At 38.4% G+C, this 137,123-nt stretch overlaps 6 protein-coding genes and 83 non-coding genes across 89 annotated transcripts; 3 read left to right on the forward strand and 86 right to left on the reverse strand.

Moving 5' to 3' along the window:
* Positions 1-5,891: 5,891 nt before the first annotated feature.
* On the reverse strand, positions 5,892-7,162 carry LOC149632310 (uncharacterized). The gene is made up of 4 exons (XM_089851086.1): positions 6,902-7,162; positions 6,744-6,830; positions 6,618-6,666; positions 5,892-6,553 (listed from the first exon to the last, which is right to left on the reverse strand). Exons 1-4 carry the CDS (start codon positions 7,160-7,162, stop codon positions 5,892-5,894), a joined length of 1,059 nt encoding a protein of 352 aa, XP_089707212.1.
* A 1,592-nt stretch (positions 7,163-8,754) lies between these two features.
* TRNAV-AAC (transfer RNA valine (anticodon AAC)) lies at positions 8,755-8,827 on the reverse strand. The gene has a single exon. It is a non-coding gene; the product is annotated as a tRNA-Val (tRNA).
* A 755-nt stretch (positions 8,828-9,582) lies between these two features.
* Positions 9,583-9,655, reverse strand: TRNAV-AAC (transfer RNA valine (anticodon AAC)). Its single transcript has one exon. It is a non-coding gene; the product is annotated as a tRNA-Val (tRNA).
* Positions 9,656-10,410: 755 nt separating this feature from the next.
* On the reverse strand, positions 10,411-10,483 carry TRNAV-AAC (transfer RNA valine (anticodon AAC)). Its single transcript has one exon. It is a non-coding gene; the product is annotated as a tRNA-Val (tRNA).
* Positions 10,484-12,579: 2,096 nt separating this feature from the next.
* On the reverse strand, positions 12,580-17,029 carry LOC149632314 (sterile alpha motif domain-containing protein 3-like). The gene is made up of 8 exons (XM_089851087.1): positions 16,083-17,029; positions 15,759-16,008; positions 15,021-15,215; positions 14,874-14,955; positions 14,057-14,230; positions 13,746-13,946; positions 13,420-13,594; positions 12,580-12,950 (listed from the first exon to the last, which is right to left on the reverse strand). Exons 2-8 carry the CDS (start codon positions 15,863-15,865, stop codon positions 12,580-12,582), a joined length of 1,305 nt encoding a protein of 434 aa, XP_089707213.1. The 5' UTR covers positions 15,866-16,008; positions 16,083-17,029.
* A 3,332-nt stretch (positions 17,030-20,361) lies between these two features.
* Positions 20,362-22,848, forward strand: LOC149632315 (uncharacterized). The gene has a single exon (XM_089851088.1). It carries the CDS (start codon positions 20,362-20,364, stop codon positions 22,846-22,848), a length of 2,487 nt encoding a protein of 828 aa, XP_089707214.1.
* Positions 22,849-26,433: 3,585 nt separating this feature from the next.
* Positions 26,434-26,506, reverse strand: TRNAV-AAC (transfer RNA valine (anticodon AAC)). The gene has a single exon. It is a non-coding gene; the product is annotated as a tRNA-Val (tRNA).
* A 753-nt stretch (positions 26,507-27,259) lies between these two features.
* Positions 27,260-27,332, reverse strand: TRNAV-AAC (transfer RNA valine (anticodon AAC)). Its single transcript has one exon. It is a non-coding gene; the product is annotated as a tRNA-Val (tRNA).
* Positions 27,333-29,038: 1,706 nt separating this feature from the next.
* Positions 29,039-29,111, reverse strand: TRNAA-UGC (transfer RNA alanine (anticodon UGC)). Its single transcript has one exon. It is a non-coding gene; the product is annotated as a tRNA-Ala (tRNA).
* Positions 29,112-29,789: 678 nt separating this feature from the next.
* Positions 29,790-29,862, reverse strand: TRNAY-AUA (transfer RNA tyrosine (anticodon AUA)). Its single transcript has one exon. It is a non-coding gene; the product is annotated as a tRNA-Tyr (tRNA).
* Positions 29,863-29,926: 64 nt separating this feature from the next.
* Positions 29,927-29,999, reverse strand: TRNAV-UAC (transfer RNA valine (anticodon UAC)). Its single transcript has one exon. It is a non-coding gene; the product is annotated as a tRNA-Val (tRNA).
* A 65-nt stretch (positions 30,000-30,064) lies between these two features.
* TRNAV-UAC (transfer RNA valine (anticodon UAC)) lies at positions 30,065-30,137 on the reverse strand. Its single transcript has one exon. It is a non-coding gene; the product is annotated as a tRNA-Val (tRNA).
* Positions 30,138-30,380: 243 nt separating this feature from the next.
* On the reverse strand, positions 30,381-30,453 carry TRNAV-UAC (transfer RNA valine (anticodon UAC)). The gene has a single exon. It is a non-coding gene; the product is annotated as a tRNA-Val (tRNA).
* Positions 30,454-30,930: 477 nt separating this feature from the next.
* Positions 30,931-31,003, reverse strand: TRNAV-UAC (transfer RNA valine (anticodon UAC)). Its single transcript has one exon. It is a non-coding gene; the product is annotated as a tRNA-Val (tRNA).
* A 203-nt stretch (positions 31,004-31,206) lies between these two features.
* TRNAV-AAC (transfer RNA valine (anticodon AAC)) lies at positions 31,207-31,279 on the reverse strand. The gene has a single exon. It is a non-coding gene; the product is annotated as a tRNA-Val (tRNA).
* A 65-nt stretch (positions 31,280-31,344) lies between these two features.
* On the reverse strand, positions 31,345-31,417 carry TRNAV-UAC (transfer RNA valine (anticodon UAC)). The gene has a single exon. It is a non-coding gene; the product is annotated as a tRNA-Val (tRNA).
* Positions 31,418-31,620: 203 nt separating this feature from the next.
* On the reverse strand, positions 31,621-31,693 carry TRNAV-AAC (transfer RNA valine (anticodon AAC)). The gene has a single exon. It is a non-coding gene; the product is annotated as a tRNA-Val (tRNA).
* A 615-nt stretch (positions 31,694-32,308) lies between these two features.
* Positions 32,309-32,381, reverse strand: TRNAA-UGC (transfer RNA alanine (anticodon UGC)). Its single transcript has one exon. It is a non-coding gene; the product is annotated as a tRNA-Ala (tRNA).
* A 64-nt stretch (positions 32,382-32,445) lies between these two features.
* TRNAV-UAC (transfer RNA valine (anticodon UAC)) lies at positions 32,446-32,518 on the reverse strand. Its single transcript has one exon. It is a non-coding gene; the product is annotated as a tRNA-Val (tRNA).
* A 339-nt stretch (positions 32,519-32,857) lies between these two features.
* On the reverse strand, positions 32,858-32,930 carry TRNAV-UAC (transfer RNA valine (anticodon UAC)). Its single transcript has one exon. It is a non-coding gene; the product is annotated as a tRNA-Val (tRNA).
* Positions 32,931-33,133: 203 nt separating this feature from the next.
* On the reverse strand, positions 33,134-33,206 carry TRNAV-AAC (transfer RNA valine (anticodon AAC)). The gene has a single exon. It is a non-coding gene; the product is annotated as a tRNA-Val (tRNA).
* A 615-nt stretch (positions 33,207-33,821) lies between these two features.
* TRNAV-AAC (transfer RNA valine (anticodon AAC)) lies at positions 33,822-33,894 on the reverse strand. The gene has a single exon. It is a non-coding gene; the product is annotated as a tRNA-Val (tRNA).
* A 65-nt stretch (positions 33,895-33,959) lies between these two features.
* TRNAV-UAC (transfer RNA valine (anticodon UAC)) lies at positions 33,960-34,032 on the reverse strand. Its single transcript has one exon. It is a non-coding gene; the product is annotated as a tRNA-Val (tRNA).
* Positions 34,033-34,510: 478 nt separating this feature from the next.
* On the reverse strand, positions 34,511-34,583 carry TRNAV-AAC (transfer RNA valine (anticodon AAC)). Its single transcript has one exon. It is a non-coding gene; the product is annotated as a tRNA-Val (tRNA).
* Positions 34,584-35,062: 479 nt separating this feature from the next.
* Positions 35,063-35,135, reverse strand: TRNAV-AAC (transfer RNA valine (anticodon AAC)). Its single transcript has one exon. It is a non-coding gene; the product is annotated as a tRNA-Val (tRNA).
* A 478-nt stretch (positions 35,136-35,613) lies between these two features.
* Positions 35,614-35,686, reverse strand: TRNAV-AAC (transfer RNA valine (anticodon AAC)). Its single transcript has one exon. It is a non-coding gene; the product is annotated as a tRNA-Val (tRNA).
* Positions 35,687-35,888: 202 nt separating this feature from the next.
* Positions 35,889-35,961, reverse strand: TRNAV-AAC (transfer RNA valine (anticodon AAC)). Its single transcript has one exon. It is a non-coding gene; the product is annotated as a tRNA-Val (tRNA).
* Positions 35,962-36,164: 203 nt separating this feature from the next.
* Positions 36,165-36,237, reverse strand: TRNAV-AAC (transfer RNA valine (anticodon AAC)). Its single transcript has one exon. It is a non-coding gene; the product is annotated as a tRNA-Val (tRNA).
* A 478-nt stretch (positions 36,238-36,715) lies between these two features.
* On the reverse strand, positions 36,716-36,788 carry TRNAV-AAC (transfer RNA valine (anticodon AAC)). Its single transcript has one exon. It is a non-coding gene; the product is annotated as a tRNA-Val (tRNA).
* Positions 36,789-37,541: 753 nt separating this feature from the next.
* Positions 37,542-37,614, reverse strand: TRNAV-AAC (transfer RNA valine (anticodon AAC)). The gene has a single exon. It is a non-coding gene; the product is annotated as a tRNA-Val (tRNA).
* Positions 37,615-37,816: 202 nt separating this feature from the next.
* Positions 37,817-37,889, reverse strand: TRNAV-AAC (transfer RNA valine (anticodon AAC)). Its single transcript has one exon. It is a non-coding gene; the product is annotated as a tRNA-Val (tRNA).
* A 340-nt stretch (positions 37,890-38,229) lies between these two features.
* Positions 38,230-38,302, reverse strand: TRNAV-AAC (transfer RNA valine (anticodon AAC)). The gene has a single exon. It is a non-coding gene; the product is annotated as a tRNA-Val (tRNA).
* Positions 38,303-38,779: 477 nt separating this feature from the next.
* On the reverse strand, positions 38,780-38,852 carry TRNAV-UAC (transfer RNA valine (anticodon UAC)). Its single transcript has one exon. It is a non-coding gene; the product is annotated as a tRNA-Val (tRNA).
* A 203-nt stretch (positions 38,853-39,055) lies between these two features.
* On the reverse strand, positions 39,056-39,128 carry TRNAV-AAC (transfer RNA valine (anticodon AAC)). Its single transcript has one exon. It is a non-coding gene; the product is annotated as a tRNA-Val (tRNA).
* Positions 39,129-39,193: 65 nt separating this feature from the next.
* On the reverse strand, positions 39,194-39,266 carry TRNAV-UAC (transfer RNA valine (anticodon UAC)). Its single transcript has one exon. It is a non-coding gene; the product is annotated as a tRNA-Val (tRNA).
* Positions 39,267-39,606: 340 nt separating this feature from the next.
* Positions 39,607-39,679, reverse strand: TRNAV-UAC (transfer RNA valine (anticodon UAC)). Its single transcript has one exon. It is a non-coding gene; the product is annotated as a tRNA-Val (tRNA).
* A 203-nt stretch (positions 39,680-39,882) lies between these two features.
* Positions 39,883-39,955, reverse strand: TRNAV-AAC (transfer RNA valine (anticodon AAC)). Its single transcript has one exon. It is a non-coding gene; the product is annotated as a tRNA-Val (tRNA).
* Positions 39,956-40,295: 340 nt separating this feature from the next.
* TRNAV-UAC (transfer RNA valine (anticodon UAC)) lies at positions 40,296-40,368 on the reverse strand. Its single transcript has one exon. It is a non-coding gene; the product is annotated as a tRNA-Val (tRNA).
* Positions 40,369-40,571: 203 nt separating this feature from the next.
* TRNAV-UAC (transfer RNA valine (anticodon UAC)) lies at positions 40,572-40,644 on the reverse strand. Its single transcript has one exon. It is a non-coding gene; the product is annotated as a tRNA-Val (tRNA).
* A 203-nt stretch (positions 40,645-40,847) lies between these two features.
* On the reverse strand, positions 40,848-40,920 carry TRNAV-AAC (transfer RNA valine (anticodon AAC)). The gene has a single exon. It is a non-coding gene; the product is annotated as a tRNA-Val (tRNA).
* Positions 40,921-41,123: 203 nt separating this feature from the next.
* Positions 41,124-41,196, reverse strand: TRNAV-AAC (transfer RNA valine (anticodon AAC)). Its single transcript has one exon. It is a non-coding gene; the product is annotated as a tRNA-Val (tRNA).
* A 478-nt stretch (positions 41,197-41,674) lies between these two features.
* On the reverse strand, positions 41,675-41,747 carry TRNAV-AAC (transfer RNA valine (anticodon AAC)). Its single transcript has one exon. It is a non-coding gene; the product is annotated as a tRNA-Val (tRNA).
* Positions 41,748-41,949: 202 nt separating this feature from the next.
* TRNAV-AAC (transfer RNA valine (anticodon AAC)) lies at positions 41,950-42,022 on the reverse strand. Its single transcript has one exon. It is a non-coding gene; the product is annotated as a tRNA-Val (tRNA).
* A 340-nt stretch (positions 42,023-42,362) lies between these two features.
* Positions 42,363-42,435, reverse strand: TRNAV-AAC (transfer RNA valine (anticodon AAC)). Its single transcript has one exon. It is a non-coding gene; the product is annotated as a tRNA-Val (tRNA).
* Positions 42,436-42,912: 477 nt separating this feature from the next.
* Positions 42,913-42,985, reverse strand: TRNAV-UAC (transfer RNA valine (anticodon UAC)). The gene has a single exon. It is a non-coding gene; the product is annotated as a tRNA-Val (tRNA).
* Positions 42,986-43,187: 202 nt separating this feature from the next.
* TRNAV-UAC (transfer RNA valine (anticodon UAC)) lies at positions 43,188-43,260 on the reverse strand. Its single transcript has one exon. It is a non-coding gene; the product is annotated as a tRNA-Val (tRNA).
* A 203-nt stretch (positions 43,261-43,463) lies between these two features.
* Positions 43,464-43,536, reverse strand: TRNAV-AAC (transfer RNA valine (anticodon AAC)). Its single transcript has one exon. It is a non-coding gene; the product is annotated as a tRNA-Val (tRNA).
* A 478-nt stretch (positions 43,537-44,014) lies between these two features.
* Positions 44,015-44,087, reverse strand: TRNAV-AAC (transfer RNA valine (anticodon AAC)). The gene has a single exon. It is a non-coding gene; the product is annotated as a tRNA-Val (tRNA).
* Positions 44,088-44,289: 202 nt separating this feature from the next.
* On the reverse strand, positions 44,290-44,362 carry TRNAV-AAC (transfer RNA valine (anticodon AAC)). The gene has a single exon. It is a non-coding gene; the product is annotated as a tRNA-Val (tRNA).
* Positions 44,363-44,702: 340 nt separating this feature from the next.
* Positions 44,703-44,775, reverse strand: TRNAV-AAC (transfer RNA valine (anticodon AAC)). The gene has a single exon. It is a non-coding gene; the product is annotated as a tRNA-Val (tRNA).
* Positions 44,776-45,252: 477 nt separating this feature from the next.
* On the reverse strand, positions 45,253-45,325 carry TRNAV-UAC (transfer RNA valine (anticodon UAC)). The gene has a single exon. It is a non-coding gene; the product is annotated as a tRNA-Val (tRNA).
* Positions 45,326-45,390: 65 nt separating this feature from the next.
* Positions 45,391-45,463, reverse strand: TRNAV-UAC (transfer RNA valine (anticodon UAC)). The gene has a single exon. It is a non-coding gene; the product is annotated as a tRNA-Val (tRNA).
* A 340-nt stretch (positions 45,464-45,803) lies between these two features.
* Positions 45,804-45,876, reverse strand: TRNAV-AAC (transfer RNA valine (anticodon AAC)). The gene has a single exon. It is a non-coding gene; the product is annotated as a tRNA-Val (tRNA).
* Positions 45,877-46,078: 202 nt separating this feature from the next.
* TRNAV-AAC (transfer RNA valine (anticodon AAC)) lies at positions 46,079-46,151 on the reverse strand. Its single transcript has one exon. It is a non-coding gene; the product is annotated as a tRNA-Val (tRNA).
* Positions 46,152-46,491: 340 nt separating this feature from the next.
* TRNAV-AAC (transfer RNA valine (anticodon AAC)) lies at positions 46,492-46,564 on the reverse strand. The gene has a single exon. It is a non-coding gene; the product is annotated as a tRNA-Val (tRNA).
* A 477-nt stretch (positions 46,565-47,041) lies between these two features.
* On the reverse strand, positions 47,042-47,114 carry TRNAV-UAC (transfer RNA valine (anticodon UAC)). Its single transcript has one exon. It is a non-coding gene; the product is annotated as a tRNA-Val (tRNA).
* Positions 47,115-47,179: 65 nt separating this feature from the next.
* TRNAV-UAC (transfer RNA valine (anticodon UAC)) lies at positions 47,180-47,252 on the reverse strand. Its single transcript has one exon. It is a non-coding gene; the product is annotated as a tRNA-Val (tRNA).
* Positions 47,253-47,730: 478 nt separating this feature from the next.
* Positions 47,731-47,803, reverse strand: TRNAV-AAC (transfer RNA valine (anticodon AAC)). Its single transcript has one exon. It is a non-coding gene; the product is annotated as a tRNA-Val (tRNA).
* Positions 47,804-48,006: 203 nt separating this feature from the next.
* TRNAV-AAC (transfer RNA valine (anticodon AAC)) lies at positions 48,007-48,079 on the reverse strand. Its single transcript has one exon. It is a non-coding gene; the product is annotated as a tRNA-Val (tRNA).
* A 64-nt stretch (positions 48,080-48,143) lies between these two features.
* TRNAV-UAC (transfer RNA valine (anticodon UAC)) lies at positions 48,144-48,216 on the reverse strand. The gene has a single exon. It is a non-coding gene; the product is annotated as a tRNA-Val (tRNA).
* Positions 48,217-48,830: 614 nt separating this feature from the next.
* On the reverse strand, positions 48,831-48,903 carry TRNAV-AAC (transfer RNA valine (anticodon AAC)). Its single transcript has one exon. It is a non-coding gene; the product is annotated as a tRNA-Val (tRNA).
* Positions 48,904-49,106: 203 nt separating this feature from the next.
* TRNAV-AAC (transfer RNA valine (anticodon AAC)) lies at positions 49,107-49,179 on the reverse strand. The gene has a single exon. It is a non-coding gene; the product is annotated as a tRNA-Val (tRNA).
* A 340-nt stretch (positions 49,180-49,519) lies between these two features.
* Positions 49,520-49,592, reverse strand: TRNAV-AAC (transfer RNA valine (anticodon AAC)). The gene has a single exon. It is a non-coding gene; the product is annotated as a tRNA-Val (tRNA).
* A 65-nt stretch (positions 49,593-49,657) lies between these two features.
* Positions 49,658-49,730, reverse strand: TRNAV-AAC (transfer RNA valine (anticodon AAC)). Its single transcript has one exon. It is a non-coding gene; the product is annotated as a tRNA-Val (tRNA).
* Positions 49,731-50,070: 340 nt separating this feature from the next.
* Positions 50,071-50,143, reverse strand: TRNAV-AAC (transfer RNA valine (anticodon AAC)). The gene has a single exon. It is a non-coding gene; the product is annotated as a tRNA-Val (tRNA).
* Positions 50,144-50,621: 478 nt separating this feature from the next.
* TRNAV-AAC (transfer RNA valine (anticodon AAC)) lies at positions 50,622-50,694 on the reverse strand. Its single transcript has one exon. It is a non-coding gene; the product is annotated as a tRNA-Val (tRNA).
* A 339-nt stretch (positions 50,695-51,033) lies between these two features.
* TRNAV-UAC (transfer RNA valine (anticodon UAC)) lies at positions 51,034-51,106 on the reverse strand. The gene has a single exon. It is a non-coding gene; the product is annotated as a tRNA-Val (tRNA).
* A 203-nt stretch (positions 51,107-51,309) lies between these two features.
* On the reverse strand, positions 51,310-51,382 carry TRNAV-AAC (transfer RNA valine (anticodon AAC)). Its single transcript has one exon. It is a non-coding gene; the product is annotated as a tRNA-Val (tRNA).
* A 65-nt stretch (positions 51,383-51,447) lies between these two features.
* On the reverse strand, positions 51,448-51,520 carry TRNAV-UAC (transfer RNA valine (anticodon UAC)). Its single transcript has one exon. It is a non-coding gene; the product is annotated as a tRNA-Val (tRNA).
* A 203-nt stretch (positions 51,521-51,723) lies between these two features.
* On the reverse strand, positions 51,724-51,796 carry TRNAV-AAC (transfer RNA valine (anticodon AAC)). Its single transcript has one exon. It is a non-coding gene; the product is annotated as a tRNA-Val (tRNA).
* Positions 51,797-52,137: 341 nt separating this feature from the next.
* On the reverse strand, positions 52,138-52,210 carry TRNAV-AAC (transfer RNA valine (anticodon AAC)). The gene has a single exon. It is a non-coding gene; the product is annotated as a tRNA-Val (tRNA).
* A 65-nt stretch (positions 52,211-52,275) lies between these two features.
* TRNAV-UAC (transfer RNA valine (anticodon UAC)) lies at positions 52,276-52,348 on the reverse strand. Its single transcript has one exon. It is a non-coding gene; the product is annotated as a tRNA-Val (tRNA).
* A 614-nt stretch (positions 52,349-52,962) lies between these two features.
* Positions 52,963-53,035, reverse strand: TRNAV-UAC (transfer RNA valine (anticodon UAC)). Its single transcript has one exon. It is a non-coding gene; the product is annotated as a tRNA-Val (tRNA).
* Positions 53,036-53,100: 65 nt separating this feature from the next.
* TRNAV-AAC (transfer RNA valine (anticodon AAC)) lies at positions 53,101-53,173 on the reverse strand. The gene has a single exon. It is a non-coding gene; the product is annotated as a tRNA-Val (tRNA).
* A 340-nt stretch (positions 53,174-53,513) lies between these two features.
* On the reverse strand, positions 53,514-53,586 carry TRNAV-AAC (transfer RNA valine (anticodon AAC)). The gene has a single exon. It is a non-coding gene; the product is annotated as a tRNA-Val (tRNA).
* Positions 53,587-53,651: 65 nt separating this feature from the next.
* Positions 53,652-53,724, reverse strand: TRNAV-AAC (transfer RNA valine (anticodon AAC)). Its single transcript has one exon. It is a non-coding gene; the product is annotated as a tRNA-Val (tRNA).
* Positions 53,725-54,064: 340 nt separating this feature from the next.
* TRNAV-AAC (transfer RNA valine (anticodon AAC)) lies at positions 54,065-54,137 on the reverse strand. Its single transcript has one exon. It is a non-coding gene; the product is annotated as a tRNA-Val (tRNA).
* A 478-nt stretch (positions 54,138-54,615) lies between these two features.
* On the reverse strand, positions 54,616-54,688 carry TRNAV-AAC (transfer RNA valine (anticodon AAC)). Its single transcript has one exon. It is a non-coding gene; the product is annotated as a tRNA-Val (tRNA).
* A 339-nt stretch (positions 54,689-55,027) lies between these two features.
* On the reverse strand, positions 55,028-55,100 carry TRNAV-UAC (transfer RNA valine (anticodon UAC)). The gene has a single exon. It is a non-coding gene; the product is annotated as a tRNA-Val (tRNA).
* Positions 55,101-55,303: 203 nt separating this feature from the next.
* TRNAV-AAC (transfer RNA valine (anticodon AAC)) lies at positions 55,304-55,376 on the reverse strand. Its single transcript has one exon. It is a non-coding gene; the product is annotated as a tRNA-Val (tRNA).
* A 65-nt stretch (positions 55,377-55,441) lies between these two features.
* Positions 55,442-55,514, reverse strand: TRNAV-UAC (transfer RNA valine (anticodon UAC)). The gene has a single exon. It is a non-coding gene; the product is annotated as a tRNA-Val (tRNA).
* A 203-nt stretch (positions 55,515-55,717) lies between these two features.
* On the reverse strand, positions 55,718-55,790 carry TRNAV-AAC (transfer RNA valine (anticodon AAC)). The gene has a single exon. It is a non-coding gene; the product is annotated as a tRNA-Val (tRNA).
* A 341-nt stretch (positions 55,791-56,131) lies between these two features.
* Positions 56,132-56,204, reverse strand: TRNAV-AAC (transfer RNA valine (anticodon AAC)). The gene has a single exon. It is a non-coding gene; the product is annotated as a tRNA-Val (tRNA).
* Positions 56,205-56,269: 65 nt separating this feature from the next.
* Positions 56,270-56,342, reverse strand: TRNAV-UAC (transfer RNA valine (anticodon UAC)). Its single transcript has one exon. It is a non-coding gene; the product is annotated as a tRNA-Val (tRNA).
* A 615-nt stretch (positions 56,343-56,957) lies between these two features.
* On the reverse strand, positions 56,958-57,030 carry TRNAV-AAC (transfer RNA valine (anticodon AAC)). The gene has a single exon. It is a non-coding gene; the product is annotated as a tRNA-Val (tRNA).
* A 65-nt stretch (positions 57,031-57,095) lies between these two features.
* TRNAV-AAC (transfer RNA valine (anticodon AAC)) lies at positions 57,096-57,168 on the reverse strand. The gene has a single exon. It is a non-coding gene; the product is annotated as a tRNA-Val (tRNA).
* A 26,773-nt stretch (positions 57,169-83,941) lies between these two features.
* LOC149632396 (uncharacterized) lies at positions 83,942-85,355 on the reverse strand. The gene is made up of 2 exons (XM_089851066.1): positions 84,669-85,355; positions 83,942-84,607 (listed from the first exon to the last, which is right to left on the reverse strand). The coding sequence occupies exons 1-2, from the start codon at positions 85,060-85,062 to the stop codon at positions 84,582-84,584; spliced, it is 420 nt and encodes a 139-aa protein (XP_089707192.1). The 5' UTR covers positions 85,063-85,355; the 3' UTR covers positions 83,942-84,581.
* Positions 85,356-89,864: 4,509 nt separating this feature from the next.
* Positions 89,865-91,759, forward strand: LOC149632397 (uncharacterized). Its single transcript, XM_089851089.1, has 4 exons — positions 89,865-89,870; positions 90,705-91,476; positions 91,564-91,602; positions 91,671-91,759. The coding sequence occupies exons 1-4, from the start codon at positions 89,865-89,867 to the stop codon at positions 91,700-91,702; spliced, it is 849 nt and encodes a 282-aa protein (XP_089707215.1). The 3' UTR covers positions 91,703-91,759.
* A 5,591-nt stretch (positions 91,760-97,350) lies between these two features.
* LOC149632398 (uncharacterized) lies at positions 97,351-98,103 on the forward strand. Its single transcript, XM_089851090.1, has one exon. The coding sequence runs from the start codon at positions 97,351-97,353 to the stop codon at positions 98,101-98,103; it is 753 nt and encodes a 250-aa protein (XP_089707216.1).
* The last annotated feature ends 39,020 nt before the right edge of the window (positions 98,104-137,123 follow it).

Raw genomic sequence — 137,123 nt, forward strand, 5'->3', positions numbered from 1 at the left:
CGGACGTGATAACCACTACCCAATAGATACGTGATAACCCAAAGTCTTGCAAAAGATCTAGATTATTATTATGTCCAATCACGATGGTGAAAACTTGTATCTATTTGGGCTCGAACCTGGGACCTTCCGCGTTTAAAGTGGAAGTCATAACCACTACACCATAGATACTTGGTTGTCCTGAGTTTTCGAAGAGATCTAGCTTATTATTATGACCAATCACGATGGTCAAATCATGTATCTACCAGGGCTCGAACTTGGGACCTTCCGCGTGTTAGGCGGACGTGATAAACACTCACAATAGATACGCGATAACCCAAATTTTTGCATGAGATCTAGATTATTATTATGTCCAATCATGATGGTCAAAACATGTATCTACCAGGGCTCGAACCTGGGACCTTCCGCGTTTAAAGTGGAAGTCAGAACCACTAAACCACAGATACTCGGTTGTTCTGAGTTTTTGAAGAGATCTAGCTTATTATTATGTCCAATCACGATGGTCAAAACATGTATCTACCAGGGCTCGAACCTGGGACCTTCAGCGTTTTAGGCGGATGTGATAACCACTACACAAAAGACACGTGATAACCCAAAGTTTTGCAAGAGATCTAGATTATTATTATGTCCAATCACGATGGTCAAAACTTGTATCTATCTGGGCTCGAACCTGGGACCTTCCGCGTTTAAAGTGGAAGTCATTACCACTAAACCATAGATACGTGGTTGTTCTGAGTTTTCAAAGAGATCTAGCTTATTATTTTGACCAATCACGATGGTCAAATCATGTATCCACCAGGGCTCGAACCTGGGACCTTCTGCGTGTTAGGCGGACGTGATAACCACTACACAATAGATAAGTGATAACCCAAAGTTTTGCAAGAGATCTAGATTATTACTATGTCCAATCACGATGGTCAAAACTTGTATCTATTGGGGCTCGAACCTGGGACCTTCCACGTTTAAAGTGGAAGTCATAACCACTAAACCACAGATACTCGGTTGTTCTGAGTTTTTGAAGAGATCTAGCTTATTATTATGTCCAATCGCGATGGTCAAAACATGTATCTACCAGGGCTCTAACCAGGGCCCTTCCGCCTGTTAGGCGGACTTGATAACCATACACTATAGATACGTGACAATACAAAGTTTTGCAAGAGATGTAGATTATTATTATGTCCAATCACGATGGTCAAAACTTGTATCCACCAGGGCTCAAACCTCGGACCTTCCGCGTGTTGGGCGGACGTGATAAACACTACACAACAGATACGCGATAACCCAAATTTTTGCAAGATATCTAGATTATTATTATGTCCAATCATGATGGTCAAAACATGTATCTACCAGGGCTCGAACCTGGGACCTTCCGCGTTTAAAGTGGAAGTCATAACCACTAAACCATAGATACGTGGTTGTTCTGAGTTTTCGAAGAGATCTAGCTTATTATTATGTCCAGTCACGATGGTCAAAACATGTATCTACCAGGGTTCGAACCTGGGACCTTCCGCGTGTTAGGCGGACGTGATAACCACTAACCAATAGATACGTGATAACCCAAAGTCTTGCAAAAGATCTAGATTATTATTATGTCCAATCACGATGGTGAAAACTTGTATCTATTTGGGCTCGAACCTGGGACCTTCCGCGTTTAAAGTGGAAGTCAGAACCACTAAACCACAGATACCCGGTTGTTCTGAGTTTTCGAAGAGATCTAGCTTATTATTATGACCAATCACGATGGTCAAATCATGTATCTAGCAGGGCTCGAACCTGGGACCTTTCGCGTGTTAGGCGGACGTGATAACCACTACACAATAGATACATGATAACCCAAATTTTTGCAAGAGATCTAGATTATTATTATGTCCAATCATGATGGTCAAAACATGTATCTACCAGGGCTCGAACCTGGGACCTTCCGCGTGTTAGGCCATGGAGAAAGGGGGGAGGAGTCGAATTGAGTAGCGTTTCTCGGTCACTATGCGTAGTAAGTTTCACCCCCAAGTGGGAGAAAACTGTGGGGGATGGAATGGGGAAAGATTCTTGCACACCGTGGTAAAACCGCCATGATGCTTTTTTGGTTACATTTATCACGCCCTCTCTCGACCATGTCTCGACTTAGCAAATTCAAAATATAGTGGCAGCATGGTTCCAGTCTTCCATCGTTTTAGATAATGACTTTGGCCGGTTTAACTACATTATAGTAGGATCATGGAGAATTATGTGATTCAAAAGGACCATAATTATTGTAAGATCACTAATTTAAAAAAACCCACAAAGGCGCAACAAAGAAAGATTGATTCAGGTAAGAATTCTCTTAAGCTTTGGTTAATATGATGTTGGAGAAAGAGGGCTGATGTGTCACTTGTGTTAATACTTTTGCAGGTATTAAGTTTGATAAAAAAATTCTTGAAAGAAAACTTAGCAAATATTCTTTCTAATGCTTCGAACTTAAATAAGGTTACATATATTGGGAGATCAAAATCTGTTATTGTAAGTATTAATGGTAAAGGAAATGGCTGAGGCACCGAGCTACATTAGTTGAGCTACGCGGCTACGCTAAGTGATACCAACTATCAACATAAACATGAGTTGATTCATTTCAATACTTTATAGTATTTAATGTCTAATAGTCATTCAATTGCAGGATGCATTAGAAGAAATACGAAAAACTAAAATTAGAGAGTTATCAGAAGAAGCATTTGATAAGTTGTCCATTTTCGCCGATTGTAAAACTGGGTTGCTCGATAAAAACCGGTTTACAGCCAAAAGGCACGAGCTTTTGACCTCTGATGAGTTTAAAGATGATTTAAGACAGTCGTTTTATCCAATGGAATCATTCAGGAATCTTAGTCACAAAGATAAAGACCTAGTGACAACAATTTTTTCCCAACGCCTGTTTAACGAAATACATTCCAGTTCTTTGGAAAAAGAGAAATCTATGTCTAGTGTGGATCAGCACTGTGCAGTAAAGCAACCACAAAGGAAGATTTTAAAGCTTGATGAAGCAAGAAGTAGAGAAATGAAAACAATTCATCAGATAGCTGGATACGCAGTAAATCAATTAATTGGTTTATACGAGTGCCCGAAGTTCTGGGCAAATTGTTTGGTTAAGAAAAGCGAGGCTAAAGAAATATACCACGGCTGGACTACCAAGCAGGATAGAGGGGGCCTATTATACCTTTCAGCACCAGCGTTTCAGTTTTTTAAGCACGTATGCGGTCTGATTGCCCATACCGTTAAAACTGAGGCGCCTTTAAAGGACAATGAAACAAAAAAATCTAAGATTACTGACTATTTGGAAAATGATAATTACGTAATGCAGACTTGGGAACAGTTATGGGGCGATGGAAAAGAAAATTCGAAAGCTGCCAGGAAAAAGTGTTTCTCAATTGTCATTAATTGTTATTTGAAAGGCTTGACAAGAATGGTTAAGAACGCAGTCCAGATGTCGAAAAAGGATTGCTTAACCAGCAGTGGCATTCGGAAAGAACTGAAAGTTTTATGTTCCCAGAAAAAAAACCAATAGTTAAAAATATGTTTATTTCATATTATTTTAATTCTCGAAAAGCATTTCGAGCCAATATCCTTCTATTAATTCTTTTTTTTTTGGTCGCTGTGCAATTTCCATTTTTAGCTCTTGGAATTAAAGATTTCATTAGTTTAAGCCTTTTCGATCCTTGTCCATATTGACTAATTGTTGGGTTTTCACCAGATCCGCATGACCCTCGCTGCCGGCTAAAGTAATTTTCCACCAAATCTTGGTTTAGTTTCGCCGTTAAAACGTAAGGTGCTCCTTTTTGGAGCAAAAACTTTACAACATCAATAGTTGCGTATACTGAAATGGTCGATTTAAAATTGAAATATATTAATAGTAAAGTTTGTGGTAGTATTAAATATTTTAAACACAAACCAGTTATTCGAATACCCTCCAGAGTTTCCCTGCTAAGGAGCATTTTTGATCGGTCAAAATCTTCATCGACATCTATTTGATTTACCTCGGCTTCCCACTCATCTAAATAAGCAAGAAATTCCTCTTGTAGCCACTAAAAATTAATGAACGTCAGAATGAATGGATGTTTAATTTTTCACTGATAATTGCAGCAAAGAGAATGGATAAATAATTCTTAAGTAATGGCGTGTTCAAGGGATTGGGTAACTTAAAACCTTTTCTCTAGGAATCACCCTTATTCAGGCACACAGGTACCTTTCTCTCATTCTCTTTGATAGTAGCATTTAGTACTTTTTACCTTAAAACGCCAATCATCTAATCTCTTGAATGGTTCCAAAGCTGGCTTTTTCTTTGTAAAGTATGTATGAGTGTTCGATACATTTAGGATGTCAAAGAAAGTATCGAACAGTCGTAGAAATTTGACAGTTTCTATTGCCTCTTCACCAATCAGTTCTTCCACGGCGTTGGCAGTGGTGGTGCTCAGAACTTGGGTTGCAAGTTTTACCCTCATGCAGCTGTGCGGATTTGGATGAACATGATTATAAGTTAATTTAGGTGCTAATCGTAGTAGAGAATTTGAATCTATTTCGTATGTATCGGCTATGTGCTTCCATAGGAGAAGCCTGCCATTCTTTTTTAAAAGTCTAATTGGCTGAAAAGTACCATCCTTGTGTTTTTTCATTTTTCCGCTGTTGTTAAGGGCAGTTTTTGCGGTTTTTATATTGTGACATACGTCAGAAACGAAGTAAAGTGGTTCTCCGTTGTTGAATGGATTTTTGGCTTGATACCCTACTCTATGATTCTTCAGTTTTTGAACACCTTCTGTGCAAAGTTTTATTAATTTCATATTGGTTGAAGCTTTATCGCATACCACTGTGAGAATTCTAAATCCAGCTGCCTGTAGGTTTTCAATAGCTTCCCAAAGTATCGAGTACAGATCATCTGCATGTAAATTTCCACAAGGAAAAAAGGCGTACGGGTATTTAAAATTTGTCGTCAAACCTCGCACCATCAACTGAAGCACGTGATTTGCCAAGGGTATATTTCCATCATCTGTGGTATCTTTTAAGCGATTTTCTAACTCCAATACTTCATTTCTAAATTGGTTGAGCTTGATACCTCCAATTAATTCACCCGTGCTACTGTTGAACACTAAATCCTGTTTGATTTGAATTTCATCCAGCACTAGCGAAAAATACTTTTGGTGTTCCTCTAAATTGACTATATCTATTTTTTCCATCATTTCCAAAAGAACAGCGTCATTAAAGCCACTTTCAGTTGTTAGGTCTACAGTGTAATTGTATAGCGTTCTTTGCGAAGGCAGGGAAAATGCTTGACGAATAGCTTCATAGGCACTAGGTGATTTTGCTTTTATGGAAATGCACCATTGGATGATTGCTGGATGCCATTTTCTTGGTCTGGATTTTTTGTTTCGAATTAATTTTAATTGCTCACGCATCAATAGCTTTTGAAAAACTGATTTGCTTTGAAATGGATTTTTTGAAATAATTTCTTCGAAATCCCGACTCTCTTCTTCAGACATAAAAAATCCATCCTTTTTGAAGCTTTTCTTCACTTTTAAATCCAGCGCTTTAACTTTCTTCTTTAAAGCTTTGTTTCTTGTATTTACTATCAGGAAACGATTTTTGATATTATCTGTGGTCATATAACGTATATTAGTATTTTTCAAACTATGTACTTTTTCTCTGTGCTTTCGATTATGCAAAACAGTCTTTGTAATTCGACATGATGGGCAAATTCTTGTACGTTGGCTAAGAAATAATTTTTGACATTTTTCCGATCTAATCGATTGACTAGTGGAGCAAACATATGCGGGTTTTAAAGATTTCTCCTTGAAACGTGCAAACAATTCACCTTGTATACCTTGACAAGTTTGCCAATTTTCTATTTCATACAATAAGATGTTTAACTCCTTGATTCATGAAACAGAGCCACCAAAGTCAACTGAGCTTGACGAAAATAATATATGAGCAGGTGATACTAATGTGTTGCAAAAATACACCCTAGGGATTTGAGAATGCGGTATTTCGACCGTAACAAAGCCATTATTCTCACTTCTTCTAAACTTCAAGCATTTTATACTAAGTAAATGGCTCTCTGATTCTTTTAGAATATCCATAGACCAGTCACAAGTATCTAAATTTTCAAGCCGATGACATAAAAACTCCTGTGCAAGTTTCTTCAGAGGATGTAATTCCACCGATGTGTAACACAGCGATGTTGAATTGATAGCTAGGTGTGGTGCCATACCTTTTGGTGTGGTAACCAATGGCATTGTTGATGTATCCAGTGTAGCTAGGGGAGGTTTTAGGGTTTCCAATGTCGTAGCTGGGTAAGGTAATAAAGTTTCCTGGGTAGAAGCAGGAGATGTTATCATTTCTGACGTGGTAGTCGTTGGCAATATTACAATATCCAAAGTTGATGCAGGAGATGTTTCCATTTCTGGAGTAGCAACCAATGGCGGAATCACAATATCCAAGGTAACTGAGGGAGATGTTATTATATCTGGAGTGGTAACCGGTGGATGTATCACACTATCTAACATAGCTGCGGAAGGATTTACAGTTGCCAAACTGATAGCTAGGGGTGAAATATAAAGGTTTAAAACTTAAAACTGTTGATCAAATATGTGTAAATAACTCACCTTTGCCCAGTGGTCTTTTACAATAAGTGTGATCCAACGCAACAGGGTTCTGTTTATAATGTGTATAAAGAGTAAAATTAGGATAAAATGATTTTGGGTTGCATTAATATTTAAATTGATCGTGACCTTCTGGGCGGATTTAATCGGGCCATGATATTCCTCAGTGGGTTCATCTTCACCTTCGACGTATTGTAAATCCAAACCAACTGAGATCTGTTTATTTTGTAATGTTATGCATGTGATTCAGTCCAAAAATTTTGGATTTACGTAGTTAAAAATATTACCTGTTGGGTGTCTTTAGTTGGATCAGGAAATTCTTCCGTTGGTCCGTTCCCACCGATAAAATGTTTGGAACACACATAATGATGTGTTTTAACATCATCATGGGTCTTTATATCCGCACGATTAATTGCCTTAACCCATCTTATACACTTATCGAAGTTTCTCCTCGGTTTCGGTACAGGATAATATTTTATTCCCTGACTACGCGAATGCTCAGTTGTGTTGTAGTTTTTACAGCTTTTATACGCGCAGTATATGCCCATATTCAAATAATACTCCGTTCCTCCGTTGAAATGTACGCGCCTCGAAGTAGCAGAAGTCAATTAAATTAAACCCGTCACCATGGTGTCACAGACGGCGCCAGCTACCTAGGTCACGTGTGTTTACCACGATATGGATGATGCGACCCCCACTATTTCAACCCACCCCATCCTCCCGTTTTTGTGGGAAATTATATCGCGGTACGGGGCAGAGTTCGGCTCAAGATTTCGACTCCTCCCCCCTTCCTCCATGGTTAGGCAGACGTGATAACCACTACACCATAGATAAGTGGTAATACAAAGTTTTGCAAGAGACCTAGATTATTATTATGTCCAATCATGATGGTCAAAACATGTATCTATCAGGGCTCGAACCTGGGAACTTCCGCGTTTAAAGTGGAAGTCATAACCACTACACCATAGATACTTGGTTGTCCTGAGTTTTCGAAGAGATCTAGCTTATTATTATGTCCAATCACGATGGTCAAAACATGTATCTACCAGGGCTCAAACCTGGGACCTTCAGCGTGTTAGGCGGATGTGATAACCACTACACAAAAGACACGTGATAACCCAAAGTTTTGCAAGAGATCTAGATTATTATTATGTTCAATCACGATGGTCAAAACTTGTATCTATCTGGGCTCGAACCTGGGACCTTCCGCGTTTAAAGTGGAAGTCATTACCACTAAACCATAGATACGTGGTTGTTCTGAGTTTTCAAAGAGATCTAGCTTATTATTATGTCCAGTCACGATGGTCAAAACATGTATCTACCAGGGCTCGAACTTGGGACCTTCCGCGTGTTGGGCGGACGTGGTAACCACTACGCAATTGATAAGTGGCAATAAAAAGTTTTGCAAGAGACCTAGATTATTATTATGTCCAATCATGATGGTCAGAACATGTATCTACCAGGGCTCGAACCTGGGAACTTCCGCGTTTAAAGTGGAAGTCATAACCACTACACCATAGATACTAGGTTGTCTTGAGTTTTTGAAGATATCTAGCTTATTATTATGTCCAAACACGATGGTCAAAACATGTATCTATCTGGGCTCGAACCTGGGACCTTCCGCGTTTAAAGTGGCAGTCATAACCACTACACCATAGATACTTGGTTGTCCTGAGTTTTCGAAGAGATCTAGCTTATTATTTTGACCAATCACGATGGTCAAATCATGTATCCACCAGGGCTCGAACCTGGGACCTTCTGCGTGTTAGGCGGACGTGATAACCACTACACAATAGATACGTGATAACCCAAAGTTTTGCAAGAGATCTAGATTATTACTATGTCCAATCACGATGGTCAAAACTTGTATCTATTTGGGCTCGAACCTGGGACCTTCCACGTTTAAAGTGGAAGTCATAACCACTAAACCACAGATACTCGGTTGTTCTGAGTTTTTGAAGAGATCTAGCTTATTATTATGTCCAATCACGATGGTCAAAACATGTATCTACCAGGGCTCTAACCAGGGCCCTTCCGCCTGTTAGGCGGACTTGATAACCATACACTATAGATACGTGACAATACAAAGTTTTGCAAGAGATGTAGATTATTATTTTGTCCAATCACGATGGTCAAAACGTGTATCCACCAGGGCTCGAACCTGGGACCTTCCGCGTGTTAGGCGGACGTGATAACCACTACACAATAGATACGTGATAACCCAAAGTTTTGCAAGAGATCTAGATTATTACTATGTCCAATCACGATGGTGAAAACTTGTATCTATTTGGGCTCGAACCTGGGACCTTCCGCGTTTAAAGTGGAAGTCAGAACCACTAAACCACAGACACTCGGTTATTCTGAGTTTTCGAAGAGATCTAGCTTATTATTATGACCAATCACGATGGTCAAATCATGTATCTAGCAGGGCTCGAACCTGGGACCATTCGCGAGTTAGGCGGACGTGATAACCACTACACAATAGATACGTGATAACCCAAAGTTTTGCAAGAGACCTAGATTATTATTATGTCCAATCATGATGGTCAAAACATGTATCTACCAAGGCTCAAACCTGGGAAATTCCGCGTTTAAAGTGGAAGTCAAAACCAATACACCATAGATACTTGGTTGTCCTGAGTTTTCGAAGAGATCTAGCTTATTATTATGACCAATCACGATGGTCAAATCATGTATCTACCAGGGCTAGAACCTGGGACCTTCCGCATGTTAGGCGGACGTGATAACCACTACACGAAAGTTACGTGATAACCCAAAGTTTTGCAAGAGATCTAGATTATTATTATGTCCAAACACGATGGTCAAAACTTGTATCTATCTGGGCTCGAACCTGGGACCTTCCGCGTTTAAAGTGGAAGTCATAACCACTAAACCATAGATACGTGGTTGTTCTGAGTTTTCGAAGAGATCTTGCTTATTATTATGTCCAATCACGATGGTCAAATCATGTATCCACCAGGGCTCGAACCTGGGACCTTCCGCGTGTTAGGCGGACGTGATAACCACTACACGATAGATACGTGATAACCCAAAGTTTTGCAAGAGATGTAGATTATTGTTATATCCAATCACGATGGTCAAGACATGTATCTATCTGGACTCGAACCTGGGAACTTCCGCGTTTAAAGTGGAAGTCATAACCACTAAACCATAGATACTTGGTTGTCCTGAGTTTTCGAAGAAATCTAGCTTATTATTATGACCAATCACGATGGTCAAATCATGTATATACCAGGGCTCGAACCAGGGACCTTCCGCGTGTTAGGCGGACGTGGTAACCACTACACAATAGATAAGTGGTAATACAAAGTATTGCAAGAGATCTAGATTATTATTATGTCCAATCACGATGGTCGAAACTTGTATCTATCTAGGCTCGAACCTGGGACTTTCCGCGTTTAAAGTGGAAGTCATAACCACTACACCATAGATACTTGGTTGTCCTGAGTTTTCGAAGAGATCTAGCTTATTATTATGACCAATCACGATGGTCAAATCATGTATCTACCAGGGCTCGAACCTGGGACGTTTCGCGTGTTAGGCGGACGTGATAACCACTACACAATAGATACGTGATAACCCAAATCTTTGCAAGAGATCTGGATTATTATTATGTCCAATCATGATGGTCAAAACTTGTATCTATCTGGGCTCGAACCTGGGACCTTCCGCGTTTAAAGTGGAAGTCATAACCACTAAACCATAGATACGTGGTTATTCTGAGTTTTCGAAGAGATCTTGCTTATTATTATGTCCAATCACGATGGTCAAATCATGTATCCACCAGGGCTCGAACCTGGGACCTTCCGCGTGTTAGGCGGACGTGATAACCACTACACGATAGATACGTGATAACCCAAAGTTTTGCAAGAGATGTAGATTATTATTATATCCAATCACGATGGTCAAGACATGTATCTATCTGGACTCGAACCTGGGAACTTCCGCGTTTAAAGTGGAAGTCATAACCACTAAACCATAGATACTTGGTTGTCCTGAGTTTCCGAAGAGATCTAGCTTATTATTATGTGCAATCACGATGGTCAAATCATGTATCTACCAGGGCTCGAACCTGGGACCTTTCGCGTGTTAGGCGGACGTGATAACCACTACACAATAGATACGTTATAACCCAAAGTTTCGCAAGAGATCTAGATTATTATTATGTCTAATCACGATGGTGAAAACTTGTATCTATTTGGGCTCGAACCTGTGACCTTCCGCGTTTAAAGTGGAAGTCATAACCACTAAACCACAGATAATCGGTTGTTCTGAGTTTTTGAAGAGATCTAGCTTATTATTATGTCCAATCACGATGGTCAAAACATGTGTCTACCAGGGCTCGAACCTCGGACCTTCCGCGTGTTGGGCGGACGTGGTAACCACTACGCAATAGATAAGTGGCAATACAAAGTTTTGCAAGAGACCTAGATTATTATTATGTCCAATCATGATGGTCAAAACATGTATCTACCAGGGCTCGAACCTGGGAGCTTCCGCGTTTAAAGTGGAAGTCATAACCACTAAACCATAGATACGTGGTTGTTCTGAGTTTTCGAAGAGATCTAGCTTATTATTATGTCCAGTCACGATGGTCAAAACATGTATCTACCAGGGCTCGAACCTGGGACCTTCTGCGTGTTAGGCGGACGTGATAACCACTACACAATAGATACGTGATAACCCAAAGTTTTGCAAGAGATCTAGATTATTACTACACTGTTGAAAAAAAGGGTTTTTTTAAAAACCCTTCGGAGGCACTTTTAGAAATCCTTGTTTGAAAACCCTGTTAAACCCTTTTTAAACCCTACGAATTCTTATTTAAACCCTACGAATTCTTATTTAAACCCTACGAATTCTTTTTTAAACCCTACGAATTCTTATTTAAACCCTACGAATTCTTATTTAAACCCTACGAATTCTTATTTAAACCCTACGAATTCTTATTTAAACCCTACGAATTCTTATTTAAACCCTACGAATTCTTATTTAAACCCTACGAATTCTTATTTAAACCCTACGAATTCTTATTTAAACCCTACGAATTCTTATTTAAACCCTACGAATTCTTATTTAAACCCTACGAATTCTTATTTAAACCCTACGAATTCTTATTTAAACCCTACGAATTCTTATTTAAACCCTACGAATTCTTATTTAAACCCTACGAATTCTTATTTAAACCCTACGAATTCTTATTTAAACCCTACGAATTCTTATTTAAACCCAACGAACTCTTTATTTAAACCCAACGAATTGTTATTTAAACCCAACGAACTCTTCATTTAAACCCTACGAATTCTTATTTAAACCCTGGGAATTCTTATTTAAACCCTGAGAATTCTTATTTAAACCCTGAGAATTCTTATTTAAACCCTGGGAATTCTTATTTAAACCCTGGGAATTCTTATTTAAACCCTGGGAATTCTTATTTAAACCCTGGGAATTCTTATTTAAACCCTGGGAATTCTTATTTAAACCCTGGGAATTCTTATTTAAACCCTAGCAATTCGTATATAAACCCTTAAAATTCTTATTTAAAACCTACGAACTCTTCATTTAAACCCTACGAATTCTTATTTAAACCCAACCAATTCTTATTTAAACTATACGAATTATTATTTAGACCCTGCTTGTCTTAATTAAACCCTACTAGTAAATTAAACCATAAAGAGTTATCGTTTAACCCTACGATGACATATTTAAAATCTAAGTATTCTTAGGAAATCCTTAGTTATTTAGCTTCTATACTTGAACCCCTTTTGAATTTCTAAATTAAATCCGTTAATACACATAATTTAAGTTGTTTTAACCTTCATGATACACAAATAAGGTAGAATAACGTATATAGGCCTATAACTCATGAAAATTAAACAATTGTCTTCTTTAGAGTTAGTTAATGATCAGTATTTACATTGATGATAAAAGCACTTTTTTATCATTTTCACTGCATCGAATTTTCGCATTCTTTTATAACATTATTTACCTTTGTGCATAGTTTCGTATAATTAATACCCAAAAGGTAATGCTCCACAAATGTAATGGTTTTAAAAAGGCATTTCGTGTAAACCACGTTAAATATCCAAAATGATCCAAAAAATACTGAAAAAGCTGACAAAATATCTTGCGCCTCACAAATTTTTGCTTTATCCAAATAAATTGAGAATTCAGTACTAGAGTAAATTGTTTTTCCATTGAAAACCACCAAGGGTCCAGTTTCCATATTATTACAGTCATTTTTAGCACAAAACATTCTTTGGTAGCGCTCCCGAAAAAGACTCGGTATTAGGAGGAGAGTGCCAGTTGCACGTATCCCTATTGAAAGATTTAGTACAAAAATTTAAATTTTGGTGTGGGGCATTAAGGTATTGCAAAGTTGCAATCCAGTTTGGTGATTGAAATTGAGTTTGAATAAGTTTTGAAGTTTAATTATAGAACATATAAACTTATGTAATGTGAAACATAGTGTTCCAAAAAAGATGGTAGGACCGAATTGCAGTGGGATGGTTCAATGGGTGATTTTGAATCGAAAATATTCTATGACATTTTGCTCTGAGGGCCACCCTAAACAAGACATAATTGGAGTGTTTTACGGATGACCAGCTCAATTAAATAAGCAGTCTTTCAGCTTCTAATTTAAAGGTAATGGGTCATCTTTTAAACGCTCCGATGATGTCATAGAACATTTTCAACTAAAACAGCCCATAGAATCCACTGTACTTCGGTCCTACCAACAACCTGTATATTTTATTAGAAATGAAAAATATGTAAATAATATATTTACTATTTTGTTCTTGAATATCATTTTCCTTTCTTATTGCTTCGAGGATTTCAGTTTTTAAATCCAGCGTTGTTTTAGCTTTTACAATTTTCCAAATTATGTCCGAATTTACCAACAGTGATGTAAGAAGTTTTTCGTTCAAATTTATTTTTTTTATGTTGAAAAACTCCAAGTTAATCTAAATTAAAAGAAAACATTTTTAATATTTAAATCAAAAATAGTAATTTAAAGAAATTTTAAAGCATGACAAGTTGATAAAAAATATATTTCTTAGGAAGTTGTATTTTCTTAAATATATCTATTTCTAAAATATTAAATATAATAAATACCTGCTCTGAATAGTTTAAAGCAGGATACTCTTGAAGTACGACATTTAAGCTTTCCGTACGTATTAATTTAGTTCGATCAGTTATAGTAGAAATCATTTTTGATCGAATAATTGTCCAGTCAGGATCATTTTTCTTAAGTTCTTCGACCATGTGTTTCTTGTGAAATGATATTGAAATATCATCCTCAAAAACTTCAGGTTCCTGCAACGAAATGAAGTTAATATATTTATATAACAGACCTTTTAGTAGAATAATGCAATTATTCTCACTTATTCCCACTTAACCACCCCAAATCTTTTTATCTTACTTACTGGCATTTCAAATCTAACTGCTTCTTCTCCTTCTACAGTGTCACAGCTGGTATTATTTGCGCTTTTTTTCGACGCCAAGCCAAATTTAGCCTTAGCTTTGTTCACAGTTTCGTCATCTTTAATTTTAAACCGAAAGTTCTTGAATTTTGATCTCAGTTTGTTTTGCCAAAACTCCTATGAAATTAAATAAAAAAGCAATATATCTGTTAACTATCCTTCAAAGGACTCTTTCACGATATACAGTCCCTTGCTTTAATGGGATGATGAATAGGAAAAGAACGCTATTTTTTATCGATTCTTCTACTAATTCTAAAACCTATCTGCATAGTTAATCAGGAAATATCCCAGAATCATTTTAAAAATAAATTAATAATTAATTAATAATAAATTAATAATTAATTAATAATAAATTAATAATTAATTAATAATAAATTAATAATTAATTAATAATAAATTAATAATTAATTAATAATAAATTAATAATTAATTAATAATAAATTAATAATTAATTAATAATAAATTAATAATTAATTAATAATAAATTAATAATTAATTAATAATAAATTAATAATTAATTAATAATTAATTAATAATTAATTAATAATAAATTAATTAATAATTAATTAATAATTAATTAATAATTAATTAATAATAAATTAATTAATAATTAATTATTAATTAATATTCAATTAATTAATAATTCAGAAAAACTTTGAAAATTCATATAGAACTATGGACACTTTTTTGGTATGGTTAGTTTAAACATGGTTGTCAGGTTATTTCACTCTTTCTTAAAAAGATGTTAATGAAACCTTACATATCCAGCTCCGGGAGTTTGACTTAGATGAGGATATTCTCTGATCAATTTCTTTGCTACCGCAACCCAAGATAAAGGATATCTAAACAATAGATACATTAATAAAGTAAAAATAAAAAAATTACCACCTTGTCTTGCACAACTTACAGAGAGTATTTGTGAATTAAGTCATTTGAAATAAGGGTCAAGACTTCCTTGTTGATAAATTCTTTTTGAATTTCACTTAGAGCTTTATATTTCTGGGGGTTTGTTGCTTCTTCAGGTAGGGTGGGAACTTTGTAATCCAAACAAAATGTAGTTTTGCAATTTTTTGGAATAGTTGTTGTTTCATTTTGAAGAACCCTGGAAATCAAGACATATTAAAACAGGTATAATCATCCTTTAAAGGAAAATGAAAGCTAAAATTATTTAAATATATGTTATAGGCCATAAAAAACTATAAATATTTTTAGTGTTAGTTAAATGCTCATCACTTCTAAAGATTGTAGATAGAAGTATAGTTTTAATTGGAAATATTTATAGTTTTTAATGGCCAATAACATATATTTAAATAATTTTCTCGTTAACTTTTCCCTTTAAAATTATAAATAATTTTATTTTGAATATATATAATTTTATTTTGAATATATATAATTTTATTTTGAATATATATATAATTTTATTTTGAATATATATATAATTTTATTTTGAATATATATATAATTTTATTTTGAATATATATATAATTTTATTTTGAATATATATATAATTTTATTTTGAATATATAATATAAATAATTTATTGTTTTTAGATGAAAGCTATTAATTCGAATATGACAGGAAAAGTTAAATTTTCGCCGTCAGCCTGTCTTTTAATATTGTATATAGGTAAGTATAACATAATTACCAGGAGTTTGTTGATAAATTCGGACTGGATGATTCTGGGGAGCCTGGATCTACCACCTGTGATTCTGGAGAGTCTGGATCTACCACCTCTGATTCTGTTCCTTCCATGGAAGATGAAACTTCCTTGGTACTGGTGCTGGCCAGTTTTCTACTCAAATCTTTGTTTTTTTTTGTGTTTGCTCTTCATTAACTAAGATTTCACTGTCATCATGGCTAGAAATCTTTTTTTTTTTAAGATTAGGCTCTTCTTCCTGTATAACAATTTAAATTGTAGATGTTAAATTAAATAATTTCAAACATTTTAGTGTTCCAATTTCTAACGTACGCTGTCAAACGAATTTCTCACTTGAATCACCATTAAGTCATGGAATTCAGTTGATTGATCAACCTCAAGTTCTTGCATAAACAATTTATCATAAACCTTAAAATAATGAATTATTAAGCCTTTGTTAATGATAAGTTTATTGTATAGACGATATTTATAGGAAAAACCACGCCATCCTATTTAAAATGAATGAATTAACCTTACAGCAAGTTGACAGAGGGCAGTGCCGTGTATCCCCCCTCTGACCATAGAGGATAGACAGTAGAGGAGTAGACAGTATGGTATTTACCAATGCATAATGGAAAATTTCGCCCCAAGTTTACCCTTCGTTTCCTGTTTTTTCCCATTGGCTGATTACCTTCTATACAAGTCACGTGTCTACCAGAAAACCGAATGCCAGAAATAGCCCCAAAATCTTAAACGAGAACTGATTATAACTGCTACTCCTCTTCTGTCTATCCTCTATGATGAAACTAAGAGATAAACTAGCGGTATACCATGTTATTTTTCCAAAGAGCTTAATACAGACAAAGATGTGGGCTGCCATTATTATTGGTTTTATAAAAAGAGGTAGCTTAGTTGTGAAATTAAACCATCTTTTGCTCCTATAGAATTTTTAAATTTGATACTAACTCTTTATAATAGGTAACTCGATATAGAATTTCGTCCATGAATGAAAAAAAAAAATATTCTCTTAATACTCCTTGTAAAATAGTTATCAGTATGGCAAAGAAACTAAAAATTATTAATGTTGGTATGCAAAATTTCTCTCCTCGAGTTCCGCTATTTCTCTATCTACTTTTCTAGTAATGTTCTCAATGTTTCTCAAATATCTCTCGTTCCTGGTTTTTGTTTTTACATCTAATTGTTCCGATTTTTTATATGGATGAAGCGTTTCTTGCAGTTGTTTTAAATTTTGATTCCAACTTTTCAAATAGTCGATTTTCTTTGATATATCATTATAGTTGTTACTGAATTTAAAGTATTTTAAATTACAATTTATTAACAATTGCAATAAACAAAAGCGCTCACGTGATTAATATTGTACAACCATCGCTGTTGGGGGATGTTAGTATTTTTCCATCAAGTGTAACATAGTACTTTTTCCGTGAGGACATCGTATTGATAAATCAAATTGATAAAAGTATGCACCTTGGTAGTGCGAAATCACACTCATCCCTTGTTTATTGCGTGGTTTAATTTATCTCCAACCTTAAACGAATGTAGGCTAGTAATAGATGTTTTGATAAATGGGCCGAATAACGTGTACGTCAAGCTCTAGCTTAAGATTTTCAAAGTATTGCGCCAGAAAAATGACAAGTTCACACAAGTTTCTGTAAGATGCCTGAAGTACGCACTATGACATGGGAGGCGAAATCCTCAGTCTCACACGGGGGTGGAGTGGGTGAAGTAGGGGCGTTGAAATAAGGGGGACGATTTAACAAAGGCAATAATCGAGTATACGCGCGTGCCGGGACCCTCCATATTTATATAAATAGGGGGGCTTTTCCAAATTTTCTTTTTGCTCTAACTTTTTTCCTATTAAATTCCGGCCAAAAATTTTTACGGCATAATTTTTCTTACCTCATATACTTTCCAAAAAACCAAACCAAATTAAAATCCGAGAGGTGGGTGGTATTCTTGGAAATTGCCGAATTATAAATAAATATATATTTGAAAAATGGATAGTTTTAATTTTTAAGGGGGGTTAACGATATCTGTGTGACGTACACTGAAAGGGAGGGGTTCACATTATTAAGACGGTAGTGTGACGATGGGGGAGGGAGGGATTAAAAATCTGACTTTTTTGCGTGACGTAGTTTATGGACAGTCCCCTAGTACTTCTGTCATAGAGAAAAAAGTGGAATCGTAAAAATAATTAACGGCTATCCGCGTGATTGGGGTGGCTGACAAAAAACGGGAAACCAGATTTTGGCCCGTTGTAAAAATGTTCGGTTGTAAAACAAGCCAATTAAAAATTAAGTTAAGTCTAGCTTCTTACACAAGCAACTTGTAGCTTTGCCAGGTGCGTTGACGGCCGTTCGCGCCTGCGCAGACGTAAATACTAAAGTATTTAGACTATTTATGAAAATAGTGTACATATAAAAAGCGAGTAATTTTTGGGGAGAAATTATACATCTTGTTTGTTTTGGGTATGTTAAAAAGTAAATCAGTCGTGAACTGAAATTCTGTATTTTTGTATTACTTTTATTTTGTATTCATTTTAATTTTGTATTCTAATTTGAAACTATTTTTTTCTGTATTTACTTATACTTATTGAAATTGTGGACTTTTGGAAGCACGTCTTTGGTGGTACAAAATTTTCCATGATTGAAGAGAATCTCGAGCGACGAGAAGAGAGGACCACCAAAGACGGGGACTTTCCATTCCTAGCGAGATAGTATCTCTTTCTCTCTCTCGACCAAAAACATGACTAAGCGGGTTTTTACAAATAAAAGGTGAAAGGCTTAAGAAAACTAAGAGAGAGAGAGAGAGCATAGAGTGCTGTCAGTTGTGACGTCAGATACAAGGTTAAACGTCATGATTCTGCCTTTAGCAATGGGCGGCCATGACAGTTACCGTTTTTTCTTTATGGGAAAACAGCATGGGTGACGTCACACCCGCGCTTCTGACAGCACTCTATTGGCGACATTTTATACTTCACTTCGAACATGGATCTTCCTTGGATCTCATACGCGTTAACACGAGTTTTTTTCTGCTACTTTAGCAGTGCGCGTATGGTGGATTAATTTACTTAAATGAATGTCATTAAAGAACTGTTTTTGTTACTAATTGGTGCAGTTTTTTTGACATAATTCAACTGGGCCCTTAAACCGAAAAACCTTAGTAAATGTTGTTTTTCAGTCGGCAACATTTACAGCGAAAATATAGCTTTCCCCTATAACTTATGGTAAACCTTCCCCACAGGGTATTTTATCGAAGGGTAATAGAGCTATCTCAGTAGGCTTAGTGTGACGTCACCCCTGCTATTTGCCCATAGAACCAAAGCGGTACCAAACATGGCCGCCCACTGCCAAACCTAAACCCGTGACGTTTTACCTAGACACTGACGTCACAACTGAGATAGCTCTATTCACCTGGCTTCAGGGTGCGTCGTTAAACAAGAAACAAGATTTAATGAAGCTAAACATTTAAACATCATTAAATTAATGCACTTTGGAAGGCAGGGTTAAACATTCTAATTTGATTTAATCAGACCATAGTGCGACCTTAAACAAAGAAGTGAACTGCCCCTAGTATTTTATTTGAGGGGGGTAAGATTTTTGTCACGAAGGAGGGAGGGTCAAATATTAAGTCAAAATAACTCTTGGTTTCTCGTAACGAAATACACTACAGTTGTGCTTTCTATTTTTGATTTAATGTTTTCATCAATACAGAGCAAATATTAACTTTAGGCAAAATATAGTTACTAGTGGGGGTACTTTTTATTTAGTTATGGCAGATTCAAGGAAACTTATAGGAATAGAGGTGTTTCGTAAAATTTCGTAAGAAAAAACAAGAACGAGTGGAGCTTAGCATCGTCGTTTAAGTGTGGTTTAATTATAAATATCGTCTATTAAAGAAAATGAGAATTTTTACTTACCATATAAATCAAGTTTGGTCCTCTAAAGGCATCATAACTTTTGTCTTTTAACGTCGAGTTAAATTCAGCAAAAGTTGGTGATGATAAATATAGCTTTCGTTTTCTTTTCCCAAAGCATAGTAAACATGTTACACCTCTTGAACTACGGTCTTTTTGGTTCATGGTGTTCTCCACTTAATCCACACGATCGCGTTGAATTTTAAAACGTTCTAACTGAACTGGTGTTGGCCCGAGTTTGAATTCTTCTTCGTAGCCTACTAACAGTACTAGGCACTTGAAGGTCATTTCATTTTCACTGCTTCAATTTCCAAAGAAGGCTATTGTCCTAGTATTTACAGGGAGGAGGACCGGTTCCCTTCTCCCGGGTCTCTACCCCAAACCCCTCACACGTGTTTTGTCATTCTTTCTTTCACTCGTTTTTGCCCAAAAGAAATTCCAAGAAGCTAAACCTAATTTCCTAAAGGTTTTACTTCAGTCTATTTTTAGGGATGCGCGATACAGGAACGTGGATTTTATATAAAGGCCTCGTTTCAAACGTTTTCTGCATATAGTAGACATAAGATAATAATTTTCATTGGATGAATCAGAGTGAATTTTATCAATCGATATATATATATATATATATATATATATATATATATCTTATCTAATTTTGGTCAGTTCTGCAGCGGGAATATGAATCAACAGGGTGCAAAACTATACAAATGCGTTAAATGTATATCTTATTCAAGAACATTTTCAAATGTTCTTACGCACATGAAAAAAGATCACGAACATGACCCCGGCTTTAATGTTATTTGTGGATTTGAAGGATGCCAACGTTCGTTTAAAAAGATAGATTCGTATAGAAAACACGTGAGAGATAAACATAAAAACGAATTTGAGAATGAGGCTTTCCAAGAAAATCATAATAATAATGAAGCAATTCCTAACGAAGAAGTTCCGCAAAATGAAGTGAATCACTTAGAAAACGATGAAAGTTGTGAGGAAATGATAGAAGGTGAAGGAAATCTAGACGATAGGGCTAAAAACAAAAATCCCCTGAAACCAGTTGAGATTAAAAACATGATATTAAAATTACTACTGAAATACCGTGAAAAACATCACCTTCCGGTGAGCATAATCGAAAGCTTATGTAAAGACTTTCATGACTATTCTATGTATTTACTCAATATACATGTTGAAAATGTGACTCAAATTTTAAAAGACAAAAACTATGAAATACCAAAAAATGAGCTCTCATTAGTTTTGCATGATGTTCAGGATGCTTTTGAAAGTGTGTCTTCTAAATATAAGATTAAAATGATGTGCAAAAAAGAGCTTGGCATGGTGGAACCTATGCAGTATACTTTCACTGAGTCATTGTTTCAAAATAAAAAGAAGCATTTTCATTATGTGCCAATAACAAAGGTTTTAGAAAAGTTATATACCAATTTCAATGAGCACGAAAAACACGAACCACCAAATCATGACTCACCCATAATTTCTCATTATGTAAATTCAGAAATTTCGAAAAAAAATTTTAATCGACAAGCACATCAAAGTCCTTGGAATTTGCAGCTGCAAGTGTACTTAGATGAGTTCGATGTTTGCAATCCCCTTGGAAGCAAAAGGGGGAAGAATAAAATGTTGGGATGCTATTTTTCTATATTAAACCGGCAAGCGAAACATAAGTCAAAACTAAGTAACATACACTTGGTTTTTCTGGCCAATTCTGCTGATGTGGAAAGGTTCGGAATGAGAGAGCTATTTGAGCCTTTAATATACGACTTAAATTTGCTTCAAGAAGAAGGTGTTTTTCTCAAATGCTTAAATAGAAATGTGAAAGCAACCGCCTCTGTGTTTTCGGGGGATAATCTTGGATTGCATAAGCTTGGTGGTTTTAATCAATGCTTTAGCTCTGGACGGGTTTGTCGATTTTGTATGATTGACTACCAAGATTTATCTGAAATTTCTAACGAGCGACAATGTGTACTACGCTCTCTGCCTCGCCACAACTATCATCTTCAACAAATCGCTATTAGTGATAAAAACAGCTCTATTTATGGTGTTCGAAGCGAAAGTCCTTTAATGCGAATTAAGGATTTCGACTTAACTGAGCAATTGACCCCTGACCCAATGCACGATATAAAGGAAGGAGTAATTCCGTCTATTTTGAAAGGCGTTTTGAAGAAACTTATATCTAGCAAAAGGCTTACATTGGAAGAATTCAACAAATGCATTGAAAACTTTCAATTCGGTAAAACGGAACAAAATAAGCCACAGGTTCAACTACGACAAGCAATTATGGGCGACAGTAATTTTAAAGGTTCCGCGAGTGAAACATATTGTGTTTTTCGACTCTTGCCTCTTATAATTTTTGATTTTTTACCCGAGGTAGGCGACGCGCATTGGGGCGTTTATCTTAGATTAAGAGAGATATGTGACATAATTTATGCGCCTTATGTTCATAAAGATTATATTCCAGAACTTGAGTTGCTTATAGAACGTTTTCTTCAAGATGTTAAAAACATAATGGGTTCACACAAAATTACACCCAAGTTTCATTTTTTGGTGCATTATGCAAGGTGCATAAAGTTATATGGTCCCTTAAGCCATATATCATGTATGCGTTTCGAAAGTAAGCACCGTTACTTTAAAGATATAGCTAAGATTTCCAACAACTTTCGAAACCTTACCAAAACCCTAAGTGAACGGCACCAATTTTATCAGTGTTATAACACTCTGGCGGAAGAAACGGAAGGAATTCAAGACACCTCGAACAGTGTCTTAATACACAAAGAAAATTTACCAATAAATTTAGCAACGCTGATGGCAGAATTTCCCGAGAAAATTTGCTCCTTTAAAAGGGTTGTTTACGAAAATGTAACATATCGAATCGGATGTTTTCTAATTGTGAACTACCATGATAGTTTAGTAACAGAGTTTTTGAAATTGGAATATATATTTGCTGTGAACGGGGACGTGTTTCTTGCGGGTTCAGTATTTAAACCTATTCGATTTGAGCCACATTTACACGCTTATGAAATACCACCTCAACCGACTGGTCAATGGTACCTTTTAAGAGCGGGAGAAGAGAAGTATTACGAATTGCTAGATGGTTATAGTATTCATCAAAAGAGCTTAGTCGTTGTGAAATGTAAATTTTTAGAAACAATTTAAGCCTAGTATGTTTTATAAATAAATTTTTTGAAATCGATTTCTTAAAATTGAAACTATGTTTTACAATACTCGTGTTCAGTTGGATTTGATTGTGACTACTTTCTTTCCTATGAGATTCAACGTTGAGTACTCATCCGCCTTAGGTTTCCCTATTATATCAAAAACGACTGAACACCCCTTTTTCTTGCCCAGTGGCTGCTCCTATATATTGGTGCGCAAACACTATAGGTTGAAGTATATGGGACTCTTTCGTTTGGATATTTTGAAGCTTGCCTATTTGAACTTTATTCTTTTTTACGCCCCCTTAGGGCCAGGGAATTCCACACTATACTCGTGTAAAGTCGGACTTGTGTGTGACTACTTTCTTTTCTATGAGATTTAACATTGTGTATACATCCTCCTTAGCTTTCCATATTAAATCAAGTCCGACTGAACACAAATATAAAGGATTACCCTGAATTGTTTAGCCAAGCTGGTTTTTACTGTAGATGCTACAAAACACATTGAGTTCGAACTAGTTATAAGCATGCTATACAAAACCTCTAGCCTCAAGGTCAAGCCTCTTCTAAAAAAAAAAAACAAAACAGGTACGGAAAGGGTTTCTTGGTGGTTAAATTTCTTAGCTTGGGGCCCCACCTAACGGAAGGTTTCAGAAACAAAATAATCCTATTTATCTTTGCGTATTAAACTTGAATTTGGAATGACTAAAAATCAGACCGAAGCTGCCATATTTTTGATCGCTAAAGAATATTTAAAGATCCAAATTACATTTAAATATCCTATAATATACCCACCCCATCTACAAAAGACATCAATAATTAGTTTGCAACGTATTACGTGTATATTTAAATCACGAGGGTGGAAAATATGGTAAAACACCTAAATGCTCACTGAGGCAAGTGTGATAATAACTTTTATTATACTGTACGTTATAAATTGCATTCCCTATATTTTGTCTAAATTGATTGAATTAAACCTTAAAAGGTTTAATTTGAAACCTTAAAAGGTTTAATTTGAAACCTTTCTGGAGCAGATTCCCTGTAGTACTATATATAAACCCATAAGAGTTTGGAAAAAAAAATTCGAAACCATTAGGGGTTTGGATTCTTAGTGTAAACTCTTACTAAACCGGTTTGAGTCGTTTTTAAGACCATCTAGGGTTTTCGGAGATTTTATAAACCCTAAATAAACCCTTTTCAAACCCTTATTTTTTACAGTGTATGTCCAATCACGATGGTCAAAACATGTATCTAACTGGGCTCGTACCTGGGAACTTCCGCGTTTAAAGTGGAAGTCATAACCACTAAACCATAGATACTTGGTTGTTCTGAGTTTTCGAAGGGATCTAGCTTTTATTATGTCCAATTACGATGGTCAAAACGTATCTACCAGGGCTCGAACCTGGGACCTTCCGCGTGTTAGGCGGACGTAATAACCACTACACAAAAGATACGTGATAACCCAAAGTTTTGCAAGAGATCTAGATTATTTTTATGTCCAATCACGATGGTCAAAACTTGTATCTATCTGGTCTCGAACCTGGGAACTTCCGCGTTTAAAGTGGAAGTCATAACCACTAAACCATATATCCGTGTTTGTTCTGAGTTTTCGAAGAGATCTAGCTTATTATTATGTCCAGTCACGATGGTCAAAACATGTATCTACCAGGGCTCGAACCTGGGAGCTTCCGCGTTTAAAGTGGAAGTCATAACCACTACACCATTGATACTTGGTTGTACTAAGTTTTCGAAGAGATCTAGCTTATTATTATGACCAATCACGATGGTCAAATCATGTATCCAATAGGGCTCGAACCTGGGACCTTCCTCGTTTTAGGCGGACGTGATAACCACTACAGAATAATTACGTAATAGCCCAAAGTTTTGCAAGAGATGTAGATTATTATTATATCCAATCACGATGGTCAAGACATGTATCTATCTGGACTCGAACCTGGGAACTTCCGCGTTTAAAGTGGAAGTCATAACCACTAAACCATAGATACTTGGTTGTCCTGAGTTTCCGAAGAGATCTAGCTTATTATTATGTGCAATCACGATGGTCAAATCATGTATCTACCAGGGCTCGAACCTGGGACCTTTCGCGTGTTAGGCGGACGTGATAACCACTACACAATAGATACGTTATAACCCAAAGTTTCGCAAGAGATCTAGATTATTATTATGTCTAATCACGATGGTGAAAACTTGTATCTATTTGGGCTCGAACCTGTGACCTTCCGCGTTTAAAGTGGAAGTCATAACCACTAAACCACAGATAATCGGTTGTTCTGAGTTTTTGAAGAGATCTAGCTTATTATTATGTCCAATCACGATGGTCAAAACATGTGTCTACCAGGGCTCGAACCTCGGACCTTCCGCGTGTTGGGCGGACGTGGTAACCACTACGCAATAGATAAGTGGCAATACAAAGTTTTGCAAGAGACCTAGATTATTATTATGTCCAATCATGATGGTCAAAACATGTATCTACCAGGGCTCGAACCTGGGAGCTTCCGCGTTTAAAGTGGAAGTCATAACCACTAAACCATAGATACGTGGTTGTTCTGAGTTTTCGAAGAGATCTAGCTTATTATTATGTCCAGTCACGATGGTCAAAACATGTATCTACCAGGGCTCGAACCTGGGACCTTCTGCGTGTTAGGCGGACGTGATAACCACTACACAATAGATACGTGATAACCCAAAGTTTTGCAAGAGATCTAGATTATTACTATGTCCAATCACGATGGTCAAAACATGTATCTAACTGGGCTCGTACCTGGGAACTTCCGCGTTTAAAGTGGAAGTCATAACCACTAAACCATAGATACTTGGTTGTTCTGAGTTTTCGAAGGGATCTAGCTTTTATTATGTCCAATTACGATGGTCAAAACGTATCTACCAGGGCTCGAACCTGGGACCTTCCGCGTGTTAGGCGGACGTAATAACCACTACACAAAAGATACGTGATAACCCAAAGTTTTGCAAGAGATCTAGATTATTTTTATGTCCAATCACGATGGTCAAAACTTGTATCTATCTGGTCTCGAACCTGGGAACTTCCGCGTTTAAAGTGGAAGTCATAACCAATAAACCATATATCCGTGTTTGTTCTGAGTTTTCGAAGAGATCTAGCTTATTATTATGTCCAGTCACGATGGTCAAAACATGTATCTACCAGGGCTCGAACCTGGGAGCTTCCGCGTTTAAAGTGGAAGTCATAACCACTACACCATTGATACTTGGTTGTACTAAGTTTTCGAAGAGATCTAGCTTATTATTATGACCAATCACGATGGTCAAATCATGTATCCAATAGGGCTCGAACCTGGGACCTTCCTCGTTTTAGGCGGACGTGATAACCACTACAGAATAATTACGTAATAGCCCAAAGTTTTGCAAGAGATCTAGATTATTACTATGTTCAATCACGATGGTCAAAACATGTGTCTATCTGGGCTCGTACCTGGGAACTTCCGCGTTTAAAGTGGAAGTCATAACCACTAAACCATAGATACTTGGTTGTCCTGAGTTTTCGAAGAAATCTAGGTTATTATTATGTGCAATCACGATGGTCAAATCATGTATCTACCAGGGCTCGAACCTGGGACCTTCCGCGTGTTAGGCGGACGTGATAACCACAACACCATAGATACGTGATAATACAAAGATTTGCAAGAGATGTAGCATTTATTATGTCCAATTACGATGGTCAAAACATGTATCTACCAGGGCTCGAACCTGGGACCTTCCGCGTGTTACGAGGACGTAATAACCACTAAACCACAGATAATCGCTTGTTCTGAGTTTTTGAAGAGATCTAGCTTAAAATTATATCCAATCACGGTTGTCAAAACATGTATCTACCAGGGCTCGAACCTGCGACCTTCCGCGTGTTAGGCGGACGTGATAACCACAACACCATAGATACGTGATAATACAAAGATTTGCAAGAGATGTAGCTTTTTTTATGTCCAATTACGATGGTCAAAACATGTATTTACCAGGGCACGAACCTGGGATCTTCCGCATGTTAGGCGGACGTAATAACCACTACACCATAGGTACTTGGTTGTTCTGAGTTTTCGAAGGGATCTAGCTTATAATTATGTCCAGTCACGATGGTCAAAACATGTATCTACCAGGGCTCGAACCTGGGAGCTTCCGCGTTTAAAGTGGAAGTCATAACCACTACACCATTGATACTTGGTTGTACTAAGTTTTCGAAGAGATCTAGCTTATTATTATGACCAATCACGATGGTCAAATCATGTATCCAATAGGGCTCGAACCTGGGACCTTCCTCGTTTTAGGCGGACGTGATAACCACTACAGAATAATTACGTAATAGCCCAAAGTTTTGCAAGAGATCTAGATTATTACTATGTTCAATCACGATGGTCAAAACATGTATCTACCAGGGCTCGAACCTGGGACCTTCCGCGTGTTAGGCGGACGTGATAACCACAACACCATAGATACGTGATAATACAAAGATTTGCAAGAGATGTAGCATTTATTATGTCCAATTACGATGGTCAAAACATGTATCTACCAGGGCTCGAACCTGGGACCTTCCGCGTGTAAAGCGGACGTGATAACCACAACACCATAGATTATATAAAAACGTCTTGGTTTGGACCAAGGCCGAAAAAACAAACGATATGTTTGAGGTTTATCAATTGACTGAAGTATCAGATATTGAAATTTTTTCTAGTTATTTTTATACACTCAATCCTTAATCAATATTTAATTCAATCAACTGATTTTACTGTTAATCGACCTAGTCCCTCTAAATTAATTGAAAAAATTACATATCTACGCTTTTTCAAGAACAATTACATTTTCCGAAAACATTTTATCGTGAAATTAATTTATCATGTTGAGGATACAGTATTGAATATTTGAAATGTTCTAGTGGATGTGTAAAAAAAGCAAGCGAACTTTGGCATAACTCGAATGGAAAATGTAAATATTTGATCGTGGATGCCAAACAAGGGTGTTGCGCGAATTTATACATTTAATTTCGTATATCGAAATGCTACATTTCTATTGTCGCCTCTTTGATGGTAAAGTTGCACTGGAACTTCCTTTTCCGTACTTAAGAAATTCTTGGTCATAACTCAGTCTATGGTAATATTGGCTGAGTGTGTTGCGACGGCTCAGATGACCCAAACACTGAAAACACTGGTGATTATAAAATGCCATATATTTTGAAAATAGAGGAAGGGAGGGGATGTCGGAGTTAAATGTGACCTTCTTGGCATAACTTGTAATGAATGATGTGTTTAACCATATTATTTCCGCGGGAAATGAATATAACAAGTCTGAGAAGTATTTCTGTTTATGTGATCTTTACCCTTTACCACACAGGATAAACTTTGTTGCTTTGTCTTAAGTAGACGACATTCACTCTAAACGACAGTCTTATCAACAACTTAAAACAGATTTAAACTTCTTTTGGTGCAAACTTGAAAATTTGTCAAGCCAGCAACAATTAAAACTATGTCGGTCAAGATGCTCACAAGTTAGTGAGCATCGACACGAAATCCCTTCAAAATAATTAATTTCATGATAAAATGTTTTCGGAAAATGTAATTGTTCTTGAAAAAGCGTAGATATGTAATTTTTTCAATTAATTTAGAGGGACTAGGTCGATTAACAGTAAAATCAGTTGATTGAATTACATATTGATTAAGGATTGAGTGTATAAAAATAACTAGAAAAAATTTCAATATCTGATACTTCAGTCAATTGATAAACCTCACACATATCGTTGGTTTTTTCGGCCTTGGTCCAAACCAAGACGTTTTTATATAATATCTGTCGCTTCAGTCTTAATGTAATTAAATTTTGAGTAATTATGTTTTCTTTACCGCTTATTATTATGTCCAATTACGATGGTCAAAACATGCATCTAGCAGGGCCCGAACGTTGCACCTTCCGCGTGTTAGGCGGACGAGATAACCACTACACTACACATACCTGGTAATACTGAGATTCCTAAGAGATCTAGCTTTTTATTATGTCCAATCACGATGGTCAAAACATGTATCTACCAGGGCTCGAACCCGGGACCTTCCGCATGTAAAGCGGACGTGACAACCACTACACAATGAATACTTGGTTATTCTGAGTTTTCGAAGAGATCTAGCTTATTATTGTGTCCAATAACGATAGTCAAGTCACGTACCTACCAGGGCTCGAACCTGGGATCTTCCGAGTGCAAAGCGGACGTGGTAACCACTACACCATAGATACTTGGTTATTTTGAGTTTTCGAAGAGCTCTAGCATTATTATTATGTCCAATCACGATGGTCGAAACAAGTACTTCTGTATTTAACTAAAATTAACATACTTAGACTTAATTGTTTCTGATTAGACTAGCCGATCACACACCCTGAATACTTAATTGTTAAATTAAGAGTATTCCAAAAATAACTTCGCTCTAGTTTTTCAGTTAGAGGTGGTTAAATATCACGAAAAACCCCATGTTAATCTCCATAGGAAAATTGGTAAAAGCATGTAAATTTTGCTTTAACTTTACAATAGAGTATCAAGTCATATCTACAAGGGCCTACCGGCCCTGTAGAATACGTGATTCTGCTGAGTTTTAGAAGAGATCTAACTTTTTATTATGTCCAATGACGATGGTAAAAACATGTATCTACTAGGGCTCGAACCTGGGACCTTCCGCGTGTTAGGCCGACGTAATAACCACTACGTAATAGATAAGTGGCAATACAAAGTTTTGCAAGAGACCTAGATTGTTACTATGTCCAATCACGATGGTCAAAACATGTATCTATTTGGGCTCGTACCTTGGAACTTCCGCGTTTAAAGTGGAAGTCATAACCACTAAACCATAGATACTTGGTTGTTCTGAGTTTTCGAAGGGATCTAGCTTATAATTTTGTCCAATCACGCTTGTCAAAACATGCATCTACCAGGGCTCGAACCTGGGACCTTCCGCGTTATAGGCGGACGTGATAACCACAACACCATAGATACGTGATAATACAAAGATTTGCAAGAGATGTAGCTTTTATTATGTCCAATTTCGATGGTCAAAACATGTATCTACCAGGGCTCGAACCTGGGAACTTCCGCGTGTAAAGCGGACGTGATAACCACTACACCATAGATACGTGATTCTTCTGAGTTTTAGAAGAGATCTAACTTATTATTATGTCCAATTACGATGGTCAAAACATGTATCTACCAGGGCTCGAACCTGGGACCATCCGCGTGTAAAGCGGACGTGATAACCACAACACCATAGATACGTGATAATACAAAGATTGGCAAGAGATGTAGCTTTTATTATGTCCAATTACGATGGTCAAAACATGTATCTACCAGGGCTCGAACCTGGTACCTTCCGCGTGTTAGGCGGACGTAATAACCACTACACCATAGATACTTGGTTGTTCTGAGTTTTCGAAGGGATCTAGCTTATAATTACGTGATAATACAAAGATTTGCAAGAGATGTAGCTTTTATTATGTCCAATTACGATGGTCAAAACATGTATCTACCAGGGCTCGAACCTGGGACCTTCCGCGTGTAAAGCGGACGTGATAACCACAACACCATAGATACGTGATAATACAAAGATTTGCAAGAGATATAGCTTTTATTGTGTCCAATTACGATGGTCAAAACATGTATCAACCAGGGCTCGAACCTGAGACTTTCCGCGTGTAAAGCGGACGTTATAACCACTACACCATAGATACGTGATTCTTCTGAGTTTTAGAAGAGATCTAACTTATTATTATGTCCAATTACGATGGTCAAAACATGTATCTACCAGTTCTCGAACCTGGGACCTTCCGCGTGTTAGGTGGATGTAATAACCACTACACCATAGATACTAGTTTGTTCTGAGTTTTCGAAGGGATCTAGCTTATAATTATGTCCAATCACGGTTGTCAAAACATGTATCTACCAGGGCTCGAACCTGGGACCTGCCGCGTGTTAGGAGGACGTGATAACCACAACACCATAGATACGTGATAATACGAAGATTTGCAAGAGATGTAGCTTTTATTATGTCCAATTACGATGGCCAAAACATGTATCAACCAGGGCTCGAACCTGGGACCTTCCGCGTGTAACGCGGACGTGATAACCACTACACCATAGATACGTGATTGTTCTGAGTTTTAGAAGAGATCTAGATTATTACTATGTCCAATCACGATGGTCAAAACATGTATCTATCTGGGCTCGTACCTGGGAACTTCCGCGTTTAAAGTGGAAGTCATAACCACTAAACCATAGATACTTGGTTGTTCTGAGTTTTCGAAGGGATCTAGCTTATAATTATGTCCAATCACGGTTGTCAAAACATGTATCTACCAGGGCTCGAACCTGGGACCTTCCGCGTGTTAGGCGGACGTGATAACCACTACACCATAGATACGTGATTCTTCTGAGTTTTAGAAGAGATCTAACTTATTATTATGTCCAATTACGATGGTCAAAACATGTATCTACCAGGGCTCGAACCTGGGACCTTCCGCGTGTAAAGCGGACGTGATAACCACTACACCATAGATACGTGATTCTTCTGAGTTTTAGAAGAGATCTAACTTATTATTATGTCCAATTACGATGATCAGAACATGTATCTACCAGGGCTCGAAACTGGTACCTTCCGCGTGTTAGGCGGACGTAATAACCACTACACCATAGATACTTGGTTGTTCTGAGTTTTCGAAGGGATCTAGCTTATAATTATGTCCAATCACGGTTGTCAAAACATGTATCTACCAGGGCTCGAACCTGGGACCTTCCGCGTGTTAGGCGGACGTGATAACCACTACACCATAGATACGTGATTCTTCTGAGTTTTAGAAGAGATCTAACTTATTATTATGTCCAATTACGATGGTCAAAACATGTATCTACCAGGGCTCGAACCTGGGAACTTCCGCGTGTAAAGCGGTCGTGATAACCACAACACCATAGATACGTGATAATACAAAGATTTGCAAGAGATATAGCTTTTATTATGTCCAATTACGATGGTCAAAACATGTATCAACCAGGGCTCGAACCTGAGACTTTCCGCGTGTAAAGCGGACGTGATAACCACTACACCATAGATACGTGATTCTTCTGAGTTTTAGAAGAGATCTAACTTATTATTATGTCCAATGACGATGGTCAAAACATGTATCTACCAGGGCTCGAACCTGGTACCTTCCGCGTGTTAGGCGGACGTAATAACCACTACACCATAGATACTTGGTTGTTCTGAGTTTTCGAAGGGATCTAGCTTATAATTATGTCCAATCACGGTTGTCAAAACATGTATCTACCAGGGCTCGAACCTGGTACCTTCCGCGAGTTAGGCGGACGTAATAACCACTACACCATAGATACTTGGTTGATCTGAGTTTTCGAAGGGTCTAGCTTATAATGATGTCCAATCACGGTTGTCAAAACATGTATCTACCAGGGCTCGAACCTGGGACCTTCCGAGTGCAAAGCGGACGTGGTAACCACTACACCATAGATACGTGATAGTACAAAGATTTGCAAGAGATGTAGCTTTTATTATGTCCAATTACGATGGTCAAAACATGTATCTACCAGGGCTCGAACCTGGGACCTTCCGCGTGTAAAGCGGACGTGATAACCACAACACCATAGATACGTGATAATACAAAGATTTGCAAGAGATATAGCTTTTATTGTGTCCAATTACGATGGTCAAAACATGTATCTACCAGTTCTCGAACCTGGGACCTTCCGCGTGTTAGGTGGATGTAATAACCACTACACCATAGATACTAGTTTGTTCTGAGTTTTCGAAGGGATCTAGCTTATAATTATGTCCAATCACGGTTGTCAAAACATGTATCTACCAGGGCTCGAACCTGGGACCTGCCGCGTGTTAGGAGGACGTGATAACCACAACACCATAGATACGTGATAATACGAAGATTTGCAAGAGATGTAGCTTTTATTATGTCCAATTACGATGGTCAAAACATGTATCAACCAGGGCTCGAACCTGGGGCCTTCCGCGTGTAAAGCGGACGTGATAACCACTACACCATAGATACGTGATTGTTCTGAGTTTTAGAAGAGATCTAGATTATTACTATGTCCAATCACGATGGTCAAAACATGTATCTATCTGGGCTCGTACCTGGGACCTTCCGCGTTTAAAGTGGAAGTCATAACCACTAAACCATAGATACTTGGTTGTTCTGAGTTTTCGAAGGGATCTAACTTATAATTATGTCCAATCACGGTTGTCAAAACATGTATCTATCAGGGCTCGAACCTGGGACCTTCCGCGTGTTAGGCGGACGTGATAACCACTACACCATAGATACGTGATTCTTCTGAGTTTTAGAAGAGATCTTACTTATTATTATGTCCAATTACGATGGTCAAAACATGTATCTACCAGGGCTCGAACCTGGTACCTTCCGCGAGTTAGGCGGACGTAATAACCACTACACCATAGATACTTGGTTGATCTGAGTTTTCGAAGGGTCTAGCTTATAATGATGTCCAATCACGGTTGTCAAAACATGTATCTACCAGGGCTCGAGCCTGGGACCTTCCGCGTGTTAGGCGGACGTGATAACCACAACACCATAGATACGTGATAATACAAAGATTTGCAAGAGATGTAGCTTTTATTATGTCCAATTACGATGGTCAAAACATGTATAAACCAGGGCTCGAACCTGAGACTTTCCGCGTGTAAAGCGGACGTGATAACCACTGCACCATAGATACGTGATTCTTCTGAGTTTTAGAAGAGATCTAACTTATTATTATGTCCAATTACGATGGTCAAAACATGTATCTACCAGGGCTCGAACCTGGGACCTTCCGCGTGTTAGGTGGACGTAATAACTACTACACCATAGATACTAGTTTGTTCTGAGTTTTCGAAGGGATCTAGCTTATAATTATGTCCAATCACGGTTGTCAAAACATGTATCTACCAGGGCTCGAACCTGGGACCTTCCGCGTGTTAGGCGGACGTGATAACCACTACACCATAGATACGTGATTCTTCTGAGTTTTAGAAGAGATCTAACTTATTATTATGTCCAATTACGATGGTCAAAACATGTATCTACCAGGGCTCGAACCTGGGACCTTCCGCGTGTAAAGCGGACGTGATAACCACCACACCATAGATACGTGATTCTTCTGAGTTTTAGAAGAGATCTAACTTATTATTATGTCCAATTACGATGGTCAAAACATGTATCTACCAGGGCTCGAACCTGGGACCTTCCGCGTGTAAAGCGGTCGTGATAACCACAACACCATAGATACGTGATAATACAAAGATTTGCAAGAGATATAGCTTTTATTATGTCCAATTACGATGGTCAAAACATGTATCAACCAGGGCTCGAACCTGAGACTTTCCGCGTGTAAAGCGGACGTGATAACCACTACACCATAGATACGTGATTCTTCTGAGTTTTAGAAGAGATCTAACTTATTATTATGTCCAATTACGATGGTCAAAACATGTATCTACCAGGGCTCGAACCTGGGACCTTCCGCGTGTTAGGTGGACGTAATAACTACTACACCATAGATACTAGTTTGTTCTGAGTTTTCGAAGGGATCTAGCTTATAATTATGTCCAATCACGGTTGTCAAAACATGTATCTACCAGGGCTCGAACCTGGGACCTTCCGCGTGTTAGGCGGACGTGATAACCACTACACCATAGATACGTGATCCTTCTGAGTTTTAGAAGAGATCTAACTTATTATTATGTCCAATTACGATGGTCAAAACATGTATCTACCAGGGCTCGAAACTGGTACCTTCCGCGTGTTAGGCGGACGTAATAACCACTACACCATAGATACGTGATTCTTCTGAGTTTTAGAAGAGATCTAACTTATTATTATGTCCAATTACGATGGTCAAAACATGTATCTACCAGGGCTCGAACCTGAGACTTTCCGCGTGTAAAGCGGACGTGATAACCACTACACCATAGATACGTGATTCTTCTGAGTTTTAGAAGAGATCTAACTTATTATTATGTCCAATTACGATGGTCAGAACATGTATCTACCAGGGCTCGAAACTGGTACCTTCCGCGTGTTAGGCGGACGTAATAACCACTACACCATAGATACTTGGTTGTTCTGAGTTTTCGAAGGGATCTAGCTTATAATTATGTCCAATCACGGTTGTCAAAACATGTATCTACCAGGGCTCGAACCTGGGACCTTCCGCGTGTTAGGCGGACGTGATAACCACTACACCATAGATACGTGATTCTTCTGAGTTTTAGAAGAGATCTAACTTATTATTATGTCCAATTACGATGGTCAAAACATGTATCTAGCAGGGTTCGAACCTGGGACCTTCCGCGTGTAAAGCGGTCGTGATAACCACAACACCATAGATACGTGATAATACAAAGATTTGCAAGAGATATAGCTTTTATTATGTCCAATTACGATGGTCAAAACATGTATCAACCAGGGCTCGAACCTGAGACTTTCCGCGTGTAAAGCGGACGTGATAACCACTACACCATAGATACGTGATTCTTCTGAGTTTTAGAAGAGATCTAACTTATTATTATGTCCAATTACGATGGTCAAAACATGTATCTACCAGGGCTCGAACCTGGTACCTTCCGCGTGTTAGGCGGACGTAATAACCACTACACCATAGATACTTGGTTGTTCTGAGTTTTCGAAGGGATCTAGCTTATAATTATGTCCAATCACGGTTGTCAAAACATGTATCTACCAGGGCTCGAACCTGGGACCTTCCGCGTGTTAGGCGGACGTGATAACCACTACACCATAGATACGTGATTCTTCTGAGTTTTAGAAGAGATCTTACTTATTATTATGTCCAATTACGATGGTCAAAACATGTATCTACCAGGGCTCGAACCTGGTACCTTCCGCGAGTTAGGCGGACGTAATAACCACTACACCATAGATACTTGGTTGATCTGAGTTTTCGAAGGGTCTAGCTTATAATGATGTCCAATCACGGTTGTCAAAACATGTATCTACCAGGGCTCGAACCTGGGACCTTCCGCGTGTTAGGCGGACGTGATAACCACAACACCATAGATACGTGATTCTTCTGAGTTTTAGAAGAGATCTAACTTATTATTATGTCCAATTACGATGGTCAGAACATGTATCTACCAGGGCTCGAAACTGGTACCTTCCGCGTGTTAGGCGGACGTAATAACCACTACACCATAGATACTTGGTTGTTCTGAGTTTTCGAAGGGATCTAGCTTATAATTATGTCCAATCACGGTTGTCAAAACATGTATCTACCAGGGCTCGAACCTGGGACCTTCCGCGTGTTAGGCGGACGTGATAACCACTACACCATAGATACGTGATTCTTCTGAGTTTTAGAAGAGATCTAACTTATTATTATGTCCAATTACGATGGTCAAAACATGTATCTAGCAGGGCTCGAACCTGGGACCTTCCGCGTGTAAAGCGGTCGTGATAACCACAACACCATAGATACGTGATAATACAAAGATTTGCAAGAGATATAGCTTTTATTATGTCCAATTACGATGGTCAAAACATGTATCAACCAGGGCTCGAACCTGAGACTTTCCGCGTGTAAAGCGGACGTGATAACCACTACACCATAGATACGTGATTCTTCTGAGTTTTAGAAGAGATCTAACTTATTATTATGTCCAATTACGATGGTCAAAACATGTATCTACCAGGGCTCGAACCTGGTACCTTCCGCGTGTTAGGCGGACGTAATAACCACTACACCATAGATACTTGGTTGTTCTGAGTTTTCGAAGGGATCTAGCTTATAATTATGTCCAATCACGGTTGTCAAAACATGTATCTACCAGGGCTCGAACCTGGGACCTTCCGCGTGTTAGGCGGACGTGATAACCACTACACCATAGATACGTGATTCTTCTGAGTTTTAGAAGAGATCTTACTTATTATTATGTCCAATTACGATGGTCAAAACATGTATCTACCAGGGCTCGAACCTGGTACCTTCCGCGAGTTAGGCGGACGTAATAACCACTACACCATAGATACTTGGTTGATCTGAGTTTTCGAAGGGTCTAGCTTATAATGATGTCCAATTACGATGGTCAAAACATGTATCTAGCAGGGCTCGAACCTGGGACCTTCCGCGTGTAAAGCGGTCGTGATAACCACAACACCATAGATACGTGATTCTTCTGAGTTTTAGAAGAGATCTAACTTATTATTATGTCCAATTACGATGGTCAAAACATGTATCTAGCAGGGCTCGAACCTGGGACCTTCCGCGTGTAAAGCGGTCGTGATAACCACAACACCATAGATACGTGATAATACAAAGATTTGCAAGAGATATAGCTTTTATTATGTCCAATTACGATGGTCAAAACATGTATCAACCAGGGCTCGAACCTGAGACTTTCCGCGTGTAAAGCGGACGTGATAACCACTACACCATAGATACGTGATTCTTCTGAGTTTTAGAAGAGATCTAACTTATTATTATGTCCAATTACGATGGTCAAAACATGTATCTACCAGGGCTCGAACCTGGTACCTTCCGCGTGTTAGGCGGACGTAATAACCACTACACCATAGATACTTGGTTGTTCTGAGTTTTCGAAGGGATCTAGCTTATAATTATGTCCAATCACGGTTGTCAAAACATGTATCTACCAGGGCTCGAACCTGGGACCTTCCGCGTGTTAGGCGGACGTGATAACCACTACACCATAGATACGTGATTCTTCTGAGTTTTAGAAGAGATCCTACTTATTATTATGTCCAATTACGATGGTCAAAACATGTATCTACCAGGGCTCGAACCTGGTACCTTCCGCGAGTTAGGCGGACGTAATAACCACTACACCATAGATACTTGGTTGATCTGAGTTTTCGAAGGGTCTAGCTTATAATGATGTCCAATCACGGTTGTCAAAACATGTATCTACCAGGGCTCGAACCTGGGACCTTCCGCGTGTTAGGCGGACGTGATAACCACAACACCATAGATACGTGATAATACAAAGATTTGCAAGAGATGTAGCTTTTATTATGTCCAATTACGATGGTCAAAACATGTATCAACCAGGGCTCGAACCTGAGACTTTCCACGTGTAAAGCGGACATGATAACCACTACACCATAGATACGTGGTTCTTCTGAGTTTTAGAAGAGATCTAACTTATTATTATGTCCAATTACGATGGTCAAAACATGTATCTACCAGGGCTCGAACCTGGGACCTTCCGCGTGTTAGGTGGACGTAATAACTACTACACAATAGATACTAGTTTGTTCTGAGTTTTCGAAGGGATCTAGCTTATAATTATGTCCAATCACGGTTGTCAAAACATGTATCTACCAGGGCTCGAACCTGGGACCTTCCGCGTGTTAGGCGGACGTGATAACCACTACACCATAGATACGTGATTCTTCTGAGTTTTAGAAGAGATCTAACTTATTATTATGTCCAATTACGATGGTCAAAACATGTATCTACCAGGGCTCGAACCTGGGACCTTCCGCGTGTTAGGTGGATGTAATAACCACTACACCATAGATACTAGTTTGTTCTGAGTTTTCGAAGGGATCTAGCTTATAATTATGTCCAATCACGGTTGTCAAAACATGTATCTACCAGGGCTCGAACCTGGGACCTGCCGCGTGTTAGGCGGATGCGATAACCACAACACCATAGATACGTGATAATACGAAGATTTGCAAGAGATGTAGCTTTTATTATGTCCAATTACGATGGTCAAAACATGTATCTACCAGGGCTCGAACCTGGGAACTTCCGCGTGTAAAGCGGACGTGATAACCACAACACCATAGATACGTGATAATACAAAGATTGGCAAGAGATGTAGCTTTTATTATGTCCAATTACGATGGTCAAAACATGTATCAACCAGGGCTGGAACCTGGGGCCTTCCGCGTGTAAAGCGGACGTGATAACCACTACACCATAGATACGTGATTCTTCTGAGTTTTAGAAGAGATCTAGATTATTACTATGTCCAATCACGATGGTCAAAACATGTATCTATCTGGGCTCGTACCTGGGAACTTCCGCGTTTAAAGTGGAAGTCATAACCACTAAACCATAGATACTTGGTTGTTCTGAGTTTTCGAAGGGATCTAGCTTATAATTATGTCCAATCACGGTTGTCAAAACATGTATCTACCAGGGCTCGAACCTGGGACCTTCCGCGTGTTAGGCGGACGTGATAACCACTACACCATAGATACGTGATTCTTCTGAGTTTTAGAAGAGATCTAACTTATTATTATGTCCAATTACGATGGTCAAAACATGTATCTACCAGGGCTCGAACCTGGGACCTTCCGCGTGTAAAGCGGACGTGATAACCACTACACCATAGATACGTGATTCTTCTGAGTTTTAGAAGAGATCTAACTTATTATTATGTCCAATTACGATGGTCAAAACATGTATCTACCAGGGCTCGAACCTGGTACCTTCCGCGTGTTAGGCGGACGTAATAACCACTACACCATAGATACTTGGTTGTTCTGAGTTTTCGAAGGGATCTAGCTTATAATTATGTCCAATCACGGTTGTCAAAACATGTATCTACCAGGGCTCGAACCTGGTACCTTCCGCGTGTTAGGCGGACGTGATAACCACAACACCATAGATACGTGATAATACAAAGATTTGCAAGAGATGTAGCTTTTATTATGTCCAATTACGATGGTCAAAACATGTATCTACCAGGGCTCGAACCTGGGACCTTCCGCGTGTAAAGCGGACGTGATAACCACTACACCATAGATACGTGATTCTTCTGAGTTTTAGAAGAGATCTAACTTATTATTATGTCCAATTACGATGGTCAGAACATGTATCTACCAGGGCTCGAAACTGGTACCTTCCGCGTGTTAGGCGGACGTAATAACCACTACACCATAGATACTTGGTTGTTCTGAGTTTTCGAAGGGATCTAGCTTATAATTATGTCCAATCACGGTTGTCAAAACATGTATCTACCAGGGCTCGAACCTGGGACCTTCCGCGTGTTAGGCGGACGTGATAACCACTACACCATAGATACGTGATTCTTCTGAGTTTTAGAAGAGATCTAACTTATTATTATGTCCAATTACGATGGTCAAAACATGTATCTAGCAGGGCTCGAACCTGGGACCTTCCGCGTGTAAAGCGGTCGTGATAACCACAACACCATAGATACGTGATAATACAAAGATTTGCAAGAGATATAGCTTTTATTATGTCAAATTACGATGGTCAAAACATGTATCAACCAGGGCTCGAACCTGAGACTTTCCGCGTGTAAAGCGGACGTGATAACCACTACACCATAGATACGTGATTCTTCTGAGTTTTAGAAGAGATCTAACTTATTATTATGTCCAATTACGATGGTCAAAACATGTATCAACCAGGGCTGGAACCTGGGGCCTTCCGCGTGTAAAGCGGACGTGATAACCACTACACCATAGATACGTGATTCTTCTGAGTTTTAGAAGAGATCTAGATTATTACTATGTCCAATCACGATGGTCAAAACATGTATCTATCTGGGCTCGTACCTGGGAACTTCCGCGTTTAAAGTGGAAGTCATAACCACTAAACCATAGATACTTGGTTGTTCTGAGTTTTCGAAGGGATCTAGCTTATAATTATGTCCAATCACGGTTGTCAAAACATGTATCTACCAGGGCTCGAACCTGGGACCTTCCGCGTGTAAAGCGGACGTGATAACCACTACACCATAGATACGTGATTCTTCTGAGTTTTAGAAGAGATCTAACTTATTATTATGTCCAATTACGATGGTCAAAACATGTATCTACCAGGGCTCGAACCTGGTACCTTCCGCGTGTTAGGCGGACGTAATAACCACTACACCATAGATACTTGGTTGTTCTGAGTTTTCGAAGGGATCTAGCTTATAATTATGTCCAATCACGGTTGTCAAAACATGTATCTACCAGGGCTCGAACCTGGGACCTTCCGCGTGTTAGGCGGACGTGATAACCACAACACCATAGATACGTGATTCTTCTGAGTTTTAGAAGAGATCTAACTTATTATTATGTCCAATTACGATGGTCAGAACATGTATCTACCAGGGCTCGAAACTGGTACCTTCCGCGTGTTAGGCGGACGTAATAACCACTACACCATAGATACTTGGTTGTTCTGAGTTTTCGAAGGGATCTAGCTTATAATTATGTCCAATCACGGTTGTCAAAACATGTATCTACCAGGGCTCGAACCTGGGACCTTCCGCGTGTTAGGCGGACGTGATAACCACTACACCATAGATACGTGATTCTTCTGAGTTTTAGAAGAGATCTAACTTATTATTATGTCCAATTACGATGGTCAAAACATGTATCTAGCAGGGCTCGAACCTGGGACCTTCCGCGTGTAAAGCGGTCGTGATAACCACAACACCATAGATACGTGATAATACAAAGATTTGCAAGAGATATAGCTTTTATTATGTCAAATTACGATGGTCAAAACATGTATCAACCAGGGCTCGAACCTGAGACTTTCCGCGTGTAAAGCGTACGTGATAACCACTACACCATAGATACGTGATTCTTCTGAGTTTTAGAAGAGATCTAACTTATTATTATGTCCAATTACGATGGTCAAAACATGTATCTACCAGGGCTCGAACCTGGTACCTTCCGCGTGTTAGGCGGACGTAATAACCACTACACCATAGATACTTGGTTGTTCTGAGTTTTCGAAGGGATCTAGCTTATAATTATGTCCAATCACGGTTGTCAAAACATGTATCTACCAGGGCTCGAACCTGGGACCTTCCGCGTGTTAGGCGGACGTGATAACCACTACACCATAGATACGTGATTCTTCTGAGTTTTAGAAGAGATCTTACTTATTATTATGTCCAATTACGATGGTCAAAACATGTATCTACCAGGGCTCGAACCTGGTACCTTCCGCGAGTTTGGCGGACGGAATAACCACTACACCATAGATACTTGGTTGATCTGAGTTTTCGAAGGGTCTAGCTTATAATGATGTCCAATCACGGTTGTCAAAACATGTATCTACCAGGGCTCGAACCTGGGACCTTCCGCGTGTTAGGCGGACGTGATAACCACAACACCATAGATACGTGATAATACAAAGATTTGCAAGAGATGTAGCTTTTATTATGTCCAATTACGATGGTCAAAACATGTATCAACCAGGGCTCGAACCTGAGACTTTCCACGTGTAAAGCGGACATGATAACCACTACACCATAGATACGTGATTCTTCTGAGTTTTAGAAGAGATCTAACTTATTATTATGTCCAATTACGATGGTCAAAACATGTATCTACCAGGGCTCGAACCTGGGACCTTCCGCGTGTTAGGTGGACGTAATAACTACTACACCATAGATACTAGTTTGTTCTGAGTTTTCGAAGGGATCTAGCTTATAATTATGTCCAATCACGGTTGTCAAAACATGTATCTACCAGGGCTCGAACCTGGGACCTTCCGCGTGTTAGGCGGACGTGATAACCACTACACCATAGATACGTGATTCTTCTGAGTTTTAGAAGAGATCTAACTTATTATTATGTCCAATTACGATGGTCAAAACATGTATCTACCAGGGCTCGAACCTGGGAACTTCCGCGTGTTAGGTGGATGTAATAACCACTACACCATAGATACTAGTTTGTTCTGAGTTTTCGAAGGGATCTAGCTTATAATTATGTCCAATCACGGTTGTCAAAACATGTATCTACCAGGGCTCGAACCTGGGACCTGCCGCGTGTTAGGCGGATGTGATAACCACAACACCATAGATACGTGATAATACGAAGATTTGCAAGAGATGTAGCTTTTATTATGTCCAATTACGATGGTCAAAACATGTATCTACCAGGGCTCGAACCTGGGAACTTCCGCGTGTAAAGCGGACGTGATAACCACAACACCATAGATACGTGATAATACAAAGATTGGCAAGAGATGTAGCTTTTATTATGTCCAATTACGATGGTCAAAACATGTATCAACCAGGGCTGGAACCTGGGGCCTTCCGCGTGTAAAGCGGACGTGATAACCACTACACCATAGATACGTGATTCTTCTGAGTTTTAGAAGAGATCTAACTTATTATTATGTCCAATTACGATGGTCAAAACATGTATCTAGCAGGGCTCGAACCTGGGACCTTCCGCGTGTAAAGCGGTCGTGATAACCACAACACCATAGATACGTGATAATACAAAGATTTGCAAGAGATATAGCTTTTATTATGTCCAATTACGATGGTCAAAACATGTATCAACCAGGGCTCGAACCTGAGACCTTCCGCGTGTAAAGCGGACGTGATAACCACTACACCATAGATACGTGATTCTTCTGAGTTTTAGAAGAGATCTAACTTATTATTATGTCCAATTACGATGGTCAAAACATGTATCTACCAGGGCTCGAACCTGGTACCTTCCGCGTGTTAGGCGGACGTAATAACCACTACACCATAGATACTTGGTTGTTCTGAGTTTTCGAAGGGATCTAGCTTATAATTATGTCCAATCACGGTTGTCAAAACATGTATCTACCAGGGCTCGAACCTGGGACCTTCCGCGTGTTAGGCGGACGTGATAACCACTACACCATAGATACGTGATTCTTCTGAGTTTTAGAAGAGATCTAACTTATTATTATGTCCAATTACGATGGTCAAAACATGTATCTAGCAGGGCTCGAACCTGGGACCTTCCGCGTGTAAAGCGGTCGTGATAACCACAACACCATAGATACGTGATAATACAAAGATTTGCAAGAGATATAGCTTTTATTATGTCAAATTACGATGGTCAAAACATGTATCAACCAGGGCTCGAACCTGAGACTTTCCGCGTGTAAAGCGGACGTGATAACCACTACACCATAGATACGTGACTCTTCTGAGTTTTAGAAGAGATCTAACTTATTATTATGTCCAATTACGATGGTCAAAACATGTATCTACCAGGGCTCGAACCTGGTACCTTCCGCGTGTTAGGCGGACGTAATAACCACTACACCATAGATACTTGGTTGTTCTGAGTTTTCGAAGGGATCTAGCTTATAATTATGTCCAATCACGGTTGTCAAAACATGTATCTACCAGGGCTCGAACCTGGGACCTTCCGCGTGTTAGGCGGACGTGATAACCACTACACCATAGATACGTGATTCTTCTGAGTTTTAGAAGAGATCTTACTTATTATTATGTCCAATTACGATGGTCAAAACATGTATCTACCAGGGCTCGAACCTGGTACCTTCCGCGAGTTAGGCGGACGTAATAACCACTACACCATAGATACTTGGTTGATCTGAGTTTTCGAAGGGTCTAGCTTATAATGATGTCCAATCACGGTTGTCAAAACATGTATCTACCAGGGCTCGAACCTGGGACCTTCCGCGTGTTAGGCGGACGTGATAACCACAACACCATAGATACGTGATAATACAAAGATTTGCAAGAGATGTAGCTTTTATTATGTCCAATTACGATGGTCAAAACATGCATCAACCAGGGCTCGAACCTGAGACTTTCCACGTGTAAAGCGGACATGATAACCACTACACCATAGATACGTGATTCTTCTGAGTTTTAGAAGAGATCTAACTTATTATTATGTCCAATTACGATGGTCAAAACATGTATCTACCAGGGCTCGAACCTGGGACCTTCCGCGTGTTAGGTGGACGTAATAACTACTACACCATAGATACTAGTTTGTTCTGAGTTTTCGAAGGGATCTAGCTTATAATTATGTCCAATCACGGTTGTCAAAACATGTATCTACCAGGGCTCGAACCTGGGACCTTCCGCGTGTTAGGCGGACGTGATAACCACTACACCATAGATACGTGATTCTTCTGAGTTTTAGAAGAGATCTAACTTATTATTATGTCCAATTACGATGGTCAAAACATGTATCTACCAGGGCTCGAACCTGGGACCTTCCGCGTGTTAGGTGGATGTAATAACCACTACACCATAGATACTAGTTTGTTCTGAGTTTTCGAAGGGATCTAGCTTATAATTATGTCCAATCACGGTTGTCAAAACATGTATCTACCAGGGCTCGAACCTGGGACCTGCCGCGTGTTAGGCGGATGTGATAACCACAACACCATAGATACGTGATAATACGAAGATTTGCAAGAGATGTAGCTTTTATTATGTCCAATTACGATGGTCAAAACATGTATCTACCAGGGCTCGAACCTGGGAACTTCCGCGTGTAAAGCGGACGTGATAACCACAACACCATAGATACGTGATAATACAAAGATTGGCAAGAGATGTAGCTTTTATTATGTCCAATTACGATGGTCAAAACATGTATCAACCAGGGCTGGAACCTGGGGCCTTCCGCGTGTAAAGCGGACGTGATAACCACTACACCATAGATACGTGATTCTTCTGAGTTTTAGAAGAGATCTAACTTATTATTATGTCCAATTACGATGGTCAAAACATGTATCTACCAGGGCTCGAACCTGGGACCTTCCGCGTGTAAAGCGGACGTGATAACCACAACACCATAGATACGTGATAATACAAAGATTTGCAAGAGATATAGCTTTTATTGTGTCCAATTACGATGGTCAAAACATGTATCAACCAGGGCTCGAACCTGAGACTTTCCGCGTGTAAAGCGGACGTTATAACCACTACACCATAGATACGTGATTCTTCTGAGTTTTAGAAGAGATCTAACTTATTATTATGTCCAATTACGATGGTCAAAACATGTATCTACCAGGGCTCGAACCTGGGACCTTCCGCGTGTTAGGTGGATGTAATAACCACTACACCATAGATACTAGTTTGTTCTGAGTTTTCGAAGGGATCTAGCTTATAATTATGTCCAATCACGGTTGTCAAAACATGTATCTACCAGGGCTCGAACCTGGGACCTTCCGCGTGTTAGGCGGACGTGATAACCACTACACCATAGATACGTGATTCTTCTGAGTTTTAGAAGAGATCTTACTTATTATTATGTCCAATTACGATGGTCAAAACATGTATCTACCAGGGCTCGAACCTGGTACCTTCCGCGAGTTAGGCGGACGTAATAACCACTACACCATAGATACTTGGTTGATCTGAGTTTTCGAAGGGTCTAGCTTATAATGATGTCCAATCACGGTTGTCAAAACATGTATCTACCAGGGCTCGAACCTGGGACCTTCCGCGTGTTAGGCGGACGTGATAACCACAACACCATAGATACGTGATAATACAAAGATTTGCAAGAGATGTAGCTTTTATTATGTCCAATTACGATGGTCAAAACATGCATCAACCAGGGCTCGAACCTGAGACTTTCCACGTGTAAAGCGGACATGATAACCACTACACCATAGATACGTGATTCTTCTGAGTTTTAGAAGAGATCTAACTTATTATTATGTCCAATTACGATGGTCAAAACATGTATCTACCAGGGCTCGAACCTGGGACCTTCCGCGTGTTAGGTGGACGTAATAACTACTACACCATAGATACTAGTTTGTTCTGAGTTTTCGAAGGGATCTAGCTTATAATTATGTCCAATCACGGTTGTCAAAACATGTATCTACCAGGGCTCGAACCTGGGACCTTCCGCGTGTTAGGCGGACGTGATAACCACTACACCATAGATACGTGATTCTTCTGAGTTTTAGAAGAGATCTAACTTATTATTATGTCCAATTACGATGGTCAAAACATGTATCTACCAGGGCTCGAACCTGGGACCTTCCGCGTGTTAGGTGGATGTAATAACCACTACACCATAGATACTAGTTTGTTCTGGGTTTTCGAAGGGATCTAGCTTATAATTATGTCCAATCACGGTTGTCAAAACATGTATCTACCAGGGCTCGAACCTGGGACCTGCCGCGTGTTAGGCGGATGTGATAACCACAACACCATAGATACGTGATAATACGAAGATTTGCAAGAGATGTAGCTTTTATTATGTCCAATTACGATGGTCAAAACATGTATCTACCAGGGCTCGAACCTGGGAACTTCCGCGTGTAAAGCGGACGTGATAACCACAACACCATAGATACGTGATAATACAAAGATTGGCAAGAGATGTAGCTTTTATTATGTCCAATTACGATGGTCAAAACATGTATCAACCAGGGCTGGAACCTGGGGCCTTCCGCGTGTAAAGCGGACGTGATAACCACTACACCATAGATACGTGATTCTTCTGAGTTTTAGAAGAGATCTAACTTATTATTATGTCCAATTACGATGGTCAAAACATGTATCTACCAGGGCTCGAACCTGGGACCTTCCGCGTGTAAAGCGGACGTGATAACCACAACACCATAGATACGTGATAATACAAAGATTTGCAAGAGATATAGCTTTTATTGTGTCCAATTACGATGGTCAAAACATGTATCAACCAGGGCTCGAACCTGAGACTTTCCGCGTGTAAAGCGGACGTTATAACCACTACACCATAGATACGTGATTCTTCTGAGTTTTAGAAGAGATCTAACTTATTATTATGTCCAATTACGATGGTCAAAACATGTATCTACCAGGGCTCGAACCTGGGACCTTCCGCGTGTTAGGTGGATGTAATAACCACTACACCATAGATACTAGTTTGTTCTGAGTTTTCGAAGGGATCTAGCTTATAATTATGTCCAATCACGGTTGTCAAAACATGTATCTACCAGGGCTCGAACCTGGGACCTTTCGCGTGTTAGGCGGACGTAATAACCACTACACCATAGATACTTGGTTGTTCTGAGTTTTCGAAGGGATCTAGCTTATAATTATGTCCAATCACGGTTGTCAAAACATGTATCTACCAGGGCTCGAACCTGGGACCTTCCGCGTGTTAGGCGGACGTGATAACCACTACACCATAGATACGTGATTCTTCTGAGTTTTAGAAGAGATCTAACTTATTATTATGTCCAATTACGATGGTCAAAACATGTATCTACCAGGGCTCGAACCTGGTACCTTCCGCGTGTTAGGCGGACGTAATAACCACTACACCATAGATACTTGGTTGTTCTGAGTTATCGAAGGGATCTAGCTTATAATTATGTCCAATCACGGTTGTCAAAACATGTATCTACCAGGGCTCGAACCTGGGACCTTCCGCGTGTTAGGCGGACGTGATAACCACAACACCATAGATACGTGATAATACAAAGATTTGCAAGAGATGTAGCTTTTATTATGTCCAATTACGATGGTCAAAACATGTATCTACCAGGGCTCGAACCTGGGACCTTCCGCGTGTAAAGCGGACGTGATAACCACAACACCATAGATACGTGATAATACAAAGATTTGCAAGAGATATAGCTTTTATATTGTCCAATTACGATGGTCAAAACATGTATCAACCAGGGCTCGAACCTGAGACTTTCCGCGTGTAAAGCGGACGTTATAACCACTACACCATAGATACGTGATTCTTCTGAGTTTTAGAAGAGATCTAACTTATTATTATGTCCAATCACGGTTGTCAAAACATGTATCTACCAGGGCTCGAACCTGGGACCTGCCGCGTGTTAGGCGGACGTGATAACCACAACACCATAGATACGTGATAATACGAAGATTTGCAAGAGATGTAGCTTTTATTATGTCCAATTACGATGGTCAAAACATGTATCTACCAGGGCTCGAACCTGGGAACTTCGGCGTGTAAAGCGGACGTGATAACCACAACACCATAGATACGTGATAATACAAAGATTGGCAAAAGATATAGCTTTTATTATGTCCAATTACGATGGTCAAAACATGTATCTACCAGGGCTCGAACCTGGGACCTTCCGCGTGTTAGGTGGATGCAATAACCACTACACCATAGATACTAATTTGTTCTGAGTTTTCGAAGGGATCTAGCTTATAATTATGTCCAATCACGGTTGTCAAAACATGTATCTACCAGGGCTCGAACTTGGGACCTTCCGCGTGTTAGGCGGACGTGATAACCACTACACCATAGATACGTGATTCTTCTGAGTTTTAGAAGAGATCTAACTTATTATTATGTCCAATTACAATGGTCAAAACATGTATCTACCAGGGCTCGCACCTGGGACCTTCCGCGTGTAGAGCGGACGTGATAACCACTACACCATAGATACGTGATTCTTCTGAGTTTTAGAAGAGATCTAACTTATAGTGATGTCCAATCACGGTTGTCAAAACATGTATCTACCAGGGCTCGAACCTGGGACCTTCCGCGTGTTAGGCGGACGTGATAACCACAACACCATAGATACGTGATAATACAAAGATTTGCAAGAGATGTAGCTTTTATTATGTCCAATTACGATGGTCAAAACATGTATCAACCAGGGCTCGAACCTGAGACTTTCCGCGTGTAAAGCGGACGTGATAACCACTACACCATAGATACGTGATTCTTCTGAGTTTTAGAAGAGATCTAACTTATTATTATGTCCAATTACGATGGTCAAAACATGTATCTACCAGGGCTCGAACCTGGGACCTTCCGCGTGTTAGGTGGACGTAATAACTACTACACCATAGATACTAGTTTGTTCTGAGTTTTCGAAGGGATCTAGCTTATAATTATGTCCAATCACGGTTGTCAAAACATGTATCTACCAGGGCTCGAACCTGGGACCTTCCGCGTGTTAGGCGGACGTGATAACCACTACACCATAGATACGTGATTCTTCTGAGTTTTAGAAGAGATCTAACTTATTATTATGTCCAATTACGATGGTCAAAACATGTATCTACCAGGGCTCGAACCTGGGACCTTCCGCGTGTTAGGCGGACGTAATAACCACTACACCATAGATACTTGGTTGTTCTGAGTTTTCGAAGGGATCTAGCTTATAATTATGTCCAATCACGGTTGTCAAAACATGTATCTACCAGGGCTCGAACCTGGGACCTGCCGCGTGTTAGGCGGACGTGATAACCACAACACCATAGATACGTGATAATACGAAGATTTGCAAGAGATGTAGCTTTTATTATGTCCAATTACGATGGTCAAAACATGTATCTACCAGGGCTCGAACCTGGGAACTTCGGCGTGTAAAGCGGACGTGATAACCACAACACCATAGATACGTGATTCTTCTGAGTTTTAGAAGAGATCTAACTTATAATGATGTCCAATCACGGTTGTCAAAACATGTATCTACCAGGGCTCGAACCTGGGACCTTCCGCGTGTTAGGCGGACGTGATAACCACAACACCATAGATACGTGATAATACAAAGATTTGCAAGAGATATAGCTTTTATTATGTCCAATTACGATGGTCAAAACATGTATCAACCAGGGCTCGAACCTGAGACTTTCCGCGTGTAAAGCGGACGTGATAACCACTACACCACAGATACGTGATTCTTCTGAGTTTTAGAAGAGATCTAACTTATTATTATGTCCAATTACGATGGTCAAAACATGTATCTACCAGGGCTCGAACCTGGTACCTTCCGCGTGTTAGGCGGACGTAATAACCACTACACCATAGATACTTGGTTGTTCTGAGTTTTCGAAGGGATCTAGCTTATAATTATGTCCAATCACGGTTGTCAAAACATGTATCTACCAGGGCTCGAACCTGGGACCTTTCGCGTGTTAGGCGGACGTGATATCCACTACACCATAGATACGTGATTCTTCTGAGTTTTAGAAGAGATCTAACTTATTATTATGTCCAATTACGATGGTCAAAACATGTATCTACCAGGGCTCGAACCTGGGACCTTCCGCGTGTTAGGCGGACGTAATAACCACTACACCATAGATACTTGGTTGTTCTGAGTTTTCGAAGGGATCTAGCTTATAATTATGTCCAATCACGGTTGTCAAAACATGTATCTACCAGGGCTCGAACCTGGGACCTGCCGCGTGTTAGGCGGACGTGATAACCACAACACCATAGATACGTGATAATACGAAGATTTGCAAGAGATGTAGCTTTTATTATGTCCAATTACGATGGTCAAAACATGTATCTACCAGGGCTCGAACCTGGGAACTTCGGCGTGTAAAGCGGACGTGATAACCACAACACCATAGATACGTGATAATACAAAGATTGGCAAAAGATGTAGCTTTTATTATGTCCAATTACGATGGTCAAAACATGTATCAACCAGGGCTCGAACCTGGGACCTTCCGCGTGTAAAGCGGACGTGATAACCACTACACCATAGATACGTGATTCTTCTGAGTTTTAGAAGAGATCTAGATTATTACTATGTCCAATCACGATGGTCAAAACATGTATCTATCTGGGCCGGTACCTGGGAACTTCCGCGTTTAAAGTGGAAGTCATAACCACTAAACCATAGATACTTGGTTGTTCTGAGTTTTCGAAGGGATCTAGCTTATAATTATGTCCAATCACGGTTGTCAAAACATGTATCTACCAGGGCTCGAACCTGGGACCTTCCGCGTGTTAGGCGGACGTGATAACCACTACACCATAGATACGTGATTCTTCTGAGTTTTAGAAGAGATCTAACTTATTATTATGTCCAATTACGATGGTCAAAACATGTATCAACTAGGGCTCGAACCTGGGACCTTCCGCGTGTAAAGCGGACGTGATAACCACTACACCATAGATACGTGATTCTTCTGAGTTTTAGAAGAGATCTAGATTATTACTATGTCCAATCACGATGGTCAAAACATGTATCTATCTGGGCTCGTACCTGGGAACTTCCGCGTTTAAAGTTTAAGTCATAACCACTAAACCATAGATACTTGGTTGTTCTGAGTTTTCGAAGGGATCTAGCTTATAATTATGTCCAATCACGGTTGTCAAAACATGTATCTACCAGGGCTCGAACCTGGGACCTTCCGCGTGTTAGGCGGACGTGATAACCACTACACCATAGATACGTGATTCTTCTGAGTTTTAGAAGAGATCTAACTTATTATTATGTCCAATTACGATGGTCAAAACATTTATCTACCAGGGCTCGAACCTGGGACCTTCCGCGTGTAAAGCGGACGTGATAACCACCACACCATAGATACGTGATTCTTCTGAGTTTTAGAAGAGATCTAACTTATTATTATGTCCAATTACGATGGTCAAAACATGTATCTACCAGGGCTCGAACCTGGTACCTTCCGCGTGTTAGGCGGACGTAATAACCACTACACCATAGATACTTGGTTGTTCTGAGTTTTCGAAGGGATCTAGCTTATAATTATGTCCAATCACGGTTGTCAAAACATGTATCTACCAGGGCTCGAACCTGGGACCTTCCGCGTGTTAGGCGGACGTGATAACCACTACACCATAGATACGTGATTCTTCTGAGTTTTAGAAGAGATCTAACTTATTATTATGTCCAATTACGATGGTCAAAACATGTATCTACCAGGGCTCGAACCTGGGACCTTCCGCGTGTAATGCGGACGTGATAACCACTACACCATAGATACGTGATTCTTCTGAGTTTTAGAAGAGATCTAACTTATTATTATGTCCAATTACGATGGTCAAAACATGTATCTACCAGGGCTCGAACCTGGTACCTTCCGCGTGTTAGGCGGACGTGATAACCACAACACCATAGATACGTGATAATACAAAGATTTGCAAGAGATGTAGCTTTTATTATGTCCAATTACGATGGTCAAAACATGTATCTACCAGGGCTCGAACTTGGGACCTTCCGCGTGTAAAGCGGACGTGATAACCACAACACCATAGATACGTGGTAATACAAAGATTGGCAAGAGATGTAGCTTTTATTATGTCCAATTACGATGGTCAAAACATGTATCTACCAGGGCTCGAACCTGTGACCTTCCGCGTGTAAAGCGGACGTGATAACCACAACACCACAGATACGTGATAATACAAAGATTTGCAAGAGATATAGCTTTTATTATGTCCAATTACGATGGTCAAAACATGTATCAACCATAGCCCGAACCTGGGACCTTCCGCGTGTAAAGCGGACGTGATAACCACTACAACATAGATACGTGATTCTTCTGAGTTTTAGAAGAGATCTAACTTATTATTATGTCCAATTACGATGGTCAAAACATGTATCTACCAGGGCTCGAACCTGGGACCTTCCGCGTGTAGAGCGGACGTGATAACCACTACACCATAGATACGTGATTCTTCTGAGTTTTAGAAGAGATCTAACTTATAGTGATGTCCAATCACGGTTGTCAAAACATGTATCTACCAGGGCTCGAACCTGGGACCTTCCGCGTGTTAGGCGGACGTGATAACCACAACACCATAGATACGTGATAATACAAAGATTTGCAAGAGATGTAGCTTTTATTATGTCCAATTACGATGGTCAAAACATGTATCAACCAGGGCTCGAACCTGAGACTTTCCGCGTGTAAAGCGGACGTGATAACCACTACACCATAGATACGTGATTCTTCTGAGTTTTAGAAGAGATCTAACTTATTATTATGTCCAATTACGATGGTCAAAACATGTATCTACCAGGGCTCGAACCTGGGACCTTCCGCGTGTTAGGTGGACGTAATAACTACTACACCATAGATACTAGTTTGTTCTGAGTTTTCGAAGGGATCTAGCTTATAATTATGTCCAATCACGGTTGTCAAAACATGTATCTACCAGGGCTCGAACCTGGGACCTTCCGCGTGTTAGGCGGACGTGATAACCACTACACCATAGATACGTGATTCTTCTGAGTTTTAGAAGAGATCTAACTTATTATTATGTCCAATTACGATGGTCAAAACATGTATCTACCAGGGCTCGAACCTGGGACCTTCCGCGTGTTAGGCGGACGTAATAACCACTACACCATAGATACTTGGTTGTTCTGAGTTTTCGAAGGGATCTAGCTTATAATTATGTCCAATCACGGTTGTCAAAACATGTATCTACCAGGGCTCGAACCTGGGACCTGCCGCGTGTTAGGCGGACGTGATAACCACAACACCATAGATACGTGATAATACGAAGATTTGCAAGAGATGTAGCTTTTATTATGTCCAATTACGATGGTCAAAACATGTATCTACCAGGGCTCGAACCTGGGAACTTCGGCGTGTAAAGCGGACGTGATAACCACAACACCATAGATACGTGATTCTTCTGAGTTTTAGAAGAGATCTAACTTATAATGATGTCCAATCACGGTTGTCAAAACATGTATCTACCAGGGCTCGAACCTGGGACCTTCCGCGTGTTAGGCGGACGTGATAACCACAACACCATAGATACGTGATAATACAAAGATTTGCAAGAGATATAGCTTTTATTATGTCCAATTACGATGGTCAAAACATGTATCAACCAGGGCTCGAACCTGAGACTTTCCGCGTGTAAAGCGGACGTGATAACCACTACACCACAGATACGTGATTCTTCTGAGTTTTAGAAGAGATCTAACTTATTATTATGTCCAATTACGATGGTCAAAACATGTATCTACCAGGGCTCGAACCTGGTACCTTCCGCGTGTTAGGCGGACGTAATAACCACTACACCATAGATACTTGGTTGTTCTGAGTTTTCGAAGGGATCTAGCTTATAATTATGTCCAATCACGGTTGTCAAAACATGTATCTACCAGGGCTCGAACCTGGGACCTTTCGCGTGTTAGGCGGACGTGATATCCACTACACCATAGATACGTGATTCTTCTGAGTTTTAGAAGAGATCTAACTTATTATTATGTCCAATTACGATGGTCAAAACATGTATCTACCAGGGCTCGAACCTGGGACCTTCCGCGTGTTAGGCGGACGTAATAACCACTACACCATAGATACTTGGTTGTTCTGAGTTTTCGAAGGGATCTAGCTTATAATTATGTCCAATCACGGTTGTCAAAACATGTATCTACCAGGGCTCGAACCTGGGACCTGCCGCGTGTTAGGCGGACGTGATAACCACAACACCATAGATACGTGATAATACGAAGATTTGCAAGAGATGTAGCTTTTATTATGTCCAATTACGATGGTCAAAACATGTATCTACCAGGGCTCGAACCTGGGAACTTCGGCGTGTAAAGCGGACGTGATAACCACAACACCATAGATACGTGATAATACAAAGATTGGCAAAAGATGTAGCTTTTATTATGTCCAATTACGATGGTCAAAACATGTATCAACCAGGGCTCGAACCTGGGACCTTCCGCGTGTAAAGCGGACGTGATAACCACTACACCATAGATACGTGATTCTTCTGAGTTTTAGAAGAGATCTAGATTATTACTATGTCCAATCACGATGGTCAAAACATGTATCTATCTGGGCCGGTACCTGGGAACTTCCGCGTTTAAAGTGGAAGTCATAACCACTAAACCATAGATACTTGGTTGTTCTGAGTTTTCGAAGGGATCTAGCTTATAATTATGTCCAATCACGGTTGTCAAAACATGTATCTACCAGGGCTCGAACCTGGGACCTTCCGCGTGTTAGGCGGACGTGATAACCACTACACCATAGATACGTGATTCTTCTGAGTTTTAGAAGAGATCTAACTTATTATTATGTCCAATTACGATGGTCAAAACATGTATCAACTAGGGCTCGAACCTGGGACCTTCCGCGTGTAAAGCGGACGTGATAACCACTACACCATAGATACGTGATTCTTCTGAGTTTTAGAAGAGATCTAGATTATTACTATGTCCAATCACGATGGTCAAAACATGTATCTATCTGGGCTCGTACCTGGGAACTTCCGCGTTTAAAGTTTAAGTCATAACCACTAAACCATAGATACTTGGTTGTTCTGAGTTTTCGAAGGGATCTAGCTTATAATTATGTCCAATCACGGTTGTCAAAACATGTATCTACCAGGGCTCGAACCTGGGACCTTCCGCGTGTTAGGCGGACGTGATAACCACTACACCATAGATACGTGATTCTTCTGAGTTTTAGAAGAGATCTAACTTATTATTATGTCCAATTACGATGGTCAAAACATTTATCTACCAGGGCTCGAACCTGGGACCTTCCGCGTGTAAAGCGGACGTGATAACCACCACACCATAGATACGTGATTCTTCTGAGTTTTAGAAGAGATCTAACTTATTATTATGTCCAATTACGATGGTCAAAACATGTATCTACCAGGGCTCGAACCTGGTACCTTCCGCGTGTTAGGCGGACGTAATAACCACTACACCATAGATACTTGGTTGTTCTGAGTTTTCGAAGGGATCTAGCTTATAATTATGTCCAATCACGGTTGTCAAAACATGTATCTACCAGGGCTCGAACCTGGGACCTTCCGCGTGTTAGGCGGACGTGATAACCACTACACCATAGATACGTGATTCTTCTGAGTTTTAGAAGAGATCTAACTTATTATTATGTCCAATTACGATGGTCAAAACATGTATCTACCAGGGCTCGAACCTGGGACCTTCCGCGTGTAATGCGGACGTGATAACCACTACACCATAGATACGTGATTCTTCTGAGTTTTAGAAGAGATCTAACTTATTATTATGTCCAATTACGATGGTCAAAACATGTATCTACCAGGGCTCGAACCTGGTACCTTCCGCGTGTTAGGCGGACGTGATAACCACAACACCATAGATACGTGGTAATACAAAGATTGGCAAGAGATGTAGCTTTTATTATGTCCAATTACGATGGTCAAAACATGTATCTACCAGGGCTCGAACCTGTGACCTTCCGCGTGTAAAGCGGACGTGATAACCACAACACCACAGATACGTGATAATACAAAGATTTGCAAGAGATATAGCTTTTATTATGTCCAATTACGATGGTCAAAACATGTATCAACCATAGCCCGAACCTGGGACCTTCCGCGTGTAAAGCGGACGTGATAACCACTACAACATAGATACGTGATTCTTCTGAGTTTTAGAAGAGATCTAACTTATTATTATGTCCAATTACGATGGTCAAAACATGTATCTACCAGGGCTCGAACCTGGGACCTTCCGTGTGTTAGGCGGACGTAATAACCACTACACCATAGATACTAGGTTGTTCTGAGTTTTCGAAGGGATCTAGCTTATAATTATGTCCAATCATGGTTGTCAAAACATGTATCTACCAGGGCTCGAACCTGGGACCTTCCGCGTGTTAGGCGGACGTGATAACCACTACACCATAGATACGTGATTCTTCTGAGTTTTAGAAGAGATCTAACTTGTTATTATGTCCAATTACGATGGTCAAAACATGTATCTACCAGGGCTCGAACCTGGGACCTTCCGCGTGTTAGGCGGACGTAATAACCACTACACCATAGATACTTGGTTGTTCTGAGTTTTCGAAGGGATCTAGCTTATAATTATGTCCAATCACGGTTGTCAAAACATGTATCTACCAGGGCTCGAAACAATTTCAATATACGTGGAAAACAATCACCGAACGTGGGACGAAACTTTGAACGCTCTCGCCTTCGCGATAAATTCAGCTCCACATGAGACAACAAGGAGATCTCCATTTTACCTCAATATGGGAAGAGAACCAAGACTCCCATGGGACATTGACATCGGTATGCCATTGGAAGAATTTGAAGACAGATCCGAAACCTTGAAGATCCTGAAGGACCAATGGAAACTGAGAAAGGACTTCTCGAAATTGGCTCAAGCTAAACAGAAAAAATACTACGATTTGAGAAGAGAAGATATCGAATATGACGTTGGAACGATAGTATGGAAGTTAACTCACCCCCTATCGAACGCCAATCTAGGTCGAATGGGAAAACTATGCCCAAAGTGGACTGGACCATTCAAAATCGTGGAAAAAAGAAGCCCTCTTGTTTACAGCCTCGAAGACATGATATCTGGACAGAAAACAGGTCCAATCAACATGTCTCAACTCAAGCTTTATCAGACGTCAGAAGTACCACTGGAGGAGAAAGAAGACTCAGAAATTCCGAGAGAGGAAATAATCGAACCAGTAGAAACCATACCTAAGGAAAATATCCAGGAAGAACTACTCGACCAAAAGAAATTATTCCTCCACCGAGACCAAGAGTTCAAACTCCAGAAAGGACACCACCTCAAAATGTACCAGAAGGAAGACCTCCGCCAGAAGAAAGACCTAAACCTTCCTCCGAGTCCTTCGAGGAAGTAGAAGAAATGATCGGCCCATTCCGATTTGTTGACAGAGTACCGAAAAAGAAAAATCAAGAACCAGAAATACGTCAACCAGAAGAAATCCAGCCGGAAGTGGAATTACAGGACAACGTTGTCAATCATGGAGAGACGCATCCAGCAACCGTGCCATTGCCTCAAGGATCTCAAACTCCTCCAACGACAATTCAAGAAAATCTCCCTTCAACTCCTACAGCCGAAAGACCAAAAAGAGATCACCCTACAACAACGACCACAGAAGGAATCAGACCTAGAAGAAAGACTCTAAGAAAACTAAGTACGACTACTGACGAAGATAGAATGTCTGAACCGGAACCGGAAAAACGAGGTCATCCGACTACCTCTTCCGCCGCTCCTGGACCTAAAAGACGACCGGCTAGAAAATTATCGAGTAGCAGTCTCTCGAGTGACGAACCCGAGGTCCCCGATATCCGAAAGAGAAGTCACCCAACGACCACATCTTCTTCCATAGGACGAAAGAAGAAACAATTAAGAAAATAATCAAGTAGTACCACTACCAAAGAATCCTTAATTACTCCTAGTCCACCCATCCAAAGAAGAGAAAGACGTCCTCAAGCTCAACTAAGTTCAACCTCAGACGAAATAGACCGAGTCGCCGTTAGAGAAAAAAGGAGAAAAGGAGTCAGAGTTTCGACAACAGGAAATTCTTCGGCAAGACCAAGAAAAAAGACGCCAAAATTGCACACCCTGTCGACAAGTGCGGAAGGAGAACCTCCACCTTCGACAATTCCAATTATAGAACATTCAGAATCCTCGGCTAGCGAAGATGACACTCAACCTCTCATAGCTCTCACCATTCAGGATTATCGGGCAGCAAATTATGAGAAACCGTTTAAAAAGGGCTGGGTTCGCGAGTTATGCTATCGCCACACTGTCCAACCCGGAAAAGTGAATATGGACGTGTACTACTACCCACCAGGGCCAAAGAGCCGCATGTTACGCTCTCCAAATGAAATATCCCAATATTTACGCGAGAAGGGAATCGTAGATATAGAACCGGAAGATTTTACTTTCAAACGAGTACCTATTGCCAAACCTCCTAGGAGAACAGTGTTAACGGCAGTTTAGCCACAGAAAAGAAATCAAAAGAACACTGCGATCCGTGTACCTCCGATCCCAATGGACCTCTTTAATTATGTTCTATTTATTTTCTTTTCAGAATTGAAACACCTCACGTGAACAAAATAATGAAAATATTTTTGTTAGCTATCCGCATAACGGAGTATTTTGCTACTATTTTCTCAATTTGTAAAATTTATCTTATGTTTAATTTCGCGCCTATTTTCAAAATTCTTTTTCGAGGGGGTGAATGCAACGGTTTCGCCCTCCGACCCCGTTGCAGACGACGGAGAGCTGAACTTTAATTCAGTTCAGCCCGTATACTTCAGCCCCCTCCACCGTCTACGTCACCACCGTCTACGTCACCTCCTTCTACCTCCCCCCTTTCTTTATGCTTTTTGTACTATATAAGCCCGAAAAAAAAAGACCCACGGCTCTCTCTCTCTTCTTCTTTCTTCACGTCAAGTCGCCGGATGCCATTCTCGGGGAGAAGCCCTGCCTCGCACCTCGCGATAGTTTTGTTCTCGCGCAGTCGTCCCTTGGGAAACTCTCGCGAAAGTTTTCTTTTTGTAAAATTTAAAAGTATTAAATCCATTTTTGATTCTCAACATAAGCCGAAGGTATGAATAATTTCTTTTATTAAACTCCAACGGGAGGAAGTTATTTAATTAGGCCTATCTTAGAACCCCCGTTTTTTAAGACTTAACATTTTCACAAGGTCCCCCTAAATTAAATCAGGGCTACCTAACGTCCTGTATCGGAATCCCCTTTTTTCACGACCGGCCAATTTAATTTTCCCCGGGGTATTCCGTTACAGCTGTATCCATCTACACGTGTCATAATAGATTGCACAGAACTTTTTATTGAAAAACCAAACCATTATGCTACGCAGAGTGACACATACTCTCAGTATAAAAAGCACAACACGGCGAAAGGATTGCTTGGGATTTCTCCTAACGGACTAGTTACGCTCGTTTCTAAATTATCCCCTGGTAGAATTTCCGATAAAGAAATTACAATAGAAAGTGGATTGTTAGACCTCTTAGAAAATGACGACTCAATAATGGCAGATAGGGGTTTTATAATTGAAGAAGAATTGCGGAGTAAAGGCGTAAAATTGAATATCCCCCCATTTTTAGGCAAACGATCGCAACTTTCAAAAGAAGAAGTTGAAAAAACCAGAGAAATGGCTAACTTGAGGATCCATATTGAGCGTGTGATAGGGGAAATAAAAAATAACAGGATACTTAAGTATGTATTTCCTAATTCTATGCACATCCAACTTAACAAAATTTGGACGATTTGCGGATATTTAACAAATTTCATCAACGAACCACTGCTTGAACGGGTCATTGTAAAAAATACCTAAAATTGTATAAAATAATTAAACTGAGCCAACTTTCTGTAAATTTTTGTAGCGTTTATTTTATCACAGTAAATCCTATCTATATGCAAATTACAATAAATAAGAAAAGAAAATGAGTTTGGCAAATTTTTGTACTATTTATTTCATCACATTGTTTTTTACTGAGATCATAATAGGGTTTCTAAACTGAGATCAAAAATAGGAATACTAAAAGTGTTTCGTGTAAAAATCACATAGCTTGGGAACCATCGTTAAGTGAAAAAGTTCTTTGTCAAAATTTATTCTTTGGAAAAATGAATCTTTTTCAGTAACTATAAAAAAATCGCACCACTTAAAGCCTGTAACACCAAGTTGACCCTGAACCTGGTAAAAATAGTTATGATTTTCTTTCAGTTTTATTTCTCCATTTTTTTTCTAATTATAAACATGGTGCAGCTCTATTTAAAATAGCTTCTTTTATCGTCAAGTTTTCTTTTTTAGCTTTTGACAGAGTCTTAATTTCTATAAGTCCATATTCATTACATGTTTTATCATAACAAATTCTGTCTGGGGAAGCTCCAAGAATTGGTATGGAGGGATTAACGCAGAATCCATCCTTGAAAGTAACTACCTCTTTTTTTTATTTCATAATACATTTCAACAGATTTATTCTCGTTATTCAGTCCTTGAACGTAAACATTCGAGCTTAAATCCGTTCCTTTTTTAAGCGTTTCTATGTACTTGGGTGTTACCAAAAGCGCATAGATCAGAAAGTGAAGAACATTAAACCTTTCCAGCCTTTAGCAACGGTATTCGTGTAAAATGAGAAGCAAGGGGGGACACAAATGGGTGGTTGGTGAGCCTCGTTTTCAACTACCAATCGAATCAGAGATATATTAGGTCATCGTTAATGTCACGTGACAAGCGGAAAGTAGCTCGCGATGGTAGTGGCTCCTGGGGATAGTGGGGAATACTATTGAGAAATCGGCTGCTTAACTAGGCTTAACGGTTGTTCTTTAGCGCTCTTTCGGTTCAATCGTCGTGGAATTTTCAAGTTTCGTTAAGTTGAATTTTGATATTGTTTTTCATGCATTCTATTGCACCTTTAAGTTTTCCGTCTTTATCAATCAGGAAAAAGTCATCCTTTTCGTAGCTTTCTAAAATGTTTGCTTAATTCAAATCTGACATTTTGACAAATGTGCCGATTCCCGACTGCCTAAATGACTAGATTATATTAAGCCTTGGAATTAAACTATAGCAGACGACATGAAAATAAAGAAATATGTGAACTATATTTTCGAGCCAACTTACGCATGTACCTTGTGTAAAACTACGCGAAAGTAACTCTCCGCCGCGGCATAAGACCAACTCTTCCCGTCGTTCTGTAAGGGGGACGGAAATCTTGAATCGACTATGGGGGAACTCATTTTTCACGTTGCGGTTTAGGTTTCTCGTTCTTCACTTTCTGGTTATCTATGCGCTTTTGGTGTTACCTCTTTCCTTCGTTTAATTACTTCCCCGAATTTGGACGCCGTTAATCTATTTTCCCGCTCGCTTTTCCAAAGTTGGCAATTTTTGGATTTCTGATCTGCTTGATCTCTGGTTAAAGTTTCTAATTCTTTTGCCTGCTCTATTGTTATTACGCAATTGGGTGGAAAAATTAAATCTTCAGATGGCAACAGATTAGGGAATGAAATTGCTGGTTCTGATATTTTTAACTCGATACTAACTTCTTCAAGACTAGATTCTGGCACTGCTGATTTGATTATTGCCGTTGGTTTGAAGTCATTTTCAGCGATGGTCATTCTTTGCATTCTTCGCTTTTCTGAAGATTTGTTTACAAATTTATCCAGTCTTTCACGTAGCTTCATGTTATCTTCCTCTGCTTGGGCTTCATTCAAGTTTGGTATTGATGTAAAAACTTTCACCTTGGAAGATGTTTGTATAATTTTTTGTTCATTGAAACGATGCAATAATTTATGCCTCGCAAACTCTAAATCTGAAAAATTTTTAGATACCAGCTTCGAGGTTCTAGGCGTGGTATTCCTCCATTGCCTGGGACCTTCTGTACAAGATTTATCATCCCGAACATTAATGAGCTTATCAATTTTACAGTCCCATAAATAAAACAATAATGCACAGACATGTTTGCAGACACCGGCAGTCCCGCAAGGGCATTGGCAATACCCGTTTAAAACTATACCGCTTCCACAATCATTCTCAAGATGAACGTCATATTGTTTTGAACTATAGGATGAAATTATCACACACTTTACAAATAACGAATCAAGAGTAGAGACTGGTGAGCACAGGAAAACTTTGCCAACTTTCTTCGCTTTGACCATTCTGTTTCCATCTTCTAGATGCTTCGTCGCTTTGTGTAGATAAAAGTAGTCCAAAATGCTTTTCATGGTAAAACTTTTCGGAAGACATTTTAACTGTTTTGTCCAGGGTCCACTGGGTAAATTACGTAGTTTCAAACGTGCCGCATTTTTATCAAGTTGATTTTCTGCCTTTCTTTTAGATTTTTGATTTAGGTCTTTTTCTTGTAACACAGTCACTAGCTTAGGCTTATCACAGGAGACTTTGTCTACTGCTTTTCTACCCGAATTTTCCATAATTAAGTAGGCCTACATTAAAAAATTATCCATTTTAATCACCTTGACGTTGGCAGTTAATTATTAATATTAAATTGTTACATACCTTTTCAGTCTGAGACCCTCAATTTCAGTTTTAAAGCCTCGGACTTAAGCAGCCGAACTTAACAGTTGTAAAATCTCCCGTCATACTAGGCCCCACCCTCTTTTAAAACAGGGAAATTTGGAGATTCAGTTGGGAAATATTTTCTAGGAAAATACGCAAAATCTATGGCAGCCCTGTGGCTCAGTTTTGTCTTAGATTCCCACCTTGCCTGGAACAGGGGGGGAAATCACTTCTGCCGCATTTTATGGAACGAGCTATTGCGTGAACCTTTTGTGGAAGCCCCATTATTGGGAGGCTTGACGTTTCTCGTAACCGTAGCGGATCGCCGCGTATGTCTTAACCTTAACGATGATGATGGAGATAGAAGCCTGTATGTGTACAGACTGGTTTCCATGTTGGATGGACGAAAACCTGAAGATGGTGGTGTTTAGAAGCTAGTACGTACAGACTGGTGTCCATGTGGGATAGACAAAAGAACGGACGATAGTGGTGCTAGACGGACAATGGAGTATATTACCCAAATACAATTTTCCAAATTTCCGGGAACTGTAAATTCTGTCCGGAAATTCAGAACACATTTGCTCCGATTTGCCAATTGCGAACGCGGTCCTCTGGGATGTAACAACAGACAGACAGAGACACAGACAGACATGTCGAAATTAAAATCTCTACGTGACATACGTCAATCGGAGAGGTAAAAATATTGAACAGTTTTTTCGGATTTGATAAAAATATGGAAACCCATTTAACTTCAATAATTGCGCCTAACTTCATGATTTCTTTTAATTAGACCGTTATACTTCTAAATCCAGGGTGGTTAACAGAAGCATAGTTTCCGGGGTGCGTATAATGGTAATTGAGCTTCACAACTAAAGAAATTCACTATTGAAACAAGTTGTGAAACCAAAATTAACCTCTCCGAGTCGAGACGCAATTAAATTAAATGAAAGACCGGTTTCAAATTTTTTTACATCATTATATTTTATAGATTTGAAAAGTGCCAAGTAGGAGGCTAGTTTTTATTTTAGCTATTGAATATACCTTGAAATTTTCAATAAAAGCATTTGTAACCTATCAAATCAAAAGCTTAAATTGTGGCCAATTATAGTAAACTAGCTTAAACCAATGCCATTAAAATCCTGACAGATTACCAGGAAATAAAAGACAAGCAAAATAATTACGCTTGTGCTTTAATTACGTTTCAGTTTGGAAAATCTTATATAAATATGTTTCAGTTTGGAAAATCTTATATAATTATGTTTCAGTTTGGAAAATCTTATTTAAATTCAGAGATTTGTTCTGACTTCAACTTAAACACTATTAAATATATAGTCTCAGTCTATTATTGAAGAACCATGAAATAACTCTCAGAAACTCTTTGCAGCATTTGAAGTTTTCGGATTGTCCATTGTTAACGCTCTAGGATGGCCTTAAACAAAATTGAATTTGTCGGAAGTGATCGATATTTCAAATACAGATAGAAGTTTAATTTTCAAATCCTAATTGGTTTCCTGGATTTGAAAATAAATTTTTCATTAAAGGTACGCCCAAACGACAACAATTAATTGTACGATACTCGAGTTTCTTCAGGTGAGTTTATTAAAATTCAGTGGCGTTGTTCAAGCGAGTCTCCAGTGTCTTTTAATTAAGATTGATTTCTTGTTGACAATTTTACCTTAACATGTTATCAGAACAGGGACTCTGAAAAACAGCAGGAGTTCATGGTAGAATATTTAAAACGATTCCTCAACATCAAATAAATTTAACGCATGGAATTTTTTTCGAATTTTCCTTGGATCGAAAGAGACAGATTTCACTTAATTCTATAATACCATTTGTCTCTATCGAGCAAATGTGTCTGCGAAATTAAAAAAAACTAGAAATATTAGTCGATTATAATTGTACCGACGACTATTCGACATTTTTAAACGGTTTATTAAATTGAATGTCATTATTGACTTTAGAAATAAAACACGGAAATTATAAAATATTCTAGAAGAAAAAAGAAACAAGGGTAGTGTGAAATAAAAAAGACCTTGGTATATATTTAATATACAGATAGATTATTCTTTAAAAATTAGCCTAATTTTGAATTCATTAATATACGCGAGTAATTGATTTTTTGTCTCTAACGGGGCATTATTACAAAATTTCAAACCAACTATTCGCACCACCTTCCCTTCGCGAAATTAATTGTTTTGTACCAAAAGTACATGAAGACGTTTTCCCGAGTTCACTACGAAACGTTAAAGGACTCTCAAAAACGATCTCAGCTTACGGACTGTTATAAAAAATGTTAACATTATACTGTAATAAAATTTTGTTTTTAACATTCAGGTTGAATTTGGAAATTATTAGCGATAATGACTTTAATACAAAATACTATAATCCAAATTTTTTCCAGGTATGTGATTTTACGGTGAAAATTGAAAAACACTAAATAAGAACTCATTTAACCCTTACGACGGTTTTAGAAATCTCATTTCTTGCGGATGGCAGAGTCAAGCCTTTTTTCCATACTCGATTGGACCATTTTTATCCGTCTCCGCCCGTCGCAATAAGCAACCTGATTATCGTGTCCAGTCCCAAAGTGACAGTCTCGTCCAATTCTTGGTCCTTCTTAATATGGACACTGAGGTAAGTTTTCCTCAACAACAATCTACCGGATACCCAACCCATTGAGTTTTGTTCTTGTTACATTCAGGTGCTGATTTTATTGGCGTTAACCTTGGTCCTGCTGTCAATTTTACTCGTCATTCACTCCATCGTAACCAACAAATACAAATCGGCGCCCACAAAGAAAATTGCCAAGAAATTGACCAAAGAAACCCTGGAAAATGTCTGGGAGAACGCCTCGCTCTTCTGCGCCGAACGTAAGCAATTACATCAGCGCCAATATTTAAAATGAATTCACCTTTGTATAACAAATACCATTAACCCCCATAATTTCGAAAGATGGTCGACGCTTTATTTAGAACTAAATCGAACAGCGTAATTTTGTTTTGTAGCGATTCCCGCTGTTCTGCCTCACATTACTTGTCGTCTGCTCGCATCGTCGTGGCTTATCGGAGTGACTTTCATTCTGTTCTTCTTGGGTTCTTACTTGCGTACGGACTTCTCGACGGAAAGCTACAACTGCTTCGCCACTCTCTCGGACTTGATCAAATCTGGAGTTGAGCCTGCATTTATAGATCCAAATGATTTAACATACATTAAAGTTTTGGTGAATATTCTTCCTCGTGTTAAGTCCTCTCTTTTTCTGACGTAATTGCTTCGTATTAGGCAGCCCGAGACCCAGTTGTTAAAGAATGGCTAGACGGTTTTGACGAGAAGAAATTGCTCGGCTTTAACCAAGGTGCTAATAAATTCTTTTATTCGTTCATTCCCGTTTTTTCGGGGAAAAAGGCTCTGATCATAGACGCAGACTTGATGATACATGTGATGAGACATTTACTGTATGATCCCGAGAAAAAAGAGTTTTTCTCGAGAAACCGAGGACTTTACTTTTCGCAACAAGTTCTTAAAGTGGAATACAAACACTTCATTTTCAACAACTCTTGGATCAGAAGCACACCACAATTGAACGCCCAGCTGATGTCAGTATCATTTTTATTATAAAAAAATTAACATCCTAAACTTCTGTTTCACCACAACGTGGAACCCATTTTCGAAAAGCAAACTTTTAAGTATCAGAAACAAGAGGTACATTACGCTATTGAACCATTCATGTGGAAGAGACCATCGCAAAGCACAGTAGCCTTGGACCTGAGTAGCGTCAGCGTTCCTTTCTACTTTCTTCCAATGCTGTTGTCAGCAGCAGTAGCTGTTGTTATTACCGAAATAATCTTCAACTAACTCCATTAAACGCTGAAAATTAAATAGGTTAGAATATGAAATGGAATTACATTTTTTTCTCGAAATATACTAAACAAACGAAATCACTGGGTGTTGTGTAAAAACACGGATATTCTAATAGAGTTTTAAATGTCTAGGAAAATGCATGGAAAAAGCAGTCATCATAAACCTTTGAATATATGAAGATTTCCTCCTTCATGCATTGATGCATCTTACACATTTTAAATTGGCCAATCATGTATATTTTAAAGTGTTTTGCCATACATAGATATTAGAAAAACATGTTAAAAGCGTTACATAATTTTGAGGGTTACCTTCAAAACTCTCTATTGGTAGTTTTTTCTATTTATGTGCACAATATAGTTCATGCTATACTCAAAATCCTACATGATATTGAATGCCCAATTTTTAGGGTAAAAACCTTAAAAACTTAATTGGACAAATCTGTTGATTAAATCCATATGATTTATTCAATTATATTGAATATGTTATTGTCACAATAAAAAGCTGATGTGTAGTACATTTAAAGCGTCAAATACACAGCCTTTAAAGTAATTCGAATGAATAATTGGTTCAATTGATTGATTTACATTATGAGCAGTAAAAAACCTACTCTATATATATGTTTAGTTTTTTAAGCAAATACTGTCCAAAGTTTACCGCAAATCATGTTCCATTTCCTGAAAAAGATTGTGGCATTACATTTTATATTATATTTGCACAAATGATAGTAAACATTGATTATGCTCCAAAGAAAGAACATTATACTAGTTGTTTAATATCAATGAGATTAGTACATATATTCTAATGATTAGAACATATATTCTAATGATTAGAGCATATATTCTAATGATTAGAACATATATTCTAATGATTAGAAATCAAATATTCTGAATTCGGATTAGTGGAATTAATGGAAAATCCCATTGACTAGAAGTCCGCCATTTCGCTGTTTTTGAAATGCATTTACGCGTATTAATTGAATGGGAATTCTACCCAATGGTTATTCAGTCGAACTGGAGGATACCCAAATGATTGATTATTGAATTTCTTATAAATTGGCCTTAAGCAAATTATATATTCTTTTTTGAATCTAAAATGTTATTCTTATTCCAAAAAGAGTAAATTAAGGTTAAAGTAAATGATTGTGTGTTTCGGGAAAAAAACTAGATGGCGTTGAAACTCGTCTTTTGACGGTGTTGCCAGAATATATTCTCGTGCGAAACAACTGGAATTTACAATCCTTAGCCGTGATTGACAAGGGATAACAATACAGAACTGGCGTCCTTGGCGGGAGCCGCCGGACCAGCCAAGACACTTCAACATCGAGGGTCGCTCGGCGTGTTGAGGATCATAAAAGGACGAAATAAAACTCCAGATAAACCCGTTTTCTTTGCTTAGTATTAGAAGTTATAACTAGAAGTACAAGGAGCTAATCACCTAGATTTCATTTAACTATCAAACCTCGAGGAGCTATTTACTGTGAGTACACATTTTGCGTCCTTCTTAAACAGAAAATTAATAATACCAATCATGGCTTGGGCTATCAAATAAGGAAAACAGCGTTAATTTAAGGTACATTATGATCAATTATTGGTACCTACTGCTTTGCTTTAAACTATAGAAGATTTCTGTCGAGAGTAGCATTTTCTTCCTAACTTCTAGTTCAATATTTCCATGGCGGTTTTTGAAATCTATTTTTCAATCAACTAAATAACCCAGGAATTCCTTTTGTAACCACTAGAAATAGAGAAATGAAAACATTACTATGCAATGTGTGTTCTTTTCTTTTTGGTGGTTACTTACAGGAATTCTCCTATCGTTAAATACTATTGAATGGTCTTTTATTGGGTTTCCTTTTATAATAGCATTCTGTGAAATTTGGAGTGATCAATATGTCAAACCAAATATAAAAAAGTTCTAAAAACTTCACTGTCTCCAAATATTTTTCGCCAATTTCTGCACGGAGTTGTTTAACTCAATACTTGAGCAGCAAACCGTATTTTCATTTTATTATTAAAGCAATCTAACTTTAATACTTAAATAATTAATTGGGTTTTACAATTTCTTTACATAATTAAGCTGTGTATTTTAGAACGATAGCTTCTACCAATTCGTAACGATTATAAAATATAATTTATTATGGGTTTTGTGACTAATGTTTATAATCTCGTGAGCTCCTTGTAGCTTTTTTTATGCACAATAAAAATGTATTTCATTTCATTTCATTATACGAATTTTTATATTCGTGGTCATTTGTGATTTTGTTTGCTTTTTTAAGGTTTCGTGGTCTCGCTCTGTTTCATCTAGATCCCTAACATCTTTCCAAATTATAATTCGACCATTCTTACTCATTTGTCTCACTTTTTACGTTTATTTACTGGAATATAAGCCATTTCTCGTAGTTTTTAAAAGATGTGGGAGTCAACAACGAATTGCAGGGGTCTTCGTTCGTCAAGCCTGTATGGGTATATGCAAAAATGTGGTAAATTTTCTGTTGTGTTCACTGTAAAAAACTTGCGGTTTGTAGCAGCACCATCCCCAATAACAGACAATATTTTCAATCCCAAAGATTGAAGCAACTCGATTGCCTCCGAAACAGCGGAATTAAGATCATCAGCGTAAGACTGTTGGTCATCACATCACGTGGGGCAGTTCTGACTGCAACAGGAGAGGTGATCATCTACTGGAATATTTAGTTGGTTCTAAACTCTATATTCTTAATCAAAACAATGAACATACTTTTGTTACTTCTAACAGAAATGAGGTCATTGACCTTACGTTAGCCACGGAAAACCTTGCGTCTAATTGGCATGTATCTAATGATCCGTCTCTGTCGGATCATAGGCAAATTTGCTTTACTGTCGCGACTACTTCTGTCCCGGTGGGGACGAAGATGCGCAATCCAAAACGGATCAATAAGGGCCCGTTATAGAAAACACTTACTTCTACGCTACGGGGGTGGTCACACCCCAAAGGTTACTTCACCTAAGGATCTTGAGAGGGCGGCTTGTGTTCTACAGTGCTCTATCACTGAGTCCTTTCACCGAAACTGTCCACTTAAGACCATAAACCGCTCGAGGCTTGTTCTTTGGTGAAATGCGGATCTTAGTCGGTTTCGGAAATGTACTCGAAGGCTTTTTAATAAAGCCAGGCGTACGGGAGACTGGGCTAGCTATAGGCAGTCTCTTAATACCTACAACAGGGCCATTAGGGCTGCCAAGAGGGACTCTTGGAGGACCTTCTGTGAGCACAGGGCGCCCAGAGGTCCTATAATTCCTATAAAATCCTATATTTTGAAAAGTGTCCTATTTTATCCTATAATTTCACAAATCGTCCTATAAAGTCCTATATTTTGAGAATTTTGAAGTAATTAATTATAATCCCTTAAGAAAAACCTCAGAAAAAGTATAAGGGTGACATGAAAATGTCTTGTCTGAGATTTTAGCAGAGCCCCAAATTTGCGGAGCGAGCGAAGCGACGCTCCGGTTATTTATGATTTACTTAATGTTAAATTTAAACAAATTAATTGGCTAATTTTTATAACAATAACAACTCGTGAAAAAATTATTCGACTGAATTTAGACTGGTTTTCATATATGTTCGCCTTGTACGTTATTGCAAATGGTCAGGGAAAATTGTGGAACTTAGTCAGCGAAAACCTGGAAAAGTCAGGGAATTTCATTCCAAAAATTACGAACCCCGTAAAGGCCCAAATTCTAGTTCAGTGGATTTTTTAAAAAACAGTAAACATGATACGAAAATAGTTACTTCTAATCAGAAAACCTTCCTTATACATTTGAGCCAGTATCAAGTCTTACCTACCGCTCCCTTAGAATAAGAATATAAACAAAAGAAAGTCAGAAATAATATACTATTTTGTCGAAAAAATAGAAAAGAGTAATAGGTTCCTAACTGTCTGTTTGTGATATTTTCACAGAATGGATATCATTTTGTTTTACCAGTGGTCCCTTTTTGGTTCCTACTTTTAAAATTTAGGTCCCTATTTTACCCTATTTTTATCGTGAAAAGTCCCTTTTTCCCCTATTTATTTTTGAGATTTTGGTGGGAGCCCTGTATGTGATATAGTTGGTGATATTTTTTTAGCAGTGCAAAGGCATTGTGTACTATTTTAATTGAAAAATAAAGCATTATTTCATTAAAATTGGTCGGTTCTGGTTATATACTAGTCATTTTAGAGTCCTATATTATCCTATAATTTCATGAATCTGGTCCTATAAAATCCTATAATTTCGACTAGCGAATCCTATTTTTCCTATTAAAAATTTCTCTGCAAGAGTTGGCGCCCTGTGAGCAAGTCTCTAATGTGCCGGCTACTGCAAAGATCATGAAGATTCTCGCGCATGATGATACGCATGGACTTGATACTATTAAGCTGCAAGAGGGTGTGTACGTCGGGGGCTGAGACTCTCAAGCATATCCAGGGGGTCCATTTTGCTGACTTTACTTTAATCAATCCAACGAGACCTGACTATCTCTACCCTGTTCTGCACAGGGCGAAGAGAGAGGAGTTTCTTATAGCCAGGCAGGTTGTCACGATTCCTAGGCTTCGGTGGGCTGTCAACTGTTTTGAGCCCTACAAGTCTTCGGGACCTGATTGGGTCTTCCCTCGGCATTTGCAGGAGGGCTAAGATCAAATCTTTTCTCCGTTATGCAAGATCTATAGATTTTGCATTGCTCTCGGTCACATACCTCGTGACTGTAAGCGCTCTAGGGTCATCTTTATTCCCAAGACCGGGAAGGTCTCCTATCTCGAGGCGAACGCATTTAGGCCCATATGCCTGACCTCCTTCTTCCTCAAAATTTTGGAGAAGCTGGTGGACAGGTACATTACAGACGAGGTCCTCTGGGTAAGTTCCGGTAACTCCTCTCTCTTCTTCACAATTTGCCAATCAAAAAGGAAAATCCACTGAGACGGCCCTTCACGGTCTTACGAATTGCCTGGATAGGGCATTCGAGTTTCAGGAAATTTCACTGGCCATCTTCCTCGATACTAAGGGGGCCTTTGATAAGGTCTCTAGCTCGGTTATTACTGAAGCTGTTAAGAGATTTGGTATCAGCGACACTCTTGGCCGTTGGATGAAGTCCATGTTTACCGACCGCGAGGTGACGGCGTCCCTCCTTGGGGGTTCTCTGGGGTGACCACCACCAGGGGCTGCCCTCATGATGGAGTGCTCTCCCCCGGTTGTGGTGCCTGGTGGTGGACGAACTATTGGGGAGGCTCGGGGTGCTGGGGACTGTCGCTGCTTCGGGTATGCGGACGATGTAGCGATAGTCTTTACCGGGAAGTTCCCGGCTACTGTCACTAGGGCTCGGGGATCGGTTAACTATTATTCAAACATATTAACATAACAAAATTTGTTAAACGAAGATTATATAAAAGTATTTCGTCTCGATTTGTTTTGGAAAAAGGTAGCGTGATGCAATTATTTATCGTAAAAATATTTTCCAGAAAACTAAAATTTTCAACATAATCAGAAGAATTTTACTCAAAAAAGTTTTATGCAATACGTTTTATTCGATTTCGAGTAAAAAAATTAGGATTCATACGTTTCTTGATACAAATGTGGTTTTGGTTTCTTTTATCGATTATAATTTGGACGAGTAACCGGCACTATTACTTTTTCACGATAAACTTTGATCTTTTTTAAATTTTTTTAGGTATATATTAACGAAAAAACGCAAAGTTTTAATCATTGACAAATAATTGTATCAAAAAACCTGATAATGATATGAACTATCAATAAAAACATTGTGATTGTCAATATTTTCAGAAGTATATAATACTTCTTTTCGAGAGAAGTGTACCACAAAGCGAGGTAACATGAGAACATCAAAAGCAATGTTACTTAGCCGAATTACATACGCGATAAATAGTACCCTCATCCTTACTCAATTAGCGATTGACTATTTTCCACGACGTCGACTGTTAAAAAATGTTGTCCAAAATTGGATGTAAATGGGTCCAAACGGCTGACTCTGAGACAGCACAGTTTTTTATCTATTTTTGGATAACGTAACAAGTGTCAAAAAAGAGAGGGTCGAATTATAAGCCAGATTTGAAGCCTCATCCAAAATTGGATCCAGAATCATCTATTAAGGGATCGATTATTACCCAGAAATGGTCAGGATATTATCCACACATCAATCAAGCCCACATTGGACAAATTTCTAACCAATATTGGACTAAAATCAAACCCTCATTGGACAATTTCTAACCGATATTGGACTAATATCGAGCCCATATTGGTGTAATATCTAACCGACATTGGACAAATGTCGAACAATATTGGACTCATATGAAGCCAATATAGAGGCTAGACTTTTTATTTCACCGAGTGATGATTGTTTTGGAAACGTTCTGTTCTCGACGTGTTCATCTGTCTGTGTGTTTGTTGGTCTGTCTGCCTGCCCGTTGTTACACCCCAGGGGATCGCCTTCGCAGTTTCCTAATCCGAACAAATGGGTTCTCAATTTCCGGAACGTATTCACAGTTGACGGATATCTGAAAAACTGTACAGACCACTATTCTATTAACTGTCACCAACAATCTAACTACACCATTTTAAGGTCTTTCAGACACTCGCGAAAGAGGCATACTCTAGGAAAACGTGTCTTAAAACGATACAACTAGAAGAATAATAAGTAACTTCAGATAAAAATAATTAATATCATATAATTTTAATAAATTAATTGAGAAAACCTCTCTTAACTGAAAAATCTGTAGTCAAAGTTTATAAAGGACAAATAACGAAGATTGGGTAAAAAGTCGATAGACTGGATACAGTTAATAGTTTGTATAAAGCGAAAAATTGACTTATTACTCCACTGTATCAAGAAACTCTTTCCAATGTTAATATAGGATGAGTATTGATATCGTTAGTTAATAAAAACGGAATAGAGAAGTCGTTTTCAACTAAATGATCAAAATATGTTTCGAGTGTGACTTTCTGAAATATAGTAGGCGGTAGGGACGAGTGGATTTTTACTTCTCCTGAGAGACAGGCTTTGTACCTGACGTGTGTGTCTGTGGTTTGTTTTAACTTCTTCAATTGTTTCTCATTAAAGAGAAATGATTGCATATCTAGGTAAAAAGGTATGTTGGTGATCCTCAAATATTATTTCACTTCCCCTTTATACCTTAACCCTTTTATATTACACTAACCCCTCTTTGTTCGTGTCTAGGGCGTTTATGTTGAGATAATATGTATGGGTTTCGCACCAAGAATCGAAGACATCCATTTTCGAATTAAAGCTAGCATTATCTATTATCCCTTTCTGATGTTACACATTAAGGCTGCGTTCAGTAACACTCATCGGGAAAAACATCGATGTTTGGGAAAATGAAATCGGTGTTCTTTTGACGTCATGATGACGTTGCAGTTGTTGAACGGCACAATTTTGTGTAATCGATGTTTTTTCAAAATGGCGACGATATTATGATAACGTTATGGCAGAGGCTTAATAATAAAACCGAACTATTTACAAAGATATTGTACTTCATTTTATCAATTAAAATCAAAACGCCTGCCTCTTAAAATTCTGTCATAATCCTTTTTTACCTAAATAATATATTGCTTTTTAGTATTATTATCCATAAGGATAATATTTGTCAGTTCTTCATTATTTAAAATTGCCGGCGCAAAATGACTAAATTTACGTCATGAATCCGATGCTCATCAAAAAAACTTCCTCTCACAGCTGATTTTTCTGATGGGCATCCGATGAGCATCATGACGTCACGCCCAAGGACGAGAAGAACCGTTCAGTAAGACATCGATGTCATCTTTTAGTCATCGATGTTTTTGATGCCGGTTACTGAACGCAGCCTAATTGTTGTTGCTTTTATGGTAAGCGGTATCACGAGATCACTATGGCGAAAATATCACAGATAGAGTCCACTAACGTTATAACTCTGGCTTTTGGAATTGGGTTTTATCGAAAAGATTGTAACAATAATTGAGTGTGGCGATCTGATCATAAATAACTGATACGGAGAAAAGCGTATACATGTTAAATTCTAATAAAAAATATTAGTGACAGATGAAAGTCTACTTCAAAAAAATGATATGGATATTTTTTACAAAGCTTAAATTACAAAATATTACGCTAAAAGTTAGAAATCAAAGCAAGTGGATTTTATAACATAAAATATTTTTAATTTAACCGAACGTAGAGTACGACCCTTTTTTCTACATAATTTTTTTTTGGAAAACTTTTGTCGATTGCATACATTTATCGGTTAAAATTTTACTAAGTTTATTCAATCTCAAAAAATATCATCTAAAACTGTTGTATTGTTTAAACGAATAAACTTCTGAATAGTTTTCGATTATTTGAAGTTAATCGTATTTTTCGAAAAAATCGACTAAAAAACCCCGAGCCCTAACTGTCACCGCACTTGTGAGATCTGCTCTCTCTAACGTGGAGCAATGGGGTCAGGCGGTCAACTTCACTGTTAATCCTGATAGAACTGTCCTTGTTCCTTTTACGAGGAATAATACTAAGGATCAGTTCAAGGATATCTCTTTCTTTGGCCAGGTCCTGACAAAGTCCACCGAGGTGAAATACCTGAGGGTGACTTTTGATTGCAGACTCACATAGAAGCTGCATCTTGATCGGTGCATCAAGAAGGCCAAAATGCCTTTCTGGAGGACCAGCGGCCGTATTCTGCAGAAACGTTAAGCTTATCCTTCTGCCCTTGGCTCGCTGGTTGGACCGTCAACCATTGCCCTTGGCCTTTTAATTGGCTACGTCTATTGATGACGTTCCATGCCTTGGCTCAGTGATTGGTGCAAATTCCGCGCAGACTCAGATGTAAACTATCACATTTATACACCAAATTCAAAATGTTTTTTCATAAACTGAAAAATGAGTTACCGGTTAAACACCGGTTTTAATGGTTGCTTCGGTAACGCTATGTGCTGAACGCACTTACAGCAGACGACACTTCAACACTTTTTATCAACCTCCCGACGTTGATCAACGTGTCGAGTAAAGAGTAGTTAACCCACCGAAATATGGAGAGTTAATTAGGTAATTTAAGTGTGCCGCCAGCCTTCTAGCGCGCTAGACCCGCGCGTGTATACTCGCGTGTGTCTAGAGTGGGGGAACACCGGTTTTTTATCCGGGGGGGGGGTTTCTTTGAGTTCGTTTATTGGTCGAGGGTGGGGGTCGCCAATTGATTAGGTCTTTTTTAACTGGTTAAGGGGCGTGAACTTCTTTAGTCGTGACGTAATGGCCAGATTTGCGACGTATGTTAGACATCTGTTAACGTCTCGAATTTCACTGGAGACGGTTTTCTCTACGCCTACATGTTATCCGCTACTCGGTCATTGCGCTAGAAAGATCAGAAAATTGACTGAACAAGATGTCGCCAATAGTTTTAAAGGTATTGACTGACAACGTAATCTTTAACTGTAAAAATTTACTTTAATTGTACGATTACATATACATTAAATGCATAAATAATAAATGAAAAATACAGAAAATAAGATATAATTGAAAAATACATAAAAGTTGTTTACGGGAAGAATTGAGGAAATTAGGGACTCTCGATAGTATCTACGAGGAATATTTATCCTTTTTATTTCCCGGTAGTCGTTAATGTAATCTATTCTATAACCGTCAATTGATTAGGTCTTTGTTAATTGTTTAGGGGTTTTTAGGACGTGTCTGTACTTGTCTTTAGTCGTGACGTAATCGCCAGACTTAAATAATAGTTTGTTTGATAAGAGAGCGATCTCTCTTTATCTCGGTTATTCGACGAACGCCTTGAAGAGAGCAGTGACTTCCGAGGGAGATCTTACAAAATGCGTTATATAGTGACGTATCAACGATTCAAAGGGCGCGAGGATTTCCAATATATGGTCGCGTATCTTTTAGATCAATGCGCTATGTATACAATATGTTTCGAACACCGAGTATCTGAAAGTGGGAAAATCGCTCGTGTTACGAAGAAATGCCCGATGTTTAAAGATAGAGAGCCTCAAGAAAAAGATATCGAGTATCAGAATCAGGTGGAAATTTTGAAACGATTCATATTACCTAGAAGTACCATTATTTTGGAGGAATTAGATGATGGACTTTTATTTACCCGATTGGGTCACGGTATAAATCAACCAAGAGCCAAAGCCCCGGAAACGGATTCACCGGCGCCATTGTGTTTAGAAGAAAAAGCCGAATTTTACGGAAATGACTTTATAAAATACATACAGGAACAAATGAGTAAATTCGGTACTCCCGATAGTTTTTATCATGAACATTTACCCGTTTTATTTCCAAGTATATGTTAATGTAATCTTCTTTAAAACGTAGGAAGCGATTAAGGTTGCTCTCGGTGTAGTGGTTAGCGCGTTTGTTCGCCAATCAATAGATCGCGAGATCGAACCCCGCTCTAACCATCACATCGAGTTCAACCTTTTATTTCTAAATAAAATTGGATAACGTGTAAATCCTCATTCATTTTTAAATAAAATATCAATTATGTCGGTCAATTCTTTTTTCGTTACTCTGTTAAGTGATAAAACTGATGAATATCCCGATAATTCACAATCGTCTTTCACGGTCAAATTAGGTAAACCAATTATTCTTTCAAACGAATGGGAAATTGGTTTATCGGAAATATTAACACCGAAAATTTCAACCGTAATAGACAATACCTGTAACTCTTTCGAAATACAGGTACCTGAACGATATTTAACGAATGATGGCTGGGACGTTAGAAGAGTGGAGTTAATACCGCAAAAGTACGAAGGTTCGAAAGATAAAAATGGAAACGCCGTATTTTTTTCAATGCAGAATAAACTGGTGCGTGACTTAACCGTTCAGCTTGAAAAACAGAATTTTCCCGTGAAAATACAGGTTATAGATATGTCAGTCCCGACTGGGCCTCCTATCAAGAGAGTTAAATTATCAGTCGATGCCGGTCACCAGGCCAGGCTAGCTCCTGGCCCTCTGGCTCAGGTTTTAGGATTCGAAACGGACGAGTACATTACTGGGGAATACATTTGTCCCATTCCATTGTCTCAACAAGCTAGAAATATTACGATAAACTACACCAATAATTATATCGAGATAAAATTGAAAAAAACTTTAAAACTTCAAAATCGTATGGTAACGGTAAAGATTCCTGAGGGACCCTATAGCGTCGACGCCCTATTGGAAGCTATGAATAGAGCGATACCCGAAGCTCATCAATCTCGGTTTAATTTCTCATTAAACGATAACGGTACCGTTCGAATAACGACTGATAAGGAGTGCACCGTGCTTTTTAGAGGCGTTCGTAACAAATTAGGTTCAATGTTAGGATTCGGTGACCAAACTAATCGTCTATTAGGGTCTGCAAACGCCAACTTCAAACCGGATTTATTCAGTCAATATTTATACGTTTACACTGATCTGATATACCCCCAGTTTATAGGCTCTGGTTTCAAACCTCTTCTACGCGTCATTCCCACTAAAAACGATACGTCGGAGAAAATTATCACATACGATACTATAGACTATTATCCTATAAGATCCAACGAAATTGAAACTATCAAAATTGATATTAGAGACGAAGCCGACGCTCCTATATCCTTTATATCGGATCGCATCATTATCAAAATTCACTTTAGACGACATGTCTCGACCTAATAGGTACGTGTCCTATTATCAGGATCAGTTCCTTGGATCTCCACCAGGTGTATTAGTGCAGAAAGGATTTGGTTTGGGAGGCATTTTTAGAGCTTTGATGAGAATGTTAACTCCTCTAGCGAAACCGATAGCTAAGAGCGTGGGTAAAGAAGCTTTAGGACTTGGTGGAAGGTTTATTCAAGATTTAAGCGCTGGAGAAGAACCCAAGAGAGCGTTCAAAAGGAATCTAAAAATAGCCGGCTCAAATTTAATTCATAAAGCGGGTGATAGTCTGGCTAATTCTCAGTACGGGTCTGGTATTCGACGGAAACGTCAGAAGATACGCAAGAAGAAACGTAGATCAAAGGCCGATTTTTTATCATAAAACAAGATGGCCCAATTCGAAGGGATGATGGGGGAATTAGACCTATTCGCGACACCCCCTTTGAACGCTAATATTATAACTAGTAGCGACGAAAGTTATCAACCTTTAAGTTCCGTAACGGATAGTGGACCTTTGGAATTTTTTGTCCCTGGCACGAGCGAACATTATATCGACCTTTCTAAAACTAGGTTAAGGCTGAAGGTCAGGGTGCTTCATTTGGACGGCACCGAAGTACCAGCCGCTGAAACCAAAGTAGCTCCGGTTAATCTTTTACACGCCGCCCTCTTTTCCCAAATAGACGTCTTTTTAGGAAACACGAGCGTTCAGTCCCCTAACCAAGGAGCCCCTTATATCGCTTATCTCGAGAATTTATTAAATTACGGTATAGATGCTAAAGAAAGCCAACTAAATCTAGGGTTGTATTATAAGGATAATCCGATCGATCCCGATTCCGCCTGGGTGGCAGCCAATAAAAATCTTACTACCAATGGGATATTAAGAAGAGCCGAGAGAGCCAAGGTATCGAGTACGATAGATTTATACGCCCCGTTACACGTTGATATTTGTCGCTTAAATCGTTTCCTATTGAATAATGTAGACGTTAGATTTAGGCTTATTCGATCCAAACCAGAGTTTTGCGTAATATCGAAAGAAGCCGCTGATAAGAAATATAAAGTGGTTATCGATAATGCCTCATTGTACGTTAAAAGACTAAAAATAAATCCCGAAATAATGTTAGCCCACGCTACGGTATTAGAGCAAACCAGCGCCATCTATCCTTTGAATCAAACAGTCGTGAAAACCTTTTCAATTCCAGCTGGACTGAACGACGTTAATCGAGAAAACGTCTTCTTAGGTAAAATACCTCAAAGAGTAATCATAGGTCTAGTTCGAACCTCGGCCTTTAATGGTAATCATTCTTTAAACCCCTTTAATTTTGAAACCTTTGATCTTAATTACCTATCCGTCAACGTCGGTACCGATACCTATCCTTCGGAAGCCTTTACGCCTGATTACGAAAACAATCTATACACTCGAGAGTACATGTCGTTATTCACCTCTCTAAACACATACAGAAAAAACAAGGGAAATTTTATCACGTACGAAGAGTACAAAAAAGGTTACGCTTTGTATTGCCTAGATTTAAGCCCGGATGAAAATGCGGGGGCTAGTCATCTTTCTTTGCCCCGACAAGGAAATCTACGTATCAATATGAAATTTAAAAACAATTTACCACACAATGTCACGTGCATAATTTATTCCGAATTTGAAAATTCTATCATGATAACTAGGGATCGCTCGGTGTTATTTAATCCCGAGTAAAAAGGCTCTATATAACCTCTGATTTAAGAAGCATTCTCTCATAACCGGTTAGAGATGAATCAAGTACACTACCTATCGGAGAAGCAAAACATTTACGTTGGAAGCGGAATTCTTCCCGTCTTCAATGTCAAACGACTCGATACTAAAACCGAAGCGTCTTTCGACAGTTGTATTTGGAATAGTATATGGACTTTCGAAGCGGATATTGACGCTTTCTTTAACGGAATAACGGGACGATTTCTGACTTGGTTAGTTGACGGTACTCAGAGAGTTAAGCTAGAATGCTTCGTATGTCAGAGAGGAAAAATAGTTGATATTCGTCAATATATTAGAGGATCGAATAATAGATATAATATTCTATTCTCAACATCGAAAGGATTTTCATTAAATAAAGACAGTTGGTTAAGGTTAAAGAACTTGAAAAATGTTATTGGTAGCGAATTAAAGCGAAAAGAAGAGGCCAGAGAAATAATGAAGAAAATTATCTTGGACAGTTTGACCAATATTTTATTTAATTTCACTGATTCGTGCGAAAATATCAGCTGTCACAACGAAATCGCCCACGATATCACTTGTTTACCCACGGATACTAATTGGAGCGAGAGAGTGGAGAAAAACCTAATTAGAGCTATTCCGTTGCTTAACTACGAAAGAATTCTAGAATCCTTTGTCGAGGAATACGGAGATTACGAAGACGACGTCTCAATTTTATTTAACGATATTCTCGGAAACTTTGTCGGTCTAAAAACTGAACTAATGTACGGTTAAAATATATGTCACTCTTATCTCGCGTGTATTGGGTCATGGATTACTCTAAGGCGTCTGAAAATATTCCGAGAGGATTTGAAATCGTTGGAATGCGTTACCTCGGAGAAGAGCAAAATGAATTTAATATCGAAATTACTCGATAAACGGTGCCAAGGGACCAGGAGATATTCGCCAGAGAACAACCACTACCGAAGCTAATGTCCTAAATGATCCAGTGTTTAATGACGTATCTATTTAAAATATATTCTTGGAAATTTTGTCGGTCTAAAAACAATGTATTGTTAATTTTTAAGTAACCGAATAAAATATAAATTACTCTTATTGTTGCGTTTCCTATACCTACGTTATATATCAATTTTTTTTCCTTATTTAGAAAATATTCCAGAAAATTGTATCTCTCCCTCTTATATAATACCCTACAACTACGTTATATTATCAGATATCATTTTCGATCTTGTTTAGAAAAAATGTCTCTCTCAAACGCGTACTACGACCCCGAAAATCCCTCCTCTTTTTCCGGATTGGATAAATTAACGAAAGGAGTTCCTCAGTCTTCGAGGAAAGAAGTTGAGAGTTTTCTATTAAAACAACCCACCTATACTATTCATCGTTATCGTCGATTAAAGTTTCCTCGCAATAAAATTACAGTGACATCTATGGATGAGACTCATCAGGCTGATTTAATAGTTTTAGATAAACTTTCCAGATACAACAAGGGTATGAAATATTTGTTAAGTAATATAGATGTTTTGAGTAAATACGCCTACGTTATACCTATTAAAAACAAGACTTCCGCGGAAGTTATAAGAGCTTTTAAAATAATACATAAAGATGTTGTACCCACGAATATAAATACGGACGCTGGCTCTGAATTTTTAGCTAAACCAGTTCAGCAATATTTTAAAGAGAAAGGTATTCACCACTACGTAGCTTACGGGAATAAAAAAATTGCGATCTGCGAGAGATTTAACAGAACGGTTCAAGAGAAAATACACAAATTCATAACTAGCGCTGATACTCGTAGCTATCTGAGTGCGTTACCAAAAATAGTTAAGGCTTACAATCACTCAATACACCGCTCAACTGGTATCGCGCCAGTCAATGTTAATCTACAAAATGAGCATAAGGTGTGGTACCGTCTTTTCGGTACCATTAAACCTGGGACAAAACCAAAGCTAAAAGAAGGTGATTTAGTAAGGTTGAGTAAATTTGAAAAAACCTTTTCAAAGGGATATAAAGGCTACTTTACAAAAGAGATCTTTATTATTGATAAGGTTTTTTACCGTAATCCTCCAGTATACGTCGTTAAAGACAAAAATAACGAGATAATTAAAGGAACGTTTTACGAATACGAACTATCTAAAGTGATATGAATACGTTACAAATAAATCAAATATTATCATGCGACCAGAGGACAAAACCCTACTACCTAGGTACTTTTCCTAGAGACATGCTTCCCAGGAAACCTAGAAAGAAGAAATTTTGTTTTGTTCTGAACACGGAGAGAGCCGAGGATCCTGGACTTCATTGGGTAGCCATTTACGTTGAAAACAATGAAGGTAATTTTTTCTGCAGCTACGGGCAGAGCCCGGATACGTATAAAATTAACCTGGCCAAATACGCGTCCAGATGGATCTATAACGATAAATTAATTCAAGATATGTTCTCCCTTTGTTGCGGACCTCATTGTATATTCTTCCTTATTCAAAGATGTCTGGGAAATTCGTTTCATAGAGTTCTGAAAATGTATGAAAATAAAACGGAAATTAACGACGCCTTATCTTTATGGAATATCTGCCTTCACTTGTTAAGACATAGATATGAAAAATGTAACCAATAAAATATTAAAGTTGTAATGTTTAATAATCAGATACACTTGTATTGAATGCGAGAATAAAAATATTTATTATTCGATTATAATTTTTTATATAAATTGTAATTATCATGCTTTTATATAAATTGTAATTATCATGCTTTTATATATAATCAGATACAAGCTTTTTTATATACTCAAATACATGCTTTTATATAATCAGATACGTGTTTTTCAATATAATGAGTTAGATGCTTTTATATAAAATGTAATAATCATTATTAAGGTTATTTTTTTGCCTTTCTATAAGTTACCCATTCGATCTTAGATTCGGGCTTTTGAAGTTCTTTCAAACTATCTTCGCGATCTTTTTTTATTTTGGCTTGTGTAGGGTACGGTTTTGATTTCGTAGATGGAATTTTCGCGAGTCTTTTAGGGTTAAGTTTCCGGAACTTTGAACCAGAAGCGCCCTTCGTTGATAAGGCCTGTTGAGACGTCACGGGCTGATTCGGTACCATGGGTTTTAAAACTGGCATACTCGGCGTTTGAGACGTCCCGGACTGTTTCGGTACCACGGGTCCCATGGGTGTTAAAATTGGCATACTGGTCGTTCGAGAGAGAGACGCTGGCGTAGTAAACGATATCGCCGGTGTTTGACCCATTGCTGTACTACTCATTATAGGCTGTGGGGTAGTCAGACTCGAGGAGATATTAAAAGGGATACTTTGGGGAGGGGTAGCGACATTAGTAGGGACAATTTGGGAGGGGGTAGAGATATTAATAGGTATATTCTGGATAGGGGTAGGCCACGATGGAGGAATCCAAGACGAGGATGAAGGACTTAGAGGCTGTATTTTACTCGACACTCCGGGTGCTGGAAAAGACGAACTCGTTGTAGGTGGCAAGATAGTAACGCTTGGTGGCTCCGCTAAACTCTTTAAAGATAAATATTTTTGAAGAGTTAAAAGGTACTCCTTCAATTTTTCCTCGGCAGAACCAGGCTTTCTCAGTACCTCTTTAATGGCGTCGTCTAAACTGTTAACTTCCTTTTGATTGTCCGTCAGTAAAGCCGCTGGTACTAAAACGCACTTTTTCATTATCTAGTAAAGACCGAAGCTATTGTCGGTATTAACATTGAAAGCAACGCCGGCCAGAATCCTCCTACCTGTTTAATTAACACCTGTCGCCTCTTTTTGTCGCTTAAACCTCTCTTGGATAAATACCTTATAACGTTTTTGTAACGTTGAAGTCTTTTCTTTTTATGACGATTCAATGGAATACCGCCGTTCTTCAAATTATAACAAATACCGCTTATACAATCCAATTGGGGTCGCGTACACTTTGATATTAAAAGTTTTCTTTGTTTCACACCGCTTTTACGCAAGAGATTTAAAAAGGGTAATTGGTTCCTAACCGACACGGGTAAAGGCATGTCTCGAAATGAGGTTAAATAAATTGAGATTTATATTTTATGGATTATTATTTTCTAACGTAGATTACCATCGGTCCTTCATTGGGGAATATATTGGACCTAAGTCTTAAACTATTATCGGTACTTTGTTTTAGATCTATTAAGATATAAGAATACGCTTTTTCGGTACACTCTTCGTACGCTTCCGTTAGGCGTTTGGTGTCTGTAGGAAAAAGCTGACGACTTAAATAGCGAACCTGGTTATTATCCCTAGGATTTTTAAACATAACGATATAAGAACAGTTCAATGATATATTTCCAGAATATTTACCTGGGTTAAAGACATTTTGAGACAGCAGCACGATGCTTAAAGATAAATGATGACTCCCGACACAAAAAAGATTACTTATAAACTCCTGTTTGGTACAGGTGTTAGCTAGATCGTCTAGGATTAAAAGATTATTTATTCGTTTATCAAAAAAATCAGAATCATTAGGAATTAGTCCTTCGTGGAATTCAATAGGTAAAAAGAGTTTCAGTTCATCAAAAATGTCCTGATAAACACTATAGCAATAGACTATTCTATCAGGAGGTTTGTCCATGATAATGTCTTTATATTTGAGTAAATTTATTACCCACGTTGTTTTCCCCGAGCTGCTTGGGCCAGCCAGTAAAATGGTCATCGGTGTTTCTAAGCGGAGGCGATACTCTAACCCGTTCTCCATTTTTAAAACGTTCTCTAATATCGTCTATGAACTCGTAGTTGACTCGATCTTCGTACGGTATCACTCTCACTTTAACAAGGTGGGAAAACGTGACCCGATGTTTAGTGGTCCGTTTTCTCATTTGACGTGGCAGACGGGTCTTGATGATTTAAATATCCGTAAGGAAGTGTTGTGTAATCCTCTAAGACTCTACGTTTATTGAAACTATATCCAAAGGTTTTCTTTAGATTGCCTAATAAAAGTGTAGCTGTTTCTTTACGTCTTACAACATTAAATGGAACGGTGACCGACAAAGTTTTAGAGGGACTATATAAAACACTTTTAATCGAATCAAAGTTAATGATTTCTTCATTTCTTCTGTTAATGGTAATACCTTTCATTTTAATAACAGATTTACCGTCTGTGGTACGGTAAGCGTACGACTTAGGCCCTGTCGAGACAAATTCGAGAATCGTCTCACCCTTTAACTCATCCGTCCAACACCCTAGATTACTAGATAAGGGTGGTAGATATTCCCCTTCCTTTGTTACAACTATACATGAATCAGTGTCACAATAAAGTAACCTCTTACCCATTTTACTTATCGTATTATACAACTCGATACGTCCTAATGAACTAACAAAGGAAGCTATCGTGGGACTTCCTTTGTAGTAGGTAGGAGCGTATTCTTTTTTTTAGTTTATAACTGACTAAACAGATTTTATCGTTTACCGGTTTCAGGTCTAACAGTTCTTTCGTTTCATCAGTTATTATCTGAACTAATCCAGCGTAAGAGTCAATGTATACATTTTTTCTCTTATCCGTATTGTAACCCATTTTTCCCCAAAGCGAATTTAGATATAGTTTACTAATGGCGCGGAGAGTGGGGTTGTCCACTATCTCTTCTTTATTAATAACTATTCCTTCTCGGTCATAAATTGATTTTAAATACGCTTCTTTTTGCTCTTCGCTTTCTATTCCCGAAGGCCAACCTGAACTAGATTGTTTAATTTTAAGGTAACAATCAATGAACGTGTCAAATAAACCGGTATTTTCTTTTCTGTCAAACTTATCTTTGTAATGTTGGACTTCAAAAAACTCTAGAATCTTATATCCATTTTTAACTGCTAGATATACCTCGGGACTTGGCCAACAACCACAGAAGGATCTTTCTTCCGAATTATGTGTACAGACTGATTGTTCAGTTTCAACGCATTTTAAACACAAAGCAAAGAAAAGTTTGATTTTAGTTTTAATTGGAAGGACAGGCAAAAATAGATTTTCAGGCGCTAATACTCGACAAGAAATAAGACCGAAATAAAAATTAGGTTCAAAGTTGAAGTCTTTCGTAATAATTTCAGGATGACCTTTAGGAAATACGCCCCATTTACATACGTAAGGATAGAGCGAGCAGATATCTAGGTATTGAATAGACTCGCCCGGTTTTGCCTTATAATACAGACATATACACTCGCTTCTTCCCCCGTACAAGGCACTCCTGGATCCAATTGGTTGTTTAAATTTTAAACTGTCACAATAGAGTTTAGCGTCAGGATCATCTCGTAATCTCTCATTGAACTCGCATTCCCAAATATTGAGGTGTTCGGCGTTCGGTAAAATCTTTTTTAGATAATTTTCCCTATCTAGAGTTCTTTCGTAGACATTTCTGTTTAGATCTTTAACTATAGGATTGTACTCGTAATGTTTTGTATGTTTTACACATCCGTGATAGACGCATCCGTTATAGTTTAAAACAATTTCAGGATTTTTACAATATCCGTCTATTAAATAGTTTGACACCCTTTTTTCCCCTTCCAATGACAAGGCAGTTTGAAATTTTACCCCGCGTAATTTTTCTTCCAAGGCTATACACTTTAAGGCTCCGATACTAAAATTTCCACGAAAACCCTTTGCAGGTACGACACCTAGTGTGTATTTTTCAAGATGTTTGTGAAGGAAAATATTAGTTACTGTTCCCGCTATGGTAATACCACCTACGTTAAGCACGTCGACCCCGGAGACATTCCTAAATAACTCTCTAAATTTTTCCATTCCTAATTGTAGGACCTTAACATCTTGAATAGCGTATGTTTCAAGCTCCTGTCTCAGATTATAGGACTTATCCTTTCTTTCCGAATACCATTTCATAAAATCCGCGTGCTCCTTATCTTTAAAATTATCGGGCTCAAATTGATGTATCTCGGGTATAGGGCCTACATAGTCTAACGTTTTTTCATTATGGAACAGATGCGGGAAATAGTCTTTTTTTCTTCCCCGAGATCGAATGTAGATGAAAATTTTCTTAAGGGGGCACTAATAAATCTGTAACTGTCAATGAATTTGATCTTTAGATTTTTTAAGAAGAGTGCCATGATTTTTGAACCGTTGAAGATAGGCTCAGGAACTATATTCCTTCTAAGTATTTCTTTCAATATAAAGAAAAAATCGAACCCTGCCCCGTTATGAGCGCAGCAGATTACATCGGAAAACAACATTCGCGCAACCTTTACTTTCTTATTTCCCTTTTTAATAGAGCTTGTCTCACATTGGAAAAGATAGTCTATAAAATCCTTTATACAATCAATGCCCCTAAAGACACGAATGGTAAATTCTTTTGAATCAACGGATTCTTGCGCAGCGGAAACCAAGAGTACGGGAGTGTGTTCATTATTTAAAGGGATAGTTTCACAATCGAAGTATAGAAGACGAACAGGAGGATAATCAATATCTAGGGGCATCACCCAACAATGATTTTTTTCATGCGTAATTTTACAATTTTTGCAATTTAGATCACACTTATGATTTGGTTTTATTTCGCGAGCGCAATTTCCGCATCGTTTCAAAGAATCGCATGTTCCGTTACTCTTATGGTTATTGAAACATTCGGTTCCCTTTAAATATCTATTACACTCCTCGCATCTTATGAGTTTATACTCGTCTTTTTCATGATAAGCCTCCGTTGTTAAACAGCGGTAACACTTAGCCGTTTCCGAGCAAGAATGACTAGATTTTTCTTCCAGACCGTAAAATAGGGTTAAACAGTATTGACAATAAGCCTTAGCCGCGAACATTGAGATGTAAGACCGTACAACATGCATATGATTCCCAACTTTGAGGAGGAAAATTTTTTTTCCTTGTGAGGACCTATAAATATTTTCTCAAACTTCTCTTCCGCTGAAAAAATTACAATCTGGTAATCTGACAAGGCATTTTGAAACTTTTGAACACCCAATAAATCTACAGGACCCTCCGGGACTTCGGCTAATGCGTGTAACTCTAAAGCCGCGGTTTTTTGGGAAGGGTGGTCTACATTTCTTAATAATCGGAAGCTCCATTGATTAAACTCGTTTAGCTTTCCTATTGATTTTAAATAAGTTCGATCAGCTAGACTTTTACCCACGGCTAAGGCTCTAGAAACGCATAGAGTATCATTATTTCTAATAGGTATGTAAGCATAACCTTGATCAATATATTTATCCAGTTCAGCTATAGTTCGATTATGCACCGCTTTTCTACCTGTCATTGGAACATTGCATTTTAAAAGAATAACATCAATTTTTAGAGAACCCTCTAATAAAAGACTACGTTTGGACTGAGCCACCTTTTCGATACTAGAGAGTAATCGATCAGGAGTTAACTCATTTATCGCCATAAATCTTAACTTTACAGGGTTCTCTAACGCGTCGGAGCTTATGGCGAATCTAATTAAGTTATACTCTTCATTATTTTGCGTGATTTGGTTTATAAGAGATGTTAATATTTGGGAAAGTTGTTCGTGAATTTTTGTTAATTTTAGTTCTTCTAAGTTACGGAATTTAACATTATATTCTGTTGTAATACATTTATATTTTCTAGATTTTCGATTAGATATTTTGTCTATCTTGAAATATTGTTCAGGTCTAAATTTTGTGGATAAATCGATGGGATAAAGTTCATCATCTGAGGATGACGAAGTGTCCGACATTTTTTTCTTAATGGGAAAGTTCTTCAAATCTATTGATTGTTTTCTCCAAGGCAACTATTATGTTATGGAGATCGTCTGAATCTCTAATTACGAACTGCTTCTCATAGGGTTGTCCTCTGTATTTAAAGATGGCTATTTCTCGGTCAGGCGTGGTGGCTATTTGAATGGGTTCTTCTGACATATATACCGTTGCGCCCCAATCTCCCTGAGCGTTGTTCAGAATTGATTTCAGTTCAAATGCGCTCTCGTATTTAATACATATACCGTCCTTAGTAGGGATGGGAAACGGTTTTCGCGGGTTCTTTGATTTCGCGTACCTCCTAATATCAAGGTATAGAGTACCATTGAACGACGATATTTTAACACCTAATAATCTATCCCGACCATATTCTATTATATGATCTTTCCAATCTTCCTTTTTAAATCCCGACTGAGATAACAAGGTCTCTACTTCTTTGTCACAGGATTGTGTCTCATCCTTTGATTCGGCCTATTGAAATGCCTATTTCCTATGAACTAAATCTTCTAATCTCATTGAAAAAGTATAAAGTACTCACCATTCTCAGGAATAGAAATTTCTTGCTGCGAGATGTTAATGCAGTAATTTCGGCACGAATGAATCTCGAACGTTGAGTCTGAGCTTTTATACTATACGGTTGTTATCTTTTCTAGCTTTACGTCCGAGAGGGTTTCATATTACTTAACTACGTCATTATATATTCAGTAAATTAAATTTATATTTAAACCTTCAACGACATCTGTTTCTTTTTAACGAAATTGAATAATTATAACCTTAAGGTCAAAATTAAATTAGTTTTCGGCGTGTGACAATTTATAACTAACTCTTTCCCATAGGCCGATGAACGTATTTATTCGCGTTATAATATTAAATTACATACGCATCTTTTATTTTTAAGTCTCCAAACACATCTGGTTTAGTTTAACTTTATATAACTCGTTCAGTTGTAATCTTAAACTTAGTTATAGATATTTTATAAATCTTTCCTATCGTCGATGATCGTCTTTATTTATGTTATTATATATGTATAGATTAAATAATATTAGATTTCATTCGTATCTTTTATTTTTCAAAGTCTCCAAACACATCTGTTTTCCTTTAATTTTTTATCCAAGTCTTTCACGTGTAATCTTAAGGCTACACTTAACTATCGAAAATTTTATAACTAATTATACTATCACCGATGAACGGTTTCGTGTTACTATCGGACTCCTAGTATACTCGTGGGTGAGAAAAAATGTATAAATACAGCGTTTAAGCCTTTGTATTCTCTACAACGCAATAAAATTTCATAAACTCAATAACTTCTTCTTCTAGTCTCGCAATAAAAAAATGTAAGTATTTTTCTAGTATTTTAAAATGGTTAGGCAACAGTGACCCTTATCTTAGTGTCTTTTAGTTTCTAACGCATCACCATATATCTATAACCTCTTCTTTACTCAGAAGTCTTTTTAAAAACTTAATATATACATATAATGTAAGTATTTTCTATTAGATTTAAACCCTCGATTAAGAGACTTATATTTTAAAATAGGGAGTCCCTTATCTTTATCGCCACGAGCTTCGCGATCGTTTTTAGTCGCGCTAGGAACCTACGTTGTAGGTTTCTAGTCAAAGAGGTATTAAATCTTAACTAATATTTTAGAATTTTTCCTCATACGTGTGTTTTCATTTTAATAGATAGGCTGCATACGCGATAGCGGTGAACGTAGCGTTAGGAATTTTCAAATTCCTGACGAGGAGTGTTTCCGTAGAACGGATAACACGGTTATTTATAATAACCTCAGACATTCCGGTTTGGGGCGTGATGGTGAATACGGTCAAGACGAGATCCGAACCGTACTTCAACAATTAACCCGAGGTTGCGATACCGTTTACGTAAAAGGGCCAGATCAAAAAGAATTTTTAAATTTTTTTCTTGGAACCCTCCGGGTTGTGGATATAGGAAGGTTGGGTGCCCCTTCAATTCGCATTATGCCGGGAGGGGAAGATGTCTATGACCCCCATTTACGATTCCCGCATAACGGAGATAGATGCGCTCTGGTAAGAGCTAGAAAAATTGAGGTCTTTTTCAACGCTCAAGAAATGGCACCTCAGAGCCGCGCCGGCTCGGTCGATTGGGGTTTAGCCGACGAAGCTCCGGTTTCGCCGGCACCCAATCGTAATTTAATTCCGGCCGGTGCTGAATCTCCTTATTCGTGGGAGAGTAATTGGGGTGACGATGGTGACATAGATATCCCCATTTTACGTAACGTTATCAACACTGAATACCGGCCCCGTATCGAAACCCCTCCTCCCCCATACCCTGGTACTCCTTCCCCTCCTCCAAACATCCTTCCTCCCGATGACCCGCTTGAGCGAATTCAACAACCAGCCCAGGCTGTTGTCATTCAGGAAGGACCTCCGATTCCTGGCGCCGATCATCGCGAGATAACGTTAAACCTATCTGACGGTAAATAGAAAACTTTTTTAAATAATGCATCATTTATTAACTGTAAACTAATGAATCATTTATTAATTGTAAAATAATCTTTTGCAGTTCCGCGCGACACCCCGATCCTAATCACCGTGGCGGGTGGTAAGTATATATTAGCATTTGAAAAGGTTTACAATAGGGTATAATAATACTCTATTGATTCGTTACAGAGGGGCCTTTGCTTTTAAAGATTACTTTTTAAAATTTATTCATATATATTTACTTTTTAAAATTTATTCATATTTATATATTTCATCTTATCTATTTTGTGTATTTTCATTTTATATCTTACTTTTATGTATTTTTCAATTATATCTTATTTTCTGTATTTTTCATTTATTATTTATGCATTTAATGTATATGTAATCGTACAATTAAAGTAAATTTTTACAGTTAAAGATTACGTTGTCAGTCAATACCTTTAAAACTATTGGCGACATCTTGTTCAGTCAATTTTCTGATCTTTCTAGCGCAATGACCGAGTAGCGGATAACATGTAGGCGTAGAGAAAACCGTCTCCAGTGAAATTCGAGACGTTAACAGATGTCTAACATACGTCGCATAAGCTAACACCCTCTTATCTAAATCTGGCCATTACGTCACGACTAAAGAAGTTCACGCCCCATAACCAGTTAAAAAAGACCTAATCAATTGGCGACCCCCACCCTCGACCAATAAACGAACTCAAAGAAACCCCCCCCGGATAAAAAACCGGTGTTCCCCCACTCTAGACACACGCGAGTATACACGCGCGGGTCTAGCGCGCTAGAAGGCTGGCGGCACACTTAAATGACCTAATTAACTCTCCATATTTCGGTGGGTTAACTACTGTAAAGTGGTGAGTGTAATTTATGAAGGATTAATTAATTTATGAAGTATTCAACTAAACTCTTTAATTTCCCCCTTTAAAATCCGATTTAAATAAAAACACACCTTGAATTTATTTCTTTTATGATTTATTACTTGTTCAGATTGTGTGGCAACTGTCGATCGCAATATAGAAGTCACTGCAGTAAAAAAAGTGAGAGGGCTGATCGCCCGTGGTAACTGAATGGTTAAAGCCTTATTTGAGCACTTAGCAAGAACAACTCCATGATTCGTTCATGCTCTTGTGGCACTAACAATTTCGCACTTATCATATTCTCATGGAATGGTGTGTTGATGAGCGAGATACACCCATACCCTTTAATCAATATTTATCCTTTCCTCTCTCAGACGAGGTATATCTTCCAACTGCTGAAGAACAAGCTTATCCAGACACTGAGTGTCAAGCCATTTGCAGCAATTGGTATAATCACCCCTTTGTTGCTCTTAATATGAATATGGTAAATCTGAAATAGGTCTAAAGAATGACAAGAGAATAGAGAAAGACTAATTTTGCGAAGAAAAACTCATGGTAATGATTTAATACTTTATTAGAAGTAAAAATTTTCTAATAAATATAACAAGCGAAAATCTTTCGACCCGAGGGTCTTCATCAGTCTAAGCCACTATTGGCTCTGACAATATAATAGTTAAGTTATATTTAAAATAGGTATGTGGTCATGAAGACTTCGGAGGATGTAAATTGCAATCATGCAACAGAAAAGAGCAATGAACTCTTGACAGTCAGAAATATGTAAAGTTTAATACATGTGGAAAATAAATTGCTGAATTTTTGGGTTTGAGAGCGTATCGGGATTGATTGGGTGCTGGCATGCTGGTTATAAATAATGTCATCTTGAGTAAAGGCTAGAAATCATAAACATAATTCTAATGTGAACAGATTAAAAACATGCCATTAACGGTTTTAAAGCATTAAAGGCAGTAACGGAATTTTTCTTCTTTTTTAAACCCCTCCCCGGCTTCACTTAGCTCTATGAGGATGACAAGCACTATCCACACAGGCTCACAACCCTTTTGAATAACAGTCAATGATAACAAAAATCCAAATAATTTAAAAAATATTATTATGAAGTCTATCTAATAATTTATTCAATGCATGCATATAACCCATGCAATAAATTTAATTGTCTTATTAAATGAAGCGTCTACTAAATTACAATAGAAGTTAATAGTAAAAATAGTAAGAAAATTCGCACGTCGGCTCGTAAGCGTGTCTGTACATTTGCTCCACAGTTTTTGTATTTTGGAAATATTTAACTTAATTAGTTAACTAATTATTACTTAAATTAGTTTTAATTTGAGTGTTATTTATGCTTTTCAAGCATTAGTTGTTGTCATAGTTTAGTATTTTGTGAAGGATAATGGTTTTGGTCTTCTTAACCAAGGCTTAACTTTAGTTTTCAAAGTTTGGTCAACGACTCAACGCCAACCTATCGGTCCTACCGATTTTTCGAGTGCTACTTCTATGGTTTTGGTGATATTGAAATTTTCGTTATAATGACGTTACTTGGGTGTCGTTGTTACTAAGGCCATTGCAGACTTTAACGCGGTTTTTCGCGTTAGCCGTCAAAGATCAATTCACTATGCCTACCCTACCGTGTACACCTCCTAAGGTGCCGGTACACTCTGTGATCACCGATCTTTCGGACAACTGTCAACCTGATAATCTAACTCCTTCGCGGCTTGTTGACACTTCTTCAACCCCTACACTGACATCTCCGTCCTCTGGTCAGCCTCGCTTTAAATTGTCTACTTGCTCGACTTGCAACCATAGTTTTCTCATCTCTGTGACTTCGGCCATATTGCCTTGCCCCCTTTGTGTACTGGCCCAAACCTTCGATTCTCTTAAAACTGATGTTCGTAAACTTCAAGACACTGTGTCGCAAACAAGTGACCACACTGCTACAAATGGAATTGATCTACTGACCTTATCAAGTAATATCAAGGCAGTTGATGCCTCGCTGTCTACTATCACTTGCAACCTGGTCAACCATTCTGACTTTGACTCTCATCCTGTTATTAAAACTATACATTCTGATCTACAAACTCATGACGCAGCTATTTCATCCATCACTTCCAAACTTGACGACTGTCTCGCTAACTCTCCTATAGTTAGTTCTCAACCTGCCTTATCTGATATCGTGAGTCAAGTACACGATGAAACTGCCTCCATGTTCGATAGACAATGCAATATCCTTATCTTCGGTCTCCCTGAATCCGGACACAATGATGAAACCGATCAAATCACATCGCTCATGTCAAATTGCAATATTAAGTCTTTTGTACGTTTCTTTAGACTTGGTCGTGTTCCCCCCTCATGGTGCGCGTCCCGACTCCCCGCCCAGTAGAGGTGATTCTTCTTTCCCCTGGTCACAAGGGCCTGATTTATCATTACTTTCGCTTGCGAAAAACCGAAGATCCTAACTTTTCGCTTGAAGCGCGACCCGATTACACCCCGTTCCAGCGTACCAAGCTGTCCGCTGCCAGAGCTGAACTCTCCCGTCGACTCGCTAATGGTGAAACTGGTCTTCACATTCGTAACTGTAAAATAGTTAAGAGACCTCAACGCCCCACACCTCTCCTACGTTCTACAAACAGTTCTTCTGTGGGCAAGTCTACTACTTCCTCCCATAGTGTCTCTTCTGGTACTGTGCCGAAAACGTTTGCCTTTAACGCACCTCCAACTCCCCCACCAGCTCCATTCGCCAATGGTCCACCTCTATCCTTCCCCAATACTCTTCCAGTTGGTGTCCCATCTCTCCCTGGTACTGTTGGACAACCTCCGTACCCTCCCCCAGTACCGTGGTCCCCTTACATATGTCCTCCACCGTTCACCACTCATCGTCCCCCGGCATTTCTTGCCGTGTGATACCACTGTAATATCAACCTTAAACTCTCGTGCCGCTGTTTTTCGTCCTACTTTGTCTACATATTTACAATGTCACGCTTCGTCAATTTTACCCACTGGCTCCCCGAGTACCACTGACCGTGTTTCCCTCTTATCTTTTTGTGATTCTCGCGCGCTACTGACCAATGTTCGTAGCCTTAACAATCGTTATAAACTGGATGAGCTTACTACTCTAGTCGCCACATATCATCTCTCCCTGATTGCCGTTACCGAAACCTGGTGGTCACCCGAAGTTCAGGACTGTTAATATCCCCTACCGGGATTAACCCTCTATCGGCAAGATCGACTTACTAGTTCCTACGGCGGTGTATAGCTATATATACTTTCTTCGTTACAGGTTACCGTCTTAAGTTTTCAAGACTTTGGTCTTCCCAATTTCACCCCGAATATCCATGGTCTTGATATTTTAACTGTTTTAGTGTCCCAGTCTACCTTTCAGATTGTTATATCTGTAATTTACCGTTCGAACAATGCGGCTTACCGCAATTACGACCCATTAATTTCGTACTTAAATATGTTAATTGCCTACTGTGATAACAATAAGTTCCTACTCCTCCTCCTAGGTGATTTTAATTACCCCTTAATTGATTGGTCTACGACCTCCCCTAAACCTGGTGCGTGTCGGTTCACTAAACTTTTCTGTGATGTTTTACAACAACATTCCCTAACTCAAACTGTTCGTTTTGCTACCCGTGACGTCCATTTTGTTATGATAATTTATTAGACCTCATCTTTAGTTCTGATCCTAACCTTGCACATACCGCAGTTTTATTACCTCCAATTGGTTCGAGTGACCACGGTTCCGTCTTATTCAACATTGTACTCTCTCCCACCAGTCGGATACATGTCCCTAAGCCTAATTTTTTTAAAGCTGACTATACTGCATTTAGTTGCTTTTTATCTACCATTGATTGGTCGTTGATCTTGTGTCAAGGTGATTTAGATACTACTTGTTCTTCCCTCCTCACACTGATCCATTCTGGCGTGCGAGCTTTTGCCCCATTAACCAAACCCCGTAAAGATATCTCCGCTGCTCCCGTGGTGCTGCGTCTGCAACACTCCTTCGTCTCCGTAATGCTTACTGTCAAGCTCGTAATGCCCACACGACACATTACCGGAATTCTCGGCGTCGGTATGAAAATTCCCTCACCACCCTTATCCGTTCCAACACGAAATCATTTTATTCCCATATAAATAACTTTCGTCAGTGTAGATACACAGTCCTGCAATTAAAACGCCCAGATGGCTCCCTGACCAACACTATCAAGGAGTGTGCTACCCTCCTTAACGATTAAATTGCCACTACTGTCCAATATCAATCCTCGCGTCCAACGTTCAACTTCCCTCCAATCCCCACGAATTCCTCGGTTCTCCCCTTAAGTGAATTTACTTGTGACCCTAGCGATATCCTTCGACTCCTCACTCTATTAGATATAAAACAATCACCAGGTCCCGATGGTATCCACCCTAACCTCTTAAAGGCCCTTGCACCTCTCTTAGCTCTACCACTTTACTTACTCATAGCGCGTTCCTTTTCTTCGTGTTTTGTACCCACTGCCTGGAAAGAAGCCAATATCACTCCTATACATAAAAAAGGGTCTAGGGCCGATTCCGCTAATTACTGCCCTATTAGTTCCTTAACCCAAGTCTCGAAATTATGTGAACGTCTCGTTCATGAACAATTGCGTTCCTTTCTCGTATCGAAAAACTTTTTCTCCCCTTATCAACATGGTTTCCTTCCCCGTCGTTCTTGTCCCACAAACTTACTTTTTGCCACGAATGAATGGACGCAGTGGTTGGATGATGGCCACTCCGTTGACGTATTATATCTCGATTTTAGTAAAGCTTTTGATTCGATCCCTCACTGTGCCCTTATCTATGCCCTCGAGGTTGCTGGTGTCACGGGTAACGCCCTTGCTTGGCTCTCCCACTATCTCCTAAATAGGCGTCAGCGAGTCGTCCTCCAAGGTGTCACAACCGACTGGCAGTATGTTGAGAAGAAGGTGCCCCAGGGGTCCATCTTGGGTCCCCTCCTTTTCAACATATTTATTAACTCCATGCCGTCAGTTGTGAAACACTCTTCTATTATCCTTTTTGCCGATGACGCCAAGCTTTATCGTCGTATCCGTAGCTCCACTGATCAAACCTTGCTCCAACTTGATCTTGATGCACTGGTTCACTGGGGTATTGCAAACGGACTCTCATTTAATGTCACTAAATGCAAAACTCTCCATTTAGGTCGCCGTAATCCCCTGTTCGACTACTCTATAAATGCTACAACTTTAGCCACCACCTCTTTTGAAAGAGACCTAGGGGTATTTATTGACCCCCTTCTCAAACATTCCGTTCACACACTTAAAATTTCTAAGCGTATTAGGAGTCTGACGGGCATAATCCGTCGTAACTTAAATTTTAGGTCCATACCCCTTATTAAAACGCTTTACAATTCATTAGTCCTTCCTCTAATTGAGTATTGTTCACCAGTCTGGTCCCCCCATTTATTAACTGATATCCACCTATTACAAAAGGCCCAAAATGCTTACTCCAAGCTCCCGCATAAACTTAGCAACTACCCAGCCCCCCAACGTCTATCTTCACTAAACATTGACCCTATCGCCTTACGTCACAAAATCAACAACCTGTGTTTAGTATTCGATATTGTCCTTCGTAATCTTGATTTGGACCCCTCATTATTTTTCACCCCCTATTCCAATACAAGAACTCGTGGTCACTCACAGAAATTAACTAAACCGCGGGTCGCGACTACCTTCCGCCAAAAGCATTTTGCCAATTCTGTCATTGATGATTGAAACTCTTTGCCCAATGATATTATCATACTCTCTACCAAATCTCAATTACGTCGGCATTTGATAAACTTTTTTCGCGCTACTTTGAAGCTTTCATTACCCTAAGTTCCTCACTGTATTGTTAGTTTTTTTTCTTTTTTTTATTCTGAATGACCAACTTATATTGTACCATTTTATTTAATTGTCATTACTATCTTTATCTTATTTTATTTTATTCTTTTTTTTTTACATATACATGGTCTTAATTAATCTCGTGTTATTATTCTTGCCCAATACGATTGTACTATTTGCTCCTGATTACTTGTTGTTGATGTTTTCTTATTTGTAATTACATTTAGTTTTTCTTTTCTCTTGACAATTTGTAACTACGTACGATGCCCATTTACACGTCACTTTGATGACTTTGTGGGCAATCATTCATTCAATAAATAAATAAATAAATAAATAAATAAATAAATAAGTAACCTAACACGTATGTGAGAATTAAATCATAAAGTACACGCAAATAGCGCATGTAATAAATTAAATGGATGAAACGCGGAAAAATAACTATTTATAATGAGAGAATGAAAAAAAGTACGTGTCAAATTGGATATTAAAGAAACTTTGGTGAAAATGAATTAATAGAATATCTACAATGAGTACTATAAAATCACAAAGGAGAATACAATAATCAGAGAGAGTTCATGCCGTCATGAAGAAAGTGCATGCCAAATTGAGCATTGAAAATAATCGAAATACAGGGAGACGTTTTTCAAACAACATATCATGGCATTTAGAAAATTATCTACAGTAAAGTAGAACATGCTTCGCTTGAGCATGTCTTCAAAAAACAAAACTAGTCATTATTTTCAGGCTACAATTTTTCACTTCGGTCATGATGTTGGCTTGAATACTCTAGGTTTCCAGTTTAAACCTTTTATTTTCAAACCTTAGCTTTTCGTATTCATTCCAAGCCCTTTTATATTCAGTCATTATTTGCCAAACAGACGCAAACATGAGTAGGGCCTCCAAACATGCATTAGCGGAAGCTATGAGCGTTTCTTGCTTTTCTTAGTAGGCAGCGACTAAGCTATAAGAAAGTTTAGCCCATTTATAAATGAAACAATAAAGGAAGGCCATGCATGCAGAAACAATAGCAAGGATTGATGGAAAAATGAACAATAAAATGTTGCAGTGAAGTATAAAATTAAAAGGACACCGCAGTAGCTCTTAATGGTTAACTGACTTTGCAGCAACCCTCAATCTCAAAAAAATATCCAATTGAAATTTTCAGAAGGTGTACTATTATACCCTACGTCGAATAGAAACCATTCTTATGACCATTTATGTGTTCTTCAGTGGCAGGTGGATGAGCACCATGTTCATGGAAAGCAGAAGGCTCTTTGAGGAATCTTCAGCAAAAACTGGTGGAAGGCTATTAGTACAGGAAATTAGGATTTGACGTAGAACAAATTAGTAACAAGCTAATTCCAACGGTATTTGGAAGTACTAGCGGTGCTTATTAAGGGAAAAAATTCCCCGGATTTCCGGTTGGTGGAAGACCACCAAAAATGGCCACCATCTTGGAAAATTTGGTTTTTTGCGACTTACGCCCGAACGGTAGGTCCAACATAAAAACGTTCAATTTGTGAAAGAAAGTTCTTTCAATTATCTATCTACTGGTTTTTGAATCAACTCTTTGTGACTTACCGTTCAAAAGTTACGATTATTTTCTTGAGATACAAATTCGATTTTGATCACTTTGTATATAAAATCTAACATATATTTATGTGACAGAAGCCTTTTCCCTAATAAACGTTAGGCCTAAGTAATTTTGAAGGTTTATAATCTTTGTGCACGTGCATATATACAAATGTTTTGCATGGTGTAGGGGGCACGAAATTGCTTTAAAGCCATGTTCACACTTGCACAGGGTAAAGCGGCTCGAAGTGATTCAAACCGCTTTCAAATAATAATAGCTTTATTGCTGGATATTCCAAAATCGTATTGTGCCGTTTACATGTCACTTTGAAAGCGTTTCGAATCGGTTTTTTTTTGTAAGTGTGAACATGGCTTTAGAAGAGTAGCTAGCTTTTTTTGCGATTTACGGCCGAACGGTAGGTCCAACATAAAAACGCTCAGTTTATGAAAGTAAGTTCTTCCAATTATCTATCTATTGGTGTTTGAATCAACTCTTTGCGACTTACCGTTCAAAATTTCTATCCATTAATAATATCCGATGTGTTGAGAATTTTGTATTTTTCGGCTGGAAATACGAAATGTTTTCCTAATTTCAAATAAAATAAGAGTCAGCATTTAAAATTTTAATTTGTTTATGAATCATCAAAAATATCGCTTATATCATCCTCTGATAATGTATCTTTGTAATTATTCAAGCAAGAAATGCCATGACATTCACCGCACATAGCTGAGCATTTCATTCCATATTTGCGAAATGTGCATGCCGCGCCGCAGTTCGTTGCCTTACATCCACAAAAGATTAGTTTCAAAATATGTTCGGGAGCTGGTGGAACCTTGCAAAAAACTGGTTCCAATTTGGATTTTTGCATCTCATAACCCCATTCCTCTGGGTTTAACTTGTTTCCCAACCAATCTTGAGTTTGCAAGTACGATCTTAATATATGCTGTTGAGCAGCTGCTAATGTTGGTGGTAGAGATGCAAGTTCAAAACCGCTTTTCAAGATTTGTTTTGCCACCATTTTGTTATACAGCAAATATCTATGTTTGTTCAAGGTTTTGGTACTTCTTTCTGCTTTGTAAAGTTTAAGGAAAATTTCTCCTCCAGTTGTGTAGAGGTCTTGCTTACTAGCGTTTTCAACATTGAACACGCGGCATTTTTCCACCAAATCGGGGTGATCCTTGAAGAGCTTTTAGCACCGCGAGTTTTCCTTTTTTATAAATGGAAGAAGTCGTATCACAACCAGAAAAGGCATGAATGAATGGCAAGATATCAGCTAGTCTTCCTAGTTGGATTTTCATTTTGTAATTATTCGTTACTTTATCGGCCTTAGATGTCTTTCCAGGTCTCAACATGAAAATGTTTTTATCTGATGTATGGCATATGAGAAGTACCATTACATCAGTATCATCTGCCACTATGACCACACAGTTGCTCTCAGTCTTGCAATCCAGGGCGGTTGATACAATCACGATGTCTGCATCCGACTCAGCTTGAACTACTTTAATTTTGGCAAGTTTTAGCTTATCGGACAGTTTCAAAATGAATAATGTTTTGTTAGCAACGTCAGTAAAGAAATCAGCTTGGTTGAAAGAATTCATGGTGTCATCTTGAAGAATTATGTTTGCTACATATTTAGATACCTTAGCGCTTCTTTTTGCTTGCTCTTGATATTTTGTCGTAAGCTGGTTCTCGTCGTAGCCGTCAAAAACAACGTTACTGTTTACGCCGTAGTGATATTTGACGTAGTTGACATATTGCTCGTATATTTCACCGAAAGTAGAATGGCGCTGCCATACAACTTACAATGTAGTAAGTGACCACCATCTATGATGAATACTTTCTCGCCATCTGACATTGCATCTTTCGGCCGTTCTATCTTGTCCAATTCCTTTAAAAGATTAGCTTTATTGCTTTTCCGCAACAAGCCATCTACAAACAGAGATGGTGGATATGATGATAGTTCAAATTGAAAACATTTTTCGAGAGCCTCCCGTGATTTTTTAGTGCATATTATTCTGTTGAATAGTTGTACGGGGTTTATTGAAACCATGTCATTTTTTATCTTGACCGACTTGTTGTTGGTTATGTTAAGGGTCTTAACGCGACCCAACCTTCTAAACTTTATGACTTTGACTTTTTTTCCAATACAATTTTCCATCAGAACGTCGCCCACTTCTTTCGCTTTGTAACAATTTATCGCAGCTTCAGCTACTCTGCCGCTTGAAAGAGAAACTAGATTCGCCCCTAGATCAGGACTGAAGGGTGAATGGGTGTCGAACAAGTCTAGAAAGACTTCCAAGTCATTTTGGTCACGAACACGTCGAGAGTTTCTTAAATCTACGTGTTGTTCCGATGTAGATCCAAGAACGCCGGTGAACTTTTCCAATGCATTGGTAATATCGGTACAGTGAGGCATTGTAGTTACCCATTTTGCTAGTGAACTGTTACTTAAACCTCGTCCTTGGGTTAGCCCTCCAGTTGTTTTCATTGCGCGCACAAGATCTTGCTCGATTACCATATCAGCCCAGGTTCCAAACCAAACGATTCCGTCCGACGGATGGTGAACATTCCTTGCTCAGAAAATCTAAGGTAGTCTTCCTCGGACAATAGAACGTCTCAGTTTTTCCATTTGGTTCAGATATATTAGTGAAGATTTTGCGTAATTGAGATGACCGGTTGAAAAAAAAGGGAACCATTTTGACGATACAGTTAAGGTGTAGTTCCTAGTTTCCATTTCTCTCTGCGTGAATAAAAAGCTTGACAATTTCTGTCATATCCCAAAACGTTTTCCATAACATGGCTGTTCTTCCAGCATCAGCGCACTTCGCCATTTCCTTGTGGAATCTGGTATGGACGTCTGCTAGAATTTCATTTTCAACATTTTCGTTAGTGGGATCTTAATAAATGAATTCGAGCTCTTCGAGTGGCATATCTTCCAATCCGCATTTATTTCAAATCATTATAGACAAAGCTTGCTGGGCTAGAAAATTGGCTCTTAGGGCTCTTGAGTACGCATGACCACTAAGCTGTGTTCTTGGCATAAACTGTTTGCCAAAGCTCTTCAAGACCACTGGAATTCATTATATAACCAATTGACCCCAAGAAGGACATCACTGTGTGAAAGCCTCCCAAGCGTACAATTACTCTTGAAACAGGATCTTCGTTTCCCAACTGATGATATTATCTCCGTTGCTTTTAGAAATTAGAAATAGTGGCTGGTCAAATGTAACCAAACAATGTTGCTGCTGTTGCTTTTCGCTGAAAAACTTTGCGTAACTTAAGGCAGTATATATGGTACTCAAGTTACCGGGATCCAAATTGATGAATGGTAGAGCAAGTACTCTTGTGGTTAAGAACTGTGGTGTGGGCGCAGAAGTGCTCATATAGCCATTCCAAGACACTGTGCCATCATTGCTAAAATATTTTGCGCAAACCCAATTAACCCATAAAGTATTTAAATATCTTATCTTCTTGAGGAATTCCGAATTATCTAAATTACTCTCGGGCAAAGCTATTTGTATTTCAGCAACCCCATTCGAATTGATGGACTTTTTAAAATATTTTACTGGTATATATCCAAATTTTCCAACTTGCTTGGCGGTATACGGACTTTTGGGTCTCGGGACTTCCTTGGTAACTTCAGCGGAGTTTTCTGGGGTAACGCAAACCACTCCTCCCATTGAGTGAAAAGTGTCGTGACCATCAAGAGTACGCATGTTAAAGTCCGCGTTATCGAATAAAACTGAACAAAAGCGTCATCTTTGTACGCCAATTGTGAATTAAAGACGGATGAAGATTCAAATTTCGTGGCTTCTTTATAAGAGCAACAAAAACCCAGTTTAGAGAGGATATCTAGTAATTGCGTGGATGCAAACCTTCTGTGAAGGTGAACCGCTAAACTAAAAAGAAGGGGTGGAATGTATGACCGAGCCCGAACTATTGACATAATTGAGTTTGACAATGCCATGGCTTTAATGCTCTTTAGCTTATTGTTTTTGCCAATGTCAAATAACGGTGTCATAAAGAGATCCAATGTTTCTGGTATATCATTTTGGCCTCCTGAAGTTATCTCTTCATATGACGGATAAGTGTCACAGTTGCAAACTTGCAAGCGGATATCTTCGCGCAAGATTTTAGCCGCGGCTATTAGAATTCGTTTTCGTTCCTCAACTTCGTTTTCTTTCCTATCTTTGTACCATTGATTATTGATTACTTTTTCCATTGTGCCTTTGAAGCATAAAATATTGTTCACGCCAATGTTGCTCCGTGATTACAATGTTTTCTCCGAAAAAGCCTTTCAGTCTTATTTTCAAATACTTGAAACTCCAAATTTCATCATCTGCAAATGAAAACAATGTGCGTGCTAAGTATTTTCCGAATCAGTTTAAGAAACCGCAAGACGTGAAAAGTAAACTGTTAAGCCGCACTTCTTTTTCGGTTTTCATTCGATAAAGGTTTCTACAATTATTATTAATCGTGACTTAATTAATATATCGCGACAGATATTGAATATACAGATTCCGTACACGGAAATAAAAACATGCATGCTTATTATACCTTCAGAAAAGTATGATTTCAGTTCATGTCGTAGCTCGGACATAGAAAACTGGCATCTGTCTTTAGTGTTTATTAGGTTTGAACAAAGCTTGTAGAAAGAATCTTCTGCTGATTGACTCTTTGGTCTACCAGGATTTCTTGTGGTTGGTGGTTTTTGAAACGAACAGTAACAATGTTTATGATACCGCGCTTCCGCCGCTACTAAGTCGATGCAAGAATTTGTGCGTCTCAGAACTTCCTCTGCCCAATCACCACGCTCTTTGCATTTTGCTTCTATTGACCCTTTGACTTCGAGAGTCGTGACGTGGCATATCGCTTCTTTTTTCTCTTTCTTACCAGGGTAGCAAGTTTTTCCACAAAAAAGGCTTTGCTCTTTGAAATTAAACTCAGGTGTAACAGCTCTAGTTACTGATGGTCCTGCTAAGGAACCAGGTCCTTCCTCATCTTTTGAGATATAACACCTTGAAATGCTCTCCTTAAGCCTGGTTTTCACTGGCCCAAAACGCAGGAAAAACCGCGTTCCGCGCCGTTTGGTTGGTTTTCTATTTTTCCGCAAAATTTTACGGAAAGGAAAGTGGTGGCCAATAGGAATCGACGAATGCGTGACGTCATAGGCTTGGTTTTGGTCAGCTCACGAGGATTTTTTCGGCGCCATTTTTTTTAAATTGAGGGCGTTTGTGTTGTCGTGTTAAATTTATAAAATTGTGTAGTTAACGATTTGTTAAAGAACTTTGGCTTAATCGTTAATTATATGATAAAAATGAAAGTTTTTACGAAGACAAATTCTAAAAAATCGATAGGTTGGTGCGTTTTCAACATAACTAGTAAGCCTTGGTCTCCAAGTTTTAGTGAAAACGTTTTGCCGAAATTGCCGCCGTTTCTTTAAGGAATTTTCCGCAAAATTTTGCGGATTTTTATTTACTGTTCCGTGAAATTTTCGGCAGTGAAAACCAGGCTTTACGAGTGTAATTTTTGCGACATTTCTCGTGTAAAATAAGAGAGTTCACTTCATCCGAGAAATTTAAAAATTTCTCGTGACGACGTTCAATACTCGCTTTAATGATGGTTTCAATGCCTTTTTTAAACAGTCACAGTTTTTCCGCTTGATAGGAGCCCGTCACAAATACAGCATGGTGTCGTGTTCATTTTTACGCTTGTAATGTTATGTCTTTTTCCCGTTCGGTGTAGAGAAAGTATAATTTTTCCCGTAATCTCTGCCCTTAACACTCTTATATTCCTTCTACTCGCGGTTATTTTTATTAAAATTCCTTTCTCGAGTTTTGAGCTTTGCCCTGTTAAAGTTTGTTTTGGTTTGGTTCCATTTTCAAAACTCTTGTAAATATAGCCAAAAGGCAACTAAAACCCACGCGGGCCAAGGCTGACTCTTATTTCGCAGGTCGTAAAAGCTAGCTACTCTTCTAAAGCCATGTTCACACTTACACAAGAAACCGATTCGAAGCACTTCAAAACGCTTTCAAAGTGACATGTGAACGGCACAATACGATTTTGTAATATCCAGCAATAAAGCTATTATTATTTGAAAGCGGTTTGAATCACTTCGAGCCGCTTTACCCTGTGCAAGTGTGAACATGGCTTTAAAGCAATTTCGTGCCCCCTACACCATGCAAAACATTTGTATATATACACGTGCACAAAGATTATAAACCTTCAAAATTACTTAGGCCTAACGTTTATTAGGAAAAAGGCTTCTGTCACATAAATATATGGTAGATTTTATATACAAAGTGATCAAAATCGAATTTGTATCTCAAGAAAATAATCGTAACTTTTGAACGGTAAGTCACAAAGAGTTGATTCAAAAACCAAAAGATAGATAATTGAAAGAACTTTCTTTCATAAATTGAACGTTTTTATGTTGGACCTACCGTTCGGCCGTAAATCGCAAAAAAAAACCAAATTTTCCAAGATGGCGGCCATTTTTGGTGGTCTTCCACCAACCGGAAATACGGGGAATTTTTTTCCCTTAATAAGCACCTCTATTACTTCCAAATACCGTTGGAATTAGCTTGTTACTAATTTGTTCTAGGTTTGGTCGTATTTTCGGCTAATTTCCCTTTACTATATTCAAGAAGCTCACACCCACCTGCAACAAAAAATAATTTTAATAACATGGTTAATACATTACGAGAACTTACCAAAGTTGCAATACGCAGAGCTTCACGTTCTTCTATAACAAGTGGAATATTGTTGAGGAATGCCTTTCGTTGTCACCTCGGGAAAGGGTTCTCTTTTGGCGGTGGACATCATTTACCTGTTTTGTGATATGTTATCACATCTTTGTCCTCTATTCGGGCGTGTTACCTAAGTCACTGATGACCAACAATTGTACAACTTTCAACTCATAGAGGGAATGCTGCGCCTTTTTTTAGTTTTTTAAACATGATTCATTACTATGTATAATTCAATACAATAACTACAAATAAATCTTACCAATGTTAGAACATATAAATAAACATGTAATTATAACTTCAAAAGTTGAAGATAAATTACACAGGACTGAAAAAATTACTGTTTCACCATTACCAATAAAACTACTGACACAAAAATCTGTGTGCCCTTCACGTTATGCCTTCATTACGCTTAGGTAGTTGTGGTTCGATGTTATCAAAGTACCAACATGGAAACAGGGAAAGATTTGACGTTTAATACTTAATTCGGCAATCACAATTGGTTTTTTATTTTTTATACAAATATGTCAAGCACATTATTTACGTAAAAATATATAACTTACTCAACATTAATCGATGTTACCTTAACAAGCGGCTGTCTCAAATACGTTGACGTCATTTAAAACTAAAAAAGAGCAGACGGCACGAAATTACTATTCAGTTCATATGATAGGTGGCGTTAATAGCTTAAACGTTTCGGGTGAAGGGTTGCAGCACTGACCTTTGGCGACAAATTTACACTGTGACTGTACACTGACCTTACACCGAAATTTGGTTCAACTTGAAACTCAAACTGAACTGAATTCAAAGGCTTATTTTTGCCGGTTGAACCTCCAATCACTGAGCCAAGGCAAGGGACGTCATCGGTAGACGTAGCCAATTAAAAGGCCAAGGGCAATGGTTGACGGTCCAACCAGCGAGCCAAGGGCAGAAGGAGGAGCTTAACTTTTCTGCAGAATTCGGCCGCAGGTCATCTTGCACCCGACTGTCCAGATAAAAAGATAAGCAAGTCGGGGGAAGCCAAAGCGGGAGAGGTCCCTCGTGGTCCCTCTCCCGGTGCCCAATAAATTCCCCTAACAAGAAGCGTGTCGCGTTTCCCTTGAAGATTGAATCTGTCCGAAAGGGTTCAGTTTATAAAAGGGTTACTATCCCCGTTACTTTTGAACACGCGACAGTTCACGCTAAATTAGATAGTGGGGCAGATGCCTCTTGTTAGTCTAGATCAGTGGCAGAAAATCTGTAAATATAGAAATTCTTCAGAATTACCTGAAGATGAAGAACTAGATTGTGTAGTTTAGGGCGATGGCCGATATACATTTACCAAAGGTTCTCACGAACTAGAGTTTACTCCCAAATCAAATGAAAGTGAGAAACCATTCAAATTTAAATTCTACATAGTTCCTTCCCTCAAAAGTAACTTTATACTGGGTCAAGATTCTCCTGAGGAAAATAGGGTCAAATTAGATTTTGAATCATCTGAATGCTTAGTGGGTAACTTAAGGATCCCTTTTTCAATACCATCAGAAAAGGATCCAATAGATAAGGAGATTGTAGAGAATATTAGGGACGCAGTTTCCGCAGCCCCTATCTCTGAGGAACCACGTCATCAACTCAACTAGAAACCCTTTTATTAAAATTTCCTGAGTTGTTTTCTGATAAAGTGGGAAGAACAGGACTAATCTTCCATGAGATTCATACGGGTAATAGTCCGCCCATCAAATCTCAACCTTATCGTGTTAATGACCAGAAAAGGAAAATTATTGAACAACACGTTAGGGAAATGTTAGATGACGAGATAATCAGATCCTCAGTATCTCCTTGGGCTTCGCCCGTAGTTTTAGTCGATCAAACAAAACGGGGTAAACCCTACAGGTTTTGTATTGATTACAGAAAACTAAACAGCGTTACCATTAAAGACCCTTATCCTTTGCCCAATATAGAGGACATGTTAGCTAGGGTGGGAAGATATAAATTTATAACAACTCTTGACTTAAAATCAGAAAAAACTGCTTTCGTGACTCATATGGGAAAGTACGAGTTTAATGTACTACCTTATGGGCTGTGTAACGCCCCTAGCTCTTTTCAGCGCTTAATCGACGAGATCTTTAGAGATGCCGATTACTTCCAATTAATAGACTATTTAGATGATTTAATCTCGCTTAGCGAAGATTGGGATCAGCATTTAACGTGTTTAGAGTACGTCTTAAATAGATTAAAGGAAGCGGGTCTCACCCTTCAGTTGAAGAAGTGTCGGTTCGCCCAGAAAGAAACTACCATATTTGGTCACATTGTTAATGAAAAAGGGTTGTATATAGATCCTTCAAAAATAGAAGCCATTCAGAAATTCCCTCCTCCTAAAAACGTTAAGGAAGTACAGAGATTCTTAGGAATGGCAGGTTGGCATAACCGTTTTATTAATCACTACTCACAAATAGTAGCTCCCATTAATAAACTTAAAAGGAAGGATCAAAAATTTATTTGGGGCATCGAACAGCAACAGGCATTCGAAAAAATTAAGGAAGCAATATGTAAAGCCCATCCTTTAGCTTCCTTTAGAAGGGATTCCCCGTGCATTCTAATTACTGATGCTAGTGATGCAGGGTTAGGTGCCCTTCTGTCCCTAATACAAGATAATGTCGAAGTTCCCATAGCTTACGCTAGCACAGGTCTTAAAGACGCGGAAACTAGGTACTCCACTAGCGAGAAAGAGTGTTTAGCCATATGTTGGGCGGTTAAGAAGTTTAGGCCCTTTTTAGAAGGTCGTAAATTCACTGTCCTCACTGACCATCAGGCTTTACAGTGGTTGTTTAATATCAGGGAACCAAATTCTCGTCTAGTTAAATGGGCAATGTACCTTCAAACATTTTACTTTACAATCAAGCATAAAAAGGAGTAGAAAACGTAGTAGCAGACGCTTTGTCGAGACCCCGATAACCGTTTTAAGTATTAACTTTAGTTCTTCTAATTCTACTAGTAACCAAGATCCAACTAGTAGTAGCACAAGTACAAATTCTACTAGTAGTAGTAGTAAGTCAACTTCCTCTAGTGACTCTGTTGAAGGTCGGATACGTCCTCCAGGTCCTAGAGCTTTATATTCAGTCTTTACAATAGAAGACGTAAGAAAGTCTCAAAAGGAAGACCCATTTGCTTCCCCTATTATTAATTCCTTGCAAGGACCTAACCCTGTTAGGCATAAAATGTTCGAAATGAAAAATGATCTTCTTTATAGAAGACCGTACAGGAACCATCCTGAAAAAATTTGCTTACCTCCTCGTTTAAGGCTAGAAGCCATGAGGTTATTACACGACCACCCTTTATCGGCTCACAGGGGAGATAAGACCCTTAGTAAAGTGACTTATAGATATTGGTGGCCCACTATAATTAGTGACGTCCAGGATTATGTTAGGGGATGCTCCTTATGCCAACAATTTAAGGCTAGAAACAGGAAAAAGCCAGGGCTAATGCAACCCTCAGAAATAACAAGTCCTTTAGACCAGATTAGTGTCGACATAATGGGACCTTTCCCTTACAGTAGACACCACTATAAATATTTGATAGTCTTTGTCGATTATATGACTAAGTTTGTGGAAATGATTCCGCTTAAAACTATTACTGCTAAGACATGTGTCCAGGCTTTCAAGTCTATTATTACTTGGTGGGGAGCGCCTAAGGCTATCCTTAGTGATAGAGGGGTACAGTTTACGTTAAAACTTTGGCTGCAGACGTGTAAAGCTTTTAGAATAAACCCAAAGTTTACCACCCCCTATACACCTAAGGGAAATCCCACCGAAAGAGTAAATAGAGTAATAGGCGAGTTAATATCATTTTATGTAGGGAATCACCATGATAGATGGGATGAATCCCTTGACCTTCTTCAATTCGCTATAAATTCCGCACCCCATGACACCACGGGCAGATCCCCTTTCTTTTTGAATTTAGGGCGGGAGCCACGTCTCCCTTGGGATTTAGACATTGAAGAACCCATTCAGGACAATGATGACCCTAGTCGTAGTAAGGCTTTGTAGGTTCTTAAGGAACAATTAGCATTCAGTAATGAATTGTCTAAATTAGGTAAAGCACACCAGAAAAAATACTATGACCTCCGCCATGACCCTCTTGAGTTTGAGGTAGGAACATTAGTATGGATGGAAACACATCCTTTATCAAGTACGACAGGTCAGCTTATGAAAAAGCTTAGTCCTAAATGGGCAGGTCCCTTTAAAATAGTTGCTAAACATTCTCCCGTTGTCTATGAGCTAGAGGATGCTAACTCAGGGCAGAAGGTAGGAAAAGTTAACCTTGAACATCTAAAACTCTACTGGGAAAATGTAGCTGTCTTCGACAATGCCGAAAATGCCCCCACTTCTCAATCAAACGTTGCAGATGATCCTGAGTCTAGTCCCTCAACGAACGGTGGTACCGCGGCCCACCCTCTTACGGAGACTTCCTCAACCACGTCATCTGAATCATCATCTTCTTCTACCTCACCGTCACCCCAGGACGGTCAGGAAGTCGATCACCCGATCATTCCTGCTATCCCAGATGTCCTTCAACCCTCGACATCGACTACTCTAGAAGATCAAGCAGCGGATCCACAGATCCCTCCTGCAGTTCCAGATGATTTGCATCAACCTACAGATTCTGATAGTGAACTGGGCATGGCCCTTTTTGAAGACCCTCCTCTCCTCCTTTTTACCTATCATGATATGAGGGATTTTCAGCTCGATCATCCCTCTAACGATAGTCCGCCTTCTGCGGCAGGGGAGGCTTCCCCGTCTGATCATGAATCAGTCGTGGAAACTAAGCTACATACACCAACATCCAGTTTTACAGAAGAAATTCTAACGCCGGAAGATAAATCAACATCTTCTGAACAATCAGTACAGGAACCGGCGTTACACCACTCTCCTTCTTCTGGTTTTTCGGAGGAAATAGTACCTCCGGAATAGATAGCTACTCTTTCAGAGGACATATCAACCCCTGAACAGATACCTCAATCGCAATCCCAATCGCTGCGTGTGTCTAACAGTTCGTCGACCACGTTGTCGGAATCAATGGGAACTCCTGGTCTAAATAGGGCCACATTACCCGATATTTATTTAGAACCTTTTAAATGGGGATGGCGACGAGAGGTATGTAAGAGGGCGACGGTTCAGCCCGGAGGTAGTGAAGTAGACATCTACTACCGACCTCCTGATGATAAAAGGTTAAGGTCACCTTATGAGGTTCAAGTTTACCTTAACAATAATAACGTCACGAACTTAACAAGGGAACATTTCTGTTTTACCCGAGAGCCCATCTCTGTTTTCCCTTGGCAATTTATTTCCCAAGCAACAAAGAGAAATTACTAATATATCTAATTTTAGATGACCAAAGGAGGAAGTCCACTACCCATATACTTTGATCCTCCGTAAGGAGAGCCTAATATCACGGTGAAAAGGAAGCCCATCGGGTATAAAGATTGAACAGAAGCTCATATATCACCAATGAACATAAAATCATTTTTTCTGTGATAAACATTTTGTGAACGAACTTAAAAATTTCCTATACCCCTGCTAATGATTTTAAGGGTTCCTCGGGGTAACCCTAAACTGAAATTTTTTTCTATTCTATATTTTTGTATTATAAACAAGTTCCTAAAGAGGGGGGGATGTAACATGGCTGCCAGAATCTATGGAGTTTCCACTCCTTGGTTCTGGCAGGGCATATCTAGCCTCCATTTTACAAGCCACTCCCCCTTCCTTAGTTGTAATATAGACTAATTTAGAGTTTGTTATCAGTTTACTGTTGACGGTTGAAGAGACTAGTTCTCTCCTTTTTCTGAACTAAAGTCTTTTAAGACGGAGTTAATTTGTATAATCCAAGTTGGGTTACGGGATCGTTATCCCTTTGTTGTTTTTCGTTAATAAACTAAAGAAGAATTGTCTTCTTATTTTGGATTAATAAAGTAAGTTGTCTTCATTCTTTTTTATGGCCCTCGGGAGCCTTCTCCCTTAGTTAAATTATTCTACGGAGGGTTACAATAATATTATTATAATAAGAAGGTTATATTATTTTAAAAAGGATTCAAGCTTGTAGGGTTGATAGTTTTTTTTTAAGAAAATTATTTTCAAAAGTCAAATGATGGTTTCAGTGCTAATTGAATAATATCTTCGGATCTACTGATCCCATTGTCTTGAAATTTGAATGAGGGGTGTAACAATCTGGGCTATTAAATAAATAAGAATCAATTTCCTAAAGTGGATACGGTTTTTTTTAATAAACATTAATTTCCATTGTCAAAATTTTAAATTCAGTACTTACAACCGTTTTCCAAGGTAAAAGAAACCGAACCCCATCTTCCTCGTCCAAAAACATGGCTTTTAGAGAGAAATAGATTAAAAAGCCTAGACCTCTTGAACCAATTTTCTAAGACTTGTAAACGTCCAGAGGGCCAGATGTCTCGAAAGTCTTTTTGGTGATGCCCTGACTACATTGCAAGCCATTCTGTCCATAATCAAACTATTTCATCAACACCAGAGCAGTTGAATTACTCATAAAATGAAGTCCTTCATTGAGAACGTTTAGCACTAGCGAAATAGGTATCAGTAATTGCTAATGATACTGATAAAACAGTAATGCTAATGTAAAGTCTACCAGTCAAGAAGCTTCTAAATGTCATCGAACAAGCCGAGGACGGCTTCGAGGAAGCATTTTTATTCTTGGCTGTCCTTGACAACTAAGTATAATATCCCGACTAAATCTTTGTGCTTTTACCAACAGCAACTATTATTGTGATACTTTTCCCCAACGTTCTTCAGTTAGTTTCTTAATCCCCAGAAAAGGTGTGTTTTAGGCTTTTGGGACTAGAGTTTTGTTTAATTATAAGATATTTAGTGTCATGTGTAAGCAATATGTTTGTTATCGGAAAGGGGGTGAAAGTACTAAAATTATCATTTTGACAAAGCTAATTAATTTTGAACATTTTTAACAATTTTTAGAAAAAATAGATTGTAACACACCTCTCTTTAAAATATCAGGTCAAAAGAATCAATGGGACAGAAGATCTGACAAAAGCTGTACATATTAGTGTGCAAGTGCAATAAACGATATCCAGTAGATAATTGAGTCCTGGATCTGAGCTGGAGGCACCATAGAAAATAATGCGTTCCTTATTTCCTTTCCCAAAAAAATAATAACTTTGAAAGCATTTTTGGCCTATTGACGCTACTCGGTCTACATATACTCTAATCTATACAACAATGAATGTATTACTAAAAAATGTTCTTGAAAGGGCTGTGTTTTTTAACGCCATACCCATAAAGGGTATAAAGCTGAATGCGAGGGATATTTGGTATCATTCTGGAAATATCTTATCAGCAGTGAACATTTAAAAATGGTTAAAGTTTCCATCAACTTCATTGAAGGAATTACGCGTGGCCGTCGAGGGGGAAAGCGAGGTGGAAGGCGAGGTGGAAGGCGAGGAGGAAGGCGTGGTGGTAGGCATGGCACACGACTGTGCTATGCTTGTAGGCAGTTTGGCCATATGGCTGCCAACTGTCCGCTGTTAAGAGGTAACGACTATTGTTTTTATAGATTTTATTAGCGATAGGTTAGTGTAATATGGGAAAACTAATAATATTTTTAATCATTAATATATGTTCAATAGCTATACAACAGCAAGCGCCCACTCAGCCAGCGTCCACCCAGTCAGCGACCACTCAACCTGCGCCCACCCAGCCAGCAGCCACCCAGCCATCGCCCACCCAGCCCGGGCTCTCACTGCCAGGTTTTCATAAGGCAAAATAATTACTGGTAATTGGTTATGAACTATGTTTTCGGGCTATTTGAATAGGTTAATGGTGAATAGTTAAGTTTTTAAAATACCTTTATCAGAGATAATTATTTTGCTTTATTTCTTTTTTTATATATATAGATGAAACCGAATAAAACATTGAATTAATTCTGAACACGTTTTTGTAACCCATTATTTTGCAACTTTTGCGGTGTAAAAAGGAGGGGGGTAGACAACACTCAGCATATCGGGGCATATAAGGGGAGGTAATCTAATTTTTCTAAGGCTCAAAAGGCTAATACCGTTATGTTCCCTTTACTGGCTTCTATACACCACCATCATCTGGTCTTTTTGTCTATTCCACATAAACACCAGTCTGTACATACTGGTTTCTATCTCCATCATCATCGTTAAGGTTAAGACATACGCGGCGATCGGCCAGGCTTACGAGAAACGTCTGGCCTCCCAATTGTGGGGCTTCCACCAAAAGGTTCACTTAACTGCGCTGTTATTATTCCACCATCCTCTGGTCTTCCGTCTATTCCATTATCATCGTTTGGTTTTAGGATATACGCGGCGATCAGCTAGGGTTACGAGAAACGTCTAGCATCACTAAGGTGGGATCGCCACCAAAGGTTTTCGCAATTGCGCTTTTTCCTTACTAATATAATGGAAACGAATCGTATATATACCCCAAAATTTGAAGAAAGCGGGCAAGAGGGGTACCCTTCACTTTAAACGTCAATATTAGCAAGGTTTGAGATGGTAATAGGTATAACTTCATTTTAAACGATTTAACTATTATTAATGTTAATTATTGAAGATTAAAATAATTAAAAATAATTATATTTATTTAAATATAAAAGATAAACCTCTCGTGCAAAGAGAGAGATTTTCATCGCCTCCTATATCTACCAAGACCAGTGCATGCGATATATTTCCTTCATTGCCTCCTATATCTATCAAGGCCTGTGCATTGTGATATATTTCATTCATTGCCTCCTATATCTATCAAGGCCCGTGCATTGCGATATACTTTTCAAAACAATAACCAAAATACGAAGCTCCTCTCAGAAACATAATAATTTCTTTTCTCTGTATATGAAATGAAAATATGAATAATATTGCGCTCCTTATTAATGGTATGAATCCTTGCCTGTCTATTAATATTTTACGTAGGAGTAATACGTTTTTAGCGAAGTCTAGGGAGGACAAACATAAGCGAGATTGTTTCGAAAAAAACATACTGCTTCCACTAATGGGTTTATACTCCTTGTTACAGTTGTATAGAGTAATCATGATTAAAGCTTAAAAAATTACGAGAGGACAGACTTTTTTATCCTCTTGTTTTATTCTCAATAAGAATATAAAACATTTATTTTGTATCAAAAAATATTTTTTGGTGCTGAGATTGCTTTAGAAAAATCCAAACGGTTAGGCATTGGTAAAAAAGACATGTGTAAGCTATTTGCAGAGATGATAAATGTTTTACATGTTTTAAATAAGACTGAATCTTCCACTATTGTGTTTATTCTCCTTGTTTGTTTCACTGAAAACTATCTAGGTATAGATAACAGCCAGACCAAAAATTTCAAATATATATATTTTAAATCTAATCAGATACGCCCACCTAGTCGAAAATAGACCTATTAAATTTGCGGGAGCCATTCTTGAGAATTTTTCTTTGCTTTAGAAAATATTTGTGTTTGGAAGTTGGATATTAAGTCAAATTAAGTGGTTGTAAAGAGCCAGCAGGTTTTTGCCGCTTCTTTAGTGAGTATTCGATTTCTATATGTAAAATGGAGGAAGATAATGTTGAGAGTAAGGATGAAATGCGGAAGCGCAAAGCGCGAGAAAGGATGAGGGCAAAAAGGTCGACGTTTTCATTGGATACTTAAGTTAATATAATCATCTCGACACGGAGAGGTGATATTTTGGTTTTCCCAACTTGTTTTTACCTCTCCGAGTGACGTATGTCACGGAGAGGTTCTAATTTAAATGTGTTTATCTGCGCATCTGTTTTTCTGTTGTTACACCACAGGGGACCGCGTTCGCAGTTTTCTAACCAGAGTAAATGTGTTCTCAATTTCCCGGAAATTTAGAAAATTGTATTATTCTTACAATGGCTAATATTCCATTGTCTCTCTAACACCACCATCTTCTGATCTTTTGTACATCCCACATGGACATCAGTCTGTACTTATTGGGTTCTAAGGACCACTATCATCCGCTCTTTTGTCCATTCCACATGGACACCAGCCTTTACACACTGGTTTCTATCTCCATCATCATCGTTAAGGTTTAGCGGCAATCGGCTACAGTTATGAAAAACGTCTAGCCTCCCAATGGTGGGGCTTTCACCAAAAGTTCACGCAATTGCGCTTTTCTTATTCATAGCAAAGACTTGAATCCTTTATATACTACCTATTTGAGTAAGGCGAAACAACAGGCGTATCCTCCATTTGAAACGTAAATATTCGTCAAGTCTCCCAATAATGTCTAGTTATTCGTTTTTAAAACGATGTAACTCTCATTAAGGTGAATAATTAACGAAGAAAATATATAATATTAATTATATTAATTTTAGTATTTAAGGTCATCATGTTTCTCAACTCAAAATTTATACAGAAAGAGTTAAACAGCAGGCTATGTGTTTTTCTGCGTAAAGAAATCCTACAAAACCTTAATACTCTCTTTTTTCATAATTTAGAAGTAATATGTGGATATATTGTTCGTAATTTCGATGCCTTTAGTAGTTTTGTAGCTATAAAGATCCGTTGCATTTTGATATTCCAAGAATATTTTTTTTATTATTATTTGAAATAGTTGTTTAATAGTTTGTTTTAGCTATACTACATATGTATATAGCATAAACCTTCCTAACACATTACAAGAAGAACGCCAACGCTTAAATTCTGACGGCAAATCAAGTTTGAAATGTTAATAGGCATAATGAACCAAAAAAAACTATTGGGTTTTGTTTTTCGCTTATGTGATGAAGAGACATTAACTGTTCATTGTGATCCAAAAATTAAATACACTTTTAAATAATCAGGTGTTGATTTTGAAATAAAGCATCATCGATTCATGGTAGAAATCAGATCAATGAAAGGTCTGATCGTAAATAGGTTATAGCTTCGAAGGTTTCATACTTTTAATGGTGCACATTCTATTGTGAATTTGGCTTTCATCAAAGAGGGTATACAGTTGAGGCTTAGACGATTGGACCTTACAAGCACATAAAATAAATATATCTCCAAAATATTAACTGTACTTTTCCTGTTTTGCCCCCATTGTATGATTTTAATGTCTACATAACATATCCTTATTGGATGTAAAAGTCGTCTGCTTTACTGTATATGCGCTATGCTATCAATACTGCTTTAATAATTCGTAAATTTTTATTTCAAAAAGAAAGAGAAATGTGTCCAAGTAGTCCTCTTGACTCTAAAGGTAACATTTTGGATCTCCCAACTTGTTTTAAAGTTCAGCTTAGTATTTTTCGTTTGGGTCTTTGCGTGAAGTATAACAATGGCTAGTTACTTCGGTGAGAAATGAGATTTCGAAGAAGATATTGATGAGAAATTAAGTTTGTTAATTTTAAAGGGAAGAAGACTAATACCATCTGGGAATTGTAGTTGTCGATGATCAAAATTACACTAAATGTCTATTATGAGAGCGATAAATTAACAGAAAGTAAGGAAAAACTGCAAAACCAATTACTCGATAAATACTCGGAACAAATTTTCCAACTATTCGATACGGGAAATTTTAATACACGAGACTAAACTGGATACCAAAAATTCAAGGCTCGTACAACCCTATTTTCTGCTGCTTACTGGCGCAAAAAATGTAGATTATCAATTTTACTCACGAGGGTTGTTCTTTGTTATCATCGCTCATGTGTTGGGCGAAATAGTCTCTGGCCAATCTCTGACGACTCATGATTTCGTCATACGTTCCCCTTTCGACGACTCGTCCGTTGTTCATGAAGAATATCTCGTTCATTTCTCGGATGAAGCTTAAGTTGTGCGTCACCAAAACTCTCGTCTGTTACAAATTATATTTGTTGAACGTACAAGAAATTTCATCACAGAAGCAACTTTGAAAAATAAGCGACTCAAAAGAGTTTATTTGCTTTAGCTACAGAGACTTGGAGCATAATATTTTCGAGCCGGTATTATTGTAGTTGCTCGGATTTAAATCAAAATCTATTTTGGCTAATTGAATATGTATTTATTTCCCAGTAAAAACACTGATTACTTTCCGGACCACCATATTCAACAATAAGTTCATACGATATGTTCCATAAGTTTGTTAGTGGTTACTGAAAGCTTGTCGTGAAGTGACAGAGGGGAAACGTCATTGTTGCTCGAAAAGCGACGTCTGGTGAGGCACTGTCAAAGGCTTAGTACAGACTAAATAGGAAGATGGACTGCCAAACCAAGTGTAGTCAATTATGACGTCGTTCTCGAACTAGCTCTCATTAAGTTTCAAGCATTACAAAGTTTAGGGAGTGTCATACCTATGGAACATAACTTATAAACTTATGATTCAACTACTATCGGAATTTAAATGAATGGACACGTCGAAACCCTATTTATGGATGTTAAGCGCTTTCGTGGAATATACCCCCAATACTGCCAACGGATGACGTCATTTCAGTAAATTATACAGGGTGTAAATAAATGTTTGGAATTCATATTTTATTTTTTGCAAGTGGCAAGTTGCAAAAGGAATATTTGAGAATATGCCTGAATCCAACAAAATGTTTTAAAGCACAGTCCTAAGATTAGTCATAGAACTTAGGTCTCAAATTACAGCCTCAAATATGTTTGGTAAACACCTCAACGTGTGAGTACCAGTGGGGTGGAGAGACTCTTCTAGACGACTGTTCTGGTCTTGCAATTCATTTCCAGCACTAAACTTATGGCGTAGGAAGTACAAGTTGTCTTCATTGATTGAGAAGAACGAACCGATAATTTGGTTTCTAAGAATGACCACCCAAAATTTGAACTTTCATCGCAATTGATGGTAATGATGTCGTAAACATTGAGATTTTTGTTGGGACCAGTACGAAACAGAAAAATATAGTCTCGCTAATTTAGTCGTGGGACTAATTGGTCTCACCGATTTCGTTTTCGGACCATTTGGTCTCGTGATTTTTGGTCCCGTGATTTTTTGGTCTCGGTACTATTTGGTCTCGTGATTTTTTTGTCCCTGGACTGTTTGGTATCGTGATTATTTGGTCTCGGGACGATTTGGTATTGAGATTATTTGGTTATCTAATTAGTTGCCACCTTTTCCAAAACAATCGTCCCAATAATTCATTGCCACCTTTTCCAAAACAATGGTCCCAATAATTGATTGCCAACTTTTCCAAAGAAATAGTCCCAATAATTCGTTGCCACCTTTTCCAAAACAATGGTCCCAATAATTCGTTGCCACCTTTTTCAAAACAATGGTCCCATTAATTCGTTGCTACCTTTTCCAAAACAATGGTCCCAAGAATTCCTTGCCACAATTTCCATAATGTTGTCCTATTAATTAGCTGCCACCTTTTCCAAAATATTTCTATTTTTGTTAATTAGTTGTTCGTGCTAAGAGGAGGGCTTTTCATTCTCATTATATAAATAATCTTTTTACCTTTGGTTAGGTTTGGTTTGTTTAGGTTAGGTTTGGTTTGGTTTGGTTAGGTTAGGTTAGTTTAGGTCTGGGACCCTATTCTCTAAAAATCTAAAACATTTCGACGATGATCCAAATCTTTTTTTTTATTATTATTAATTTTAATCCCAGTGTTTACAAATTGTTATTTAGCAGTAAACGACAAGTTTAAAGGGCTTTAAACCACCCACATAAGAAAAACTTGTGCAAGGGTGGTTGCACGAATTATATGCCAATTAGTTGAGGCTTTCGAGTAGTCTCAAATCTAAACGTTTGGATCGGCTCCATTTGGATAGGGCGCTTAAAACCGTATTCTCTAACCCAAATCCAAATCTATATTTGGATCTCCCGCCAAACCTTTATCCAAACCAAATGTACGTCACTTCCTCTTTCATTACGTAATTTTACTTAGTGTTTATTGGTGAATTCTTTTGCGGCGTTTAATATAAAAGTAAAATGTTTTTAAGCCTTGGATTTTTGCATGTTAGATTGTAATAATTTTGTACAATTAAGAAACCTCTTAATTTGATAGTTTAAGCTTATTAGGCCTAATTAATATTAATTGGGAAATTAATTTGAATGAAAAATAGGTGGATATCTTTTATTAATTGGGAAATAATGCACACATTTTACATTTAAATTTTGGAAGTAAACATTTATTTTGTGTATATAAAATTCATAATTAATTTCACTAGGCAATAAATTAATTACCTACGAGGAATTAACTAGTACATATGTTTAATATTAGAATTTAACTCGTTTGAAAACTAATAAAGTTTTGAACCGGTTTATGTAATTTAGTTAGTAAAATTTGTGATTATCGATTGGTCAATATTGAAAATTAACTAATGGTGGAACTAATTTTTTTTAAACTCAATGAAACTGAAATATCAATGAATCATCTACTGAAAGAGGCATCAACCTATTTTTTTTCAAAAGAAGGTAAATAAGGATTAGATGGCTTGCTGCTTCAAACATTTTAATCATGAAGAGAATATTTTGTTAATTTTAGTCAAATTTAGATATTTGGTAATCGAGTTGATATGAATAAAGCCCTTTTTGCTCATGTCTATTTTAAACTTTAATCACAGATTTCGCTTATCATTTCACAAGCATAATAAACACTACTGAAGGGCGCAAATCTATCTGTGATCGGTAATGGTGACAAACATAGCAATTTGCCCAATTAATCAGTTTGAACTTCATTTGCACATTTCTATTCGTTAATTTGAAATGTTGCGAGAAATTTGAATGGAATATAAGTAGATATCTCTTTCAGAAGATAATTTTTGATGTTGATATTTAAGATTCATTGAGTTAAAAAAAATGGTATTTCAATTAAGCTTTGATATCAACATCGTTTAATTTACGATATGGACTTATGATGGTAGTCTGTTTATAAGATTAAATCGTCACTAGACAGTATCTACCTCCAAAATCGAGAGTTACTAACTTTATAACCATCTCATCACAGGGTAGATATCCGAGGGTCAATTTCTTATATCATTGACAATTTGGCAAGGCCTAATACCGTTTTGCTTGACTTTCGCCGTCAAATTCCTTTTAAAGCATAGATCATATAGTATCCACCCTTGATTTTTATTTCGCAACACACGTTGGATTCGTAAACCTCGACGCACACCACGATTAGAAGCATTAAAATGCAAACACAACAACACCCTGAGCGTATACATTTTTAGTAAATAACATTTCTCACTACAGCTGTTTTCGGGGCTGACAGACTGCGTCACGGCGATAAAGAAAAAGCCTTCGGAGTCCGGCCCGGCTTAAAGGGGGTAGTTTCGAGGGAACGAAGTTCAAATGCAAGGCGCGTCCCTTGAATTCGTAAATACCGACGTTTAACGCAATTATAATATTGAAATCTTATACAACTAAGTTAATTTTAAGAAAACAAAGCACTACTTTCAAAGTCTAAACTTTAAAAATACGACGATACGAGAAGGCGAAGTAACGGGCAACGAGAGGTAAACATTTTTTTAAATGGCCAAAATTAACGGTAAGCCAAGGCTTAGCGCAATTTCACCGCCTAAAAAAAAGTGTCAAGTTTAGAAATAGATTGTGGGACAATAAAAAGGTAGAAAATTATGATATTAGGCTTATATTAAAGCTTGAAACCTACTTTATAGTATATTTAAAATCCATCCATAAGCAAATCCTCAAAAAATATTAAAATGAACACGAAAAAAACCCACTCTCAAATTTTTTCCCCTTAAAAAAAATGGCGGCCACAAACGGGGTGAAAAAGGCGAAAAGAGCTATCCAAATGACGATTTGGCCGGCCATTTGGCTTGCCAAATGTTTGGATAGGGTTTGAACCAAATGAAAATGGATTTGGAGTTACAGAATACGGATTAGTGTCATTTGGGGATGAGCTGACCCCAAATCAAATCATTTGGATTAGGAACGATCCAAATGTAGTTAGAGAATAGGGTCCCAGGCAACTGTCAACATGTCCAGAATCGTTCAATGACGGGCACATGTTTGCATTAATGCTAATGGTGAACATTTTGAATAATACCTCTGAAACTTCTGCCAACTTTGTACATGTACGAATAAATGACACATTAACTGGAAACTCTTCTTTGTTTGTCACTTTGAACCAACTTTTATTGACCAGTCCTTGCACACTTCTACCTTTAATAATACGCTTCTGCTAGATAATGGCTCATTAGAATTCTAAGATGGGAGGGTATTGGAATTGTCTAAACAAGATGAGCAAGCTGATATGTCTTACTCCACATTTGTGACATTTTTCACGTTTTGGGGGTCAATGTTTGGGGGCCTGTACCTCCGAAACTAAGCGTTGTAGACCCCATGTTCTTTGACACTTTTCACTCAGTTTGACCCAAAGAACACACCCTTTAATTTATGACATGCTTATCAGAAACACCCTGTATATACCCTCGTTAAGTCAAAAGCGTGAGAAAGGCATACGCCAGACGTCAAACGTCAATAACGGCTAAGTTTCAAATGATGTTAGCAAAAGTGGATGAGGAAAAAGTATGAAAATGGCCAAAAGTCATGAGTCATCCGAGTTTCTACGTAGTTGACCGTTTTATTGGCGTAGCTATACTGGGCCTGTTCACTCCCTTAAAATAGGTCTTGTGTTAATTCGCGGTTACGCGGTTACCGTCGTCTACTATTGTGTATGCTAGAACTTCCTCGATTTGTGTTTGTAGTCAGGACAGAGTAGCAGATAATGTTTTAAAAGGTATTTGAAGGTATACTATGGATTTAAGTAAGGTTATAGAAGTAATAGAAGAGCACATAAAACTAGATACGTTTAAAAGAAATGTCGGTAATTTGGCTATAGCTCGAGCAGCTTGCGTCGTGATTCGCGTGATCGAGTGGGCTGTGGTTAAACCAAGGAGCATAAATGTCTGAACTACTTTCAATCGCGAGTTTGCAAGTCCATCAGTCACTAGTATACTAAATAGTTATTGGCGACACTTTGAAGTCCGCGTTTTTTAACACAGGCTCTATGGCCATTGTTTTACTTTCCCTCTCATCCACATTTGCTCTTAGTAAGTCTCTAGCATTACGAAGTATAAGTAGTGTCATACTAGGAGTCCATTACACTTGGAGTACAAAAGTCAAGCTTTCCCCCATACACTCTTCAGGGCTTAATTAGCCTTATTCCTGACCAGAGCCACCTACCCATAGCGGCGACTTTGAGAACTACTGTTATCGGCAAATCAATCAGATGTCGCTAAAATTTGGTGACGTTACCAAAAATGACGTCACCAGATTTTAGCGACATTTGATTGGCTTGCCGATTACAGTAGTTCTGAAAGTCGCCGCTATGGGTAGGTGGCGCTGATCAGGAATAAGGCTAATTCAGCCAAACGCCGCGACGCTAGCGGCACCACACAAATTCTCGCCTCTGAGAGAGCCGTGCGATAGTGGCGGTCCCAAGAGAAAAAATTGTCTCTATAGGGGTGTTTCTTTTTGCTTTTGAATTTCCCGAACTCAAGGGAGCCTATAAGAACAGAGGTTGTAAAAAGTAACAACGGAAATTCCCAGAACGGCGACGCAGAGGCTAGCGTGGATATTAGAGTCAGGAGGGACCCGGTAGTTTCTTTTTTTTTTGAAAATACGAAAAAATATTTTATTTTGTCGTTCAAGTTAAAATCGTAGAATTTTATGAAGAATACTATGTAACTTAATTAATTTAGTCTTCTGAATATGAGCAATATATTAAAAAATTAACCGAAAAATTATAAAAATCCAAAATTTAAGATTTTACGTACGTGATCAAAACAAAGCACTTTTGGAACTCTCCCACCACGCATTATTCTACCCCCCCCCCTGTATACCATTTTTTTGTGGTAAGGACTAGTGGCAAGACGAAACGATAGAGAAGGGAAAGTTTCGATTGGACAATACTACCTAACGTCACCCCGTTGTTCGTGAAAAACTTTGAAAAACTACCCTCAAAAAAATATTTTTGGCGCTAATACCGGCTTGAAAGAGGGGGGGCAATATTTCCCCAAAACTAGTCGGAAAACACGGGGATTGGAACAAAATTTCCACACCGAGGACGGCCAGGGTATATACTGTTACATCTCAGTAGTTCGAGGGGGGTTGTGGACTTCTGTTTATATAGATGTAGATCTAGATATAGATATAGATATATATAAATGAGAGGTTTTAACGGTTCAAAAATAGCCGAAAATTGGATAATTCAGTACATTTAATAGAACCCAAAGTCATAAGCGCTTTTAGATTGTCATAGGTTTGGTCTGGGTACCCTTTCATTATTCGGTGCGTTTTCTCTGCTTTTGTGGCTCTGGTCACCGAAAGATTAAAGATTTTTACCTCTCCGAGTGACGTATGTCACGGAGAGGTTCTGATTTCGACGTGTCTGTCTGTGTGTCTGTCTGTCAGGCTGTTGTTATTGACTTACACCCCAGGGGACCGCGTTCGCAGTTTTCAAATCGGAGCAAACGTTTTCCCAAATTCCGGACCGCATTTACAGTTCCCGGAAATTTGGAAAATTGTATTCCACTTACCATGGCTATTATCCATTACCTGTCGAACACCACCATCCTCTGGCCATTTGTCCATCTCATATGGACTACCAGTCTTTACCCACTGGCTTCTATAACCCACCATCATTGGGGCACTTTTTCCATGCCACATGGACACCAGTCTGTACACACTGGCTTCTACACACCACCATTTTCTGGTCTTTGTTCATCCCACTTGTACACCAGTCTGTAAACACTGGCTTCTACACACCACCATCTTCTGGACTTTGTCCATCCCACATGGACATCAGTCTGTAAACACTGGCTTCTAGAAACCACCATCTTCTTGTCTTTGTCCATCCCACATGGACACCAGTCTGTACACACTGGGTTTTACACACCACCATCTTCTGGTCATTGTTTTTGTCCATCCCACATGGACACCAGTCTGCACACCTGGCTTCTACTCCATCATCATCCTTAAGGTTAAGACATACGCGGCAATCGGCCAGGGTTACGAGAAACGTCCGGCCTCCCTAAGGTGGGGCTTCCACCAAAGGTTCACGCAATTGCGCTGTTCTTATCCATAGCTGCGATTCGAAACCCTTATATACTACCTATTTGAGTAAGGCGAAGCAACCGGCGTATGCTTCATTTCATACGCCAATATTAGTCAAGTCTCTCAAGAATGTTTAATTGTTCTTTTTTAAAACGATGTAACGATCAATAAGGCGAATAACTAACGAAGAAAATATTAAATATTAATTATATTTATTTTAATATTTAAGATAATCATGTTTCTCATTTCAAAATTAATACGGAAAGAGTTAAAAAGCATTCTATGTTTTAGTCTGTGTGTGTCCGTCCGTTGTCACACTAGTGCCGCAATGCGCTGCGTTAGAAGTTCGTTTTGTTTTTATATGTAAAGAAATCCTACAGAACCATAATTATTCTCTATATGGTGCGCATTGACTATTAGTGCGCCTAGCTGCAATTTAGCTTTGGCGTTATTTCACGTTAACATTCATGTTGGCAAACTAAAAATATTGTTGTGGTGAGACGAGACGATAGTGTTTACACTGCAAATCAGTTGTGAATGTAGCTATCAAAAATAGGGTAAACAGCTGAAGCATAGACTTCATCTCCTATTCTTTTCCCCATTGACTGATTTCCCTGTGTCCAAGATTTATCCTTATTGGATGTAAAATGTCGTCTGCTTTACTGTATATTCGCTATGTTTGGAATACTGCTTCAATATTTCGTAAATTTTTACTTCAAGAAAGTGAAATAATTCCATATCTAGGTAAATAAGTTTGTAGTAGTAGACCTCTTAGAGGTAATATTTTGGTTTTCCCAACTTGTTAACTCTTTCCGTATCAATTTCGAATTGAGAAACAAGATTATTTTAGATATTAAAATAAATATAATTAATATTAAATATTTTCTTCGTTAGTTGTTCGCCTTATTGAGCTTACATCGTTTTGATAAAGAACCATTAAACATTCTTGAGAGACTTGACTAATATTGGCGTTTGAAATGAAGCATACGCCGGTTGCTTTGCCTGACTCAAATAGGTAGTATATAAGGGTGTCGAACTACAGTTAAAAGCAAGAACAACCGCAATTGCGAAAACCTTTGGTGAACAACCCACCCTAGGGAGGCTAGACGTTTTTCGTAACCCTAGCTGATCGCTGCTAATGTCCTAAACCAAACGATGACGATGGAGCTAGAAGCCAATGAGACAGATTGGTGTCTATGTGGAATAGACGGAAGGCAAGTAGATGGTGCTGTTTAGAAGCCAGTATGTACAGTCAAGACTGTTAAAAAAGTCTTTGCGCGTTGCAGTTTTTGCACATATTTTACTATATTTCAAAAAATATTCAAGCTAGCGCTCCGGAATAAAGTGCGCTATAAAAGTTGTGCATTTCTCTTTCATATTTTACCCGTTTCACAGTTGTCCTTTGCATACTTATACCGAAAACCGGATATGTCAAAATTATCAACTTTGAAAATATTGGATTCTCGAGGATATAAATGCGATTTTCGGATTCCTTGGGGTCGATTCATATTTGAAAAGTTTTCACCAAATTCATTTCGGATGAATAGGTCGCGAGTAATCAGCCTTTATTCAAAATCTGGCTACTTCGATTTAAATGGCGATAATTCATAATCGAGTATCGAATCTTTGTCGTAGCTCTCTTACATAAGACTTCATACTGCTCTTAATTTATAAGGAGAGTTTTTTTGTTTGGATGTAATTTTTTTTGTATTTTATTAACTGTTTTGAAAAAAATCTACAGAACTACAATTCTGGCCCTGAATATGTGGTTAAAATGTCAAAGAGATCCATTAATTAGTTTATTTTATAAAAAATAAAGTTGCTAAGGTTGGTTTTCATTTCCATAAAATTAATCAGCCCTTTTGACGAGATACTGGAAATTTCCCAAAGAAATAACATGGGATTTTTTTCGCAAACAGCCATTTTGTCCAGGCACTTATAGACATAACATTGCATTTTTTAGACTTGAAAACGGTTTTAAATGAAAGGTACAACATTTAACTTGGCGCTAAGCGATTTTCATTAACTATAATTAAGTCTAAGTGTGTTTAATTTAAAATTTTTAAAACCATTCCAACCTGCGATATTTTAGCAAGGATATTCTCTTTAAAGAGTCAGTTTACGATGTTAGCACGTTTAAAGCTATTTGGTTCAATTTTCGCGGTGCTTGAAAAACAAGGGGACCTTGCCTTGTGTGAGCTAAGAAGTTGAGTTGGAAAGGACAGGGGCTAGTTGATTTGTTGAGGGAAAGCCTACCTTACAGGGGCAAGTTGATTTGTTTAGGGAAAGGCTACCTTAAAGGGGCAAGATGATTTGTTAAGGGAAAGCCTACCTTACAGGGTGAATCCCTTTTAAATCAGGGAGGAGCAAGTAATTGCTCATAAGTAGTATAATGTACAGCTTTTTAACAAAATTATATAAGTTCAAATAAAATAGAAATAAATGTATAAATTGTTGAGGGAAAGCCTACCTTACAGGGGCTTGTTGATTTGTTGCGGGAAAGCCTACCTTACAGGGGCTTTTTGATTTGTTGCGCGAAAGCCTACCTTACAGGGGCTAGCTGATTTGTTGCGGGAAAGCCTACCTTACAGGGTCTCTGGAAGTTGGGGACGCAAGCTAGATGGGTGTTTTCTCTTCCCCTCTTGCTTTGGCTTCCCGCTCGCGTTCTTAATTTATACACGCTAGCTTGGGTCCTCATCAATGCGATGTATCACACCTCCTCGGTGGTGAGAGCTGGTAACCACTACGTTGTGTGGGCTAAGCGGATACGCGTCCTTCCCAAGCCAAGGTGTTCAGGTATCGTGCCGAGGGCTGCGTGGTACTGGGGAAGTACGACAGCGATACCCTCGGGTCACCAGGCGCCACCCCGTTGTATCTAGCCTTCCACCTGGGTGGGGGACTACCGGGTGGTGACCTCCTACTTACCCCCTTACTCGTGGGATTCTTATGGATTCTCAACACTTACCTAAAACTAAATCAAACAAACCTACGGTGCAGGGGTCTGCTCAGGGCAGAACCCTCACAGGTCGTGTCAGGAGAAGGAAGAAACATTCGCTCACGTACTTTGCGAGTGCGACTGCTTCGCTTCGCTTAGACTAGAATATTTTGATTCACACACTGTGGAGCCCTCGCGGGTCTCCTCTATTACGGTGGAGAGAATTCTTCGCTACGCTGAGGCTACAGGTCTATTCAAGGCCTGAATACGAGGGTGCACAATATGCCTATGGCATCGGTGCTAGGGCGCGATCCCCCTACTCATTAATAATAATAAATACACTGGTTATACCCCTCCACCTAATCCTAACGGAGCCGACGACATTGCACATTGCAGATATTATTTTCCTGCCTAACCTCATTACGAATAATAACTAGACCTTGTATATCGATTTTAGTCATGCAACTTCGAAACTTTCTTTGTTTAATTACATCGCAATAAATAATCAAACTAACGTATTGAAAGTGTCCTTTCCAAAAAATTAAAATTTTTGCGTATCTCATAAAAAGAGCAACTTTTGCATAATTATTTCCGGATAACACAATAGCACTTGCTAAAACAAGGTTGCCAGAATTTACGCCAGAAAATAGCGCTTGGCTTCGCCAAACGCCCAAGTTAAAATGGAAAATATAATTTCATCAATTTTCAAGTAAAAGTTTGGGTGCTCAGTTTCCACCTACCTTTTAATGCGTATCAGAATTTATTGATGAACATTTCCAGCAGAATGTTACCGCGCTACCTTGTTTACTGTGGGTGTAAATCAAGGGATCCTTACAATCAGGGCATTTTTTACCGTTGGCTCTCTGAACGCGCTCTTGAAGATAAGGGACATTTCATTTATTATACTCTTGCCAGATGTGTGAACTGGCTTCTCCAAAACAGGTTTTTCAATTGTCTCTTCAATAAGGGATGGGTAGATAGATTCATCAGCATCCAAACAGATCTGAGGTTCTTCAATTGCGTCATCTTCAGTGAAAGTATGAGTATAGTTTAGATCTTTATCGTCTCAGAAAAATGAACTGTTAGTTATAACTGGCTTATCAGACTTTATTGGATGAATTTCATTACTCGTTATCATCCTCTACGTCTTCGTGAAGAAGCGCTTCATTCGAAAATATCAAATCAAAAACCTCTTTTCTCAAACTTTCTGGATGAGCTAAATTTGCTTCACCTGTCCCAAAACAATCCTCAAAAGAGTCATTATCTACCCCTTCTAAAATATTTTTTTCTGTAGAAAACACACATTCAGTAGCTTGGCCATAAAATTCTCTTATTAATATTTCTTCCAACATTGGTGAAAGACACAGTCTTCGACGAATCTTTTTTTGTGTAGAGGTTGAAGTTTTTGCTCTTTTTGGGGAGGGACTTTTGTCGTCCGATTCAAGTGCTAATCCAAATTTTAAGTGTGTGGGCAGCTTTGCTAAAATGCATATTGCCATAGTAATGTAGCAAAGAATGGAAATTATGAATTAAAATTACTATACTACTTTGCTATTCTTCCGAGGGACTAACCACCATCAGCTTTACTGTACACCCATAGATAAAGAAAGCGCGTGAGGAAATGTGTTTTCACGCTATACGATAGGCAACTCCCTATCTCGAAGGACAGCTTGTTCTGCATAGACCTTGTTACAACATCGGTTGTCAGCACGCGCAAAGCTAGGTTTCAATGTAACCTAACCTTTCAGGATTTAAAATATCCGCGAGTTTTTTAGCTCGAGTGCACGGACCTCTCCAACTTATTCCCATAAGGAGGAGATTTCTCATTAAGTTCTCTCAAGGTGAAACCTTGCTATGAATATAGCACTAAATGCTAAAAATTCTGCGGAATAGCGAATGCTCAAACAGAAATTAAACAGTAAAACCATACGAGTATTCGATATTTCAATTATGCCTCATGAGTGGTCAAAATGTAGCTATCCATAGTATTTTCTCCGTCAATATAGTATTATTTCTACTACTATCCTACTAAAAAACTCCCACTCTTGAAGGTGTTATGCGACACTCTGAAAGGTGTTAAGTGAGACTATTAAAGGTTTTATGCGACACTCTTAAAGGTTTTATGGGACACTCTTAAAGGTTTTATGGGACACTCTTAAAGGTGTTATGCGACACTGAAAAAGGTGTTATGCGACACTGAATGGTGTTATGCGACACTGAGAAAGGTGTTATGCGACACTGAATGGTGTTATGCGACACTGAATGGTGTTATGCGACACTCTGAATGGTGTTATGCGACACTTTTAAAGTCGTTATGCGACACTCTAAAAGGTGTAATGCGACATTCTGAAAGGCGTTATGCGACACTCTTTAAAGTGTTATGCGACATTCTGAAAGGCGTTATGCGACACTCTTTAAAGTGTTATGCGTCACTCTTAAAAGTGTTATTAAATCCTTTCAGGAGTGTAAAGGGACAACTGAAATGGTGTCAAATTTCGACAAATATAAACTGATTTTAAAGGTGTTAAAGCACACTCCATTTTCTTAGAGTGTGTGATTTAACACCCTTTGGGTTGTAAACCAGCACTGGAAATGGTGTTGAATTTAGCACCATCGAAAAGAGTTAAAAAGGTGTAGACTTACAGGTAAACTTTACGTGCCAAGTATTTCCAATACTTTAAAATCACGTAGCTTTAAGAAAATATTAAAATATTAAAATATTATAGTTATTTATAAAAAGAAAATCAGGTTGGAATGGGTCTGTTATATGGATTTCCTGGCTATTATTGTATTTTCCGCTTTAACATTTGTTTGGAGGTCCTTGCAACACGCTTGTTTTATCTTAACATGATCAATTTTCGATGTGAAAGTGGTACGAGCTATTTTACCGGATATATTACCGAAGGTATTCTTCGAGTCTTGTTTACTTATTTAATAAAATAAACAAGATAAAAATATTATAGTTGTTTTTAATAGATAATCAAGATAGAATGAAAATATATCTTTATTCTAATAAACCAAAAACGTGATACAGTCCCATTCCAACATCATTCATCCTGAACCAACAATTTATCCTCAAAATTAAATCGGCCGACGAGTGTTGCTGCGATAAACTGAAACCTCTTCCTTCCTTCCTATCTTAAACATGACCACTTTGGCGAAAAGAACTAATCGGCTTCCCTCGAGTGGTGCTGTATATGATTGGGTATATAATAATTTGAATTTGAGGGTATTCCTATATCGAATTATTTCTCCTTACGATGGTAGCTTTTAAAGTTGTGAAACTATCTCCTAACGCTATTCTACCTACGTGGGGGTTCTACCGATTCAGCTGGTATGGATCTATACAGTCCAGACAATCACGTCATTCCACCTTTTTCGACGAAGCTCATAAAAACCGACCTTCAAATTCGGGTACACAAAAATTGTTATGGTCGAATTGGTATGTTTAAATTCATATGATATTAGATATGAAGATTTTTAATGTATGCGTTATAGCTGGACGGTCTGGTTTGGCGTTACAGAATTTCATAACTATTGGAGGAGGGGTGCTAGACCGGGATTATACCGGGAATGTAGGGGTTATTATGTTTAACCATTCGGGCGAAAACTTAGGACCGGAAATTAATAATATTTGAAATGGTGTAAAACCATAGAGGTTATACAGTAGAGGAGTAGACACTGTAGCCTTTATAACGCTTGCTGGAATATCTCGCGAAAAATTCTACCTTCATCTCCGGTTTCTTCTCATTGGCTGATCCTTATTGGTTGATAAATGTCCTTCTTGGTTGAAACCGAACACCGGAAGTATCCCCGAAAAATTTAGCGATAACTGACTGTCTACTCCTCTACTGTATAACCACTATGGTAAAACGATAGAAAACTGTTATTGAACGACCCAGTTTCAAATAAAGTGTATTTAAATAGATGAAATTTCGTTGGAAGTTGATATTGAAAGGGTGTGAATTGTGTCAGGTGAACTAAATGAAGAGAAAATGTATGTATAATATTCTTGGAATTATTCTAAACATATAGTTATTTTATATTATTGACTAAAACATCATATTTTTGATTAATATAATATGAAATTATTATTTATAATGATGGAAGTCAAACGGATATTCACTTATACAAAACCCCTCCGGCAAAGTAATTTCTAAACGATCTATTTCATAACGGTTTTTGTTAACCTGAACGATCGTTTTGAAGTATATGTTTAATTTCATCACCATAGAAGCGTTCAGCTACCTTTGAAAAACTCTATCAGAATCGATCATTTGCGAAATGAATTTCCCGTAGAATTAACTCTATTTTGTGAAGATGTTCTCGTCTGAAATCGTTCGTTTAGAATTTAAAAACTCGAATAAAAACGACCCTTTAGAAAAACTTCTAATCGATCTGTTTTGTAGTAGAAAAATCACCGCAAACGATCGGTTTTGAGTAAGTATTCGCAAAACCATAATTTATCGGCATACCGTCGTCTTTTATACTACCGCTCGTCCACTTGTATAAATAATACACAAGGGGTAGACCTATACAAAATGTAGCCGCTTTCCAACCCCAAAATTCATTTCCAGATTTTATACCTAAAATTATTTATAGGTTTATCTTGAAAAAATCATGTCGTCTTTCATTCGGAATATCACGGGGTTTAGAGTACGCAAATATACGCTAAATTGGAGAGATAAACATTTGAAAAAACTGAATAACCTAGAAATTCTCTCTCGTCAATAGCATTGAGAAAGCTGGGTATAAAGGAAAATAAGCCTGAAACCGCATGTTAATCTATAGAATACCTCAAAATTGAATCGTCCGTCGAGTGTAGCCGCGTTAAAGAGAAATCTCTCCCGTCATATAGGGTAAGCTTAATCTTTCGAGGGATAATATATCCTTTTTGTAAACCATGGCGATGAAACCTTTACTTTCGATAATGAAAATGAGGTATTGAAAATCTCGGAGAAACTGTGCGATCGAGATGAACTGAATAACCGTATTCTCTCTCTTCAATAGCAATGAGAAAGCTGGGTAGAAAGGAAAATAAGCCTGAAACCACATGTTACTCTATAGAATACCTCAAAAATGAATCGACCGTCGAGTGTAGCCGCGTTAAAGAGAAACACCTCCCGTCCTATTTCGTAAGCCTAATCATGGGGAAAGTAAACGAGCCATCGACGGCACGGTCCATCTAATGAAAGCCTATACCTCGAACGTTAATCTATAGAACCTCAAAATTGAATCGTCCGTCGAGTGTAGCCGCGATAATGTGAAACCTCTCCCGTCCTATCTTAAACTAAAACCCTTTGACGGGAAGAACTAAACGGCTTCTTCCGGCGAATGACGAACAATCAACGGCATAGATTATCCGGTAAAAACCATCGAGGTGAAAACCCCATAGGATTAAAATGGGATTTTTACACCCTGTTATGTAGAACCCCCACTTTACCATTACTGCAATTTATAAAATTGCAATCGAAGTATTGTATTTGGAAAAGGCCTAGTTAAAATTCTGTTTCGTTCGATAACGTAATAAGGAGAAATTTTCACACTAGATGTCACTCACGTGACGTCTCTTTGTGTCTCAGCGCCGCGTTAAGCCTATTTTATTCAGATTCGCGCGGCATTAGTAGACTCGGGAGTTTCGGGCGCTCGTGCTTGGCTTTTCCGTTAGATGCCGTATCAAGGAGAAAAACTCGCCAAAAATTGTCTCCATAAATTTGCTTTTGCCCCCAAATTTCAAGTTTTCAAAGTGTTTTTTTTGTGCTTTCCCTCATATTTAAACATTTATCAAGCAGATTTTTGGAATCAGAAGACTTTAAACTCTCAAAAAAATAAGGTTTTCTTTAGATTTGAGATACTTTTTAAACCATGTCGCTATTTTTTAAACTATTTTCAAGTATAATTAAGCCACATCGTTTACGTGCTTTCGCTATCCCTACTACAATAAATTTACTGCTAGAGAAATATCCCCTAATATACCGGTAAGGGAGAATAATTTTTCAATGGCTGCTTGACAAAGTGAATCACATATCGCCAACTCACGTTACTAATTTAATTACTACTACAACTTCTAATACTACTACTACAACTACTACTACTACCACTACTACTACTACCACTATTACCACTACCACTATTACCACTACAACTATTACCACTACCACTATTACCACTACCACTACTCTTCGGGTAAAACTATTAGTCCCATCGATACGTTGTAGCTACGAAGAAAGAAAAAAAATTGCCAAAGCGCGCTTCTAGAGTTCTCGCCAGCTCGGACCGGCTCTAAATCCCTCCCATTCCTCTCTCTTGTAGCTCACGAGTCACTAAAACACAGCTCCTACATACATTCCTTCTCGGTCCTACTATCACTGCAACCCTCTTTTAACAAGCGACTGTAGAGGAAGCCGTATAGTATCAGGCTGGCATGCCGTAGGTCCTGGGTTCGGAACTTCGGATCCGGGTGGTGGTGGAGAAGAAAATGAATTTTCTAAATTTAAAAATCGTTAAAATAATTATGGAGCCAGCGCCACCCAGAAGTGGTTTTACAAAGTACTATTTAAAAATAACGAACGAAACAAACGACGTACAGATTTTTTACGTTTCCAACGGGGCTCGGGTGAATGAAGAGAAAAATTTCTGAAATCTCGGCCAAGACCGAGTACGAGCTTTTGAAGCACCGCTCCACAGCGGTGGAGAGTGAACTGAAACAGGCGGGGCTAATTTTACACTGAGTAACTTCAAGCAAGGAGGGTTCATCCATGGACAATGTTTACGTTTTTTACGGCGACGGTTAATATTTTTTAATGACGGTACTTCTGTACATATAATGGATAAATTTGAAGCTTAGCTAAGGAGATTAGAGACGAAGTAAAATTCGAAATTCATATTATAAAAACCGTTTAAGCAATGAAACCTATTGGACGAGTAGCTCATTACGTGCGAAACAAACCTCCAATCCAGAAATTGGAGTCTCTAGCCTTTTAGTGAGGGGGTGAATTTTTTTAGGGGGACCCAGCTTTTCGTGGCAAACTTTCGTTGGTGCGGAGAATATATGTTTGGAGAGAAAAAGTTTTGTTGTTCAACTGCGGTTTGCTGTACAGTTGGGATGCTAATTTTTATGAAAACTCGAGATGAGACTTTCGTCAGCGAGAACCTGACACACAATACCCTCATTCGTAGGCTGGGGATATATCTCCTTGATGTTGATTATCTCCTTGTGGTCAAATTAATAGCCCATCGTATATACCGTGGAACGTCCCACGGATTACAGTCAGGGACATAGACATCGTCCCTAGGATGTCCCTAAATCTAAGAAACTTAGTCTAGGGATGTCCTAAATATTTCTATACCCCGTTGTTCCTACAGATAAATGTGGGGACAGTCCTAGGATAAAATAGGGACCTTTGTTTACTATCCATTGAATGTCCGAAAAGCATTCCTAATATATTATTTCCCACATTCTTGGGTCATTATCTGGAGATTTAGGGTTATTTTGAGGGATTTTCATTGTATATTAGCTTTTTTCCTTTAAACGTTAATAAATAATTTAGATTCAATAATCAGTGTTTAAAAACTTTATTACAAAAATAGAACCTTAAATAACAAAAATTTCAGCATTATTATTTAAATTGAAAAATAACATTTTAAAATTTTGAACTTAAATGTCAACTTAATTAACAAAAATTGTTGGTTTTAGACTTTTAGTAGATGTGTACATTTAAAGCAATTCATTTACAAATAATTTAAATTGAAAAATAATTTTGCACATTATAAAGGGCGTCTTAATTAACAAAAAAATTTTGTTTTTAGATTTGTACATTTGAAGCAATTGGTTAACAAATAATTTAAATTGAAAAAATAACATTTTAAAGCTTTTTGCATTAGAGATTGAATCTTTAAACAGAATTGTCTTTTTTTAGTTGGAAATTTGAAGGTCGACTCCTAGAAAGTTCGCTGTCCCCGACAACAGAGAATTTGATTTCAAAAAATATGTTTTAAAATAGACTTTATTTTTTTTAATCAATATTTCCCTCCGCGTGGCGAAGACGAGACTTAATTTCATCTTCGACTTCCTTTTTCGTCGCTGTGTTATGTGATGACATTGCTGCTGCTACAAACAAAAAACATTATGCTCACAGACCAGCACTGTACGATTATAAATTTTTTCAACCAACCAAGAATTTCACCCGTCATCCGCAAATTTTTAAACATCATTTTGGTCTTGCGTCCCTCCCAATTGTACAGGACAGAAACCTCGTCAGTTAGAAAAAAAAATTGTTTTAACTGTGTTTTTCACGTTTGATCCTCCAATTTTTTTTCAGAAATTGAACCTTATATTTTAGAGTTCAAAGGGTGTTATCAGTTGGCACAGGTTCGTTAGTTTCATTCTTAAATAACTTACAAATTGTGCCGTTGAATCCTGATCTTGAAGTTTTTCTTCAAGTTTCGGAAGATCATCATTTGATGATAGCGGAAATGGAAAGTCAAATTCCGCCACAGGTGAATCGGACATCGAGACTCCTTTACTGTTTTGTATGTGCCTCATAAAACATTCCATCATGGCCAACATCTCATTAGAGTTTACTTTTATTATTTCGAAATTTCTATTAACATTTCGATACCAATTTTAAATGAAAAATAAGTTTATTCTAGTGCACAGTTTTATTAGGA

Source organism: Phalangium opilio, unplaced genomic scaffold, assembly GCF_054372755.1.
Source record: "Phalangium opilio isolate 3A_F unplaced genomic scaffold, DU_Popi_V2 ptg000100l_1, whole genome shotgun sequence".
NCBI lineage: Eukaryota > Metazoa > Arthropoda > Arachnida > Opiliones > Phalangiidae > Phalangium > Phalangium opilio.

What these genes read in the sequence shown, in the direction of transcription:
- LOC149632315 (XM_089851088.1), top strand. Translation starts at nt 20,362, where the DNA reads ATGAATCAACAGGGTGCAAAACTATACAAATGCGTTAAATGTATATCT.
- LOC149632310 (XM_089851086.1), bottom strand. Translation starts at nt 7,162, where the DNA reads ATGGGCATATACTGCGCGTATAAAAGCTGTAAAAACTACAACACAACT. An exon ending in CAACTAAAGACACCCAACAG is followed by an intron (nt 6,831 to 6,901) that starts GTAATATTTTTA and finishes CAAAATAAACAG; the next exon opens with ATCTCAGTTGGTTTGGATTT. An exon ending in TAAAAGACCACTGGGCAAAG is followed by an intron (nt 6,554 to 6,617) that starts GTGAGTTATTTA and finishes TTTCACCCCTAG; the next exon opens with CTATCAGTTTGGCAACTGTA.
- LOC149632396 (XM_089851066.1), bottom strand. Translation starts at nt 85,062, where the DNA reads ATGGAGAACGGGTTAGAGTATCGCCTCCGCTTAGAAACACCGATGACC. An exon ending in TCAAAATGTCTTTAACCCAG is followed by an intron (nt 84,608 to 84,668) that starts GTAAATATTCTG and finishes TAAAAATCCTAG; the next exon opens with GGATAATAACCAGGTTCGCT.
- LOC149632398 (XM_089851090.1), top strand. Translation starts at nt 97,351, where the DNA reads ATGCCGTCAGTTGTGAAACACTCTTCTATTATCCTTTTTGCCGATGAC.
- LOC149632314 (XM_089851087.1), bottom strand. Translation starts at nt 15,865, where the DNA reads ATGGAAGGAACAGAATCAGAGGTGGTAGATCCAGACTCTCCAGAATCA. An exon ending in CAGTTAGATTTGAAATGCCA is followed by an intron (nt 13,947 to 14,056) that starts GTAAGTAAGATA and finishes ATTTCGTTGCAG; the next exon opens with GAACCTGAAGTTTTTGAGGA. An exon ending in TGATATTCAAGAACAAAATA is followed by an intron (nt 12,951 to 13,419) that starts GTAAATATATTA and finishes ATCTTTCAATAG; the next exon opens with GGATACGTGCAACTGGCACT.
- LOC149632397 (XM_089851089.1), top strand. An exon ending in AACGTTAAACCTATCTGACG is followed by an intron (nt 91,477 to 91,563) that starts GTAAATAGAAAA and finishes AATCTTTTGCAG; the next exon opens with TTCCGCGCGACACCCCGATC. An exon ending in CCTAATCACCGTGGCGGGTG is followed by an intron (nt 91,603 to 91,670) that starts GTAAGTATATAT and finishes GATTCGTTACAG; the next exon opens with AGGGGCCTTTGCTTTTAAAG.